Below are 142,281 nucleotides of genomic sequence, written 5' to 3'. Positions count from 1 at the left end.
GGCTCTTCTGGTTAGGAGAGGTTGCAGTGTGGTTTCCCTTTTTCCATGCTGGTATCTCTTATTGAAATCACAGATCTGTACCCCAACTAAAAACATCAGATGGAGCAAGGACATCAATCAGTTAATCATTACGCATTTATTAAGCACCCACTATTTTCCTGGTACTGTTCTAAGCATAGGACACATAAAAAGAGACAAAAGACAGTCCTTGTCCTTCAAGGAACTTTCAATCTAATGGAGGAGATAATATCCAAACAAGTGTATACTATATATAGGATAAATAGGAAATAATCAACAGAGGGAAGGCACCATAATTAAGAAGAGGTAGGGAAAGCTTCCTGTAGAAGGTAGGATTTCATTTGGGACTTAGAGGGAATCAGGAAGGTCAGTAGTCACAACAGAGGAGGAAGAGCATTTCAGGCATGGGGGACAGCTAGAGAGAAGTCCAGAGCTGAGAGATGGAGTATCTTATTCATAGAATAGCCAGAAGGCCAGTTTCACTGGATCAAGGAATAAATGGTAGGGAGTATCCAGTGTAAGAAGACTGGAAAGGTAGGAAGCAGCAGATTATGAAGGGCTTTGAGTGTCAGAACATTTTGTATTTGCTTCTAGAGGCAATAGGAGTTTACTGAGTAGGGGAATGTGATTGGATCTATGTTTTAAGAAAATCACTTTAGTGGCAAAATGAAGAATAATTGGAGTGGGAAAAAGACTTGAGGCAGGTAGACACCACCCCCCAGCAGAGTATTGCAATAATCAAGTCCTGAGGTGATGTGGACCTATACTAGAGTGGCAGTGTCAGAAGAGAGAAGAGAATGTATTTGAGAGATGTCGCAAAGGTAAAATGAACAGACCTTGGTAACAGCTTGGAAAAGTTTGGGGGAGGGGAGTGCGGAATAGTGAGGAATACAAGATGGCCCTAGGTTGCAAGCCTCAGGGATTGGGAGGATGGTGTCGCCCTCTATAGTCATAAGGAAGGGGGATGGGGAAGGGGGAAAGATAATGAGTTCTGTTTTGGATATGTTGAGTTTAAGATGTCTGCTGGACATCCAGTTCAAGAGATGTGAAAGACAGAAATACAAGATAGGTTAGCAGAGAAAATGGGGCAGGATAGATAGATTTGAGAATCATCAACATAAAAATGGTAATTAAATCAGTGGGAGCTGATGAGATCACCAAGTGAAGTAGAATAGAGAAAGAAAAGAAGAGGGTCTAGGACAGCACCCTGAGAGACACCCAAGGTTAAAGGGCATGATCTGGAGGAGAAGCCAGCAATTGAGACATAGAAGGAGCAGTCTGACAGGTAGAAGGAAAAACAGGAGAGGGTGGTGCCCTGAAAACCTAAAGAGAAGAAAGCGTCACAGAGGAAAAGTGATCAACATCAACATCAAAGTTTGCAGAGAGATCAAGGAGATGGGATGGAATGGGATCACTTGAACAAGTAAAGGGCTTAGCCTTAGTAAGGAGTAAGGCCATCTCATTATGTGAGACAGGGGCAAAGAAAGAGATAATGGCAGAAGGCACTTGAGCGATAGGAGATGAGGAAGAGAGAAGAAGAGGGAGTTCAAGGCAAATTGACTTCATTTTTCTGTAAAATATGAAACATGGTTCTCAGATGAGAAAGTGAAGGAGGCAAGAGCCATGGAAGGTTTGAAGGATGAAAAGATTTGGAAGATCTGCTATAGAGAGTGGGATAGTGAGTTGATGAGAGGTATAGTAGGATTGCCTAGCAGCAGTGAGGGCCCAGTTAAGGTTGCATAATATAAATTTGTAGTGAACCCAGTCAGAACCATTTTATAGTTTGTTTCACCATTACTCAGCAGCACATGTGTAGGTGCAAAGGTGACATGTGGTGGGAGTGATCTGAGGCTGAGGCTTAGCTGAGTATAATCAGCTATATCAGCACTGTCCAAAATGCAGCTGGCCGCATCTGGCCTGCAGTGTGATTTATGTTGCTCACCTACAAGCACAGAAATTCACATAAATGCTTTAGTAAATGAAGCTGAGCTACCATAGAGCTCTCACTAAAATGGCAAATCAGAATATATTGTTTATTGTTTCAATAAAAACCTAAGGTTGGACAGCCCTGGGCTATATGATAAGGAGGCTAGGGATTCAAGAGAGGAGAACAATGTAGAGTTGAATTGGTTCATCAAGGGATCAAGATAGGGAGAAGAAGAAAGAGTAACTAGTGCAGGGGAGATGGTCTGGAAGAGCTTATTACTTGAGTGAATGTTATGGTCATCTGCAGGAAAATGGTACACATAGAGATAAGTGATTCCCATGAGTCTTTTGGCAAAGTGACTGGAGATGTAATTGATACGGAATATGGAGGCAGGTGATGTTCTGTAGTGATAATGCTACAGGTAATTTAGTTTCTGTAACAATTGGAGTGGGAAAAGATTTTTTTCTCTGCAGAGACATTCTGCCTTGGTGTTACACCACTGGGTGACTGTTGCTATTGTTCCATTGTTTGAGTTGTGTTTGACTCTTCATGACCCCATTTAGGGTTTTCTTCACAAAGACACTGGAGTGGTTTGCCATTTCCTTCTCCAGATCATTTGACAGATGAGAAAACAGGCAAATAGGGTTAAGTGACTTAAATGTCTGAGGCCAGATTTGAACTCAGGTCTTCCTGACTCCAGGCACTCTATGCACTATATCACCTAATTTCCTACTAGGTGATATACACATTCCTATTAGAATAGGTGGCACAGTGTGTGGTTGTCACATGACCATGTTTGCATATTCAAGAAGTATGGTAGGCATGCCACTTGATCAGGTGGTTGATCCCCCTGTGAACCCACCACAGCACCACTGACTTGCTTCTGATGCCAAGCATTGAACTGTTCTGTAAGTGTCTGGCTCTTCTTACCTCCATTGCCTCTTGTGCTCTAGATGCACTAAGGTTGGTAGGGCATGGTGGCGTAAAAAGAATTCAACACCACTCAATGAAACCAAGAAGAGACTTATCTCTTGAATGGGTCAACTTGGATAATTATCACATATTCTACATCCATAGTCATGTGCTGAAAATGTAAAGGTGAAGTATGCTATGTCTGATGGTGACTTTCTTTCCTTCCTCCATTCTAGCCATTTCTTAGTGCCCACCAGGCAATGCAGGGTTTTACTCTGTAGGCCACCTTGGTAATTATCATCCTTCTGTATTGTGTGGGCCACTTCTGGCTGGTTGGCAGGTGCCAAGGCCATGCATAGAGGTGCTCACAGATCTCTAAAGCTGCCTAGTTCCAAGTACAGTCCATTGGTGCCCACCAATATATTTCATCTTCCTATCACCTTTATTTCCAAATATATCCCTCCCCCAACCAGCAAATCATCCTTTTTAATAAAGACTTTTTCTAACAGGGGAGAAAAACAGTTCAGAAAAACTAAACAACAAACACAACAAAAAAGTCTGACAGTTTCTATTTGAATAATTTCCTTTATTTTCTCTTCAATTGTTTTGTTTTCCTTTTTCATTTTTGATACAAGCAATTTCGTTTCCTTTTCTCTTTTAAAAAATCAGGTTAGCTAATTGCTTATTTATTTTATTATCCTTTTGTCCAAAGAACCAATTTAATGGTCTTTCTGTTTCCACTTTTATTAATCTCTCTTTTAATTTTCAGAATTTCTACTTTATTATTTAGTTGGAGATTTTTTTATTTGCTGTTATTCAAGTTTTTAAAATTGCAAGCCCAATGCATTGATTTTTTTCTTTCTCTCTTTTATTGATGAAAGTATTGAGATATAAAATTTCCCCCAAAATTTTCAAAACTTTTGATATGTTTTCTCATTATTGTCATTTTCTTTAATGAAACTTTCTATTGTTTCTATAATCTATTCTTTTGACCCACAAATTCATTAGAATTGTGTTAGTCTCAAATTACTTTTAGATTCTTTCTTTGAGGGCCCTTTATTGAATATATTTTTATTGCATTATAATCAGTAAATAGATGTGCTATGTTTATCATTTCTTACAGTTCATTAATATTAAATTATGCTTGCATATCACAATTTGGCTGTTCATCAATTAATGGTTGCCTGGAAATCTTATTTGATATAATTAACGTAACTTATTCATCATCACAATTATTCAAAACCTTGTTCTCTCTCAAGCCTTCATCTACTCCCTTACCCCTTATACACATCAGAGTGGATGTTTTCTACTTCTCCTTCAAAGAGAATACTACAGTCATGGAAACTCTCTCAATTCCCCTCCTCCAAACATCTCAATATCATCATCCAGTCTCTTCTTCCATCCTATTACAAAGGAAGAGGTAACCTTCTCCCTATGCCCTTGATTCCATGTCCTCCTGTTTCTTCCAGGATCTTACTTTGGCAAACATTACTTCTCTCCTGTGCACCTTCCATTTCTCTGTCTCTACTGGTACTCTCTCATCTACCTCTGACTCTGTCTCTAACCCTCCCACACAAAAAACACAGTCTCTTCAGTCCTTTAAAAAAAAGTTATTCCCTCAGTTCTTTTACCCTATCCAGTTACTGTCTCACCTCTTCAACTCATTTTCATGGCTAAACTTCTGGAAAGAGTGGTCTATAATGACATCTCCACTTCTCATCACCCTTCTTAGCCACTTGTAATCTGGCTTCTGTCCCCACCATTCTGTTGAAATTTCTCCCTCAAAGGACATTGCTAATCACTGAATCCAACAGGCTTTCCCCCCCAAATTCTCATCCTCCCCAAGCTTTTCCCCCCCAAAGAATTTGCCTTTGTTGGATATAGACAGGCAGTTTTCAGACAAGGATATGAAAGCTATACATAGTTATATGAAAAAAAATGCTCTAAATCACAATTGATTAGAGAAATGCAAATTAAAACAACTTTGAGGTGCCACCTCACCCCTATCAGATTGGCTAATATGACAAAAAAGGAAAATGATAAATGTTGAAGGGGACATGGAAAAACTGGGACACTAATGCATTGTTGGTAGAGTTGTGAACTGACCCAACCATTCTGAAGAGCAATTTGGAACTATGTCCAAAGGGCTATAAAACTGTGCATACCCTTTGATCTAGCAACACCACTGCTAGGTCAATATCCCAAAGACAAAAAAAAAGAGAAAAAGAGGGGGAAAGACCTATTTGTACAAAATAGCAGCTCTTTTTGTGGTGGCTAAGAACTGGAATTCAAAGGGATACCAATCAATTGGGGAATGGCTAAATAAGCTGCAGTATATGAGTGTGATAGAATATTATTGTTTCATAAGAAATGATGAGCACGAGGATTTCAGAAAAACCTGGAAAGACTGATGCAAGGTGAAGTGAAGAGAACCAGGAGGATATAGTAACAGCAATATTGCATGATAAAGAACTGTGAATGACAGCTATTCTCAGCAATATAATGATCCAAGAAAATCCCAAAGAACTAATGATGAAGCATGCTATCCGCCTCCAGAGAAAGAAGTGATATTGTCTGAATACAGACTGAAGCATGCTATTTTTCACTTTCTTTCATTTTTTTTATTTGAGGCTTCTTGTACAAAATGACTAATATGGAACTATTTTGCATTATTGCACATGTATAATCTATATCCTACTGTTTACCATCTCAGAGAGGGGAGAGGGAAGGAAGGGAGGGAAGAATAGAAATTGGAACTCAAGACTTTTAAAAAACGTTAAAATAGTTTTGATATGTAATTGAGGAAAAAATAAAATGTATATTTTTTTAAAAAGAATTTGCCTTTGTTGTCCACTCTTTCTCTCTGGATACTCTTTCCTCCTTTGGTTTCTGAGACAGTGCACTTTCTTGGTTCTCCTACTTTTCTACCTTTTCTGCTTTAGTGGTTCCTCATTCTCTTTCTAGCTCCTTAAGGTAAATGTTCCCCAAGGCTGCATCCTCTTCTCACTTCTGAAAGGGAAGACCCTCATGGCTTCAACCAGCAAACAGATCACTCTCAAATTTATATCTTCATCCTTGACCTCTTTCCAATTCAAGATTCATACTTCCAACTCCTTATAGGACCTATATGTTCCAGAGACATCTAAAATATAACCTTCCTAAAATCTATCCTTTCTTCTGTTTTTTTCAGTGGCACCATCATTCACCCTGTATCCAATGTTCAAAACTTTGATGCTATTTTTCACTCTTTCCCATCATTTTTCGTATCCAATCAGTTGTCCAATCCTGTTGAATCTACCACTACCATATCTCTTACAGTATTTCTTTCTAATCATAATACCTCTGCTCTAGGTATTTCCTTCATTACCACCTCTCTGGACCTACTGCAACAGTCTGCTAACAGATCTTCCCCCTCCACCAGCCTTCTTCTTCCCCCTTCTAATCTATCCTTGATACCCCTTCCAGAATAATTTTTCTGATTCATAGAATCGTTTGATAGATCCCTACTGGCTACTTAAATTCTACGTGGCTTTTCTTGGTGTTGTAGGTACCCTCTTAGTTCAGGCACTTGGAAGTCCCTGAAATAAGGAAATGTACTTTGTTCTAACACAGCAAGGACATGGCATGGAGTGGCATGGAGCTTCTCTGAATGAGTTCTGCCCCATCTCCAGCTGGAAACACTTCTGGTCAGTCAGTCATCAGGGTTTGGTGACTCACATAGTCTCAGGCACCCATTAGCTCTGAAAGGTCTTGACTATATGAGCCTGAGACCATCTAAGCCCTCAAACCATGAAGCTGTGTCAGGGAAGCTAGGGCCAATCAGGCTGCATGAGAGGAGGAGACTGTGTCAGGGAGGTCAGGGAAGCTGCATCAGGAAACCACTGGTCCTATAGCACCTGGCATTTAAAGCCCCCCACCATTTGGCACCACTCTTTCTTTGTAAGCTCATCTTGTATATAAGCTCCTCTAATTCCTCTGCAGTACTTTATTTTCCAGGCAAACTAGGCTATTTAGGTTTCCCAGTCAGTACATAACCCATACTTCTATTCCTTTACTAACACTACTCCTTATACCTGGAATGTCATCACTCCCCTCCTCCCCAACTTTCTGCCTGTTTAAATACTACACATTCTTTAAACTCCAGATGAAGTGCTATCCCTTACATAAAGCCTTTCCTGATCTTTCAGTCAATAATGATCTTAGTCCCCTTAGGCATACCTCTTCTCATGCATTTTTGTGTTATTTTGTATCATATTTATATATAATATATATATTATACATGTGTATATATATTATTACATATACATATACACACACAACTTCTAAACTGTATAAACTCTAGGACAAGAGATTGTCTTTTAAAAAATGAGGGAAAAGCAGTTCAGTAACCATTTGATAGTATAAGCAAGATTCCACACCCATAGCCCTGAAACTCTGCCAACAAGGGAAGGACATTCATTTTCTCAAAACTTCTACTGTCTACTAGCAGTTTGATGGTACCTGTTTCTTTTGTGCTCATTCTTTCCTGATCTTAGGTGAATGAATATCCAGGGCCTGAGTCAATCAGATTATGACATCATGTACTTCAAAGAGTCAGAGGAACCATAAGAAGTCCCTTCAGCAAATGGAGTCAGTAGCAGAGACCACTGGTGCCAGTGAAGACAATAGCTGAGTCCAGTGAGGAGCACCCTGCTTGATCCAGCCCAGCAACAGATTAGCCCATTAACCTAAGACTGCCACAATGAGCTAGCCCAGCTGTGTAAGGGAGCCATTCACTCATTGACACTGCATCCAGAAGTGAACTTGGTAGAGACTCAGTAGGGGAGAAAAGGTATCTCAGGATGAGAAGTGTGAAAGCACCTCCCAGTCAAACATCTTCCTTGTCCATATACTTCAAGTTTAAATCCACTGTCCTCTGGGGAGACTGAGCCCTTGAAATGAGGGGAAGGAGATGTTTTCAAACTTCTGTTCTTGCTATACCTTCTCAGTAAATATTCTTCTACAAAAGCTAACTGATGTCAACTAGTTGATTGATATTGAGGGGAGCACCCCAGATGGGGGCTCATGAGCAGCACCATTAAAAATCCCAACTCCTCAGGGTTACCCCTATAGCCATGAGGGGAGCAGTAGTCAGTTACCCTCTGAAGTCTCAATCTGTCAGCCCAAGTGGGAAGGGAATATGTATTTATTAAATCCCTACCATGTGCCAGGCATTATGCTATGCACTTTGCAAATATTATCTCAGTGGGTATTGAAAGAATGAACCCAGAACAGGGTACTATATTTGGCAACTGATTAAATGCTAGACATGAGGAAGAGGGAAGGGTCAAAGAGGATTAGGAGGTTATGAACCTAGGATGGTAGGGCCCTTGACAGAAAAAGGGAAGTTTGAAGGAGGTGTAAATTTTGGGAAAGATGAGTTTTATGCTTTGCACATGTTGAATTTGAGATGCTGATAAAACATCTAAGTGGCAATGTCAGTGTGGTACAAAAGAGCAACAGCTTTGGAGTCAAAGAAGCTGGCTTCAAACCTCACCTCTGTCACTTACTACTTACTATTTTGGGCAAGTCTCAACCTCTCCGGACCTCAACTTCCTCAGATGGAAAGTAAAGGGGCTGGATTCAACAGTTTCTGAGGTAACTTCCAGGTCTAGAACTATAATTCTGTCTTTCTCAAAGGTTAAGCTCCCCTCTCTTTCTGGGAACCCCCTGTCCTTCAGCATCTTCAGGAGATAATTTGACTTCTCTGCCAAATTTAGCTTTCCCATCCCATCTTCCTGAGGCTTCTGCCTAGGATCAGTGCCTAGAAGGAAATGCCTGAGCAAACTTCCAATTTAAGCCCACTCTCTTCTGGGGAGATTGAGCCTCTGAAATGAGGGGGGGATGCTTTCAAACTTCTGTCCATGCTATACCTTCTCAGTAAATATTATTTTGTAAAAGCTAACCAATGTCAATTAGTTAATTGACATGGGTGGGGGGAGAGGGATTACTCTAAATGGGGACTCATCAACAGCAGTGTTAGAAATCACAATTGCAGGACAGCTAGGTGCTGCAGTGAGTAGAGCACTGGCCCTAGAGTCAGGAGGACCTAAGTTCAAATCTGGACTCAGACACTTGACACATGCAGTAGCTGTGTGATCTTGGGCAAGTCACTTAACCCCAATTGCCCTGCCAAAAAACCCACAAAAACAAGAAATCACAATTGCTCTTTCCATCACTCTCCTAATTCCCTCTTTTTTCCTCTATGTCTAGAGCCCTGGTGGATAACTAGGCTTAAATGGGGAGGAGTAGGAATAAAAAAGGGGAAGAGTTTTAAGTTTGCTGGACTGATGATACTGGAAAACAATTCCCCACCTGTCAGGTCCATCCTGCCTCCCAGAGGATAGATTATGGGCAGTATAACACCAGAGTACTCTACATATCTTAAGTAACCTTCCTTCTTGCCAACCTCCAACAGAGAACCAAAGGACACACTGAAAAAAATTAAGCCTGTTATTATAGCCCCTTATAGTAACAAAAGACTTCATGGAAAGTTGTGACCAGTTTGGAGGGCAGTCTATTATAGCCTGTCTACTCTAGTAACTAGCTATGGCCAAAGAGACATAGTATGTCCAGGCATCCCTCGGCATGTGTGTATTTTTTCTGGCACATCTTAGCTGTGCACTGGCCACTCCAGACTACTTCCAGGTCCTGATTCTGCCCATCAACTCACCCAAGTTCCCAAAAGCCTTCCAGTCATCTAGAAACGAAAGTGTACTTTCTGCCTCTGAGTAGGGGTAAGAGAAAAGCAAGAAATCACTACTTGTAGTGAAGATAACTATGGGAAAAGTATCATCCAAGCCCAGCAAAAATGAAACATGCCAGACGAAGCAAAGAAGCAATAAAATCAAAAAGGAATACCAGAAATCTCCTCCACTCAATTTAAGACAATACAAGGAAATGGCCTAAACCTGTAGGTATTTGGTCAGAGGCATTAAGGGCACTTGGACCTCAGCCCCTACTCATAAGAGAAACAGCAGAGAACAAAGCTAATTCTTGTAGGCAACTGTGACTTATGGAAATCTAAAGCCAGCAAGATCTTCCTTATGACTGGAATCTGTTTGGGCCATGACAGAGGACAAAGCCAACTCTCTGTAGAATACTTCTCAAGGATACTGACATAGGGCAGAGGACAGCTCACAATCAGCCATGGGGAAATGGAGACAGAAAGCAGGGATTAAGGCAGAGGATGAGGCCTGGTTTTAGCTCAGGGTGTACCTCCCCATCCCTAGTCAGGTGTGTTGAAAAAGGCAGGGATGAGGAAAGAAGTAGATGCCTTTCATAACTATGAATAGGAGATTTTGTTATCAAATATGTGATAGAAAGGAGAATAGGAAATGAAACAGGAGATTTTGATTTACACAAAACTGAAAAGGTTTTGCATACACACACATACACGCATGCAGTTAAAATGAGAAGGAAACAATAAATTGAGGGAAAATGTTTGCAGCACATTTCTCTGATATCTCCAAGATATATAGGGAACGGATGCAAATATATATGTACAAAACATTCCCCAACAGATAAATGGTCAAAGCATATGAACAGACATTCAAAAGAATAGAGTAAATGTGTGCCCCCTTGAATTCAGCAAAGCTGAAAGTTGGAAGAGGCAAAAGGCAGAAACATTGAAATGTAAAGGGGAAAGCCCTTTCAGGCATGAATGAAGCAGTCCATACTTAAGAAGGTATGAGGTTAAAATAGCTCAAAAGCCTATGATAAAGGCCAGCAGAAATAATGAACTTCTAGGGCACAGACCATCTCTCCACACCTCTGTTCGAAGCCACTCATCTACCTAAGATCCAGAGGAAATCTAGGAAGATTACTTACAGTAATCTTCATAAATAAAGGTGGAGTCCTACACTGAAGGAAGCCACTTCTGAACCAGGAAGTATTACCAAACAAGAGAGACTAGACTTCTCCTGCCTCCTGCCTAGAGGGGACAAACCTGAAGGCTCTAAGGGAGTAAAAAGGAGAAGGTTCTGCCAATCTAGGCTAAAGGCAACATTGCTCTTGCTAAAAAGGAGTATTATAATACTCAGCTGAGCCAAAAGTTTGAAGTGGTGAAGACTGAAGTTGTTCATCAAAGAGGACTCAACCAGCAGTGATGCTACACCCTATAAAGGGCCCAGCAGGGCAATTGGCCAAGCCCAGTAAAGAGACAGCTCAGCAGATGAGCAATCTGACACAGTCCAGCAGTGAACCGTCCCAGCTGGCTATGATGCCCCACCCTGAAAAGAGTGAACCCAGCTGAACTATCCACTAAGAAGAGATGCTGTGCCCTGCAAGGAACCAGCCCAGTCTAGCAGTGGAGTGACTCATACATCACTGACACCAATACCCCACCCCACAATGAACTTCTTCATGAGGAATCTCTGGAGAAATAAAGGGCAATGAGGCCCTGCTGATCCAGAATAGTAAATTGCCATTGCCAGTGCGTTTGGGAGCTGGGGAGTGAATCCAGAGAGGCTACTATCCAAACTAGCAACAAATATATGAAAAGGGTCCAGATCACTAATAATAGAAATGCAAATTAAAGTAACTGAAATTCCAGCTCACATCCATCAGACTGGCAAAGATGACAAAGAAACCAAAAATGACAATTTTGGATGGGATGTGAGAGAACACGTGCACTAATGCATTGTTGGTGGGTGGCTAGATTTCATCTAGCCATTCTGGAAAATAATTTGGAACTATACTCCAAAAGTTACTCAATTTATGACCAGTAAATGCCACCACCGGGCATATATAACAAAGAGATCAAAGAAAGAAAGAACCCATAGGTATGAAAATATTCATAATAGTGCTTTTTGTTGTAGCAAAAAGAAATGGAAACAGAAAGAGTGCCCATCAACTGGGGAAATGGATGAACAAACTATGGCATATAAATGTTATAGAATATTATACATAGTGAGAAGTGCTGAAATGGATGAATTCAGAGAAACCAGGGAAGACTTTATGAACCCTTGAAGAATAAAATGACTAGAACAAAGAGAATAATTTATACAAGGACTATTGTAAAGAATAACAAGACTTAAGAACCGTGATCAATGTAATGGCAAACTACAATTCTAGAGGAAAGAAGTTGAAATGTAGTTCTTATATCTTGTTAGAGAGATAATGGACTAAGCCCATAGAATGGAGAGGATTCTTGGAAGATGGCAGAGTAGGTCAGAAAATTCCAGGCTCTCAAGATTTTCCCCCACAAGAGTTAAAACAGCACCTTTGGGTGAACAAAGTAGGGTAGTGACAAAGAAGAATAGGGGCACAACCAGGATATTCCAGGGACAGTCTGAGAAGATCTGAAGAAGAACCTCAGAAATGGGTTTGGTCCCAGCGAGGAGTAAACACCTCCAGGCTAGGTTCGGTTTTAACAACAAACGGCAAGGCCTGGGGTTAATTGGTTTGAGAGGCCACCTCAGCCCCAGCCACTGGAACTTTTTACCCCAGGATAGTGAAGGGAGTCATGCCTTTGAGCCCAGGAAGATTGAGGGAACCTCTCCTGACAAGGAACTCCAGACCCAGCTGTGCTGTAAAGAGCAGTGCGGGCGAGAAGGAACCAACACATGCCCGGTGAGTGCAGAAGCAGTGGGGCAGAAAGCCCCTGGCTGTGGGCACTTACAGGAGGTTGGAGGTTTGACTTTGGTTCCAGGCTAGAGGGAACTGAAGATCTGGGGCACGAGGCACCATTTCCCATACCCCAGTGCTAGAGGTGATTATAAAAAATCAAGTTATTACCACAAAAAAAAATGTATAGGCAAAGGAGAAAGAATCCAACCATAGAAACCTATTTTGGGAATAGAGATGACTGGGGTTCATCTTCAGAGGAGGATACTGAAGTAAAGAAATCCCCAAAGAGTAATGTTAAATGGTCACTTGCCCAAGAAGAATTTATAGAAGATTTAAAAAAAGACTTTAAAAATCAAATGATAGAGATGGAGGAAAAACTAAAAAAAAAAAAAAAAAATCCAAGAAAAACAAGAAGGTTATGAAAGGAAAATCAACCAAATAGAAAAGGTGATCCAGAATCTCAAGGAGGAAAATGACACCTTGAAAATTAGAATTGGGCTAAATGAAGCCAGTGAAATTATAAGAGATCAAGAAATAATTAAACAAAACATGAATAATGAAAAAATAGAAGAGAAAATGAAACATCTCATAAGAAAAACAACAGATTTGGAGGATGGATCAAGAAGAGAAAATATAAAAATAGTCGGAGTAAAATCGGATCAAAAAAAGAATCTTGACACAATAATACAAGAGATAATTAAAGAAAATTGTCCTGAAGCATTAGAACAAGGCAGGGAAGTAGAAATAGAGAAATCCATCAAACACCACTTAAAAGAGATCCTATGAGGAAAACTCATAGGAATATCATAGTCAAATTCCAAAATCCCCAGATCAAGGATAAATAAAAGCATCAAGATTAAAACAATTTAAATATGATGGTGCCACAATTAGAATTACACAAGACCTAGCAGCAGAGACATTAAAGGACTGCAGGTCTTGGAACACAATATATTGAAGAGCAAAAGACCTGGGACTCCGACCAAAAATAGCATACCCTTCAAATTTTTAAATGAAAAAAAAATGGACATTTGACAAACCCCCAGACTTTCAAGACTTTGTTTAAAAAAAAACCTTAACTTAATAGAAGATTCGACATACAAGAACTAAGAGACACATAAGGTACTTACCAAAGACTGGCTATAAGGGATTTACAAGATCAGACTGCTTACCTTCTATATAACATAAAATGTAAAATGTATTCTAACATTCTTATTAATAATTGTTGAGCTTATAAGAAAGAGAGGGATAAATCTATGATATGAATTTAAAAAGTAACACCATTTAGAAACAGCTAAAAAGAGTAACTATTTTATACAAGAGAGGTGCAAGAAGAAGAAAAGATACAGAGGATTAAGGTGCGGGAGGAGGGCTGGTAGTTCTGGTAACCTACTTTCATCGGGAATGGGTTTAAGAGGGAATATTACATATATATTTAGAAGAGTATAAAAGTCTTCTAAATTTAGAAGAAATAAAATGGTAGGGATTTAGTGAGAAGGGAGAGGACAAGGGAGGGATTAGGACAAGAGAGGGATTTTTAGAGGGGAGAATGAGGGAATAGGTAAAGGGAGTTTAGATTAATGGGAATGGGGGGATAGGAGAGGGATCCTTAGAGGGGAAAGGCAAGTAATAGGAGGGTAGGGTGGTTGGTGGAGGAGGGGGGTAGGCAAGTAATAGGAAGGTGACATAGCGGGTAGAAGTAAAGTAGAGGAGGCAGGAACGATAGGAAACAAAAGATCTGTACAAACATAAAAAAACAAAGATCAGGAGTAGATTATGTCTGGGAAAGTATATGTCTATATACACATGTATATATGTATATATCCATATGTGTATGTATATATCAAGAAATATCTAAATTATATTGTAGCCTTCTGGGGGGGGTGGGGGAATGAAAAAAAAGAGCAAAGTTAAAAAGTGCACAGCAGAGAACAAAAGAAAACACAAGGAAGCAAAGAAAAGATGGACAATTCTCAACACAAGGTATATTATTTATCATACAGGCTTTCTTGAAATGAAAATTTATTGTTAAATATTTTGAATCCTCTCCTATATTCTGCTATACACATGACATGCTTTTTTTCTTTTTTACTTTATATTTAAGTTTCAATATTTAAATTTAGGATATTTTTTTTTGTATTTGTGTTCTGGTAAAATAAAATTCAATATAAAAAAAGAGTATAGAATGAAACACTTATTTCAGACACGGGCAATGTGAGAATTTATTTTGCTTGATTATGCTTGTTAATTACAAGGGAAGAGGCTTTTTTGTGCTTTTTACTCTTGGGGAAGAAAAATAGAGATAAGGAATGTAGTAGTGACAGTGATGCAAAAAATAGCAAAAGCATCAATTAAGAATTTTTTTAAAACATAGAGAAATCAAAATAACCCTGAGGTTTTGCCTCACACTCAACAAACCGGCAAAGATAATAAAAGACAAGAATAGCCAATATTAGCAGGGCTGTGGAAAGACAGGCATACTAATGTATTGATGATGAAACTGTTCATTGGTTCAACCATTCTGAAAAATTTTTGAAATTATGCAAATAAGGTGATTAAACTCTCTATGCCCTTTGACCTAGAGATTCTACTTGCTAGGCATATATTTTCAGAGTTTAGCACAGTGCCTGGCACATAGTAGGTGCTTAATATTTAATAAATATCTACTGAATTCAATTGAATTTCAAGGAGGTCATTGATAAAATGAAAGGATCCATACACACCACAATACTATAGCATAACTTTTCATGGGAGCAAAGAATTGAAAACAAAGTCGATGTTCATTAACTGGAGAACAGTTAAGCAAATTGCAGTACATGAATATAATGGAATAAAATTGTATAGTAAGAAATTACAGACATGATGAATATAGAGAAGCCTTGGAAGATTTACATGAACTATTGCAAAATGAAATAATCAGGACCAGGAAAACAATATATAATGGCTAATACAATCCCATTCTCAAAGCATGCAAAATGTCCTCTGCTTGTTACCAGTCCAAGTGGAAGAGGCTTGGGAGAGTTCCAGATGCTCATTATGTGTTATCTTCATCCAGTAGAATATAAACTCCTGAGGACAAGAACTGATTTGCATGCTTCTATTTGAGTCCTCAGCATTTGCAAAGTACTTGGCACATAGTAGGTGCTTTTAAAATGCTCATTCGCTCTTTCAAATAGTAATATAAACTGTAAGGAGATATTCAGAGGTACACACAGATAAGGAATCTAAAGTAAAAAGAAAAAAATTATAGAAACAAATGAAAAGAAAGGATTGGTTTTCCCAGATTCTGTATATAAGATCACAGACTTAGAGCTGGGAGGGACTTCAGAGACCATCTAGTCCAACTCATTCATTTTACAGATTAAGAAACTGGGACCCAAAAAAGTTGAATGATTTGCTCAAAGTCACTTAGGTGCCAAGCATCAAAGTTTGGGGTTTGAATCCGGGTCCTCTGATATTAGAAGACCATGCTCATAATACTGTTTTCAATTAAACCACAAAATAGTCTTTCTCAGAAATACAAAGTTTTAACATAAATGGAAACAACAACAACAACAAAAAAGTAAATGTAATATCACTGTAGTATCCAAGCTTGGTTACAGAGAAGACTTGAACAAATACACACCTTTCTTTTCTTCTTTGTAGGGGGACCACAGGTATGGAATATTTCATATACTATCTAACACAGTTGCAGTGTTGGCTGGCTTTGCTGAACTACTTTTTATTTTAATGGTTTTAAAATTTGTGTTGCAGTGATAATGTGATCTAATGTTCAGAGCTGTTTAAGTACTCCTATTCGCCCTGCTCACTCTAATACTGACTCATTGACTAGATGGGATTTCCCAGTATATACACTCCTCTGTTCTGGGAAATTATATCAAAGGTTCTCCAATATTCTGTCTCTCTTCCCCACTCCCTCTCTCTCTCATTCTGTCTCCCACATATGTGTACACACACACACACACACACACACACACACACACACATACAGAACCATATATATATGTATATACATAATATACATTTATGTATATATGTATGTATGTATGTATGTATGTATGTATGTATGTGTATAGCTCTGAGCCCCTAGCCTCTGGGATTGTTTCTACCCTTAACTGTTTTCTCTCAACTGCATTTCCAATAAATATATCAAAACAAGCAAAAGCTTGTGGTTAATACTGTTTATAAAGACAAAGTAAATGTTTAAAATGAAGAAAGATAAACACACTTTGCCCATGCTCAAAGGGAAAAGTTTCAGGCTTCCATGAAAGAGCCTGGGGGATAAAGGAGATACAGAATTATTTCCTTGGGGTCTTTAGGTAGGGGGTGGGGGGAAGCTTCAGCAACACAGCATCTGCCTAATACTCATGCCCCATAGGTCCTATAGTCTTGGTTCAATAGTCCCAGACTCTTTCTTTGTGATGAATTCCTCTGACCTCCCTTTCACTCTCCCAGTTCCCTGTGGAGCTTCTCTTAGCCTTTCCTATAGGTCTCTGAATCTTCTATATGCTTCATCTGATTCAGTCCAGAATTGGCTGAACTGACTTTAAAGGTTCCCTGGAGGCTACCTGGTCATTGAGGTAGTGTATGTAAAGGGCTTTGCAAATCTTAAAGTGCCTTATAAATGCTAGCTATTATTATTATTACTATTATTGTTCATTCTGTGTTCCCTTTCTAATTTATTCCAGGAACTTGTTCCCACCTCATAAAGATGAGATTGGATTTTTGCCCTCATTATTGGCTCCTTTTCTCTGATTAGATCCTGGGCTTTCAAAGATCAACTCCCTTACATTTGTTACAAAGGAGGGTTCCTTAGGTGGGGGTAAGTGAGATAGATATATTCACAAATGAAAAACAAAAGATATCAATAAAAATTTAAAATTAAAAAATGGGTGTAACAGAAAATTACACGTGCAACAAAACAACACTAAATACCAATATTTCATTTTATCTTTATTAATCAATTTTATAGTAAATATACTTAAACATACAAATTTTATTGACAGCTCTTAATAACTCACTTCATAGTCTTTCTAATCTTTATGATTGTACATTCCGGTCTGTACAAACATCAATATTAAAAGAATTATTTTTTGATAAAGAATCTACCAAAGATTTTTATTAACTAATGCCAAATTGGCCTAGAAAAGCTACATGTTCTGCACAGAACACAAATGAGCACCAAATGAATCAAAATGGACATAAAATTTCAACATAAATGTCAAGAACATGACTCTAAAAATTGAAGAAGGAAAGAACTTCGGACCAAAGTTTTAAGAGTATACAAGAAATGACAGAAGATGGTATCAGTTTCCTATATGATATAATTTTTAATTTGTTGCCAAAAAAGAGAAAACTATGAGGGCTTTGTGAAACAACAAAATTATAAGATAATTCAATCATGAAAAGTTATTTTAAAACTATAAAACAAAAATATCCTATGAACTAAACACAAAACAAAAAGGGGGGGAAATATATTTAATATAAAAGAAAGGAAGGTAAATTAATGAAAAAGCATTTATATTTGTTTATGCTTACCATGTGCCAGGCACTGTGCAAGCGCTGGGGATATAAATACAAAAATTCACCACCCACAAGGAACTTACATTCCAGAAGGGGGAAAAACATATAGGGGAGTGATGGCCAGGAGGAGTATTCTGGACTGAGAAATTAGCTAATGGGAGAAGGGGAGAAGGCGCAACAAGGGTACTTGATCTGCAGTAGGGCAGGAAGATGGCCTGACTATAACAGTATAAAATATAAACTACCAGAGATACAAATAAAATTAGGTGGCTTTTTTAAAGGGCCTTGTTATTCTCATCTGTAAAATAAGATATTGCCTAGGGTTTCTTCTAAATTTTACTATCACTATACATCAATACACAAAGCAGCTATGAATAAAAATTATGATAATAAAGACCGGAGACAATGTTGAGACCAAGCAGAAACTTTGTTTCCTAATAGACACGTCAAGTTATAGAAACATTTTAGAAAAGTAATATGGACCCCTAAAACAAAAATGACAAAAACACGCATCCATGCTTTTTTCCCTAAAAATGTGTCTTATAGGAATTATACATAATTAAATTCAAGAAAAAATTAAAAACATATCATTTTAAGAATGCTGTTAGCAGCAAACATTGATAATCAATCCATAAACACTGATTAAGACCTGCTACGTGTGAAGCACTACCCTAAGGGCTCAGGATATTGTAAAAGTGAAACTGTCTCTATCCTCAACTAGCTTAATATGCCAGTGGGGGAAACAACAGGTAAAATATACAAAATGAATACAGGTAGCTTTACAAGACTGCATTCTAGCAGCGGGGTGTATCAGGAAAGTTTTCATGAAGAAGCCTTTGGCATTTCAGTTAAGTACTGAGAGAAATCAGGGCTTCCAAGAGGTAGGGGAGAAAGAGTACATCTCAGGGCTGGGGGACAGTAGGCCAGTGTGGCTGAGACTCAATTTAAGGAGAGGAATAAGGTATAAAACTGGAAAGGTAAGAAAGGGGCCAAGTTATGAAGAACTTTAAATGCCCAACAAGTTAATATTTGATCATAGATACAATAGGGAGCAACACATGGAAAGTAAACGATGGTAATAGTCATAAACACATTAGAAATGACATACATAGAAAAAGTTGTATCACTATAAAATCCTGTGAAAAACAGCATGGGGTAATACAGAAACTCTTAACCTTTGGCAGTCTGGGGAAGCCTATGGACTCCTTCTTAGAAAAATGTCTTTAAATGTATAAAATGAAATATATGGAGTTGATTACATAGAAATTAATAATATTGAAATATAGTTCTCAAAATATTTTAAAAACAAATTGAAGGGTCCCAGGTTAAGAACGTGTGTTGGATAAAAATCTGGCCTTGAAGCCAGAAGACCTGGATCAAATATTAAAATCCTCTGCCTGGCTTTCACAACCCATCCCCCTCATCTTTCAAATCTTCCCCACGAGTGAAATTCTCTCCTTCCTCGTCTCTGTCTCCTATCTTCAAGCTTCCTTCAAGTCTTAGGTAAAGTCTCATTTTTTGCAAGATCTTGATCCCCCTTAACTCCTTCCCTCTGTTGCTTAATTTCAATTTATCCTGTCTGTATGTTGTTTGTATATAGTTGTTTGCATGTTGTCTCCTCCATTCCGGTTCCTGAGAGAAGGGACTATGTTTTTGTCGTTTGTGAATACCCAAGGCATAGTGCAATGCCTAGCACATAGCAGATAGTTAATAAATGCTTGTTGACTTGCCTTGACTCCTAATAAATCATATCAGAAGAATGTTATCAAGGTCCAAATTACTTGAATTAGATTATGAGAAAAACACTTAAAAAAGGAAACAGTCACTCAACAAACATACCTGTGGCACCTGTTATGTAGCAAGGCAATATACTAAGTACTGAAGTCCATACATGTGATCTCACTGGCTAGTATACACTGGCCAATTGCATTCTACTGCAGAACTACCACCTCAAAAGAGTTTGATTTCAGCACAATGTAGATGATACATTGCACTGGGAGTTAAGAGATGTGGGATCTAGACCCAACTCTGCTAATAAATGAGCTCTCTAGGCCTGGTTAAATCAAAATATTTCTGGGCCACACTGTCTTTATCTGTAAAAATCATTGATCCAACTCATCTCTACAGGCTCTAAAATTCTGATTCTCTCTAGCCTGAAAGCAAGATTCACAAGTCATAGGAAGGTGAACAAGAAAGGACCTTAGCTATGATCCAGCCTAATCCTCCCATTTTACAGATGAAGACACCAAGGACCACTGAGTTTAAGTGACTTATCCACAGGCCTAAGCAATAGAAACCAGATTCATACCCAGGTTCTCTGACTCAAAATTCATTGCTCTTTCCACTATACTGTGCTATGTCATAATTTTAGGTAAATTTTCTTCCTTTCAATTCCTTAAGACATAATTTTTAAAAACCTAAACTATTTTTTTTCATTTTTAATAGTAATTTCTTCTAAACTACATTTTAAAATGAAATATCATATACACTTAATATACTTCTGATTAGACTATGGATACTGGCCTTCATTTTGAAACTTAAACTACAAAAGCAGGAAGTCAATGACCATGTAACTAGATTTCTTTCCATGATGCATCAGTCCATTGGTTTTGTTTCCAGTCCAAAGTTAGAGCCTCATTGTGCCATCTCTCCCATATGCTTACTCAATGGTCAGAATGTAACAAGAATAATATTTTGAGAACACAGAAGGCAAGCTATAAGGAAATGTTAAATAAAAGGTAAAATGCGGGAGTCATATCAGGTGACCATTAAGGAGATGATTTTCAACTACAAAATTCTATGATCCACATCCCAACGTAGTTTCATTTTAAAAGACCCGGGTAATCCAAGAGGCGCTAAAGGAAATCCTGAACATGAACTATTGGTTTCTTAAGGCAAACATTAGTGAAGCCTGTAACTATTAAAATTTCATCATAGAATTTTAGATCTGGAAGGGGCTTCAGAGATATCTACTCCAACTAACCCCCAGATTTTAAAAACAAGGAAACGGAAACCTGAACGGTTTAAGTCATCAGAAGTGTCGAACGCAAAGCCTCCCAGTGTAGCATGAACTAGATTAAAATGTAATTGGGAAATACTTGATAAAATAAGTAAAAATACAATAAAACATAGATAATATTAATATGTGGTTTCCTAAGTCAATATACACTTGCAGGGAACCTGGTTCAGTGGCCCCCATTTCTATTTGAGCTTGATACTACTGGCTTAAGTGACAAAGGCAAAGTCTAACTTTTTTTTGGGGGGGGGGGGGTTGGCAGGGCAATTGGGGTTAAGTGACTTGCCCAAGGTCACACAGCTAGTACATGTGTCAAGTGTCTGAGGCTGGATTTGAACTCAGGTCCTCCTGACTCCAGGGCCAACTCTACCCACTGCGCCACCTAGCTGCCCCTGTGGTAAAGTCTAACTTGATGTTAGTCAGAACAAGACTTCTGTCAGAGAAGCAATGAGTACTCACTCCAAGTAGACTACCAAATGATTCAACAGCCACACCTGTGATAATAAAGGATATCACGACATACCAAGACGAGATAGGTCAATGAACTCTGAATTATTTGTTCTGTTCAATTTCACCAAAACACTGATTTTGAAATTCAATTCACAGAACAAAGAGCGACAAGCAGTTTATGTTTTATAAATTTTTAAATAAGTTGTTGAGGAACTTCAAAAAAAAAACCCAAACATATTTTGTTTCTTTGGAGATTACCCAGCAATAATTCTCTTTGACTCTGTAGTGGGAGCTAACCTGACCTCTGTTCCATTTAAATGGGATCAATTAAGGCTACTGATAGGTTCACCACAGCTGATAGTATGTAAACAATTATGACAACAGCATCTCTATCTACTGCCATTTTCTTTTTAAAAAAGTTTTATTATTAGGACTTGATAAATATGAACATTTCTTGCAAAAAGAAAAGGAGAATTGGGAGCCACTGGAGGTTATTAGTGAGTAAGTGTGTGTGTGGAGGTGGGAGGGGGAGGGGGTGACATGGTGAGACCTGCACTTTAGGTAGATTAGTTCAATAGCTGAATGGAGGATGACTGGAGTGAAGAGAGACTTGAGGCAGAGAGAACAACCACAAGACTACTGCAATAGTTCAGGTATAAGGTGATGAAGGCCTGAAACAGTGTGGTGGCAGTGCCAGAGGAGATAAGGGCATATGAGAGAGATGCTATAAAAGTTAAAGAGACAGGCCTTGCCAACAGGTGGAAAATGAGAGGAAGGACCTGAGTGTGACACCTTGATTGTGAGCTTGGGGGCTGGTGGTACCCTCCACAGGAATAGGGAAGTTAGAAGGGGGGAAGAGTTTGGGGAAAAGATAATGAGTTCATTTGAGACAATTTGAGTTGCCTATGGGATGTCCAGTTTGAGACACCCAGTAGATGGAGATGTGTGACTAGAGGTCAGCAGAGAATTTAGAGTTGGATAAAGAGATCTGAGAATCAACTGTATAGCCATGATGATTGAATTGTTATGTCTGGTAAATAGATATCAACTAATAAGCAATGAAAGGAGCACACAGTTGGGCTCCTAAGTGAAAAGATTAGAAAAATACCTCCCTTCCAACCCTACAGGGCCTCCCGGAACTCTGAGAGTATCTATATTCTAAGGTCCAGTGCAAATAAGGGTTGGAAGAGTAGGTCCAAAGTATGGGTTACATATACAAAGTAAATACAAAGTAATAATGGGGAGAAGAGGATCTTAACAACTGGAAAGGCCACTTGAAGAAGGTGGCATTTTAGCTGAAAGAAGCTAGGAATTCTAAGAGGTGAAGGTGAGAAGGTAGTACGTTCCAGACACAAGGGATAACCTGAATTGAGGCTCAGAGATAAGAAGGAGAAAGTGTATGAGAAACAGCATCTAAATCAGTTCGGGTGGAATGGAGAATTTATGAAAAGGAGTAATGTATAATAAACCTGGAAAGGTAGACTGGAACCAAAGTGTGAAGGGCTTTAATCCAAAAAGAGGAATAGTAAGAGGAAGCCTAGTGTATCAGATACAGTATTACACTTGGAGTCAGGAATACCTGGGTTCAAATCCTGCCAGCTTGGGCAGGTCCCCTACCTCCTTTGGGCCTCAGTTTCTTTGTCAATAAAATGAGGGGGATGAACTTAGTGTCCCTTCCAGCTCTAAATCTAGGATCCTATTGGCAATAGGGAGTCACTTGTTGGACATCTGGGTGAATATCCTATAGGCACCTCAAAATTAACACTTCCAAAAGAGAATTTGTTATCTTTCACAGCCTCCCACCCAAAGCTTCTCCTGACTTCTTTGTTTGTCAAAGGGCATCATTACCATTCCTAATCATACAGACTCAAAACCTTGGGAATCATCCTTGACCCTCCTCTCTCTCTCTTTCTCAGCATCTATATCTAATAATTTGCCAAGCCTTGTCAATTCTACCTCCATAAAATTTCTCCTATACAGTTCCTTCTCTCCACACACCTAGGCCAAGTCTCTCAACTGGACAACTGCCTCCTAATTAGACTTCTGGATTCCAGTCTCTCTCCTTTCAACTTCCATATAACTTTGACCACATCTCTCCTACTATTCAATGACTAAACATCTTCAATGACTCTCTATTATCTAATATAATAATAACAAGCATTTATGTAGCACTTTAAGGTTTGTAAAGTTATATATATAAGCTTTGCATATAGTGAGTGGCCAATAAAATGCATTATTCATTCACATCACCTCATTGGATCCTCACAATAACCCTTTGATGATACGTACTATTATTATCCCCACTTAACCTATGAGGAAACTAAGGCCCAAAGAGGTAGAATGACCTACCCAGGGTCACAAACCTAGCATATGAGTTAGAATTTGAACTCAGAATTTTCTGACTCTTAAGTCCAGCCTTAGATCCACTATGCCCCACCAGCTTGGCTTTACCTTTTTAGGCTTGCTGAGTATAACCCTCCTTCACTCACCATTTATTCCAGTCAAACTGTCCTCCAAACTCACTATTTTATCTTCCACCTCAATATTTTTATATAGGCTGTGCCTCGTGACAAGAATGAACTTTTTTACTTGCTTCCGTTTCTTAGAATCCCTTGTTTCCTTCAAGGCTCAACTAATGGACCACCTGGTATGGTAAACCTTTACTGTTCCTAGTTGTTAGAATTCTCTCTACTCAAATTATCATTTACACACACACACTTACCTGTAATGTGTTTTATCTCCTTCCCTTTCCAAGTAGAATGGGAAATCCTTGAGGACAAGGACATTTTTTTCATCTTCTTTGTATTCCCTAGTACCTCATATGTGGCAGGCAATAAATAAATGCTTATTGGATTAGATGAATAGACAGCATGACTTTATTTTATTTCTTACCTACAAGCTGCAACTAAAAATATTTCTATTATTTTTAGAACTGGGAAATGTTATGATCATAAGGAAAGAAAGATAAGGAAGGGATGTAAGGAGCAGTTACTTAAACTCTCTGTCTCATTATGCATGAGGATAATACATACATTACTTATCTCACAGGGCTGGCTTAGGGAAAGCTCCTTATAAATTGAAAAGTGTTAAACAAATTTAAGTTGTTACTATTATGAGAGAAAGGCAATAAAGTTCAAAGTGAATCCAGAGGATTCTGGGAGGAAAAATATAGCATTTCCTGTTGGAAGGGATTTCAGAGGCCATCTAGTCCGACCTGTACCTGAACAAGAATGCCTTCTATAACATATGTGACAAGTAATCATCTAGCTTTTGCTGGTACCTCCTTCCATCATTCTTTGTGTATTATTTTAAAAGGAAAATAGCGAAACTTTATCTACTCATACAAAATTATATAATTAAATCATATATAAATTGTATATATATATAAATCAAAGATAAATTAAATCATATATAAATTATATAATCAAATTATATAATCTTCCTTTGGGTTGGTAATGTCCCAGTTCATTTTTGTATCCCCAATGCCCAGCACAGTGCCTTTCTTGCACATGCCTGGGGCTTAATAAATGTTTGTTTATGTAAAAAGAGCAATCTCTTAATAGACAAACTGGTCAAATGATATGAACAGACAGTTTTCAAAAAAAGAAGGCAAGCTATCAACAACCATACGAAAAGATGCTCCAAATCACTAATAATATAAGATATGCAAAGTAAAACAATTCTGAAGCTCTACTTCACATCTATTAGATTGGTAAAGATGATAAAAAGGAAAAAGGCAATTGTTAGAGGGACTTGGGAGGACTGTTGTTGGAGCTATCAATCAGTTCAGCCATTCTGGAAAGCAATTTGGAACGATACCCAAAAAGTTACTAAACTCTTCATACCCTTTGACCCAATGACTAGGCAAGAGATAAAAGAAAAAAGGAAAGGTCTCATATGTGCAAAAACATCCGTAGCAGTACTTTTTTGATGTAGAAAAGACCTAGAAACAGGGGAGGAGCCATCAATTGGGGAATGGTTAAATAAACTACGATATTCGAATATAATGGGATATTATGGTACAAGAAATTACTAACCCCATACAGAGGAAAGTGAGTAGAACCAGGGGAACAATTATAAAGATATTCCCTGAGACCTTCCCCTAGGACTCTAAAGGGAGAAGTAGCAGTTGTTACAGGACTACAACACGGTAAGGAAAAACAACTTTGAAAAACTTAAGAACTCTGATTAATGCAATGAACAACCACAACTCCGAAAGACCAAAAATTAACATTTCTCATCTTGTAACAGAGAAGTGTTGGACTAGAATGTGCAGAACAAGACATCCATTTTCTAACATACTTATTTGCTATAAGGGAAGGCTTTTTTGAGGTTGGGGGGAAGACAGCGATTCCAATAAAAGAGAAAATAGATCATTTGAAACAGTGTGATAATAATTAGAAGAAAGCAAATGAGGAAGTTCAGAAAGCAACAAAAACAAACAGGGCAGTTTTGAAACTACAGTTTATTATATGCTTAAAAAACAAACTATCTAATACAGATCCACAGTTTCATATATAAACCTCTTCTGTTCTTTGTATATGGAAATGGTCATTTTTGATGACGTGTCAAGTTTATACTAAAAAAGAAAAAACTTTTAAGAGTTTGCTAAACGTAATTAACATCCCACTTCAGAGCTCTCTTTACCCCATATCTTAACTAGTCTTTCATAGCTGGAATGCTCTCCCTCCTCACCTCTGCCTCCTGGCTTCAAGTCCCAAGTGAAATCCTAACTTTTAAAGAAATCCTTTCCTGATTTCCCTTAATACTAGAGTGTCTTCCCTCTGTTATTTCCAATTTGTCATATATCCATCTATCTATATGTATATGTATATATACACGTGTGTACATATGCACACACATATATACATATACAGAGAAAGATATAGAGAGAGAGAGAGAGAGAGAGAGAGAGAGAGAGAGAGAGAGATCGCTTATTTTTACATCATATCATTGTTTACATGTCTCCTCCAATGGAATATAAACTTCTGGAAAGCAGGGACCGACTTTAACTTTTCTTTTTATCCTCAGCCCCTTAGCTCAGTGCCTAGAAGACCTAGTACACTATGTGCTACTAAGCATGTAGTAGATGCTTAATAAATGTTTAAACGTTTATTGACTGATTTAACCTCTCTTGGACTCAGTGCCATGTCTATAAAATGAAGGAGTTGGACTATGTGACCTTTAAAGACCCTTGTAACTCTAATCCTATGATGCCCTCCCTGCAGATCATCTGAGAGACCGCAGCCAAGATGGGTAGTATAGAAGCCGAAGAAAGCCTGAAAGGGGATGGGCCAGTCCCAGCCCTCTATTTGGCAGCTTCCCTTTTAAGCTATTCTTGCTAATTAGGCCCTAAATTCAGTTGTTGCTACACTGCTGAAGGACAGTAAATCTCGTAAGCACCCTCTGAATTCCTTGCTTTGGAACATATCACTGTCCACTCTAGTTGCATCTGAGGCAGAAGAGAGAAAAACCTCCAAAGCAGTGTATTTATCAACTTAAAGATGGGAAGATAAGGAGAGGGTGTAAGGGGAAATTACTTATCCTCTCAGTCTCTCTACTGGTAAAATGAAGATAAGACATGGATTGCTCACCTCACAGGACTAGCATATGGAAAGCTCTCTGTAAATTTAAAATGCTAGAAAGTGGTAGAAAGGCCATGGAGAGGAGTGGGGAAAAAAAAGGAATGGAGATAGGAGTCAGAAAGTAAAAGCATTTAATTAGGGGCTTATGATGTGCCAAACCCAACACTAAGTGCTGGGAACACAAATAGAAAGGCAAGAGGGTCCTTCTGATCTCAAGTAGCTCGCATTCTAGTGGGGGAGGGTCTTGGAGGGGTGTGTGTGACAGTGCATAGTGTAGTTTTCAGCTGCAAGTAAGATGGAAAAGTCCTCTGGTTCTCAGGGCACAAAGGCAAGGCAGATAGATGCGGACGTTGTGTACCTCCTATAGCGCCATTTCCATTGATAAAATCTTATGTTTCTGAAGTTGCTCCATCTGACAAACTCCGGGGTCCTAATTTCACATTCTGACTCTATCATTGTTTGATCGATAATTTAATGCAATTTCTGTAATGTCACTTTCATTGATAAAACCTTTTGTTTCTAGAGTAGATACACCCGACAAACTCCAGGAAACTAAGTTAAAATCCTGCTTTTTGTCACTATTTGGTTTATAACTGTGTCACTTTTATTGATAAAACCGTTTGTTTCTGATCCACCTGACAAACTCCACGGACCTGAGTTCGGATCTTAACTTTTTTTTTGAAGTTCTTTAATTCTGCTACAAAAGTCTCCAATAACATTTCTTTTTGTAAATTATTGTTATAGCCCTTGGCCCCTGCGGGGGGAGGGTCACTTATCCTGCCTGGGTCTCAGTTTCCTCAACTCTAAAACTTAGGAGTTAGTCTGGCTGGGCTCAGGGTCTGTTCTAGCGTCAGGGAACGCAGACGGTGGGCGGAGGGATAAGGCACAGCCCAAAGGGTGCGCAGACCTCAGGGCAGGCCAGGCCTTCCCACCCTCCTCCTCCTCAAGTACCGATGGCTCCACCTCTGCCCCTCTGTCTACACCTACCGAGTTGGAGCCGCGAACCCTAAGAGTCCGGCCTGAACCCTCTTCAGCCTCAGTCCCCAGCACGACGTTCCCACCATCGCTACTGCGCAGGCGCCGACTCTGAGACCGCGTTCTTCTGACTGCGCGTGCGTGGATCCCGGCTCCTCCAGGAGATAATTACGGTGCTGTCCAAATATACCATAGACAGGAAGGGGAAAGAATGGGGGGAGAGGGAGGAGGGGAGGGGAGAAAAGAGGCTGACACATGCGCAGTGAGTTTCCTTGAGTTTTCCCCCGGCCTCCCGAACTCGTCCAGCTTGTCGGCTTCGAGTTCGAGGCAGCTGGAAGGGCGGCTGCGTTTGGCGCATGCGCCCGGCGAGCAGCTGGCCTGCAGCCTGGCGGGCGGTGGCTCGGACGCACCAGAAACGCAGGGATGCCGCGGGAGATCATCACCTTGCAGCTGGGCCAGTGCGGCAACCAGAGTGAGAGCCGGTTCCTTGGTCATCCGGCTGATTTCCTCCGTCGGCCTGCTCTGAAATCGGCGGGGTCTTCTCTAAGTCCTTGGGAACCTGCTAGGCAGCATCCATCAGTGATCTCGATCCCGTCTGCCCTCCCCCCCCACCACCCCGGACCCAAGAATGCCGAATCCCATTCCCTGGGGTGTACCATTCCTCCTGAGGCTGGATGCCTTGTCTCCCTGACCCCAGAGGGTGACTGGTCCTATTAGGACCCAAATGCCCTGTCCTCCAGTCCTGGGGCTGTAACTGGTCCCAGCAGGACCCCGCATCCCATCTCTCAGCCCTGGTGGGGGGGAGGGAGGAGGAAGTGACTGATACCATCAGGACACATGGGTCCTATTTCACAGCCCAAAGGTGGGATTGGTCCATTCAGGGGATATTGGTATTCTGTCATACCCACAGTTGGGTTCGAATTCTGGAAACAGCTCTGCGCTGAGCATGGCATCAGCCCGGAGGGAATCGTGGAAGAATTTGCTACTGAAGGCACTGACCGAAAGGATGTCTTTTTCTATCAGGTGCCCCGCCAAGTGCACAGGGACAGAGAACTGGGCACCTAGTGGGCATAGGGGCATAAGAGGAGAAACGGGAAAGGACAGTATCTGGCCAGAGGGAAGCAAAGTGCCTGCCTTTTAAGTGGACAAGAGGTCCAAAGTAGCTGGCATAGAACAGAAAAGGGTCACATCTATAAGGGATAGAAAGGATAGAGGTTAGGCAGGTCCTGGATGATGGGGGGGGGGTCTCTTTTGTCTTCTGTTTTTCTGTGACAGGCAGATGATGAGCACTACATTCCAAGGGCTGTGCTGCTGGACCTGGAGCCGCGAGTCATCCACTCTATTCTCAACTCTCCCTATGCCAAACTCTACAATCCTGAAAATATCTATTTGTCTGAACATGGTGGAGGAGCTGGTAACAACTGGGCCAGTGGCTTCTCACAGGTACCTGATGGGGGATCACATATGGAAATTATACATGGTCATCTCTTCTGGGGATATTTCATAACCCCTCCTTAAAGCTAGGCCTCTCCTAGTAACACCTCTCCATGGGGGGGGTGGGACACATGACCCAACACATTGTTTCTCAGATGGACTTAAAAACCAAATGAGGATTTGGCCAGACCTGTAGAAAACATAGTACTATGGAAGCACAATGTGAGAGGGACAAGGGACTAAGTTGGAATTTTCTGCAATAAACTTCTCCTACTTGGGATCGACAGCTCAGGATTTTGTTACAAGGAAGTCAATTGTGTCTGAAGGAAGAGCTCTATGTACTGTGAGGAGAAATTATGGATGGATACTCTGTGTTCAAAAGCCTTTGACCTTCCCCATGTCTCTACAGGGGGAGAAGATTCATGAGGACATCTTTGATATCATAGACCGTGAGGCAGATGGCAGTGACAGCCTAGAGGTGAGGACTCCAAAAGAACCTAGTAGAAGCATAACAACATGATATGGCTGGGAGGAATGGGCAGCATCCAATGGTATCGTCTCTTGACTTGCAGGGTCTTTCTTGAGACCCCCAGAAACTTTCTTGATTTTCTAAACCTTTCCCACATCACTGGGTAGAGTTAGAAACAAGGTCTTGTTCCCTGAGGTGCTGATGCCTTCTAGAAACAGTGTTGTGTTTGGGCATGAGGCCAAGAAGCTTTGGGAAGGACCATGATTTAGGGGTCCCTCCATTTCTTACACAGAAGATGATCATCTCTCTACTCCCTCTGCATCCAGGGTTTTGTACTGTGTCACTCCATTGCTGGTGGAACTGGCTCTGGATTGGGCTCCTACCTCCTAGAACGGCTGAATGACAGGTGAGTATGTGTAGGGGTGCATCTTGTCATTTTCTGGGTGGCTGGGTAGAGAGAGAACCAAACCCCTGGTTCTTTGAGTGACCGTGGGGGCTGGCATATGCCAGCTTTATCTCGGAATAAAGGAATATCTCTTCCCTTTCCTGGTAGAGGCATTGAGGTTGGGCTGTGCCTCAGGAGTTCCTTGAAGGAAGGCTCTCCAGGAGGGGTGGGTGCTTTCTTACTTCTCCCCTTTCTCAGGGTTTCTGAGCACTCCTTTCTGGCCTCCCTTAACCCTTCCCCTCTAATACAGTCAGGGAATGTAGAGATTCAATCTTTATTAACTCTCTTCTGCATTACTGCTTCCCAGATACCCCAAGAAGCTGGTGCAGACATACTCAGTATTTCCCAACCAGGATGAGATGAGCGATGTGGTCGTGCAGCCCTATAACTCACTGCTAACCCTCAAGAGGCTGACACAGAATGCCGATTGTGTGGTGAGACTTGGGGGAGAAAAGCCAGGGCCCTCCTATGCCTACACAAAATCAATCTATCCTATCCACTGAGCCAGCTGTGCCTACCCCTCAGTAGTCACTGAATTAAAAAGTATTGATTGAGTACTCACTGGATGTTTAACATATTGGACATTCTGGGAACCGGATGGGGCAGAAGTGTAAGACTCAGCACCTCCCCTTCCCCTCCCCCTCCCCCCCTTGCCTGTAAAAAGCTTAAAATCTCATGCAGGAGGCATAATACAACAATAAAGGATATGTACAAGTATATATCTGGTGGATAGAGAACGAGGCCTGGAGTCAGGAAGACTCAACTTTCTGAGTTCAAATCCAGCCTCAGACTCTTACTGCTCTGTGACCCCTGGGCAAGTCACTTAATCCTATTTGCCTCAGTTTTCTTATCTGTAAAATGAGCTGGAGAAGGAAATGGCAAACCACTCCAGTATCTTTGCCAAGAAAACTCCAAATGGGGTCATGGAGAGTTGGACACGACTGAAAAAATGACAACTTTCAGTGAGACTTCCCCATCACCACCATGGAAGAGATCAATGTGTTTTCTGGCAGTTTGGGGAGATTTAGCCTATTCTTTAAGCAAAGCTGACTTTCCTCTGATCTCCACCCCTCCTCAGGTGGTTCTGGACAACACAGCCCTGAATCGAATTGCCACAGACAGACTGCACATCCAAAACCCATCCTTCTCCCAGATCAACCAGCTGGTGAGCCATCTCCTCCACCTACTCACATAGTTCTGCTTGATTTCAATCGTTCCATGCTGTAGGATGGTGCTAGGGTCCTTCATGATCTGTGGCCAATGCTGCAACTTTCCATTTCTCTGGCAGCTCTGCTTCTGACTTTCCAGACTTCAAAACCATGAACTGCTCCCTGTCCCCTTCAGCTTGCTTGGTCTTCCCTCATTAGAATATAAGCTCCTTGAAGGCAGGGAATCGCTTGTTATTTGTATTCTAACATACCCTTCCTCCCCCACTGCACTTAGCAGAGTGTCTGGTACCTAGTAAGTGCTTAATCAATTCTTTCTTCCCTCCCTCCCTCCTTCCTCCTTCCCTCCTTCCCTCCCTTCCTTTCTTCCTTCTTTCCTTCCTCCCTCCCTCCCTTCCTTCCTGCCTGCCTGCCTTCCTTCCTTCCTTCCTTCATTTATGGCCACAGGTGTCCACCATCATGTCGGCCAGCACCACCACCCTCCGCTACCCTGGCTACATGAACAATGACCTCATCGGCCTCATCGCCTCCCTTATCCCCACACCCAGGCTCCACTTCCTCATGACTGGCTACACCCCCCTCACCACTGACCAATCTGTAAGCAGCTGCCCTCACTCTTGACTCCCCCTCCCCTCTTGATCCCATCCTCCCCAGCATAGGTCAGGATTATTGCCCAGTAGGCAGAGACTGAGTGGGCTTGACCACTGCTGTTCTCCTCCCTGCTGGGTGCCCTGACCCTGCCTCTGGGAGCAGACCCCGGAGCCTAAGGGCTCAAATCCTGGAACAAAGTGTGTGATTCTCTCCCTCTCCCTTCCCATCCCTTCTACCTTTTTCCTTCCTGGCAGGCAGAAGGGCTACACTAGAGAGTTTGTCTTTTCCCTTCTAGTTTCTGAGTCTCAGGCCTTGGGCTGAGGAGAACTGAATCTGTGTCTTGTGCCTGGCCCCCATTCCTGGCCTACAGCGCCAAACGTAGGTAGTCTAGCCCCAGTAGATGACTGACCCCTGGATGCCCGAGGTACATCCAGGCAGAAGGAGCACTTGGGTTCAAATCTTGCCTCTGTTACTTAGTATCTATGTAACATCAGGCGTCTTTTAACCGTAGTGGGTCCCAGTTTTCTCATCTATAAGGTGAAGTTGCCAGCTCTAAATCTATTATCCTACAATACTATTAGGAAGGAAATTGGCACTTATTAAGGATCTGTGCTAAGTACTTTATAAATATCTCATTTAATTCTCACAACCCGGGAGGTAGGCACTGTCATTATCCTTGTTTTACAGTTGAGAAAACTGATACTTAGAGGTTAAATGACTTGCCAAGGATCACTCAGCCAGTAAGTGTCTTGAGGCTGAATTTGAACCCAGGTCTTCCAGACTCCAGGTCCAATGCTCTATCTGCTGTGATACCTAGCTGCCTCTATTATCTATCTACTAATACTGTGCCACAGGACAAATTGGAAATATTGGATTCCAATTGAGTCCACGTTCCCAGTCCTGAGATCTGAGCCTCCTACTACTGTGTTCTAGGCTGGGCCTGGGGGGAAGGGGTTGGGGCAGGTCACAGGAACGCTCACTCTGATATATAGTTTTGCGCAGACTGTACTAGACTCTTCCTGGCCAGCCCCGTGTCTCCTCCTGTACCCCTAGAATGGTCCCTTATAGCCTCCTACTTCAGGTGGCCAGCGTGAGGAAGACAACGGTGCTGGATGTGATGCGTCGGCTGCTACAGCCCAAGAATGTGATGGTGTCCACAGGCCGGGATCGCCAGACCAACCACTGCTACATTGCCATCCTCAACATTATCCAGGGAGAGGTGGACCCCACCCAGGTATGCAATTTCCCCCACCTAAACAACCCCCCCATCTCTCTCCACCTGATACTGCATAGAGTTAGGGAGGAGTCTCAGGGTCTTCGGGATATTCAGGGGCTGAGACCAGCAGTTGAAAGTACCTCCCTCATACCTTTATTCTCCCTCATTTATGCCTTAGGTCCACAAAAGCCTGCAAAGGATCCGGGAACGAAAGTTAGCCAACTTTATCCCTTGGGGCCCAGCAAGCATCCAGGTGGCACTATCTCGGAAGTCACCCTATCTGCCGTCTGCCCACCGAGTCAGTGGACTCATGATGGCCAACCACACCAGCATCAGTTCTGTGAGTCTAATCTAGCCCTCTTCTTCTGCCCATACCCATTTCCTCCCATGAGTCTGTTTCAAGCTGTCTTTCCCACCTCACTTCCTCCACCCTAAATGTGTCTCGTACTGCTTCCTAAATTATGGGAGAAGGGAGAACAAGATAACTTCAGTCCCACCCTAACCAACCTCCCAGACCAAGACCATGCTGTCCACTTATTTCTCTGTGCCCCTTCATCCACCACTCCCCATCCCAGCTGTTTGAGAGCACATGCCACCAGTATGATAAACTTCGGAAGCGAGAGGCCTTCCTGGAGCAGTTCCGCAAGGAGGACATCTTCAAGGAGAACTTCGATGAGCTGGACACGTCCAGGGAGATTGTGCAGCAGCTCATTGACGAGTATCATGCTGCCACTAGACCCGACTACATCTCCTGGGGTACCCAGGAACAGTGACCTCCTGATTGCTCCAAGGACAGCGGCCCTTACATTTCACAGATTTTAACATATGTGTCATTGTGATCTAGTCTCCATTTGATTCCTTCAGAGACCTTGAGCTCCAGCATGGATACATCAACTTTTTCCATTCACCACACCCTTCCCCCTTAAGGATGAACATAGGAAAAACCTAATAGTATGATTACGTAGTCTCTTTTTGTGTTGACCATCTCCAATAAAATTCTAAATGAGAACTATGAGGTGTCCATCTGTGGGCTTTGCAGGAGGGGTCTTTGGGTCCTGTCTTTTCTGTAGTGGAAAAGCATTGGGTTTGTATTCAAAAGCCCACTATTTGAAATCTAAACTCTGGGTGAGGTTGGGCAAGTTCTTCCCCCTTTCTAAGCCTCAGTTTCCTCGTATGTAACATAGAACTGGCCTTGACCAAGCACAGAATTTTTTTAAGAGAGGGCAGCTCCATTGCCACCTAGTCGAGCCTTCAGAAAAGAATCCCCACTAGAATATAACCAACAAATGTTCATCCAGCCTTTGGCTGATGACTTCTAATGAAGGAAATCCCCTACCTTTCGATATGGCCCATTCCCCTTTTGGATAGCTAGAATTGTTAGAAGGTTTTATTTTATGTCAAACCTAATTTGCCTCTGCAGTTTCTATCCGCTGCTCCTATTTGTATCTTCTTAGGTCAAACAACAAATTTAATCCTCCTTTTACAAAAAAGCCTTTCAAGTACCAAAACTCTCCCTAACCCTCTAGCTGCTTCTTCTCCAGGCTCAGCATCCTCAGAATTCTTTCAATTGATCTTCATGTGTCAAGTCCTTAAGGTTTCCTCTAACTATAAATTCTATAAGCCATTGATTCTGTGGGGACAAGGATGTGGACAACGTGGGAGTAAGCAAGAATGGGTTAAGTAAGAGGCAGCCAGCTGAGCCTACCTCAATTTGATCTTCAAGCTCTAGGTAAACAAAGAGACTGGGGTATCTCCTTCCTTCGTAAAGACTCCTGCCTTTGGCCTAGCAAGGAATAAGAGGAAAAGGTGGCAGGCACAGTGGATAGAATGCCAGGCCTGGAGTCAGGAAGATTGGCCAAATCTGGCCTCAGACAGTCACTAGCTGCATGACCGTGGGCAAGTCACTTAACTCTTGCCTCAGTTTCCTCATCTGTCAAATGGAGAAGGGAATGCCAAGCCACTCCAGTATCTTTGCCAAGAAAACCTCAAATGGGGCCAAGAAGACTGGAACACAACTGAACAACAACAAAGGGAGAAGGGCTGATCACACACTAAGCAGACTTCCTTTCACTGATGGGGCTACCCACTGTGTCCTCATCCATGGCTTTGACACTCCTTCCCAATCTCGAGTGCTTCCCTTTACCATATGGTGTTAGTGCTGCCCTGACCTTCTTTCTAAAAAGGAGAGAGCAGAGGTGCTAGAGATGGACCAGCAGGGATGCTAGTCATGATCACGGGGTGTGGGCAGAGACCGGACACCTGTGCAGGAATTTGAAAGTGTCGATGCTAGTGACTCAGCCTCCCTCCAGCCTCAAGGACGCCAAAATATCGCCCCCACACCACGAGGAGAGGGGAAGAGGAAGTAATTATCAGCTTCTGTCATGGTCCTATTGCTCCACCCACTACCCTTGGGCTGCATCTTGGCCTGTTGGGGGTTAAAGACAGAAGGTCAAGATGGGTGGTGTCCCAGTGGTGTCCAGGCTCCTGGCAAAAACCCAGAAAACGGGGGTGGGAGGTGGAGCCTGATCCCAGGGGAGTAACTGTGGGCCACAGTTTGAGCTAAGGTAGTCACGGGCTGCTGACATCACTCTCATAGGAAGACTCTGTGTAAATAAAGATTTTTTTTCTTTTCTTCTACAAATAAATTAAGAAACATACTAGAAAATTGTCCGTGCCTGTCAAAATCCTGGCCCCTGGGTACAGGGGAAGGAGATGACAAGGGGGCCCTGTCCCTGCAGGGCTAGTGTGTGTGGTAGGGTGAGTCAGTGGTTCTCGAAATCCCAGAGCAGTCCAAAACCCAGGTACTGTGATAGATGTTCATGTATGGGCAAGCCATGATTCCATCACTGCCTTGAGTCTTGCAGCTGCTAATGACCAAAACATCCAGATTATACTTGGTGGTCATCAAGGCCTGGATTCTGGCTGACAGGGGAGGGTGTGGTTGGCAGCTCTAGTGGGGTGACAACGTTGCAGGATCTGTCAGGAGTGGAGCTGGCCAGGTAGGCATTCACTAGGTGCACGATCTCTTCCACCTTGAGAAAATTAGAAAGTGAAAGACGTTAGATGCATAGGTAGGTCATTAATCCCATCTTTCTGTACTCCCATCTCTTGGCTATTTTTACACCCCCTTTTTTCCTTCCACTTCCAATTTACCTGGGGGCTCTGTAGGAGCAGCTGGCTGTCCCCAACCTTTAGTGCCAGAGTATGTGGTCCAGTCAGCTGGCAGGCAGCCACATGGCCATAGCTGACACTGTGGATGGGCTCAGTCTCCCCCGGTCGAGATAGGGACATGGTCTTGGCCCCCACACCAAGGCAGAGCTGCTGTGGGACACCACCCCCAGTCTCCTGGTGGACAAAAGAAGGGAGTAAAATCAAGGAAGAGGGAACTCTTCACTCAGAGGGGGAGCAGGAAAATGGCTGTGTTTAGAAGGTGACAGATCCAAGGAAGAAGCAATCCCCATTTAAATGGAGAGGGCTCCTATAGGAGGGTGGGTACCCAAGGGCAGTAGTATTCTGGGGACAGAGGACTTTTTGCTTGTCCTCCCCCTTTTATGAAGGAAAGGGCATTCCTGGAAAGTGGGTACTGGGCACCCATGGGACTCTGGTGGGAGAGAGGGAGTCGTGAAAAAAGTAGAAGAGATCTGAGTGAACTTCAGGTGTTTCCTCCACCCTCTCTTCTCACCGTGCTCAGTTCCAGGACGTCATACCGGGCAGCACCGAAACCTGGACACTGTGCAGCTAGAGCCAAGTAGGTAGCCATCGCCTCGGCCTGGCCCATTCCCCGCAGCTGCTTCCACCCTCCCAGGACAGCCGCAGCAGCCCCAGCGCCTCCCCCATCGCGGGCCCCGGGACCCCCACTCCGGACCACGCCCCCGCGCCTTGCCCGCTCTGCCCTCCTCTTGGCTAAGCCTGGACTCCAGAGCGCCCCGGCCAGCAGGGCGGCAGTAGGAGGAGCTCTAGGGGCTGGGCGGGGTGGGGTCTCTCGAGTCAGGGCTGAAGCGGGCAGCAGGCGGTCTAGACGAGGAAGAGGAGCCAGAGGTGAGAAGTCATGGTGTAGACTTTGTAGGCGCAGGGCGGCCAAGGCCCTCAGCGTGTCCTCCGGCGGGGGCGGCCGGCCCCGCAACAGCAGAGCGTGGGCCTGTAGAGGTGACACCCGTGAGGGGGTGGTGAAGACAATTTGGGGGTGAGGGGGATAACGGGGCATCTAGGAGGCAGAGGGAGCCCAAGAAGCAAAGCATAGCAGGGGTGACGACGTGGGCAAAATGGACAGCCAGCTAATGGGGAACTTGGGGAAGGATTCAGAGTGTGTGTGTGTGTGTGTGTGTGTGTGTGTGTGTGTGTGTGTGTCCGTCTGCGCTCGCTCACGCGTGCGGTGCCGAGATTCAAGGATCCACACCTGCTCAAATAGGAAAGGTAGTTCATGCCCGTCTGGAGGCAGCCCCTCAGGATGCAGAGGTCCGTGTAGACGCAAACACAGCCTCCAGCCCGAATCTGGAGATTCTGCCTCCTCTGCAGTCAAACTGCGAAGCAGAGAAACAGACAACCAAGGGCTTAGGCGGAGGAGTCCAGAGGACCCCAGACTCTCAGAGTAACAAAGCCAGGAGTGGGGGCAAGGGGAGGAGCCTGGATTGGATGGAGGGTGGTGGGGTGGTAAATGTGGAATTGAAGGAGTAGCTAGTGGTTTCGAGAAGGGAGTGGTCCAGCGAAGGCGGGGAAGGGAAGGTTGTGATTGTAAGGAGGGGTGAGGACTGGAAAAGGCAAATGCTAGGACGAGCACTGGACATTTACTTCTCAAACCTGGTGAGCACGTCAGCCACTAGGGCACCTCCTGCCAGGGCCCGCTCCTGGGAGCCCCTCTGCTCGTAGAGTGCGAAGGCGTTGCGGCTCCGAGCCAAGCCTAACCGCCCCACAAGCTCCCGCGCCACCTGGTGGGGGGTAAGGGAAGCGAAGAGAGGTGGGCAAATGTCTTACCCCAACCCAGGGCCAGGGAGTCGAACATCATTAACTCCCTCATTTCACAGAAAAATAAACTGAGACCCCAGAAGAGTTAAGTGACTAGACCAGGATCACACAAGGTATTTAAGAGGCAGAGACGGGACTACTCTTTCTTCACTTCACCTAACCTCCCCAATCTCGGAGATCAGAAGTCCTGGGCTCACCTGACTGTCGAATGGAAATAGTGTGAAAAGCCATAGGTTCATAGATTTATACTGGGAAAAGAGCTTAAAAGTGATTTAGTACAAATTCTCTCCATTTTTCAGATGAGATAACTGAGGCCAAGAGACACAGAGACAGAGACAGAGAAAGACAGAGACAGAGACACACACGGCAAGACACATACACAGAGAGTACCAGCTAGTAAATGGTAGAACCCAAATCTTAAAAATCTATTCAGTTGACCTGGGGGGGAGGGGGGCGAGTCCCCGGACCTCAGGTTTAGAACTCTTACACCACCTCTAAGGTTCCTTCCAATTAGGCACTTCATGAGTGTATAACTTAAAGGTGTCTGTTTCCTGTTGAGTTAAGGGGTTAACAAGGGTTCCATAGTCATGGAACGCTGTCCCAACACTCACCTCTGATGCGGTAGTGTGTGAGTCGATGGCCACGCTGCAGGCTCCTGCTCCTGGACAGTGCACAGTACACAGAAGCTCCTGACGCTGGCTGAGAGCTGAGATCTCTGCCAAAGACGGCACCAGCTCCCTTCCCCGAGTCCGCCCCAGAGCCTTCCTGATGAAACGTGTATACTCAGCCAGCTCGGTGTCAGGGAATGCTTTCTCTGTCCTGGGAAGGATATTCAGGCTCAGAGCACTAGCAGGTATCCCCTCCTTGCCCATAGGGACCCTTCACCCATTCTGTGCCCTCCAGCCTGCAGCCTTCGTGGTCTTCCCTCATCCTGGACATTCCCGTTTCTCTAAACTTCCTGTCCCCTTTCTCCCCAACTTTCCTTCCCTGACACCCTCCTCCACATTCCCCACACCTTAATATGACACTATTTCGTGGGGGCTAGATTCTTGTTCCAAGATTAGATGAGTGCCCCCACCTTAAGGGTCCCCTTCCATTCACCCCTCATTGTATCTCTATGGTACTCATCATTCTCTGGCTGCCCCTCCCTGTCCTCAGTCACTTTCTTCCGCCCTCACCTCTCCAGGTGCCCCAGCAGATGTCCCCGAACGGCTCCCCCAGGTCGGAAGGTGCAGCTCATGCAGCAGAGTAGCTGCCAGTATCGCAGGGCAGCCGGGCTGTTAGGGGCGGGGGACTCTGGCGGCCCTGCAGGGCCCGAAGTCTGCTTGGCCAGCTGCAAGAAGAGTTCGTCCTGGAGCGCCGGCAGGTCCCGGCAGGTCTGGAGCACGCCCTGCATTAGCGGCCCGGGGCGCCGCGCCCCCTCTAGGGCCTGCAGGGCCAAGAACAGCCGTACCGCCTCCTCTCGAAGCGGCGCATAGCCGGGACCTGGTGGGGAAGTGATGGGGGTTGGGGGTGGGGAGGTTGAAGGAGGATCAGACTGGGCTTGGGGACCTATAGGAGGAAACACAAGGGGTCCGAAGGAATGCAGGGTGAAGTCGGGAACAAACTACACAGGACTGAAGGGGTGACACCCTAAAAGAAATCAATTATTCCCAGTGAACTATAATAATAATAATTCAATATTTACAAAGCAGTTTCCTAGCATCTCTGTGAGTTAGGCAGAGAGAGTACTATCATCCTCGTTTTACAGATGAAGAAACTGGAGCTTAGAGTTTAAGTGGCTTGCCCGTGGACAACACAGGTAAGAAGTGTTGCAGACAGAATTCAAGGCCAGAGTTTTCCATTATGCTTTGTAACTTCTCTTTTCCAGGGATGTCCATTTAATTTCCATTCTTGATGCCCCAACTGTGGAGTGCCATCTTTTTTTTTGGCGGGGGGGGGGGGTATATTTCCCTGTCTCCCACTCCTTGAAGCCCTAACCTGCTCACCTGGAGGGCCAACCCCATAGGGCAGAGGCAAGAGTGGGGCATAAAGGGCGCTGCTTGTGTGCCTCAGGATCGGATTCCGCCGATAAATCAGGGCCACAGCCTCAGAGTCTCCGCCACTCTCCTGGGGAGATGGGAGAAAGAAATGGATCATTTGATGGGTGCGGCATGGGGTGGGGGTGGGGGAGCGGTCACTATGACCCTTCCCTAATCTCTCTATTTGGCCTCTACAACCCGATATTATTCTCGCTCTGGTATGACAATATACCCTCCTCTTATCCAGATTCTCCCATACCTGAATATCCCGAAGTAGAAGCTGGGTGGGGGTTTCTAGGGGCGCCTTCCCTGCAATCACGCTCCGAAGTGCTGCACCCCAGCGAGCAGCCTCGGCTAGCCGAGAAGAGCAGAGCCGGACACTGTGTTTTCGTCCTGACACTGTCACTGACCAGAGGCCTGAGGGAGGAGGGCAAAGAAGGATCACCACCCACTCGCCCTTCATCGAAGAGTGCTGGGGAGCGACGAGGGAAGGGTCCTTAGGGAAAGGAGCACTTTGTTTGGTAGGCGGAAAGCGTCAATCTTAAAAGTCTCACCGGTTTCCTTGGGCTTTCGCTCAGGGCCCGACACAGAACACAGACTGGTCAAGACCAGGCTCCCGAGCCGCCGAGCCCCCCTTCCACTCCCACTGAACTGATCCAAGGAGTCACGAGTGAGCACGAACCAGGCCCTGCGGGGGGGCAGCCAGGGCCGGGCCCCGCCTCCCCGAGGCTCCCGCTGCAGCCAACCTGGTGGGAAGGGAAGGAAAGAAAGAAGAGAAATCAGAAGGATGGGAATTCGCTGTTGGGGTGTTGAGAGTTCACACTTGGGAATGTTGAAGTGGAAGTTCCTACTGATGGAGGGGATCCCCCACCTTTGACGATGATGTCTGGCTCCTCTTCAGGGGGACCCCGCTCTGGTATAAGGCTTCTCGTCTCCTCTGAGCCCTGCAGCCTAGAAAAGGGGAAAGGAGCGAGTACGTCTGAGAAACTCCCAACTCCCAGAAAGAGGTCGCACCTAATCCAATCAGATCCCATCCAGACTCAGTGTTCCCTTGGCACGAAAAGGATCTGGAATTCCCGTAGTGGGCGGGAGGAGGGGGCGGAGACGGCAATGTCTCAATCCGAGTCCCTCCCCTCCCAGGCTATGGGAACCGCTAGGCAGTTCTGACCTCGATCCAGAAATAGCTCAGACCACCAGCCCCCCCTCTATGTCCCCTGCCAGACCGCCTCCCTTACTACCCACCCCCCTCCCGGACCCTAGCCAAACCACAGCGTCCGGCTTGGAGCCGTTTCCTTATTGCCTAACCCGGTGGGAGGGTGAGGACCAAGAGGAGTGGGGGTCTCGGGCATCAGACACCTTGGAAAGATAAAGTGGGAGGACAGCGCGAAAGGAAAGCGCTTACCTGTCTGAGCCCTGCCCGCTTCTCCCGGGCTGCGTTAGCGTCACCTCCAGTGGGCCCTGCAGCGATGGGAAAGAGATGCCGAGGGATCAGAGGCCTGGCTATACCGCATCCCTAGACTTTGCCTCAGAGGCTCCACAAGTTAAGGGATTAACCAACGAGAAGTACGTGGATACCGCTTCTCCCCGGGTAGTCCGGAAATGGAGCTCCTCTGCTCCCCCCCTCCCTTCAGTCAGAATGTGTTACAGTCGTGGGGTCTGGAGTGGGACAATAAAGAAAATGTTTAGCCCACTTTGCTCTGTATCCTTCTAAGATATATTCAAATACCCCATTACCAATCTTCCCTTCCCTCGCTCTGAATAGGTCGGTGCAAGCTGCTGGTCGACCCCAGAGAAGGGGAAGAAGACAGAGAAGGGAAAAGGGACTCCTTCAAATAACGCTTCGAGCGTCCCTTATTTCTCCCAACCATGGCCCAGGCCTGGGAAGGGTTCCTCTACTGGGGGCACCTCGGGGGACTGCGCGCATTGGGGTGGGACACTAGTAGTCCCCTTTCCCTCCCGATGAGCCTGGGCTTCTAGCTCACCGGCCCAGGACACCTCCCCTGGTTGTCCACCAGCTTCTTGGCGCTTCTGTTAAGACAGGAGCTCCAGAGAGAGTCCATAAACCCGCCCGGGAAACTCGCCAAGCGGGAACCGCGCCACGGTACCAGTGCGCCCCGGGCCGGGCAGCAGTGAGAGAAAGGAGGGAGGGGGAAAGGAGGACGGAAAGGGGTGGGAGGGGGACCTGGGACACCTGTCCTCAGAGCTCTAGGGGGTGGAGGGTGGAGGAGGGGGGAGGCGAAAAGAGACGACCCTATCCGGGCTTAGGGACTTCTGGTTCGATCCTCTCTGAGATTGCTTATGTCCCCTTTCCTTCTAGGATGACCCTTTCCTTCTAAGGTTCTGGGTGGGTATCTCAGCAGCGACTTGGGTGGGGGGGAGCACAACCTTGCCCTCAGTTCGCAACCTCTCTCTCTCTGTCTCTCTCTCCCCTCTCCACCCCCTGTCACTCCCCGCCCCTCTATATTTATCCTCCCTCCGCCTCCGCCAGGTGCTGGCGCCGGCCCCGCGGTGCAACCCGCCCCACCCGGGCACTCAGCCACAGGGCCTGACGGGGACCCCAGGGAGGGTGGGAAGGAAACACTGAGGAGAATGGGAAAGACTGCTCGGACCCCCATTGTAGAAGGAAGACTCGGTTATGTCCGTGGTATGGGAGTGAAGATTCATAGCCTACCCACTCCTTGCCTCAGTTTCCCCACGTGGAAAGAGAGTCAAGTGTCTTCCCTCATTCCCTGGAGGTTTTCTACCGAGGGGGAGGGGGAAGAAGGAAAGCTCTGTACCTGGTGGACGAAGAGTGTTCAAGGGTCCATTTCAGTAGGATCCTAACCCACAACACAAAACTCAATCTCAGGTTCCCTCCTACCCCGACTAGTTCCCCCAAGGGAATCGCTGTCTCTGGCTCCAGCCCTGGCAGGCAGGGAGAGGAGCGGACTCAGGAGTCCGAGTCACCCAGCCGGACTCTCCACATTCCTCTGTGCTGGCGGAGGCGGAAGGAGACGGGACGGGACGCGGGCCAGGAGGCGAAGGGAGAGGCCGGGCCAGGCAGGGCCACGCGTGACGCCTCCCCTGCCTCTGGGCCCCAGCAGGTGGACAGCGCCCCAGAGTGCAGCGTGGGGCGGTCAGAAAGGTCCCGCCTGGGGTTGCCCCTCTGCCCCCGAGAGGGAAAAGGAGAGAAACCCTAGGTCTGGGAAAGAAGATTCCCTTCCCCCGCCCACTTTGGCCTCTAGAAGGAACCGGGATGGCACCAGGGTCTGGAGGAGTAGGGAAAGACGCCTGGATGGAGAGAAAGAATAGAACTGCAGGCCTCCCGAACTTACCCTCCCGCAGGTCACCGAACCCGGGGTCCTGAGCTCAAAGGTCTCCTCGTCTTCGTCCTCGTCTGCGTCGCCGCCAAGCTCTCCGTCCCCGTAGTCCCTCCGCAGTAGAGTGAAGCCCCGACGGCAGCAAAGGAGCCACCAGAGCCCCCCCGGGAGAGGCATCCGGACAGCAGGGGGCTCGGGGGCGCAGGCGGCTGCGTCGAGCCGCAGGAGGGGTGGGTGGTTGGGGGTGGGGAGTCGCGGAAACAGTCAGGTCGTGGGACTTGGGCCAAGAAAGAAGGAGGCAGCGTGCGGGGCCAGGAGAGGCGGAGGTATAGCGCAGGGTCTGAGGTTGGGGTGCAGTAGGACTCTATCCAGAGCCTGAGAGAGATTCAGTGTCTGGGGCCGGGGTGGGGGGGGGGGGGGAACGACACTCCAGGCCGGGGAGGGGGGGAGGAGGTAGCAATGTCCGGGGCTGGGAAGTAGTGTCCGTTGTAGTGTCCGGCCCAGTGGGGGGCAGTGTCCGGTGCGGTGTCCAAAGTGGGCAGTTATCCAAGCTCCGGGGAGGGTCGTGTCCGGTGCAGCGTCCGGTGTCCGGGGCCCGGGCCGCGCGCGCTGCGCTCCCTGCAGCCCCGGGACTGGCGCGCGGGGGGGCGCGAGCAAAGCGCCTGGGCTCCGCCCCCCCGCGCGATTCTTTTTTGCCGCCCCCCCCCCTTCCCTTCTTTTTTCTCTCCTCCCCTCTCCCTGAACAAGGCAGGGTCTGGATATCGTCACAGACTCTTCCGACCAATTCCAGTGCCTGGCGCCGGGAGCTTCAGCCAATTGGATGATGGAGGTAGCGGCGGGTTGCATCATGTGCCCCCTGGCTTAGTGACAGCCAGGAGGGGCGGGCTAAGGCGAGAGAGAGAGAGAGAGAGAGAGAGAGAGAGAGAGAGAGAGAGAGAGAGAGAGAGAGAGAGAGAGAGAGAGAGAGAGAGAGAGAGAGAGAGAGAGAGAGAGAGAGAGAGAGAGAGAGAGAGAGAAGGAGCAAAGAGATGTTAACCACGCCCCGGTCTCTGAGGTCCTGAGAGGGGTGTTCGAAGCCAAGACAGCCCCGCCTCCACGCTCTCCTTTTAACCCTTTAACTTCCTTCCCAAAGAGCTTGAACTTGATGGGGAGGGGGGGGCGCGAAAGGTGATGGACTCAGGATGTAGATTGAGATATGTATTTTTTGGACAAGACCAACGAGGAATTTGTTTATGCATATTTTTCATTATGCATACTCGTTACAAGGGTGTTGTTTTTTTTTTTTTTCCCAGGTGGGGAAGGGAGGTGAGGGAGAGGTTTTTTTCGTGGAAAAAATAAAATGACAAGCTGAAAAAAAATCCTGGGAAAAGGCCCTTCTTGGAGTAGATTCTCCAGTGGCAGGGGGATAAGGCTCTTGGGGGACAAAAGCTAGGTAGCCTAGAGGGAGTTCAGGGTACTTTTCTCTGGCCCCACGAGATCTGTGCCTTGGTCCCCAGGGCAGATGTGGGAAAGCTTTCTCGGGACTCGGGCCGGCCTAAGTGGGAAGGTTGTTTCCCTCGATCTTCTCTAGAAGGAAGAAAACTTGTTGCTCTCTGACCGTGCCCAACTCCTTTCGGGGGGTGGGGGAACTGATGCAAGCACTTGGGCCACGGAGGGCAAGAATCGGAATCAGAATTTTCGAGCTCAAAACTTCCCCTAAAACTCGGGCTGGGAAGTTGGATCCTAGATGGGGCGGGGGGGGAGCCTGGGAGCTTTAGGCTAGGCTTAAGGATTACTTCCTCTCCCCTCCGACCCCCCTCCCCTCTCTACTCCCATTCCTGACACCTTCTCAGCCTCCTCCCTCAGGCACATGCAGTACTGGGTAGGAAGGAGTTAATCAAGTCGCTGGGTTGGGAGAAGGGGAAGACGAGGATTCAGGGGGAGGGGCCCAGACAGAGACCAGGCTTGCACAGGCGGAGGATCGGGAACGCGCGCTGCTGAGTCAGCAGCGCTTCCCTCAGTCTCTGGGTGAAGGGTTCGGGACTCGAGCCCCCAGCGGCTGGAGTGCGGTGACCTCTCTGGGAATCAGCGCCGCCTCCCCCCATCTCTCTCCCTCTCCCCCACGGCCCCTGGAGGAGGCTGAGGCCGAACTTGGAACGGTTTCCCAGATCCAGGCTCTACTCCGCCATAGGGGGTCCCCAGAGGAAAGGCCCGCAGGAGTTGAGAGGGAATATTGGGGAGGGGCTTCGCCGGGGCTCCGCCCAGACCCCACCCCGCCCCGCCCCACCCCTCTTCTGTCCACTGTAGAGAGCAGGCTCGGCTCTAGGCTGTGGAAAAAAAAAATACCCTTGGGGTCGGTCACGTGTGCCTTGGAGGTTCGCCACTGGTTAGAAACAGCAGGATTTAAAGGGACTTTCCCCAGAGGTCAGAGACTGACCTCCGCCAAAGAGATCCCTCGCTAGCTTGGACGAAGGAGAAGGTGGTCTCCTGGCATGGACACGCTTCTCACCCTTCTCCTCCCCTTTCCAGACCTTCTGCCCTTGACAGTCAGGAAGTTCTTCCCTCCTGCAGGCTCACCCCGTTTCCTCCGGCCCTGTGCGTAGAAAAGATGGAGAAAGGACTGCGAGAACTCCGCCACCCCCCCACCCCACCCCCCATTAAGACTTAGGAGGCAGGTCATTTCCCTCTCTGTATCTCAATTTGCTTCTCTGTGAAATGAGAGTGGAAGACGTTTTTCAGCTCGGATAGTCTATGAGGCAATCTATGCTAGAGACTTGAAAGCCCCTAACTGCAAACTGCTTGCTTTTGAAGCAATTTTCTTTACTACTTTGTTTTCTGTATGAAGCAATCTGCCCTCTCTCCCTCGCTCGTTGCAGTTTCCATCCCACATCAACTTTCTCTGGGGAACTTACACCTAGCCTCCCAGTGCCTTTCCATACAGGGCGTGAGGAGAGGGGCGGGGCAGTAACATGCTAGCCAGTCATTTCCAAGTTGGTGAATGAAAGCCCTAACAGTTGTTGATTACATCTAATTTTCAGGTAATCTTGCCCTTAATCAAGTTTGAATTTGAATTTTAATCTCAAAACAAACAAAAGAAATTCCCCTCAATTCCTGTCTCCCCATCCTCTCCTGTGTCACTTCCTTCCCCCAATACCATCCAATCCCCTGCTCTATTCTCCATCCATATACATATATACATCCCCAGTTCCTCGAGAACGAGAGTCCACTAAAAGGAGAGGCTGTGGGTCTCTGTGGGAGCTGAGCATGAAGAAAGACGGGGTCGGCGAGGACAGCGGCCTCGTTGACTGGATCTGTATCGGAAGCACCCACCTCGAAGCAATCTCCTGAGATCCTGGCGAAAGCGCAGCCCTAGAAAGGCGTAAAGTACAGGATTGAGGCCACAACGAGCCAGGGCCAGGCCGCCGGTCACCAATAGTGCCATATCCTTGCGCTTGCTAGCTGAACAACTTCGCTCTCTGGCAGTCAGTAGGTCTGTGGTGTCCAACAACAAGGCTAGGCTGTAGGGTAACTGCAGGACCACGAAAGCCACCACCAAGGCCACCACAACGCGAAGTGCTCGGCGACGCTCTGGCCCTCTGGCGGCCAACAGTGTCCGGCCCAACAGGGCGTAACAGGCCACCATGACTGAGAGGGGCAGCGCAAAGCCCAGGATCACTTGAGCCACGGCGCTGGCCCCCTTGACTGCCTGGGTCAGACCCTCAGGAAATACCAGTCGGCAACGCCTTTGACCATCTCGCTGCCCATCTTGACCATAGAGGAGAGAGGGCAGGGCCAGGAGCAGGGAAAGCAGCCAGATTGCTGCCGAGACCACATGGGTCTTCCCAGGAGCTGGGGGCCTGTGGCCCCCTGGGGAAGCCTGAGCAATGGCCACGTAACGATCAGCGCTTATGCAAGCCAAGAAGAGAAAGCCTGCATGGAAGGAGGCCGAGTAGAGGCCTGAGACTGTTCGGCAGAGAATGCTGCCCAGCGTCCATCCCTGCAGGGCTCCGGCTGCTGCGAAGGGCAAGGTCAATGCTAGAAGTAGATCTGCCAAGGCCAGCTGGAGCAAATGAGCTGAGGTTGGTGAGCGGGCTGTCCGGTGGGCAGCGAGGTGAGTGGCCAAAACAAGGCCATTGCCTGCCAGGCCAAAGGCGGCTACTGTGAGAGAGATACTTGGCTGAAAGGCCCTGCTGAAAGACTGGACATCAGCCTTATGGCATAGCTCTGGTAGAGTCACTGAAGGGTACACATCATCACTTTCCCCAGAGTAGAGAGTCCACCAAGTGACCTAGGGAAGAAAGGGAGAAGGAGATAGGGATAGATCTGAGAAGACACCCTCCACTAACACATTTGCTAGCCCCTGAGAGCTGCACCTAACACATTGTAAGCTAGGGGCAGTATTAGGATATTCTTCTCAAAACTAGCTCAAAACCAGACCACTGGGTGAGCATGTCTAGAAAGGTAAGGCTCTGGAGCAAATAGGGCTCAATTAGCACTTGTTGATTTGGCTTAATGTTCTATCTCCTTTCTTGATAGGGGGCCAATAATGCTGGTTATTCATTAGATATCAGGCTGGAGCCTCCCTGTAGTCCGGAAGGGGGTGGAGTGGGGAATTCTGCATATTCTGTTTTTGTCTCTGGTTTTCTTTGCCTGTCTTTCCGCTCCTCCCCTCACCCTACCCCCAAGACAGCTGTGCTGACCGCTCTTGGCCTGGTTCCCTCCTGGGAATCACTTGACCAACACGTTAGGGGATTCCCAGGGCTCAGGCCTCTTCTGATACCTAACTACTCTCTAGGTCAGGGCTCAGTGGTCCCTCTCACCTTGCTATAACCCTTAGATCCAGATTGTTCAAATGTCTGAGGGCAACACTGGTGTCCAGGATCAGGAGGCAGTGACAAGGAAAAAGAAAGTATGGACAGCTCCTGCCAAGCTGAGCAGCGCTGGGGACACCAATAACTACCCTCTGATCCTCCCCATACCCCAACCCAACCCCCATGTCCATCCCTCTAGCCTCACCCCGAGTCCCACCTGTTCCAGTGGTTCAGTCCCCATCTCCCCGCGAAACTGGTTTCCGAGGTGGTCTGGTTGGGGGAGAAGTTAAAACTTGTGGGACAGGAAGGAAGGGGCGGAGAGTGAGGGTGAGGGCGGGGAGGCTAAAGATTAGGGGCCCTTTGGTCCTGTTGTCCCCATCTCTCCCTATCCCCACTTTCCCTGCTTTATTCACTCTCCCTCCTCTTCTTCCTATCCCTGATCCTGGCATCCTGTCCTTCTTCCACTCCTGACCCCTTGTCACACATACACACCCCATCCCAACTTTTCTCTGAGCTTCCTAACATTGCCCCTTGCCTCTCTCTCGCAGGTTTGGCCCCTCCAAGTTGTTTTTCAAGAAAGTGCTATGAATTCAGTTATTACTGTTTTTTTTCAGAATCTAATGCACTGTACTTTAACAGAGATGATGCTCTCTCTTACAGCTTCTCCTATTTTCCAATTCCCCTACGTGCCCCAAGCTTTCTGTTTTTCCTCTATATTGTTGTCTTTAGAGATTTCTCCGCATCAACTCCCCCAACCCTCTCTAGTCTCATTTCCCGCTTGCTTGTCCGTGTTGCGTGCGCGCGCGCGGGGCCCTGGGAAGCGGCGCGTGAGGTGGGAACGCGAACCGGGCGGGGGAGGCTGGGGGATGTAAGAGGAGAAGACAGGGAAAGGCTGGGAGGGGGGAGAGAGGTGAGGGTGGGCAAAAAAGGGGGACGGAGATCGGGAGAGAGGGAGGAAGGGGAGAAGAGGGAAGAAAAGGAGAGAAGACTCTGGACCGTTAAAAATCGCGAGGGAACAACTGAGAGCTGGGCAGAGCCCAGGGCCCTTTTGGGCACTATGGGCACCCCGTTGCTCTGCATTCTGCTTGCAGCGGTCACTGGAGCCAGAGCCTGGGGCTGGTGTGAGTATCGGGCCGAGAGGAGAAGGGAGGACCTGCAACCAGGGAACCGAAAGATGCTGGCGGGCGGGTCTGGAATCCAGCCGCATTGCGGTTGAGGAATGGTGGTGGCGTGCCGTTAGTATAGAGGGGATTTCTTGAGCCTCCTTCCCAGTTTCGGGTCCTTTTCCCACACGCCTTCCGTCTCTCTCCCTTTCCCAGTGCCTCCGCAATGCAGCTCCGACACAAGGACCCCACTTTTTCCGCACCCCTCCCTTCTCTTTCTCTGCCCTTTCCCATAGCTCCCAACCTTCCCTGAGTTCTGGAGCTCTCAGGTCCTAGGTGTCGGGTCTGGTTGGGAAGCGATGTGACTGTTAATAGGCTGTAGGGGTTCTGCTGCAGCAGAGATCAGGGTAGGGTGGGGCAGGCGGGTAGGGGACTCTCTGACGCTTGGAAAAGCGGTACAAGGGGAGGAAGGAAAAGGCACTGACTAAAAGGAGAAAATTCGGTATGGTAGTGGAGGGCCGACACTGACCGCCTCTGGTCTACGGGTTCCCCAGATGGCTGTGATGAGGAACTGGTGGCCTCGCTGTATTCTCGCTCGCTGGGAGCCTCTTCCTATTACGGCTTCTTCACTGGGCCGCGCTTCGCCCGGCTACACGGTGAGGAGTACTGGGGCTCCGGAACACGGAATCTCTAGTGCATGCAAGACACCTAAGTGCGTGTGTGGGAAATCTCCCTGAGTGGAGTTGGGCGGGTATCAGATGGCCTTCTGGTTTGTGACATGCACTTTCTTGGGGTCTGCAGGCACAAGTGGATGGTCGCCTGCCATTGGAGACCGGAACCCTTGGCTACAGATAGACCTGATGAAGAAACATAAGATAAGGGCTGTGGCCACGCAGGGCTCCTTCAACTCATGGGATTGGGTCACACGCTATATGCTACTTTATGGCGACCGCGTGGACAGCTGGACGCCTTTTTACCAGCGAGGGCACAATTCGGTATTGGTGGTGGGAGCAGGAAGGCAAGGGGTTGTCCAAGGGAAAGCATTCTGGGGTTCCTAGTCCCTAATTTCAGTACCTCCCTCTCCACCAGATGGCCCTAGGGTGGGGTCAGCAGGTGGAGACTAGGGGAAGGTGCCTGTTGGATTGTGAGGGGTACAGACTCTGTAATTAGCCCTCTCATCGCTCTCCTCCTCCCTCTCTCCGGCTAGACATTCTTCGGGAACGTGAACGAGTCCGCAGTGGTCCGGCATGACCTCCACTACCATATAACTGCCAGGTACATTCGGATTGTGCCCTTGGCCTGGAATCCACGAGGCAAGATTGGCCTGAGACTTGGACTCTATGGATGCCCTTACAGTAAGAGGGAACTGAAGAAATGAATAATCTAAGGGTCTCCAGACTTATGAGCTTTGGTGGGGGAGGGGGAAGGAAAGAGGGAAAAAGCAGGATAACCAAAGGAGAGTTCAGTGGAAGAGGCTTAATTGAGGGCCCCAAGGCCTCAGAGCTCCCCCGGCTATGATTGGAGACTCTGGGTGGGAGCCAAGGGTGGGTATAGACAGTGGATTGGGTCTCAGGGTTTAGAAGTGCCAAGACAGGGAACAGAAAAATCATGGGTGAGTTGGAGGGGACCAGTGGCTGAGGCAGGCTTGGGCTTGGAGCAAGGACAGACTAGGCTTCCTAGCCCATTTCTGACACATACATACTTGTATTAACTGGACAGATCCCTTAAACCTCTCAGATTTCTCATCTGATCAAACTTATCTCACTGGGTCCTTGTGAGGATCCAAAATTAGGCCTTGAAAGCATAGTGTAAACCTTCCAGTGCTAGATGAATTCAGCTATTACTGTTCCTTTCAGAGTCAGACGTGCTATACTTTGATGGGGATGATGCTATCTCCTACCGATTCCCCAAGGGGGTCAGCCGTACCCTATGGGATGTCATAGCCTTCAGCTTTAAGACCGAAGAGAAAGAAGGGCTGCTTCTGCACTCAGAGGGGATTCAGGGCGACTATGTGACTCTGGAACTCAAGAACGCTCAATTGTGGATGCACATGAGCCTCGGTGAGTGTACCACAGGGGCCCCATTCAGGACTGGTTACACAGGGAAGATCTCTCCACTTTGGTCACACTTGACTTCTGATCCCTCATGCAACCTCCTTTACCCAAAACCAAACCCCTGCTTCTCACTCAGTCTCTGACCTTGGCCACGGCCTCTTTTTAATGTTTTTTTTGGGGGGGGTGGGGGGAGGGCACTCTCTAGGAATCCCATGGTTCCAATTAGTCCAGGCAACAAGTGAAGTGTCATGGAAGGAGCATGAGGTTTGGAGTTAGAGGACCAGGTTAAAATCCTGCCTTGGTTCCTTATAGGCGTTTAGAGAAATCACTTCCCACTCGGAGTTTGTTTCTTCCTCTGTAAAATCTCTAAGGTTCTTTCTAGTTCTAAATCCTTGCTCTTTGTATCCTCAGCACACAGCACAAAGTTTGGCACAAAGTAGGAGCTTAATGAATACTTATTGGTTGATTAGTGAGATGTGAACACAGTTAATGATAATAGCTAGTATTTATTTATCCTTTCAAGATTTGCGAAATGCTTCCCCAGCATTTTTGCATTTGATCCCCACACCGACCCTGTGAGGTAAGTGCTGTTATCCCCATTTCATAGATAAGGAAATTGAGGTTCAGAGCTGTTAAATGACTTGCCCAGTATCTGAGTCTGCATTTGAATGCAGGTCTTTCTGGTTCCTATCTGCCATCACGGCTGTTCTCTTCGTGTTTTCTCTCCCTTCTTCGCCTCCCTCCCCTCACTCCTTCCAGGTAGCAGCCCTATTCATGCCAGCCCGGGCCATACGACTGTATTCGCGGGTGGCGTCCTCAACGACTTGCATTGGCACTACTTGCGGCTAGATCGCTTCGGTAGAGACGTCAACTTGACGTTGGATGGCGAAGTGCAGCGATTCCTGCTCAATGGCGACTTTGAGAAGCTAAACCTAGACACAGAGGTGATGGGGGGAGAAGGGGGAGGAAGGAATACGGACGAATCGAAGGGAGCGTAGAATCACGCTTTCTGAAGGTGGAGGGAGGTTCGAGGATACGAATGAGGCAGGTGCATGTAGAAGATACACGAGGGAGTCCCTTTTGAGAAAGGGGTGTGGCGGGGACACCCGTAGAGTTGGGGCACAACATGTGTAAACACGAGAGTTCGAGTGTGCGTGTGACAAATAGTATAAATCTAGGATGCTATTGGGGCGAAATTTGCTCCGCTGAAAACCCATCCTGGGTGGGTAGAAATCTTAGAATTGAGATGGATATGGAAAACTGGGGTGATTTGAGGTGACTGACACCCTGCCACTGGTACGCATCATTTTCCTGCAGATGTTTATAGGAGGTATAGTCAGGGCTAGGCAGAAGAACCTTGCTTACCGGGAAAATTTTCGCGGCTGCATGGAAAACATAATCTTTAACCAAGTCAACATCGCCGACCTGGCTGTCCAGGGTCATTCCCGGATCACTTCTGAGGCCAGTATGCGGGAGAAGTGGAGAGGGCAGGAGAGTTGGGGACACGCGGGACCCCATATCGGGCTTCAGGACCGTAAGGGAATATGGGGGTGATGGGAAGAAAGGGAATGGGGTCACGCCCTGAGCTGCTCTTCCCCCCTGGAGGGAGGCTGTCTCCTAGGCTACCATATCGATCCGCAATCAGGATCGATACAGGCTGACTCAGCTCCGTCTTCTCTCTGGCCACAACAAACAGCAGATGGGGACCGGGGAGGGGGATGGTGGAAATGACCTTCCCTTCCCCCGCTAATCTCTTCTATGTAAGGTGTGTCCAGAAGCAGGCAGTGCACCAACTTTCCCCCTCCCCACCCAGATCCCTGATCCATGAGAGAAAAAAACTGAGTCAAAGGGCAAGGGGACAGGAAAGAGATGGAAGTATTAGCTAGGCCCTGCTGGTTGTATGACCCTCGCAGATACTTACCCTGACCGGGCCTGGTTTTCGAATTCTCCCCGCTATAGGGCAAGGTGGCTTTCCGGTGCTTGGATCCAGTCCCGCACCCTCTCAATTTCGGCGGCCCACACAACTTCGTGCAGGTGCCCGGCTTCCCCCGCCGCGGCCGCCTTGCTGTTTCCTTTCGTTTTCGGACCTGGGATCTTACAGGGCTGCTGCTCTTCTCGAGCCTGTCCGACGGGCTGGGCCACGTGGAACTGATGCTCAGTGACGGGCAGGTCAATGTGTCCATTGCTCAACCTGGGCGCAAGAAGCTACAGTTTGCAGCGGGTGCGGGCGGCAGGGGAGGGGTATGGGCGGGGGAGGGAAAGAGAGCTGGAGCGGAGCGGGGAGGGAGGTGTCCCAGGACACCTTCAGCCCCAGAGCTTTCCTACCTGGTCCTAGATAAGGGGGCGTGGTGTCCTCCACTCCCTAAGGGGGCCCGATGTGCTGAAAAGAGCCCTTGGTGTCAGAAGAACGAGGTTGGAGTCCTATCATTATGCGCTTGAGGAAGTCTTTTAAACTCTGAGTTTGACTGGTAAAATAGGCATAATACCACTTATATTACTTACCAGAGTTGTTATAGGAAAACATTCTAAAGATGCCACACATACATTACTACGATTGTTGTTAATATTCCGAAAGGCAGTCAGTTTCGGTAAAGAATGGAGGGCTGACCCTTTGGACTCAGGAAAAGCGAGGTCCAAGACTTGCTTCTGTTTCTATTGGTCATAGTCTCAGGCAACTCTCGCTGATGATTAGTTGTAGAGAAGTTGCTGATTAATAGAAGAGATTTCCGTACTGGGAATTCCCCAAAACAGTGAAATCACAGGTCTAGTTTTTAAAAAAAAATTGGGGGGAGTTAGGAAATCTCTGCCCTGTTTACAATTTACTCTCTGAATAATATTCTAGTTCATGTCTTCAGGCCACGCATGTTTTCAAGGAAGTGAGAGTGGGGGAAGAAGACTCCTAAGAATCAGGGCATCTGGCTGTTCAAACCTTGTCTCTGCCACTCACTAGTTAGGTGAACTTACACGAAACTTCCCCATGTATCATGGATTTAGTGCTTAGAGGCCATTCCCCTCCCCCGTCAATTTAGGAGAGGAAGTCGACCCAGAAGGGTTAATTAAATTGCCCAAGGTCAACCAAGTTCAGGAGGAAATTAGGCTAGGGAGTTTGTTTTATCCTTGAAGTATAGGCGCCTCTAAAGATTTTTGAAGAGCAGAGTTACATGGTCAGATCTATGTCTTAATAAAATTATTCTGTCAGCTGTGTGGAGTATAAATTGAGGGGAGAGTCTTGAAACAAGAAGACTGATTAAGAGGTTAGTGCAATAATCCAGGCAAGAGGGAGTGAGAGTCTGAACCAGAATGGGGATTATGTGAGTGGAGGGAACAGAAGAGATTCAAGAGATGTTCTAGAGGTAACTGATTGGACACGGGCAAGTGAGAGAGAGAGGAGTCTTGGAAGACTGAAGAGATCATATTTGCATTGCCTACCTTAAGGGCTGTTGGGTGACTATGATGAATATAAAACTCCATCTGATTATGACCTGTTGGGAGCATTCCTTGTGACTTGTGGTCTCTCTTCTCTGCCTGAAGGATACCGCCTCAATGATGGGTTTTGGCATGAGGTGAATTTTGCAGCACAAGAAAATACAGCAGTAATCAGTATAGATGATGTTGCTGGAGCTGAATTCCGAGTCTCTCATCCCCTTCAGATTCGTACTGGAATTTCATACTTCTTTGGGGGTGAGTGGTAGCCAAAATTGCCAACCTCTTGTTCCCATCCCAACAGACACCCAGGAGAATTCACAAGTAGGACAAGGGGTTTCCCCATTGTCCTTGACCCCACAAGGTTGGGTTTTTCTCCTATTGCCACCTGAAGGCATTGCCCCTCTCCAGTGCAGTATCTCCTTCCATGATGTTTGTGTATGTGTGCATCTATATGTGTGTGTAAGGGGTAGGAGGTGGGGAATGGTGGGTTCCATATTATTTAGTCTTCCCTGCCCCTTTCCCCTCCAGGGGAGAGTGGATGGTTACTTGTTCCAGGGTTGGTCACAGGGATGTTTGGTTGATCCAGGTTGTCCCAAACCAGCTGGCATCTGGGGCTGCCATTCCAACCAGACTGCATTCCATGGCTGCATGGAGCTGCTTAAGGTGGATGGGCAGCTAGTCAACCTGACTTTGCTGGAATTCCGTCGGCTTGGAAGATATGCTGAGATCCTCTTTGACACATGTGGTATCACTGACAGGTGCACAGAAGCCTCCCTTTCACCGAAGAGGCAAACTTCCCCAAACCCTCCCCCAAAGTCTCAGAATGGAAGTGATTGACCATGCTCTCTTCCTGCCCTGTTCTCAAGATGCATTTCTACCACCTCCCCTCATAGAATGATTCTTTTTCTCCTGTCCTGTCCCTCCTTGAAGTGACATATGCAATGGGGCCAACGGGGCATATGCCCCATTGTACCTGGGAGAGAAGTGGGGGACTGGGAATCCGTCTCCCCTGTCCTTTGGTAGGAATAAGGTAGGAGCAGCAGTGGCCTGCATTCCCAGATACTCTGCCACACCTTGCCTTGGTCCTGGGCAGAGTGTTGCTCTACCCTGGCTAATTATTCTGTTTCTAGTGTGGAAAAAGAGAAATTGTGTTGGTGAAGGGAATGTAAGGAGAACCTTCCCTTTCTTTTACCTTATTTCCCATGATTATCCCACTTTTCTGCCTGGTGCTATCCCACATCCCCAGGTGCTTCCCAAACCCGTGTGAACATGGGGGCCGCTGCTATCAGTCCTGGGATGACTTCATCTGCTACTGTGACCTGACAGGCTACAAGGGGGAGATCTGCCACCAGCGTGAGCCGGGGGGGTGGGGTGATGAGGGTATAAGAGGATTACCTGTTTTCTGATGGGTAGAACAGATGGGGAAGGGAGCTGGGAGTGCATTGGGGTGCCTGGGGGTGGACAGAAGCTGTTTCTCTAGGCCCCCTCACTCTGGGCTTGCCTCTCCACTCTACCAGCTCTGTACAAAGAATCATGTGAAGCCTATAGGCTCAGTGGGAAGACCTCTGGGAATTTCACCATTGATCCGGATGGCAGTGGCCCATTAAAGCCTTTTGTTGTGTACTGTGACATCCGAGGTAGGTGGGTCATTGGACTAGCCAGGGAACCTGAAGTGGAATTATGGGTCAGGATAGAGAGAAGGCAGAGATGGCTATGCCCATAGGAAGTGGGGAATGGTGGTTTGGCTAGAACAGTTCGGTTAGATGGGGATTAAACTGGAAGCTAGGAAGTAGATTCTGGGAGGGCAAGACAAGATTTAGTAATCTGCTTTTGCAGGTAACTGCTAGTCTTCTACCCCCTTCCCGTGCTATTCCCAACTGCAGTCAGGATACTATGTAATAGGCCCAGGCCAAAGGGCTGCAATTCTATCCTTGTCACATTCTAATTATTCTTCTAAACTCTGAGTGTGGGAAATGGAAAGGTATCAAGAAACCTCATCTTCAGAGAGAGGCCACCCACTCTCATTCTCACCCCAACTTCCAGAAAACCGGGCATGGACAGTGGTACGCCATGATCGGCAGTGGACGACTCGGGTGACAGGCTCAAGCCAGGACCGCCCATTCCTGGGGGCTATCCAGTACTGGAATGCATCCTGGGAGGAGGTCAGTGCATTGGCCAATGCCTCTCAACATTGTGAACAGTGGCTTGAGTTCTCTTGTTATAACTCCCGGCTGCTCAACACTGCAGGTGAGAGAAGATATAATTAAAAGAACATTAATGGAGAAATCTTAGTGGTAGTCTAGGTCAGCAGTTTCTGAACCTTTTGTGTGTGTGTGTGTGTGTGTGTGTGATGGTGGCAATCTGGGGAAGCCTATGGAAGGAACTCTTCTCAGAATGACATTCTTATGTGCATAAAATAAAATACATAGGATTACAGAGGAAACCAGTTACAATGATTACGTATTGATATAATGGTTATATGTTTATTTATATATATTGCTATATAGTTATATTGTTAACTGTACAGTTATCAAGATATTAGAAGAACAAACTCATAGACCTCAAGTTAAGAATCATTGATCTGTGGTAGCTAGGTGACGCAGTGAGTAGAGCACCTGCCCTGGAGTCAGGAGGACCTGAGTTCAAATGTAACCTCACACACTTGACATACTTACTAGCTGTGTGGCCTTGAGCAAGTTACTTAACCCCAATTGCCCTGCCTTCCCCCCTCCAAAAAAAAAAAAAAGAATCACTGATTTAGTCCAACCCCCTTATCTTTAGAGGGGAAAACTGGGTGACTCAAAGTTACATTGCCAATTACCAGCCAAATACTCTCGGTGCTATTGTGATTCCTTTGTGTCCTAGCTCTTAGCGACCCCGTGGACTTGTCTATTGGGTTTTCTTGGCGAAGATACTGGAGTGGTTTGTCATTTCCTTCTCCAATATGGCTCCATTTTACACACGAGGTATTGAGGCAAATAGAGGTTAAGTGACTTGCCCAGGGTCACATAGCTAGTACGTCTGAGGTCAAATTTGAACTCAGATCTTCTTGACTCCAAGCCTAGTGCTCTATGCACTACACCATCTGGGCTGCTTACCTGATTCCTTCCTTGTCCAGTGCTTTTTCTGCTCTCTGTTCTAGTGGAGTGCTAGCAGGGGCAGCGGCAGAGGAAGGGTTGCTTGATATGATTAATGACAAGACTAGGAAGGTATTAGGAGGGACTAAAGGAAGGTTATTGCATAAAGAAGTGTGTGTATGTATGTGTATGTGTGTATGTGTATGTGTATATTTGTGTATGTATATGGGTGTGTGTATGTGTATATGTGTGTATGTGTATTGTGTATATGTGTGTATGTGTATATGTGTGTGCATATGTGTGTGCATATGTATGTGTATATGTCTGTGTGCATATGGGTGTGTATGTGTATATGGGTGTGTGTATGTGTATTGTGTATATATGTGTATGCACATGGGTGTGTGTATGTGTATGTGTGTGTGCATATGTATGTGCGTATATGTATGTGTATATGTGTGTGTGCGCATATGGGTGTGTGTATATATGGGTGTGTGTGTATATGGGTGTGTGTATGTGTGTATGTATATGGGTGTGTGTGTCTATATGTGTGTGTGTGTGTATGTATATGGGTGTGTGTATGTGTATTGTGTATATGTGTGTATGTGTGTGTATGTATGGGTGTATGTGTATTGTGTATATGTGTGTATGTATATGGGTGTGTGTATGTGTATGTGTATGCATGTGTGCATATATATGTGTGTATATATGTGTGTGTGCATATGGGTGTGTGTGTATGTATATGGGTGTGTGTGTATGTATGTGTGTATGTATATGGGTGTGTGTGTGTGTGTGTGTGTGTGTGTGTTGTGGGGAAGTATGGTGGACAGAGAGAGAGGAGGCTTGGGTGGGGATATCTAGGGAGACCAAAAGACAATAGTCCCTAGAGAACTCACCCTCACTTCTCTACATCTCCAGGTGGCTACCCCTTCAGCTTCTGGATAGGTCGGAATGAGGAGCAGCATTTTTACTGGGGGGGATCTCAGCCCGGGATCCAGCGCTGTGCCTGTGGCCTAGATAAGAGCTGCGTGGATCCCACCTTGTTTTGCAACTGTGACGCTGATGAGCCCCAGTGGTGAGATGGCAGGGGTGGCTTCAAATCCTGAAGAGTCTCAGGGGCCTCTGGGGGATGCCGGGAGGCTTGAAAAAGTCTAGAGCTCATTCACTTATTCAAAAAATTTTAAAAATACAGTCCCTTTCCTCATATCCTAACAGGGGCTAACCTGATATCATCTGCCCCCAGTTCTCACCCTTGGTCCCCTGCCCTACAGGAGAACAGACAAAGGACTGCTGACCTTTGTGGACCACCTACCAGTCACACAGGTGGTTGTTGGTGATACTAACCGATCCAACTCAGAGGCCCAGTTCTTCCTGAAGCCTCTTCGTTGCTATGGCGACCGTGAGTGACAAGCCCACAAATGGACATTTCTTCAGCTCTGGTATCCAAGCTGTCTGACCCAAGTTTTCTCTGTGGTCTCCAAGTTCTCCTTTTCTGACTCCTATCTCTGTGCTCACCATCCCCTGTCTTTTCTGTATCTCCTTCCACTGATACCTCTCCAGTCTCTGGGGCCTTCCATCTCAAATAGAAGACTATTTCTACCCATGTATTGGAAACACTGTACTCTGATGGCATCCACCCTCCCAACCCCCCACCATTCCCCTTCTCCCTCCCCAGTTTCTCCTTTGACTCTGGTGTCTCTATCCCCTTCCCTTATCCTCCATATCCCTCTCGCTCCTCATAGTACTTTCTCATCCTTTGTTTCTCCATGTATTTCCTAAGAAGCTCTGATGGTTTCCTGTTCCATCACCACTTTGCTTTCCTCTCTGTGCCCCTCAGGGAACTCCTGGAATACCATCTCTTTCCACACTGGTGCTTCTCTGCTCTTCCCGCCCATCCGTGCCAACTACAGTCTTGATGTCTCTTTCTATTTCAAGACCACAGCAGACTCAGGTGTCTTCCTAGAGAATAAGGGAGGCCGTCCATGCCAGTGGCGACGACCATACCTTCGGCTTGAACTCAACAGTGAGTGGGTTAAGACATGGCGGGGAGGGATGTGAAGGATACAGGGAGGGATACAGGAAACAAGGACAAGGATGATGTTAAAGATACAGTTGAGACCTTGGGAAAGGACTGGGTGGGGAGTGTAATGAGGGAAAAAGGAGGTCATGGTCAGAAGGGGATTGAGACATTATAGTTCTCAAACTTCTTGAGTATGAGAAGCAACATAAAATTGTGAAACTCCAATGCCTCGGTGGTGTCAATGTCTCACCCAGCTGTGAGAATTACATACATGACAGCGATCGTTGTATTGGTAACTGTTGATTAAGAAAATACTTGACCGGATAGAGATCTCTTGTAATAATGTTGACCTAGAAGTTGAAAACCAAGGATCTGGTCCAACTTTCTCTTTTTAGAGATGAGGAGAAATTGACATTTTAGAGATGAGAAGAAATTGGCCAATTTTTGACCCAAATCTTATGGGTCAGAGATTTACCCTAAATTGCACCTAACTCTAGATAGAGATATGCCAAGATAGGGAAGGTTGGGGGTCTGGGTTTATGAATGCATCTGGAAGGATTTTGTGGGGTGTTTAGAGAGGTTAAGGGGTGAACATGTGATGAAATCTTCAGGGGTCTGGGGGGATCCTAGGGTTTGGAATTGGACGGGGATCGAGAGGTAACTTGGTTGTGCTCCCTTACTCTTCTCCCCATGCTCTAGCCTCTCGAGATGTAGTTTTTGCCTTTGATGTGGGAAATGGTGATGAAAACCTCACAGTCCATGCTGAGGACATGGAATTTAATGATGATGAGTGGCACCTGGTCCGGGCTGAGATCAATGTGAAACTGGCCCGGCTCCGAGTTGACCATCGGCCTTGGGAGATTCGGCCGATGCCCCTCCAGACCTACATCTGGCTAGAGTATGATCGGCCTCTTTCTGTTGGTGAGCAGGGACTCCCATTTCTAGAACTAAAGTAGTCTCTCATCTTGTTTATAAACAAGCCATGGTCCTGCTCTATGTTTTCTAGCATTTCAATTCTACATTGCCTTCTATTGATCCTTTCCCTTCCTATCATCCTGTCTACCTTGTGAAGGTACATGGGCCCCACCAAGTCTATGAATCATTTCCAGATTTACTCTAAAAGACTTGCCCATGATTCTTTTTAAAATCAGTTTATATGGAGAATTGGACCATTTTGAACCCCTATGGCTCTGTTGCCTTTGCTACATTTCCAGAGGAAGGTAGTCACTATCAGAATATGTTGAGCTTTGGGTACCTGGGGCAGCTCTTTCTTCTGGGACACAAGCCACAGGTGGGGTAGCTAGGTGGCACAGTGGATAGAGAGTACTGGGCTTGGAACCAGGGAGATTTGTCTTCATGAATTAAAATCTGGCCGCAGTCACTTATTATCTGTGACTCTGGGCAAGTCACTTAACCCTATTTGCCTCAGCTTTCTCATCTGTAAAATGAGCTGGACAAGGAAATGGCAAACCACTTCAGTATCTTTGCCAAGAAAACCCCAAATAGGGTCAGGAAGAGTCAGAAATGACTGAACAACAACAAACCACATATGGGGTTTTAAAAGTGCAGAGCTGTTTACAAATATATGGAAAATGATCCATGAACTTAATGGACATTAACCAGCTAGCTAATTGGCTAGTCTGGCTCACTGGCAATAAGCTTCCTAGTCTTAGCTAAGGGAAGCAGGCCTAGGATCCATGAGGCTAGACTTGGCATCTTTGGCCAGGAGAGATACTGAAGCAGCTAGGTGCCGCAGTTAGGCTTGGAGTCAGGAAGATGTCAGTTGAAATCTTGCCTCAGATATTTACTAGCTGTGTGATCCTTGGGCCAGTCACTTAACCTCCCTCTATCTCAGTTTCTTCATCTGTAAAATGGGATAATGATATCACGCATCTACCAGGGTTACTGTGAGGATAGTATTTGTAGAGCACATAAAGTGCTATCTATATAAGTGCCAGCGTTATTATTATAGAGCACCTTGCCTTTCCAGTGTTCCATGGGACTCTTCTTCCTTGGCCAAAGATGTCTGTGGGAGTCCTTCATTCTGCCCCTCTATAACTCAGCTCCAGTTTGTCCCATATGTAGTCACTGATATAGCATATCTTTAGAGTAGACAGAAGCCTTAGAGTTCATCTGATCCAATCCTTCCATCTTACAGATAAGCAAAGAGCCGTAGAAATGAAGTGACTTCCCCAAGGTCACACAATTAGCAAGTAGTAGAATGGGGATCCGGCCCCTGATTCTCATTCTGAAGCCAGTGCTGTTTCTACGGCACCAGTCTGGCTTCCCGTTATTATTTCCATTAGCCGTTCATGAGGCTTCAGCTCAATTAATTACCAAGGCTCTCTGGGAATAGTCAGAGGAATATAAACCACATAGGCTTATTTTTTTTTTCTCTATTCCTGTCCCAGAAGCACAGAAGAAATATCTCATTGGGCCCCTTCCCTCTCTCTAGCTCGTAGTTCACCACTACTTCCCAATCGGAACACTTTCAGGTTTTGTCATGACTTTTGCTCCTGTAGGCTCTGCAGAGCACAAGAGGCGTCCCTTCCTGGGTTGCTTACGGGCAATGCGCCTAAATGGAATTACCTTGAACCTGGAGGGCCGTGCCAATGCCTCAGAGGGCACCTCACCCAACTGCACAGGCCGTTGTCTTCACCCAAAGCTCCCCTGTTTTCATGGTGGACGGTGTGTGGAACGGTATAGCTACTATACATGTGACTGTGATCTTACAGCCTTCGAAGGGCCCTACTGCAACCATGGTCAGTGGAGGGGGTGAGGTTGGGATCTTGGGGGATGTGGGGCAGCCACAGAGGGCTGGACAGGAGGGGAATACATAGACAAGCATCCTTTTTGAGAATTGAGTGGAGAGCATTAGCGCCATCCTCAGGGTAGGGTATTTCTCCTAGGCCCCATGCTCTAGGGAAACTTGTTATAGCAATTTGGTGACGGCTGGGGGTGGGACAATCAATTGTTCTCCTAAAAGGTTTAAAATCTCATATCCCTGCCTCCAAACAAATAACACACTTTTCAATTTCACCATCACCAAGGCAAAAGAGTAGGACTGGGGTTTATGCAGTGTGATTGTATCTCCCCTAGTCTGCCTTTGAGTGGCCATTGGGGTGGAGGGGGTGGAGAGGGATGTAAGTTAACAGTGATGTAAGGAGAATTGAGATGGTAGAAGGACATGAGGGGACACAAAAAGGAAAGGTAGAAAGACTAAGAGAATTAAAATAGAGGTGGTCGATAAGAAGTGTCTTGATTCAATGAGCACAGCATCCTGTGCTGCATGGTCTGGGGTTGCAGCAGGCCTCTGACATGTCACCTGTCCCTAGACATCGGCGGGTTCTTTGAGGAAGGCACCTGGGTGCGCTATAACCTGCAGTCAGCCCTTCGCTCCGCCGCTCAGGAGTTCTCCCACATGCTGAGCCGCCCGGTGCCTGGCTACGAGCCTGGCTACGTCCCTGGCTATGACACCCCTGGCTACGTGCCTGGATATCATGGTCCTGGTTACCAGCTCCCTGACTACCCCCGGCCGGGTAGGCCGGTGCCTGGTTATCGGGGGCCAGTCTACAATGTCACTGGGGAGGAGGTCTCTTTCAGTTTCAGTACTACCTCTGCCCCAGCAATCCTGCTCTATGTTAGCTCCTTTGTCCAAGATTACATGGCTGTTCTCATCAAGGAGGATGGTGAGTTCTCTGTAGGCATACTGCATGCCCCTCAGTTGCAGATGCTCCTTAGTATCTCCCATCATTCCTGTGTCCAACCCAGGGACCAATTCCCCCTTCTCCCTAGGCACTCACAAGGGATGGGGACAGCAGGGCGTGGGGAGGGTGTTGGCTACCCAGATTGGGGGGAGTGGTGTTATGTTGGCAGCTCCCCTCCCCTGCAGGGACCCTGCAGCTGCGCTACCAGTTGGGTACTAGCCCTTATGTGTATCCACTGACCACCCGGCCAGTCACTGATGGTCAGTCCCACAGCATCAATATCACTCGTGTCTACAGAAGCCTCTTTATCCAGGTAGGTAAAGGAGGAGGGGAGTGTCACGGGGGATGGCAAAGCATGAGCTGGACTAGGATCCATTTAGGAGAATCTTTCAAAAGGGTAGACATTAGTCTGTCTCATCATTGTCCGCATGAAGTTACGGGTGTCTATTTGGCCTACCCCTGAGATCACATGTGTTTTGTTTGCCGTATTCTAGGTGGATTATTTCCCAATGATGGAACAGAAATTCTCATTGCTTGTGGATAGTCAGTTGGACTCACCAAAGGCCTTGTACCTGGGGCGTGTTATGGGTAAGGTGTTCTGGGGAGTCTGCAGTTAGGAAATGGATGGCCAGGGAGCTAAGACTGAGAAATCTTGGGAACCTGGGGAAGGAGTCACAACGGATAAAGAATGAGTTATGAAGAGTTCAGGGAGAAGAGGCACGACTAGGGTAGGGCAATGGGGGCCTTGTCCCAGGGCAACAAATTTTAGGAGGCTGATAGTATTGATGCTCCTTTGATAGCATAAAAATGCATCAGTTTAGCACCTAATTTGCAAGAAAAATTAGTTAAAATACAAAGTTGCCTAATAGTAGGTGCTTCTTTCCTCTTGCTGCTATACTCCAGGTAAGCCCCACATGCCTACCATGGTAGTGCACTTATTGGGTTTGGGGGTCTCTGCCCAAAAGGTATGTTGTCCGTAGGGTTGTCTCTTCACCCTCCAACTAAATTTGCCTTTAAAAGTTGATATGAGGATTTTTTTTTTTTTGTTCAGTGCTGAGTCTGAAAAATCCTAGTTACAGGTCTGCCAAGAAGTGACCATCGCTCTCCTTTCACTGGGGATTTGCCCCTTTCTTTTCTTCAATCTCCAGAGACAGGAGTGATTGATCCTGAGATCCAGCGTTACAACACACCGGGCTTTTCAGGTTGCCTCTCAGGTGTTCGCTTCAACAATGTGGCCCCGCTCAAAACCCATTTCCGGGGTCCCCGCCCATTTCCCCGTGAGATTTCTGAAGCCCTGCGTGTTCAGGGGGATCTGGCTGAGTCCAACTGTGGTGCTATGCCACACTCTGGCTTTGAGGTGCCTCCTGAGCTTGATCCTTGGTACCTGCCACCAGGTATGTGCCCCAGGGCAGGGGAGAGTGCGAGGGGTTTCCTCCTGAGAAGGAAGCATAGTGTCAGACCCTAGGCTTTCTAGTGACTAGGCATCTCATTCTCTTACAGACTTCATCTACTATCACGATGATGGCTGGGTCGCTATCATCATAGGCTGTGAGTAGCAGTTACTTGTTTCGAGTACTCCCTTCTAACACATGTCCCCTGTTCCTTAGAGCACATGACCAGGTCTGGGGATGGTCATACAGGAAGAGGCTAGAGAGGGCTGCAGTAAAAGGCAGTGGGATCTTTTGAGGGTTGGGGGCTTTTAAAGCACGTGAAGATCTTTACTGCTCAGATGCAAACCATTTCTACCTAGGAGTGGGATGGCATGGAATGGGGAGTAGAGTTTGGGGTAAACACCAGAAGTTCAGACATGAAACCTCTGAATGTCAGGGAGTCAGTTCCTCTGAGGGTTAAGAAATAGTTACACATAGCTTCAGCACAAGTTGGGCAAAGATATGTACATAAAAATGCCCAGGACCCACAATAATCTTTTCCTTTTCTGCCAGTTGTGGTGACTCTCTTGCTGCTGGGGCTGGTGGGACTGTTGGTCCTCTTCTACCTGCAAAATCATCGATACAAGGGTTCTTACCATACTCATGAACCCAAGGCCACTCATGATTACCACGCTGCTAGGAAGACACCTTTACCCCCTTCTACTCCTGCCAGGGCCCCCGTCCCCCAGCCCCCAGCCCCTGCAGCTGCCATTCGGGAGCAGAACCTGCCCCAGATTCTGGAGGAGGCCCGTTCCGAATAAATCAGAGGAGGGGCTTATGGGATAAAGTCCCTCTCCTCAGACCCTGACACCCTCCTCCCTTCCCTCTTGCCCACTCATCAAGGGCATCAGGCCTCCTTCCCTGAGTGGGCTCTGTCCACCTAGAGGAAACCTTTTCCTGTCCATTTTCATAGGCAGAGTTGCAGTTTGGGACCAAAGGGAGAGGCAGAGCTTCACTGCCTCGAGCCAAATGCCCATCCCTTTCCTTCTATCCACCCTCCCCCAACCCCCACTCACTCAGGCTCCTGGCCCAGTGCCTGCCTGGCAGGAGATGTTTGGGGTGGAGATGGGCATAGGCACCTCCCACCATCTCTGCCCTAGCCCCATCTCCAGCTGCTACAAGGGATTAACAACTGTGCGCAGGGGGAGATTATCTGCTTCCCCCCATGTAGACAGTCTCAGCAGGGACAGATGTGGGGGTTACCCAGGATGTGGGGGGAGGAGGCTGCTAAATCATTTCCCCAAGCCTCCCCTCTGTCCTGCAGGATGCCTTCTATCGGTTTCCAGCATAGTAGGGAGTGAGGCGCACTCCCTTCCCTAACCTGCTCTCCCCCTTTTAGTGAGGAGTCCACAAGGCTTCAGCTTAGCACCCCTGCTACTTCATATGCTTCAGTCAAAGCCATAAGCCAAAACATGCAAGGTAGAGAAATTTAGGCAGACCCTTTAATAACCTTCTATTCCCCTCCCACTTTCCCAAGGATGCGCAATAACTTTGGTGTCTGCTTAAAGGCCCATACCGCTCTCCAATGCATGAGAAGCACCCCTCCCTCCTATGCTCAGATGCTGCTTCATGTGCCCAGGAGATCACGTTCTTTATACTTTTTTTGTTGCAAAGTCTCTCCAGAAGATCTCTATATTGCAGTAATTTTTTAAATTCTTGATTTATATATAAAAACAAAAACAAACCCAGTCAAGTGTTCTGTCCCATGTTGTACCCTGTGGTCTGTGGTTTGCTCCTCTTGTTGGAGGTCTCAGAAGTTCTGCTGGTCACTCCCCCAACCTGGACCTCTCCTATCCATACTAAGACAGACCCTGTTGTGTTGACAGAGACTCCAATAAAGAGAGTGACAGAGCTGGTCTTCGTGTGGTGGCAGATGCTACAGTTGTTGGGGAGAGGAGTGGGAGCAGGATGAGGTGCATGAGAGTGGGGAGGGCTGAATCCAGGACCCCTTTGAAGCAGGATGTCATTGATCCTCTGTCAAGAGCTATGATTGGGGACCCCATTCCCACACAGTATCTTGGGGCCTTGGGACCAGAGGATGCTGGAATCTACCAATCTGCACTGTGCACACATTTGCCCACCATTTCCCCTCAGATCAAAAACAAATTGCTCCGCTTACTACGGAATGATTTCTACCACTTTATTCTGATGAGGGGATCACAAGCCACAGGATTTTAAAGTGCGTGAGATTCACTGGCAACAAAGCCACACTGACATCAAGCCTCCCTGCCCCATTCCCAATAATAGGAAGGAAATTCAAACAGAGACTGTGGGTAGCAGAGAACACGAAGAATGAGATAAGAGGGATAAAACCCAGTGACTTTGAAAACCCAAGAAAGCCTGAAAGTGTGGTCCAAGTCCCTTCAATCCTGAACACATCACAGAAACCTTAGCCCACCCCTTCCTCTTGGCCAGAATATAGCTGCAAAGATCTAGAGACCACCCCTCAAAAAACCCACTCCAAAAAAAAGAAGTTGAGCTGTTCAGGCTCTCTGAACTGATGCCAAACGTCTCTGGTTTTCCCTTCTAATCTATGAGCAATTCAGTGCCCGTAGCAGTTTGTGGCGGTGGGAAAGGGAGTGTTCCCTTCATCACACAGCAGGAGCAGCCTTCAGAATCACTGCTGAGGCTGGCTGGCTAAACAGCTGGCCCCTGCCAAGAGCTGGCTAGGAATGTCTGAGGAGCAGCTGGAGATGGGGGTGAGAAAAGGGGGCAGATGGCCAGCTCAGCTGGCTGGGAAACTTCTTTGAGAATCTCCACGGGAAGGATGGTAGCCCTTGGCTAACACAGCTTAGGAGGATCTCCACCCCAACCTAATGTGACACGCCTAGGGGTATGAGGACAGGCAGAGAACGATCAGTCCAGATCAAGGAGAAAGGCACTTACTCCCTAAAGAGCTGGGGTAAAGCCTTGCACCCTTGTTCTAGGCACTCCCTAAGCCAGTCTGGACTTGCCCATGTCCTTTCCACCTAAGCACAGGCGCTCCCCAGTTCCCTGCCAGCTCAGCAATCCTGCCAGACACAGATTTCCTTGGTTGGCCCCATTCTCAACATGACTAGACCCCTCTGTCAACACAGCTACTCTTAGCTCCCCAGGGGAACTCGATGGAAGGAAAGCAACCTCCCTCTCCTCAGAAACTAGGTTTGGGGTGGGATCCCAGGGACCAGAGTTTAATCCCTATACCCACCCATGCCTTCAGGTCTTCTAAAGGAAACAGTTAAAGTGCTTTGCTGGCAAGTTTCCTTAGAGAGGGCCCAGCTGCCTCTATACTTAAAAGTGGCAGAAGGTCCAGCAGCCCCACATCCATGCATTGCCAGTTTATAATTACATGTATGGTCATCTCTACACACATGCATGTTAAGCCCCCACCCCACCCCCCTACATACCTACCAATACCAAACAGAAGGTGCCAGAATCAGGAAAGTAAATTATATATCTGCATCCTGTGTATCCATCCTACTCCCCTACCCCCAATCTGTACCTGGGCCTTTCCCCCCCGAAGGGATATTTGACACTGGCCCCTTTAGTCTGTTCTCGGGGAGGGGGTTCTCGGGGAGGGGGCAGGGAGGGGAAGGAAGCTAGAACAAAGTAACACACACACACACACACACACACACACACACACACACCCCGACTCTTCAACATTTCAGCAGCATGACACCTCTAAGGGCCTGATAGGTGGGGAAGGAGGTAGCACAGGACCTGACACTCCTTCCTTGAAATCTGAAAATGCCACTCCATTTGCATGGACAAAACCTTCAAAGGCTCCTGTCCCTCAAGCCCTGGGATCTTAGCTCCTGCAGCAGTGCTCCTTCCTTGAACAGTGAAAGGTGAGAACACAGGCCCTTTCACGTACAGCCTAATTAGTCAAAGTAGCAATAGTTTATGCTCTTCCTGGCAATTTCTGACTGTTGCTCAGATTTAGCAAACCTCTGTCACTGGGCAATGGGGAAGAAAGTTAAGGGGGACTGAGAAGACTCATCTCCCTACTTAAATTCAGTCTGTGCTGTCAGGACACACTTTGCCATGAGCTCACATTCAAATGACTCTGGTCCCCAATCCCATTCACTACTAGTACCCTTCCCAGGTTCTAGTGTCAGAGATGGTGCCAGGGACCTAACTATATGAAGGACCTTGATTTAGGGATCTAAGATAAGACAGTACCTTTGCTGACTTTCTAGTCTCCATAGATACTGCCCTAGGTCTGGCCCCCAGCACGGGGAGCTAACAGGAAACCAAGTTATCAGATATCAGCCCCTAACCTTTACTGTTTGCCTCTGAGCTGGAGGACACACTCCCCCACCTCCCTGCCTCTGTCTCTCTCTTTCCTGAGAATCCAAGCCCTAAATGCTCCCAGATTTCACTCTGAGACAAAGAACTTCTCCCCCACTGCCCATAGCTTAGGCTTCACTACAAAGGGGGTAAGAAGAGAGGGTTTTGGGGATAGGAGACAGTGCAGGAGACTGAAGCAGCCATGATGTGAGCATAAAAGCAGAGGCAGCGCTGCTAGAGGCACTGGAGGCTGGGGCACAGGAAGACTAGAGGACGTCCGTCTCCCTCTCAATCCCCACATACTTGAGGGCGTCAGCTTGGCTGTACCTGTCAAGGAAGGAAGAGAGAAGGTGTCTTGTTAATACCAGGACTTTTGTGCTTGACAAGACAAGCTCCCAATCTTCTTTCCCTTTTCGACTTCAATCGCCAGCCCTATCACTGTGCTAAGGCTTCTTCTAAGGAAAAGCATGAGGGTGAAGGCAAGAGGGGATGAGGCCATGATTTCTCCTCCTCAGCCCTCATCCCCTCCAGACTCACCTCCCATGCTACACAGCGTGCCTCTATTAATGGTCTTACCTGTAATCAAAGAAGAGTTCTTCCCCTGCCTGAATCGCTCTTTTGGCAAAGATTCCAATCCGATGATCTCCATTCACCATCACCACTGAAATAAAACAAACCAAAGGCTATTTGTCTGAAGGCTCTTGGCTAACCTCAGGCCAATTCCTCCAGCTTTTAAGTGATACAGGAAAATTTCTCTCTGTATTCAAGTTCTGCAGATGGTCCCTCGAAGGGAAGACTGATCCTGCAGTCTAATCTTAGGGATTTCTCCAAGTCAAGAAATGGCCAGTGAGGGTATCTGTTTTCAAGTGCCTTTAGATTTTATCCTGACTAGAGTTTTGAGATGGGCTGGGGTGGCGATGACGTGTCCAGGGGAGAGGGCTCTTTCTAACTGGACAAAGTAAAGAATGAGAAAAGCCCCTCTGGGAAGGAAAGAATAATCTCAAATACTGTGCCCTCCCATATACATCAAGAGAAAAGGGTCCAGGTAGCCTAGCACTCAGCCTGTCCCACCATCTACCCCATAAACTTACCTTTGGCATAGCAATTGGGATTCACTGAGTGGTTTGCAAATCGAATTTTATTTCCTTTCCGGGTGGCATCCACCACAAAATCTGTAGGAGATAAAGAAAAGGCATAGGTTCATCATTGTCCTCCATAAAAAGAACAACCCTTAGGGCCTTTTATATTTAGGTCAAGTAACTTCCCCAAAGCAGCAGAAATTTAGGTTCAATGGGAATTTCATATAGAGGTGTGCTTCTCAGGATAGGAGGAGGCATCCTACATTCTCCAGGTTACTGCTTTTCTCATTTGAAATCCCTAAGACCCATTACTCATGGGAGTGAGGCTTCTACTGTGTATCACAGATAGAATCAGGTGCTGGTACCACACACACAATTGGGGAAATGTTTGTTTCATCTACAGCAGGTGGGTTTTGGCATTGTGCTATACCAACTGAGTCATATTAAGACCCTTTCCCCACCTGCCCCCTGTGAGGGCAGGTCTATGACTAGACCTGAAGTATAGACCATAGAAGCAGGGATTGTGAGGAAGAAGAGCTGGCCCAAAACCACTAAGGATGAGTGGTGACAAGGTCTCCTACCATTGTTGAGGTTGAAGAGAAAGCTGGACATGTATTTGTCATAGACTTTTCCCCGACGGTCAGCCTCATCCTGAGAGATAAGCTAGAGACAGAAGAGTGCAAAATGAGGACGTAAACTGAAATGCCTACTCAGGACAACTCCCCTTCAGTGAAGGAGTCAGAGATGCACGCAAGGAACCAGAATCCTAGAGACACAAGGAGTTATTGCTTAGGGTGATTCCATTCCCCACCCCAGGCCACCTAACAGTAAAATTAGTGAGCCTATCCAACACCTCCCACCACTCTTGCTGTATGAGCGGGTTGCTTGGGAGTTGATGAACAGTGGCTTGTTTCAGGGCTGCAGATGGTTCATTGGAATCCCTGAGAGAGGCCACATGAGAGCTGAACTGAGATATTTAGGGAGTAATTCATAGTTGCTCAACCCACAGAAAAAGTAGGGGGTGTTATCAGCCTCACCCACTGTGAGAATTTGAGTCAAACCTGCAGAGCTCACCTCACCACAATATTCAGAAATGAATTCATTCTTCTGTACAGACTCCTTGATGAAAGTGCCCCATCCAGCCACATCTGAGGGGGCCAGCAGCAGGTGCTAGAGAGGAGGCAGTGAGACCTCAGGCTACATGGCAGCCATTACGGGGAAGGGCAGGGGTTTGTGACATAGGGAAGAGCACTGGGCAATTGTTGAAAGGATCTGAAAGATGCAAAGCTATCCTATTCTGTGTGAGGGACAAGGAGGAAGAGCCAACATAACATGAGGGGAGTGAGTTCTTTTACCCCCCCAATTGGGGGTGGAGGTGGGTTTTTTTAGTTCTGAGGCCATAGGAATTTATTGCCATCTGTGAAGCAGAAGAGAAGGCACAAGCAAGACCCCACCTCTCTGTTCCCCTCAGTTTAGTCAGCTATAAATGCACTGGATCTTTGAATGATTCCCCACTTTGGGAGGAAGGAAATAAAGAGAATTAATGGCTTTGAACATTCGACTTCTGAGGTGTGGAAGCTACAGTGCAGGAGGCTCCAGGGAGTTGAGAAAGGAAAGCTTTCAGAAACCATTCCCCCTCTACCCCATGCAAGAGTCAGTCCCCTGAGCCCACACCTTCTTAAGACCTCGTTGGATGCTGCAATTCTTGCAGGAGACCACCTTGCAGTCCCAGTGCTCTGAGGCCCCACAGGTGAGACACAGGTCAGGGTCACATTCCCGAACAGCGAGGTAGCAGGGACACTGTTTGGTGTTACACTGGGTCTTGCAGCGGCAGCCTGGGAATCGGTTTTGACCTGAGAGGGGCAATGGAAAAGTTGCTGGAGTCAGCCAGATCACTGTATGTGCCGTGAGCAAACATGGCCCTCTTTGGAGTTTTGGTGAGGGAGAGTGAGGGGTTCACAGGGCAGCAGTGAGGTGAATGGGACGGCTTTGACTTGAGGATACTGTGGGGAGCAGAGTAGATCCCCCAACCCAATATCCAATCCACAAAATATCTTGGCCAAAAGAAGCAATGTGGTATAGGAGAAAGAGCGCTGGAGCTGGAGTTAAAGGACAGGGGACTGAAGCCCAGAGCTGCTATTTAACTACCTCTGTGACCTTGTATACGGCCCTTCTTCCTGGGTATCAGATGTTTTCCTCATTTATAGAATAAGGGAGTTGAATTATATAATTTCTCAGCTCTGTGATCTAGCATCTATGTGTGGGACTATACAAAGAAAACTGGGTTTGGAGTCAGAGGACCTGGGTTCAAATCCTGGCTCTGCACTTAGAGCCTACCTGACCTTGGGTGAATCATTTTTACTTTTCTGGGCCTCAGTTTCCTCATCTGTAAGTGAAGGAATTGGCCTCAGTGACCTTAATGGTCCTTCTAGTCCTAAATTCATGATCCTAAGACTTAGACCTCCTTGACCAAATGTCTAAAAAGAGTATGCTCTTAGCTCCCTTTCCAGCATCATCTTGCCCTTTGCTTATGAGGACAGGGAAGGTGACTGAATACCTTGGAACGAACACAATCAGTGCTTCTCACTGGCAAATCCTGCCTGAAGAGCAAGTATCATTTTGACAGTACCATGCATGCTCTCTGCTCCCCCCTCCTCCACCTACTGCTCTACCCAGAATGATTTGCTGTGGCTGAGATGTCTATCTGCTGTGGGCAGAAGGTACTCATAACTCTAACTGCCTGGCCCCCAAGCTGTGCAGGCTCTGGCTTTGCTATCTTATCAATCAGCCCACTGTGGTCAGAACTGATGGTAAACTACGCCAACAAGGGATGGGGTGGTGGAGGGGGAAGAAGCATTGTGGGGAGAGGTAAGGGAAAGGACTATGCAAGCAATCTATCCTCCCTCCCTTACCCACCTTCCACTCTGTGCTGTCACCAGGTCCCTGTCTCCTACCAAATTATCTTAAAATGGATTACTTTTAATTGCATTATAAACATACAAATTTGAAATTAAATTTTTATAAAAATGCCCTGTGAAAATAGCAAGACCCCCAAATGGGGGGGGGGTGTTTGTGGGATACACTGAACAAGTGTCCAGAGTCCCCATCTTACCACTTGAAGGTAAAACAGGGGAAGGTAGGCAATTCTGTAGACCTGCAAAGTCAAGGCTTTCCAGTGACTTTCAATCCCTTGTTGACCCGAGGCAGGTTGCCTGACATATGCCAAATACTGAATGTGAGAGGGTCCAGAGGCAGCTTAGAGATTGTGAAAAGGAAGGGAAAGCTAGGTTATGGGTATGCCAGTGGGGGTATGTGCAGTGCAGGCTTACAGTCTGGGTTGCACTGGCAGAACTTCTCACAGAAATTCTGGGTCATGATGCAGGGGCAGGTGCTGTCGCAGGGACGGTCTGGATGGTCACAGGGTTGGTAGTTGTACACCTGTGTGGCGGAGTTATCTAGGAGATAGGGAACAGGCCAGTGACACAGCTGTGACTATGCTTTCTGCCCCTCTTCCCAGTTCCCAACACCCTAATCCAAAGAGGCTGGGGCAGTCACAGCCTTGGAGAATTCAATTTAATTCAACAAACATCTATTAAATACCTACTATGAGTGCAAGGCACTGTGCTAGGGATACAAAGACAAAAATTAAAACCGCCTACTCTCGAGGAATTTATATTCCATTGTATACCTCTACCTTTCAGGTAAGAAGAAATCAAAAGTAAGGCTAACTTCCAGATCACTTTGGGATATAAGGGGGAGGAAGAGAAGACCAAAACTACAGAGCATCTATTTAAAAATGAGAGCTAGACCCTGGCAGACACCACACCACCAAAGAGACAAAGGCCATAGCATCGACTCCTAAGAGCAAGGCTGTGGCCTTCTCAGCTGCAGTAAGAAGCTGAGCTCTTCTGAATGACCGCAGAGAAACCTGCCACCTGTGGGAGCTGCTCAGGGTATGCAAGTGCAGCTGCCTTAGGGGTGATATGGGTGGGTGGCCACATGAGGACAGGCTGATGACTGAACTGATGGAAGAAGTCTGAGAGACAACATTACCTTTCTTGAGCTGAATCTTCCTGCAGTGTGCAGCCCATAGCCTGGAAGAAAAAGATAGGAGGAGTAGGGTCTGGACCATAGTCCTGAGGGGTTCTGCAGATGCAGCTGGATAAAACACAAACTATTCTGAGACACTGTGGTTTGGCAACTAGGGTCTGCCCAGGAAAATCTGACATGAAGCCTGGGCTCTAGCACATTAAAAAAACAAGATAAAACAAAAACCTTATGTCTCCTTCATGACACTGGTAACTCCCTTTGGGGGGCATAGATGTGGGGAATGGAGACAGAGATTGAAGGTCAGAAGAAAGGGTTCCAGATCAAGAGGTGGGAGGGGGGAATGTGTGGGAACTTCTACCCTGTGGAGTGCCCCGCTGGCTGTTATGAGACTGTTTACTTTAAGGAAAAGAACTTGAGAGAAACCTACAAAGTATAATAGAAAAAATGTTGGACTTAAAGAGTCCAAACACCTGGGGTTTGAACCCTGGCTCAACGTTCACTTAGCTGTGTGACCATAGGTAAATCACTTCGCCTGTCTGAGCCTCAGTTTCCTAAGCTGTAAAATGGGGCTAATAATATTTGCGCTACTTACCTCCTCATGTTATTGTTAGGACAGTGCTCTGTAAACTTAGTGCTGGGAAATGTGAGTTAGTCTTATTCCTCCATGCCCAGAAGTGTTTGCTGCTACTAGGCAATGGTCATCAGCCATGGCAGCAAGACAGTGAGAACAGTTTTACAAATTCCAATGCTAGGCAAGTGCTAGAAGGCAGCACTATCATACAACCCAGAAAGAAAACAACAAAAGCTGCCAAAACCTAAGAAAGAGAACGCACTGTGGACAGAGCTGAGCAGGGTCTAAAATGCTAACAAGCCATCAGGCCAGGAAGGACTGCCCCCAGGGGAACAGAGCCAGCTCCTGCTGCCTCACTGGCTAAGAGCTTAAATGTGAAGCCAGGCCTAGCCATTAAAGACTGAAGAGCACCAGTGGGTAACAACGGGGAGAGGGGGAGGAGCTGCACCGAGGCCCCCAGGGAGTGTGTGCATGCTCTCCTCCTAGCTGCATCATCCTAAACTGACTGAGAACATGCTGCTTGGGAGGAACGCAGATGGGAAGTCCAAGGGGAGGCCCAAGCATAGGGAGCAGAAAGGATTGATACCCATCCCAGCCACAAAAAGTGCTTTGTTCAACCCTTGCCTGTGTTTTCTTTTCTTCTTCTGCGAGGGGTTCATGAGCTCATTTGTTGGCAACTTCAGGATAAGTGACTCTTTGACTGCAAACTGAAAGACCTGGAAGAGAAATCCAACAGGCCCCGTCACTCTCCCTCTGGCCGAGTGGCCGGACAAAGGGCCCCAGCTGATAGCCGGCTCTAGAGGGTTCAGAGGCGGCTGGCTTCATTGCCCCTGGGGGTCCCGATTGCTTGGGACACATGAGGTCATATAGCTTTGTAGTTTAATTCTCCAGTTGGTGTCCTGACCGGGAGGGAGCAGTACTGACCACAGGCATGCTGGCCCGATCACTGGCTTTCCCTTCATGTTTTGCTCCAACTAAGCAATAGTTTTTTGGGGAGTGTTTTTTTAGATCCTTAACTCTCCCCCTGCAACTGCCCCATCTCACCTAGTTACAGCCTTACAAAATGATTCTGGCCTTGCACAAGAGGCTGGTATTCACAGCAGTACCTGGCTCTGAGCATGAGCCCCCTCTGTTGGGGGAAAGATGTAGAATCAAACAGACAATGCTACAGTCGGGGGCTATCTTAGCAATCACCTAGTCTACCCCTTTCATCTAGCAAAAGAACTGAGGCTCAGAGAGGGAAAGTCACTAGTTCTCACCATTTTCTATGGTCACAAAATTATTCAGCTGGCGTGAGCATTAGAGGTCATCTTCTCCAAACTCCTCATTTTACAGATAAGGAAACTGAAGTCCAGAGAGCACAAGCTACTTTTCTAAAGTCACACAGCTAGTTAGTGACAGAACTGGAATTAGAACCCAGGTCTCCTTACTCCTATTCTAGAGCTTTTCAACTCTATCATATCACCTTAATATTAGATTTAACTTTAGTAGGACACCATCCAAGCCATTCCCTTTGAGTGATAAACTCCAGATCAGAGATGGTAAAGGGATTTGAGTGTGTGAACTCCTTTAATTCACAGGACCCCACCATTCTACTGGAATGCCACTTTCACCAAAGAAGGAAGATCATTCAGGAGAGTTTTTGAAACCAAGGATGAGGCAATTTCAGCAATCGTTAAGGAAGAGGTTGCAAGCAGCTTGGTGGTGGCCACTTGAGTATAAAGATAGAAAAGAGGTGTGAGCACAAATATTCCCTAGACATCCTTCAGAACTGAAACAGATCGAATTTATCCAGACCCTGTACCTTAGGGCAACCTGTGGCTCCATAAAACCTTCTCTAGAGGGTGAAATAGTTAGTGGCCCTCTACTCCCTCTGCTCTTACCAGGGTAAATGAAGTATTCCTTGAAAGAAGTGCTTCAAAGAGAAAATGAAGAAAAAGAATCTAGAAGACTGAAGAACATAACATAGAGAAGAAAATGAAAAAGAAGGGCATGTGAGGTCTTGTATGAATGAGGCCATTCCCAGGGAGGATAGAGGTGGACCTTCTAAAGAGGAAGCAGCTTTCTGTGTAATGTCTAATATCAGATCCCAGGAAAAAACAAATAAGTTCTGGTAGTTGCTAACTCCCTGCTAGAGGATACTGAGGAAGCCCTATGTCAACCTGACAAGAACAGTCAGGAGGCATGCTGTCTTCAATTGGTCCATAAAGCATCTATTGAAAGGCCAAAGACAATCTCTGACCTAGAGGAGCCCCACAGTCTAATGGAAATGGAGTCTGGGGGGAGGGGTGTCAAGGAATTTTCTTAACATCACACAGAAGCACAATTCAAACTCCAGTGCTCTGGCTCCAGAGTTGGTACATTTTGCATTGCACCAAGCTGCCTCCCCAAAGCAGAAAGAGAACTCCTAAGTCTCATCAAACCTAACAACCAATATCTACTTCTGATGATTCACGTGGAAACAAAGGATACTGCCAGAAGGAACCCAGTAAGCATCTCTATAGATTATGTCTCAGGGCAGAGTTGGGGTTTTCTTCAGTATTGCTGACTAAAGGCTTGAGGAAAAAAAAGGTCTATAGGAGAAGTGAATGACTGGTTAAGAAGATGAAGGAATGGGATTTTAATTTCTAGACTAGAGCTAAAGATACAGGAGTGATGGGCTCATGGTCAGGCTTGGAATGTATCTAGTGAGGGCTGATAAAAATCTATTTGCCTAGAGAACTTTGGTTCTAATCAAGACTTTAAACCAAAATTAGAGAGAAAACTGCCCACATACATACATTAAATCCAATAACACAGAAAGTAGATAGAATAAAGGAAGAATATTAGAAGGACCTAGTAATTCACAGGAGCCATAAAAGAGGGACAGAATAATTTTCACAGCCTTGGTTGTATAGACAGAGTTGCACAGAATACAGGTAAAAGTGAATTAAGAATTTCAAAGCAATGAAATAAATGTGATCTTATATGTATCACTAAGAATTAAAGGGATGCAGCTCATAATTAAAAGGATATACTTTATTCATAAGGAACAGATTAGATAGTAGAGGCAGTAGAGTTGCACTGAATATCAAGAAGATATACTCACATGAGGAAGTCTATTAATGGGTGGGAGAACATAGTCAAGATCACTGTACGAGTTTAAATGGAGGAAGAAACAGCAGCAATACTGTTATACTACATGTCACCCAGCTAAAAATGGGTGATGAGTCCCAGGCAGAAGTTGCAGAGAAGCAGATTTTTCTCAATATAAGGAAAAACTTTCTGATAATGAGCTGTCCAAAAACAGAATGAGCTACCTAAAAAGGAAGTAAGTTTCCCATGAGTGGAGGTCTTCAAGTAGAGGCTCATTGACCACTACTGGCTATGAGAAAGATATGAGACAGAGGAGATTCCCATTCGAGTACAGCTTGGATTAGATGATCTCTGAGGTCCTTTCCAGCTCCACGATTATATGACTCTATAACTCTATACATGAGCTTGGATCTGAAATAAGCAAACACCTGAAGGAACCTTTCTCTGGACACTTGGCCCTAGGATACAGCCTGGGAGGTGGCTGGCTGGCTAGACAGACTCAGTTACTCATTGCTGTTCTACTCCATTTTCAGACAGTACCTGCTTGCACGTTTTAGTGCCCAGGAGCCTGGCTATTGAACAGAAGTTGTTGAAGTAGGTACCATGGAACACTCTGAAGAGGGACTCCTCAGCCCCCGTCCATTCCACAGGTTCCAGGGGTGCTTCCACTACACACAGCTGAGGTGGTGCAGGGCTGGCCTTCTGTTTGGTGGGTGTCTGACATCGAGAGTTGGCCTCTAGAACAGGAAGAGAGAGGTGAAGAAAAGAACGAGCAAAACAGAAAGTTAAGGGCAACGCCCTACAATCGATATCTTACCAAAGTGACAGGCTAGTGAAGAACAAGAGCGTGTATACTTAACGTACAGCAATACTTAAAAGTAAATCTCCAAAAGTGAGCATTTCCTCAAATGAATTTACATACTTCAGAGTGTCCAGGAATTTTCTGGACAGACTGTATGATGAGGGCCCACATATTCTCTGTATGGTTACCCATTTCCTAAGATTGCTGGGAACAAAGTACTTCACAAACCTTAAAGCTTCATGTAATTGTGTTCTTATTTTCACTGGCAACAATGACATGACCAATCCCCACGCTGCAAATACAAACCACCAAAATATCCTTGAGAATTCAACAGATAACCTCAACTGGAACTGGAGTATCATCATAAACAAAGCTACTGCCCACAACTGCCTGGACTTACATAACACTGACCAATATAAATTTAAGAACAATAGCTTTTATTAGATGCTGCCATATTGAATACTTATATCTTCCAAACCATGTGGAATGAAAGCTCTCAAAATATGGACACCTAGCTAAAAATGAAAACTGGAATGAACGACTGGATGAAGTCTATATCATTTCCATCCTCCTCCTATCAAACACATCCTGAATATGCTTTCAGTTAGCCTAGAAAAGATAACCTGACATCTCCATGCTTTTAGTCACCTATGAAAGCAATCGTTTTATGTGCCTGGACAACAGTCTGACTGACATTAAGAATAGTGGGACAGTCATTTGCTCCCTGAACTCTGTAGAACAGAAGATGAGAAGGAGGACAATAACACTGAAAATACTGAGGAAAGGAAGTAAAAGTATATTCTAAGTCCCCCACTATACCTGAAGAGCTGGAGGCCCAGTCATTTCCTGTGTCCCTGTCGCTGTCGCCCTCTTTTGTCTCGGCCACAGCAGAGGTGGAAGTGTTAGAGGAGGAAGCGTTGACCGCTTGATGCCGACGTCTTCGACGACCAGAGCACTTGGACCGTGGATTGTGGAGCATGGCATATTCCTTTGCTCCTTCCTGCAATGGACACAGTGTAGATACGAAACAAGACCCTTTAATGACGTTTTTTGTCTTCTTTTCCTAAAATGTTGTGGGCCCTGAGTACTAACACACACCTCTATTCCTGAAGGTAGGTGCACTTGTAGTGCCATTTTCTATACATCTGTGTATACAAGAGAGTAAGGCCAGAGAGTGATGGTACTGCTTTTAAATAAAGACGACAAACTTGTCTGCTTCATAGACCACTGTGGCCAAAAGGAATTCATCAAAACCCTGGAGACAAACTTTTCTGTATCAATTGCTGGCTCCTAGGCAGAAAGCAGCTTGTCAATAGATCTATATTAAAAATCATCCTTTAGTCTAATCAGCAGCTTGAACTCTTCGGCAAAGGCTTGGAGAACCTAGGTCACCTCCACACTGTGGTATTGGAGTAGCACGTTTTGAACTGTCCCATGGCCAGCCATGTAAACTTAGGCAACACTCAATTTGCAATTGGATTGTATTCCAAAAGCTCATTTGTAAGTCAGATATTTGGATATAAAAAGATATTTTTCCATAATAGCAATCTTAAAAATGGTATAGTCATTGGTTTCCAGGACAGCCAACAAATCCTATTTAATTTGTAATGTTACTAATGGAAATACTCTGAGTTTAGGGTTCTGGAAATAGGCTCATATAGGACAAGAGAATTTTTTTTTCTGATGTGGGGCCAACCCTAGGCAAAATTTTGAAAAACAGGTTTTGTTCCTCTTCCTTTTATGTCCAACTTTCCTATCTCCTGTTGTCCCTTTCCCTTGGCCTCCAGTGCTTTCATGTTTTTTTAAGCCTCCCTACTCAAGTGCTTCTTACTTTGGTGGGAAGGAGGTGGGCAAGTGCCACAAAATGCTCCGTTCCCCAAAATACTTTAACTTACCTCCCTCCCAACCAGAAGTCCCCATTTCCTCAGTACAGAATCTGAATAAATTCATGATAAGCTGTGAATGACTGAAAGGCCCCTAGACCCTTTGAAGTAGGAGCAATATCTACTATATAGGCTAGATTAATTTATTTTTCCCCCTAAAAGACAGGTGTTTTTAAAACTTAACAGTTTAGGGGGCTAAGGCTTGAGCCTTTAACTTGGCTTCCTGGTCGCCAAGCGCAGAGGTATCAAACATGCTACCAAAGACTGCATCTTGAACCACATTAAAATATAACTGGGAAATATTTAACAAAATAAACAAAACCACAATAAAACATAATATTACATTCTAAAACTAAGTTGATATGTGGCCCACAGGAATACTTATGCACAGGTTAGTGGCCCCTACTGATCCTGTTACTATCCAAGTTTGACACCACTTACCTTAGAACATAAAAAGGTCAGTCCATGAGGAATTAGTGCCTCTCAGACTTGGTGGCTGACCCACTGCTGTGTCTTTATATCCACCTGACTTAACAAATTCTGTTCCAAAGAGTTTCTTTATGGAAATGAGGGGGGCTATATCTCCCTAAAGCAGTGCTATATAGCCTTTCCATACTACTGCTGAGCAAATTTCTTTTTGTTAAGTATTAGATGGTCTACAAGTGTCTCATTTCATTCCAATCCCAAACCTGAACCAGTGGACCTGAGTAAGGCCTGGATGGCTTTCAAAAAGAAGCCTGCCATTCTACGGGAGAGTCCTCTCAATGGGACAAAGAGAGGCTCTCGCTGACACAAAAGGGTTAGCCCAATAGGTGATAAAGAAAGCTGACTAATAGTGATAAGGAAAGCATTCCTATGCTTTTTCTTAATAGTTCTAGAAAAAGTTCTAGAAAAGCTGGAGCACTAATATAAAAAAAAATGGTCCCTATGTGTTTGAGTAACTAGAGACATCTGAAGGCATCAAAATGTGGCTGACGGATTTAAAAAACAAAGACAACCTTGGCATGGGGAGAAGACCAATGGGCTATGAGCAAATATAGTCTCTGACCCTAAGGTCACTGGAAAACCTACTGAATACCACTGAGATCAAGGCTATAATGAATGGGAATGGAAGGGGAGATGAGAACTAAGAATCTGTCTTGGTGTCATGAAAGCCTTGGGGTTACCCTACCACGACCTCTACAAGTAGCTTAATCATCCTGATGAGTCACTGGAACAATGGCTAAGGCACGCGCTGTTCACTGTAACCAATCTGGAGCCCTTCCCTGTGACAGGGTTACATCTGCTTGGACACCTCAAGAAGACATTTGCAAAGCTAGTTAAATTGGAGGCCCTGATGGAGACCTTTCCTTTTCTCTTTTTAGGTGGCTATGATGGACATTGTGCTTCCCTGGACCCATAAAAATGACTTTCTGTTAAAGCTGATTCTCCAAGGTGTGGCTGAAAGGGAGGATGTGAAATTCTTAAAAGAGATGGGCTTGGTAGATAGGATCTATATCAATTCCCTACTTCCCGCTTGCCCATGCTATATGACCAGCATGCATTGGGGGCAATGAGATACTATCTTTTAGATTTTGCCATATGCTTTCCTTCCTACACATACGGACCAGGGCAGAACTGGTAAGATCTGGAGATTGGGACACCTGCAGTAGTCATCTGGGCTCTTGTAAATAGGTGTCCTGGGGATGGCAGAAGGCATGGTTGCTCACCAACATTAGGTGGGCAGAGGGTTATGACACCCTCTCCCATAAGGGCTTTGGATGTACTTCCCAAAGCAGTTGATAAGAAGCCAATCACTTGCCAGCCTATAGGTCATGCAAGTAAAATTTTACTATGTTATCTAGTACCAGGGCAGTAAGGATCCTTCAATCTCATCAAAGCCTAAAGTATCTCCTAAAACTTGTATCCCATTTGGAATATAAAAAGGGCTAATGGACATCAACAAAACAGGTTACTTTCATACCAAGAGACCACCAATGGGTCTCCAAGCTTCCATGGGAAGTTTTGGAGGACAGGCCATGGAGGAAAGAATCTTCATGAGTTCCTAGGATTTGGTACATGTATGGCCATTTATTGCAGGTAGAGTGAAATGGAAACTTTTGCAATTACCTGAAACATCCTATTAAGTTAATATCAGTTAATCGCAATCAAGATAAAGGAAGCTGGAATATTTCATTATGCCAAATCTCCTTATAGTCCCATACTGATAGTGGTGGGCAAGGCAAACGACACCTATTGGCTTACAGTGGACTTTAGGGAGCTGACAAAGTTGTCACAGGAAAAACTGAGGTCATTCTTCCAGACAGCATTCATGATAACACTAATTAGGCCAGACCAGCCAATGTCAGCAGAGACTCAAATCCAATGATGGTCCATATGAAGGACAAAGGCAGGATGTCAACCCAAAGAAAATCCAGGGTCCAGGCAACTCAGTCAAGTTTTGGGAAATACGGTGAATAAGGAGAATTTCGACAATTCCAGACATAGTCCAAACAAACTGCCAACAGCTGCTTCACCAACCTGGCACACAGGAGGTACTTGCAAAATGTTTATTGATTTACTGGTTTTTAAAAAGCCCAGAGGCTTACTAGATTCTTTGGGTTCTGGAGAAATCATTTTCCTCATTTGGGCATCCTGATGGCCCCAGTTTGCTGAATCACCTCAAAGCCTGCCTCTTTTGAAGTGGGGTACAAAACAGGCTGTGGGCCCTTATGACCGCATGAAAACCCGTGTTTTTTGAGGTCTCAGGCTATAAAGACCAGGCCAAGTGAGGGTGGTCAGACCACTTAAACGTTAGGCTTCCGTGGCTGAAAGTTCCATGCGGCAGGCAATCGGTATTTTGAAAAATACTTTGGAAAAGCAGTTGCCCACTTGCTACTAAGCTTCAAACGCTATTGAATGGATAATGCCATCACTGTTTGTCCAGTTACCTATCATGAATTGGGCGATGCATGATGGTACCTCTACAAGTTGTGTAGGGAGGTCTCTATTGACAAATGAAAATGGAAATTGGCACCCTTCAGGAAAAGGTTGCAATTGCGTAAGAGGCCTAGCCGAGTACACTGTTTCCTTCCCTAGTCCAATATTCCTGGCTCCTTAAGAACATTCTGTACACTTTGAGAGAAGCATGAATATACTGGACTTCATGGACAATTAATCTGGCAAGTCTTCCAAGTTGGCTGAGTTATAAGCCTCATAGTTGGTGTGTGAGGAAGCCTTGAGGGATGGGGCAGATTAAGATCTTCACCTATGATTCCTGGATGATGGCCATGGGTTTGATCAAGTGGTTTGAGGCTAGAGAGAACAAAACTGAACAACCAATGGCTCTCTCATTCGAGGTCAGGATCAATACAGGAATTCTGTTGAGAATTCCTCTGTGTAGTTGTTTCTAGGGTATGTCAACATTCGTGAAAAACATCATATACCCTCTGCTGAATAAACAAGATGATGCATGTTGTGGTAGTTTAGGGACCATATGATCTCCCTGAGGATGAGGCAACTATGTGTGCTCAATAAGGCTCCATATGCCAGGCAGATCTATTCTATGTGAGCCTCAACCTGCCTTCGCATGGTAAACTGGACCTTCACAAAAGATAAGCCCCTGCTTCATTATCATATCCCTGTCTATTGAGGTTGGCTGTCTCACCTACCAGAAGCTATGTCCATGAATTGCTGCCATCCTAGAAAGAAGGAGGCCTCTCTGGTCCAGTGGCTTTTTGGATCCAGCTTCCAGAATGACTTACCCAATAAGGATGGACTGTTTTTGAAGACAGTTCTGACTGATCCTCTCCAGCCCTTCCTTATTCTATCTCTGGAATAGCTGTAAAGGCCTTATAGTCCTCCCCCTTCCTCACCTCCTCAAAGGGCTCTGTATACCCTGGGGAAATGGCTCAGACTTCTTCCCAGAAAGGGGTTGGGGTAGTATTGGTGGGAGGTGCCTTGCTCTCTAGTGACACAGGGGAGATGAAACTATCATAACTATGATGAATATGTACTTATTTGGAGGAAAAGGGCTCTCCTAGTTTATTTAGTAGTGATCCTGCATCCCTGGATGAAGGTGAGAGTCCTTACACAGTTCCCATTGAAGAAGAGAACGGTCTCTTAGCAGAAGAGTCTAAAGGGACAAAGACTTGATATTGCCCCCTCCAGGAGGCACCCAGGAAGGTGAAAGCCCTGGCTGGTGGGCTGGGGGATACTGAGAGGATGGTGGTATAAGGTAAATCTTGGCATTGATGCTAGCAGCAAGATAGGCTGTGTACAAGAGGGTAATGACCTCTTACCTACCTTACTAAAGATGACCCTAACCTTGACGAAAATTCGCAATTGTGCCATCATTTTCTCTGTGGTTCTGATGTTCCTGGTGCTGCTTGTTCTCATTATCATTCCATTAGGCGATCTCCTTCACACTGCCCCTAACATAATCTACCACATGACAGATCCAGGACATAGTGCTTCTGAAGGAGGGGATGAAGTCTTAGATTTCTGGTCTTTGTTCTCTATTTTAGTTCCCTGGATACTGCATTCCTTCAGGAGACCAGTATATTGTTTGCTTCCTACCCCCACCCCTATCTTTCTGTTTTAAGCTCTTATTCCAGGCTTATAGGATTCCCAAAATCAGGGATACCTAGTGATGGTCCTAAGGTCATTTAAGTGCTGGAATATCTTTCAGCAGATATTTAGGAACTTGTCACCAACGAGTGGGGTGTGGTAGCAGCAATATCTAATAGGGTTCCTACTATATAGACTAGGCTAGTTTTTTCCCTAAAAGGCAAGAAAGCAGTCCTCAAGATTTAGTGGGTCCAGGGATTAAAGGTCAATTTCCTGGACACCTAGGCCATAAAAAGGCCAGTCCACGAGGAGTCAGTGCCCCTCAGATTTGATGGATGTCCCACTGCTGTATAAGTCACCATACTTACTAGACCCATCAAACTTTGCTGACAAGACGAGTTTCTTTAAAGAGATGAGGGGGGCTACCTCTACCTGAACCAGCACTCTATCTTGAGTATCCTTTCCAAGCCACTGTTAAGTAAATTTCTTTTCTGTTAAGTATAGGATGGTCTGCAAGTCTCATTCCATTCTAATCCCAAGCCTGAACCCTGAAACTAGACTGAGTCAGGCCTGGACTATAATATCCTTCTAGAGATGTTTACATTAGGGGGAAAAAACCTTTTAAATCTTATTTTTATTGATACCTTGTGGTTTTTACATCATATTATCTTTTGAATACAACCATCCCCTCTTCTCATCCCAATGAATATATAAAAAGAGTTTAAAAAGAGAAAAAAGGTAGTTCAGCAAAAAATAACCAACACAGTAATTGTATCTGATGACATATACAATATTGTACAACCACTGTCCTCCACCTCTGCCCAGACAAGGAGGAGATGGATTATCTTATCTATGCTCTGGGATCAAATTTGGTCATTACAATTAGAAGTTTACATTTTTAAAAGACAACACTTGTTAGCTCATAAATTTCTAATTGGTGGCAATAGCAATGTAAAGAAGTGAAGTACAAAAACTTTAAGCTGTGAATGAGAAAAGTCTACCCATAGGTTAGCACTGCCTAAAAGTCTGTCTGTTCAAAGAGGCAGCTTTGCTTAAACATTCATACTTTGACAATTTCACATATTTAGATAGAAATGAAAGTGACTTTAGAGATCAATCATCTAACCTTATCATGTTACAGATACTGAAATGAGGACAAGGGAGGTTAAGTGACTTGTTTGTCAAACATTTAACTAGTATAGAAGCTGGGAGCTGAAACCAAGTTTCCTAAGTACTCTTTGCCCTCCTTGCTGCTATACTACATTTCCTTGCCTCAACTTCGGAACCCACAGGTTCTTTCAAAAGCTCCAGTTTTTTCACGATAGTTCTCATTGCATCAGCATTGTGAACTCCGGTAGTGAAAAAATGACTGGCAACATGCATTTTTACAGGTCTGTTTGCTAGTTAGGAAATGCTGGTCATCCCAATGCTACCACAATGGCTCAAAATATTTTTGGAACTCCTCTTCTGGAATTGCCTTAAGAGCTAGTGAATGGGTCATACAAGAAAATCATTTTCAATGATCAAACTCAAACATGCGATCTCATAAATTTGGATGTTTTCTCCACTGATGAAGATCACAACCTATTCTTGTATGCCCATCCGATGTTGTGACTCTTGTTCATGTCTTCCCATGAGATCAACACAGAGGGTCTATCCAGTGTTCAAGAGGCCTTCCTCCTTCCTTCTAAAATTTCAAGGATACCAGTGGAGATCTCTGAGGGATAGCTGGGTTCAGTAGAGTGAATAGAGCACTGGGCCTGGAGGCAGGAAGTTCAAGTCCAGCCTCAGAAGCTAAGTGGCTGTATGACCCTGGGCAAGTCACTTAACCTTTGTCTGCCTCAGTGTCCTCAATTGTAAAAGAGGGATAATACTAACACCTACCTCACAGGGTTGTTGTCAAGATCAAATGAGATAATATTTGTTAAAAGGGGCTTAAGTGCAGTGCCTGGCACATAGTAGTTGCTATATAAACGTATTTTCCATCCTCCTTCCCTTCTGATTGTCAATTAGTCAGCTGTTGCCCTATATTCAATCCATCCTCTCTTCTTATCACATTTCTCTCATGACATTTTTGACACCTATTAGTCTTTGACGCTCCTCACTGGTTCTATATTGCAGCCAGTTCACATCATCATGTACCTATCTCTCTATTACTCTCTGTGTGATATGCATTTCAATTCTTCAGAAAACTTTTATATCCAAGTAGAATACTGTTGTTGTTTTTTAATGAGTCTATTTCCAGGAGGAAGCTTGGCATCATTAAAGGAGGTATAAAGTTTCCTGAAAGTAATCCAACTCACTCCCCTCCTCCTGCTCAACTCTGGGACCAACTTACTGTCTATCTGTCCCATACACATACACACACATGCGCGTGCATGCGTGCGCACACACACACACACACACACACACACACACGGATGGACAAACTCTACAGACTGTCCATCTAAAAGCATGTTGTAATCAGGGTAATGGACATTCTTCATCAGCTTGGTCTTTCTCAAGTGGATGGTCAGGCCAAATTCTTTGAGTAGGTATAGATTTTCTTCCAAGAGACTCTGCAATGTTCCATGACTTGATGCAGCCAGCATAATATCACTCACAATTAGGAGTGTCTAGAATACCTAACCATCCACAGGGAATCCCTCTTCAACTTGTACTATGTGTTAAATTTCTTCTATCACAATAGCAAAATCTTTGGCAAAACATACATCTCCCTATTTTATGCCTCATCTGATGTTTATAATCAGAAGAGGGTTAAGCAGAATTATTTCTATTGTTATATCTTCTAAGGAATTTTAAACCACTCTCATGTATGGATGGGAGACACCCTGTTGGAAAAGAGCCTCTGAGGTAGTATTTTGCTCCATTGAATCAAATGCTTTTTCAAAATTAAACAATCACAGTGAGATCTTGTATTATCTGTCAACTGTAAATTAGTAAAGGTTAGTTCACTGTTGGGAATATTCCTTGCGAAAGCCTACTCGTTCCCTATTAACACTCTCTTCAAGGATGTCATCAACCCCAAAGATTTTCTAAAAGTGCAAAGTACATCTTTTGGTTTACGATACTAACATTTTTCTCAGTCACCTTTTTTATATTAATAAGGTGAAGTGTTTTTTCCCATGCCTTTGATACATTCTTTTCCTTGTATGATCGATCCCTCAATACCCTCCCAATTGTGTTGTTTCCAGTATTGGTCACTGCATATACTTAGTCCAATCTGACTGTTTTTCTCAACTTTTTACTCCTTAGTGCCGTAAGAAAATTATTACCACTATTTTGAGAGGCAGCATCATATATCAAGTAGAAAGCTATTCTTAAGGCCAGGAAGACCTGGTTCCTAGTCTTTGCCCTGACACACACTGGCTATGTAACCCTAAGTAAATCATAATCTTTTAGTGCTCCAGGAAACTTTCTAAGACTATAAATCGCAGGGAAGATGCACACCTGCATTTGGTAGAAAAAGTTTCTTCACCTTCTGAGGTCTGAATACCAGCGAAATTACAGGACCAGTTGTTATTCTTATCATTATTTTATAATTTTACCTTGTTTCTAACAACGTTTTACCCAGCTTGATTATCCATCTTCGTTCACTAGATTGGATTCCACAAGTTTTTTTAAAAACTATTCCCCAAATTAATATCTACCTTTACTTTCAAAGATTCTCATCATTATGGCCACCTTCTACAGACTGTAATCCCTCCACACCTTTCCATCCTATATAATGGCTGTCTATGTTCTATTATAATTCTTTTATAAAGAATCTACCAAATATGCTTAAAGCTCAATTGGATCTTTATATCTGCCTTGAAGGATGAAAATATGTCTTCACTGAGGGTATGCAAATGACTGTGCTGCACTTTCTAAAGAATCTCAATTCTCACAAATGTGAGAAATGGCAGCATTGTTGGAGTAAGTACCTAGGCTATGAAGGCGATTACTTTGAAATGGACAAATCTTATTTGGATATATGAATTGTAGTATATTGGTTAAAAAACCAGTTGTATTATTGTATAATCACACTCCAACTATGTACACATGCCAGTCTATCTTCTTTTGGTCATTACTACACAAAGAAGGCCATATTCATTCCCTAGATGCCTAATCATCTCAGCTCCTTGCCATCCTTCTCCATACAATTCCTCTGGGAAAAGGGCAAATATATAACATGTTATCTAACTGGTCCTTCTGAAGAAGAGTCTAACCATATGACTGCCTATACTTGTTTCACTTCTCCATATCTCTTCTACCCCTAGGGCAGGAGAACGTTTGGCCCTGAGGCCACATGTGACCCTCTAGGTCCTCAAGTGTGGCCCTTTGACTGAATCCAAATTTCACAGAACAAATCCCCTTAATAAAGAGATTTGTTCTGTGAAGTTCATATTCAATCAAAGGGCTAAACTTGAGGAGCTAGAGGGCCACATATGGCCTTAAGGCCACAGGTTCCACACCCCTGCTCTAGGGCCAAACTTGAGGCTAAGTGGCCAAAGGTAAAGTTTGTATTTGGCATGCCTCACCTCCCTTTTATGCAAGCTTTCTCTTTTTTCTTTTGAGAGTTTACTATAGTCTTCTAAAGCCCTGGTTCCTCTTTTTTGGTCAGAAAGCCTTTTATTTTAATTCAATCATGCTACAGCATTAAGACTTACTCCTGCCAGGGGAAGTTGCATTTTAAAAGAGGAAAAAGCAATACTTAATCCAAAAGAATGACATTAATTTTAATTACAGAATTTCCAGCATTGTGGCAGCTGGTCAGCAAATGTTTTGGGCAGGGAGACCTTCAAACTTCACTGCAGAAGCGACTAGCTACTCTATCTATCCACATTGGCTCCATCCATTTTGTTGCAGGAAACTTTCTGTTTGTTGCAAGATCCGGATTTGATTTGCACTGCTCTATGGATGTGAGTCATGGAGCACTACAGTCTGAAGAATTAAAGCTGGGGTTCACTAACAGAGCAATGGAGAAGCATATGGTGAGCACGACAGGCCAAAGTACATTCACTACCAACAGAAAACCACACACAAGAAATTGTCAAAGATGTCACTGAGACTCTGCTTCTCTGGAAAAGGAGGGAAGTGTGCTAGTCACAATTTTAGAGTGAGCAGTCATCTCCAGACCACTCATTTGCTCCATTAGTATTCAAGTGATTTTAAGAGAACCAGCAGGGACCAATACGATGGCTCAGACCCCCTTTGGAGGATTTACTGGGCACCAAGTATCTAAGTTACACCAGATGAGAATACGTAGATGAACTGTCATCTGTATCTTCCACAATAATGAGATCACAGATACAATAGTGTATAGAAATCATACAAGAATATGCATGAGGCCACTTTGTTCTTTAGGAGAATGCTAATAATTATCACTGAAGCCTGTAACTCACTAGAGGCAGTACCCTGTTGCTGAGATTGCCCTTCAGGTACAATTCCCATACTTTCCCCCACAAGCAGAACTTGCATTTGATTGTGACAACCTGTTCATGCTCCCAGGGGCAGGAAGAACTGTACTAAGAGCATGAGGACTCTGGTCAACTTAAGAAAGAGTGTTAAGTCAACAAGGCAAGGACAGCCTGAGAATGTACCTACCAGCCACAGGAAGCAGTCCAATCCACATGGGTCTGGCTCAATCTTGATTTCTTTGTTCTTGCGTTTGTACACATTAGGAGTGGCATGGAAAGCTGGAAAACACAAAACTGTACTGTTTCTCATGCTCCATCAAGACAATGGAAAAACACCAAATCAAAGTAGGTTATATGGCTATTAAAGGAGATGAATGTGGCTGTACCAAATAATTACCATCAGGGTAAACTGAAGTTAACAATCCCTGATATAGAGTGCCAACATTCCCACTCTAGCAAGGATGTGATAAGAGGTGCTTGTGATTATTTTCTTCAAATGAACACCAATGCAGACCAAAAACCAGAGCCACTGCTAAACAGACGGAAATGGAACTGGCTCTTTGTATACTCAAGTTCAAGGAAGAAACTGAAGGCTCCAGATGGATGCCCAGTGCCAAGCACAGAACTCATATACAGCAGGTATATGATGGTGCTTAGTGTTTCCTGAGTGGAGTAGAAAGGAAAGGGGAAGAGTGGGAGCTAGGTCAGAGGAAGCATCCTCACTCACGGTGAAGGAAGCAGTCATATTTGAAGCAGCGTCGGCAGAAGAGTGTGTGGAAGGAATGCAGCGACTGTTCTCGCTGCACGGACTTGGCACAAGGGCCATCGATGTTTGGGGTGCACTGGGGAGGCAAAACATTGGGGTCCGACACCTCTGTGAGTTCTCGATACCTATGTGAGAAAAGGGAGAAGTTCTTTCTAAGGGTCAGTCTTCTGGACAGAGGCAAAAGGGCTCTGCTGAGGGAAGGCTTGGGGATGAGCTCTGACAAGTGCCTCAGGCAGAATCTGCCCAGGGAGGATTAGCATCTTTCTCCAGGCCTGTTGACAAAACAATGAGGCATATCTAAATGGACACAAAGTGGTATAGTTGCAGTACACACAGAACTGTCTGGGAACAGGGGGAAATCAGCTACTAAAGCAAAATCACAATAAATAACGCACTGTCCAGATTTGTTCAAAAGCCTACAGAAAATGATCCTTCATATATGGTGGGTCTTATAAATCTATGATAGGGAGATGAGAAAGTATACCTCCTTCTCTTCAATTCAGGAGTGGAAAATTATGGCTATGGAATACTGCATACTGTCTGTCAGATGCAGTCCCTGTGTTGACTGATTTTGAAGAACTACATTTTTCTCCCCAATTTCTGCTATTGAAGGATGGCTCACTGGATAGAGAAGGGTATATTCAGAAAATGAATATGATATAAAAACAAAAGACAACAAATTTCAAGTCTGTTGTCAGCAAGGAGGTAATAGTAAGGAGGAGGTAATAAAAAGTGTAAGAAAATCATCTATCTCAGCCATGTGAACAAAGCTTGTTGTTTTGTGAACACGGTTAGCTAGAAACTGCCAAAACAACTTTCAGGGCACTTTGGCTGGATTGATTCTCTGTCCTGATCATATCCTAATTTGTATTACAGTGACTTGTCTCATCTTCCCCACAAGTTTCCCCTCACTGGGGGGAAAGACTTTATCTCCTTCCACCTTTGTATCTCCATCGTGAGCATGGTAGGTATGTAATAAAGATGAGTTGTGAATCACCGTCATTCAAACATTCCCAAAGAGGCCTGAGACAGCTTATCCTACCTCTCTTTCATGTCATCTGGAACACCGTTCTCAGGGAACATGGAAGAAATGGCGCTGAAGATCATGTCATTTGGAAATTGTTTCTTGGAACTCTTTTTGTTGCCTGAATCAAAAATGACAGAAAGCTTCTGGGGGCTGTTATCGGAACCTGGGGGGAAAAGCCCTTTTCCCTTTCTCAGACGCTTTGAGTGGAATCGCTACAGTAAATCTGAATCCTGGCTCCTTTGAATCATGTAGACAAGTCACTCCCATCTGGCCTTTTCAAACACTAGACTATACTGCCAACAAAAGCAGCCCCCACATAAGCAACACCTCTGGACAGAAATGAATTTACAGCTAAAATAACCCAAGTTAAGTCTGCAGGAGATTTCAGAAATATAAGGATATAGGTGAAGCCCATTGAAAGGCTAATATTCAGGAGGGCCGGGGAAAAAGAGCATGGCACGGTGGAAAGGGCAATATATTTGGAATCAAAGGACCTGAATCAGAATCTTGGCTCTCCTACTCCCTGGGTGTGTGAACCTGAGCAAGTCACTCTCTGGGCTTCAGTTTCCTCATCAGCTAAATGAAGGAGTTGGATTCAATCAATTTTTAAATTACTTTCCAGCTCTAAATCATATGATCCTAAGGATGACACCTAATAACAGCTAGCATTTATATAGCACTTTAAGGTTTGTGAAGCACTTTATAATTGTTATTTCATTTGATCCTCACAACAACGCTGGGAGGTAAGTTCCACTATTTATCCCCATTTTACAGATGCAGAAACTGAAATGGCAGAAGTTGTAAAGTGCCCGGGGTCACACAACTACTAAGGGTCTGAGGCCAGATTTGTATTCATGTCTTCCTGACTCCAGATCCAGTACCCTATTCACTGTGCCACCTATGTGCAGACCACAGCATTTCAAGTTACTTTACAATAGACTTTTACTGTATTCTTTCTAAAATGCCAAGTATTTTCCTCTGAATTTTGCCACTGTTATTCCCCAGAAGGGCAGGTTACACTGTTTTGTGTTGCCAGGAACACTGAGCCTCCTTGAAATTAGTCCAGTGAGCAGCCCATTAGCCTCTGATAAGCAATAGCCCTTTCTTGGTGGAATGCAGGACCTCTACCTACCATCAATGGTGAGTCGTTTTCTCTTCCTAAGGACTGGCAACTCTTCCTTGCCATCTTCCTGTTTCCCTTCCGAAGAGTCATTGTTGTGCCCCTCCTCTTCCTCATCTGAGTACTGATTCAGGGCATCTACCAACTCCAGGAACACAGCATCACTGATCAGGACAGAACCTGGGATCATCTCTGAAAAAGGAGTGGTGTGAAGGGAGTTTCTCTTCCACATTCCACCTGGCACTGGCTACCCTAGGAAGATCTTACTAGAGCAACCCTCCTGAGATCTTGATGTTCAGGCTGTCCCAAGGCTGGACAGCATTCTCATTACAGTAGCATATTAGCCAGTTCACTCTAGATAACACAAATTTAAATTCTGATAGAACTATCTGAGCAATTCTATTAGTTGCTTTTTTCTTTTCTAAGTACAGTGTGGGTAGCTCAGCGGGTTAGAATGTGATGTCAATGAAACTAAGACTGGTCCTGATGGGTTTAGATAGCCTTGAGTTAAGACTAAAGACTATATGATATGTATCCTTGGGCACACAGTGGATCAGGCAAAATTTTGGATAAAAATGTATCCCATACTTGGCACATGTCCTACCAATGATGTAGTAATCAGTAAACCAATCGGTAGTAACATCACTGTAGCAGAGAACAGGATTTTCTCATAATGGAAGAAAAGATATTCTAGCTTGTGAGCATCAGAATTTTAACAGTAGGGGGAGCTATAAATCAGGATTGAATCATAATAACAAAGTTAGTGCTGGAAGGCAGTACAATAATAGGTACAAGTTCTTCCCCAGTCCCTATCACCCTCCTAATTCAGCTAGCCTTTTCTAGAACTCTAAATGCCTTGCTTTTAAGAGGCTCAGACCACCACTTCAACCTCCTTCTATTCGTTCTACAAGTCTAGATCACCATCTTGCTCAGGTGAGAAGAATATTAGACCAAAAAAGGCCTTAGGTTTTTTTCAGCTACAGAAATCTCTCAATATTTTTGTGCTAAATTGCTTTTAATTTCCCCAGCCACTCATTAAGTACAAGAGTGTACTCTGGTGCTTCTTAAATTTCATTTGTGAAATACCAAAATAACCTAAAGACTTCTGGGCCTTGCTACCTACCCCATCACTGCATCCTTAGGGCTTCCAGACCTTACCACCTATCTTATAGCTGAACTTTCTTTTATATGGTTGCTTGTCCCACTTAAGAGTGTGAGCTCCTTGAAAGTAGGGGCTAGCTTGATTTTTCTATTTGTATTCCCAGAACTTAGCACAGAGTAAACACTTAATACTTTTCTATTCATTCATTCAAAGTTTTGTCTCCTGGGCATATAATGTCCCCCAAATGCCATGTAGTGACTGCCCCATTTATAAAGAAAGTTATGCGACCAAGATGTCATGTACCCCCAAACTGAGCACCTGCCCCAGAGATCCTTTGTCTACCTTCTTCCCCATGGACTTTCCCATCATAGTTATTGATGAGTTCCTCAATGAAAGTTTCATCTTCTTCTTTAACCTCATCCCCCATGTAGGGGATATTGCACAAAACGGTCTCATCTTCCACCTGCAAACAAACCAGACCAGGCTTATTCTACTAGGTAGGCATTTCTGTTCCTGCAGCTACTTCTTATGTGGGAATTAGCTGAATCTCTTCAATAGGGGGGAGGGATATGGGAAGGAAGAGGGAGAAAGGGAAGGCAGAGAGCTCCTCAAGATACTTTTGGTCACTCCAGGTTTTCTGTGTCCAGAGGAATGGTCACCTCATGAGGTACTGAATAGAGCCATCTGGAAAGGGAGCATGCTGCTTCCAAAAAAGCATATTTACTTATACACTGTGGGTTACCCAATGGAAAACTTACAATCAGTATCAGAATTATGAATAACAACAACACCGAAGTATCCTTGGGTGGACACTTATTTTTTAAATTGTCTCCATCTGTAGTCTCACTTTATCCTCACATATCTGTGTGGCAGGAAGGTGGTGTAAGTTCGTACAGAGAGTACTACAAATGGTTTACATAGAGACCTTTTAACAAACAGAGGGAGACAAATGAAAAGGAGACATCCCAAAGATCTGAAGCAAAATGGGCATTCAGATGGCAAAAGGTGGGCAAACCTGCAACTTCTGAATTATTTATAAAATAATGGAGGAGAGCTAATCTGATCCACAATAAAATACTTATTACTACTCCTATTAAATCATTGCAACCTGAAAAGCACTGTGTGCACCAGAGGGCTGCAGGTGTTTTCTGGTTATGAACAACAGAAAAGGGCCACTTGGGCTTAGGAATGAATAATTATTCTTAAACCATTTCCTAATAACTGAAAAATATTCTCTTAGTTTTTGATTTCTTCTCTCAGAGTATCCTCCTAACTAGAGTAGGATGTGAATTTATAATCTATTACCAAACAGATATGCAATCCTAGCAACTAAAACTGAGCACAAGATCAGTTTTATAAATTATCTGAGTAGAAATGGAAGCATATGATGAAAGGACTGCAGACTGATGTGTGGCAATTATCTTCATAGGCCTTTTGCCTTTAAGCAGCTCAGAAAAGACTGCCCCGCCAGCAGGAGTTACTATTTATCCTTCCAGGACCTGATTTGTTAGGAGAAATTAACCTATACCCACTTCCCTCCTGTGCCATATAATGCTACAACACTGGACCAAGAAAGCCAGAGAAATCGGAATATTGCTCAGTGTCATTCTTCCCAGAAAACCAGCTAGAATAATAATTCTGGAGCATAGTTCTGGAAGTACAGAATAAAACAAATCAAAAGCAGTTTGCAGTTTTGCTTTCTCAGGAAGTTAGTAACAATATTCTGTTTTGTTTATTTATGGTGGGTTAAATATTAGGAAAACCTTCACCTTCAGAGGAGCTCTCCTACATTAGCATCAATCATTTATACACTTTAATCACGTGTCATGATGCTTCTACTACATACCATGAAATTTTGCTGGAGAGGAGACCAGGAATACATGATGGGCACCAGTGCAACTGTATTCAGAGATCGCATTAACATATCCTGGCTGTCAAATCCTGGAAAATTGCTTTCTACAGTACACTGTAATATAAGAAAAGGCACAGAGAGGAGATGATACACACAGCCCTGGGTGGATGCTGAAGTTCCCTTTCATACTGTCCCCTCTAATGTTCTAACTTTCTTAAATGTATCTATAAGAGATTTCACAACAAACTGTTCCTAATGTATAGAGCTTTGCTGATTCAGATATCAATAAACAGTTTCTCCCCTGGGGATCTAAGCAAGCAAAACTGGGGATAAAGGTCTCATCAATATCTTAATTAGCCTAAACTGGGTGCCTACACCGTAGTAGGTATTGAAAGATACAATATATAATGCAGTGTGCACACCAGCAAAACAAAGAATTGTAAAACTAGATCCCTGGGTATCCCAGGAGGTCAACTTTGAAAACCAAAAAGCAAGGTTGGCATCATCAATATAGCTACAAGAGAGGTAGGCTTATGGTCACATCTGCTTCTGGTAAGTGCTGCTCATGAATTAAGTTACTTTTCTTTTTGTGTGATAAACTCTGATTATCAAAAATGGATTTCTACTTGTCTTGAAAAAATAATTCCCTTCTTCATGCCATTCTAGTTATATTTTGCTTAGGCTAATATAATAAACATTAGTTAGCATCTCCTAAACGCACTTCAACTAACAAGAAAAAATGGTTTTAGTGGTAAGAAGTTAACTTGTTAAAACTTTGTTTCAGAAAGATGAACAGATTGATATGACCATAGTAGCTGCCATAAAGTATTTCTTGCTCACTGATTCCCCAACAAATTATACATACATAGCAGGACAGAGGATCATAGGATCTAGTGTTGGAGGGTCCCTCAAGCTTTCTAAACTTTTTCATTTAAACTTGAGAAAACTGGGGCCCAGGGAGAGAACTGATTTATCCAGGGTCTCAAAAGTTGTAAGTAGCATGTCTTGGAGTCACCCCAAAGTCAGTAAGCATTCTTTCTTTCTATTATACTATACTGTCCCCAACAGGATAGCTGAGGAGTAGGAATGGAGACTGAGCCACCATTCTATAGAGAAAAAGAAGGTTTTTCTTTGTGAAACCTAGTAAACTGTATCAGTCGTGGGCACCAAAAGTACCTTTTTGAGGAAAGGATGCCCACTCACAGGCTTCATCAATTGAACCGGCTGGATTCGGAGTCTCTTCCAGTCTTCATTGAGTATCTGAGTTTTTTCTTGAACTTTCGCAAAATTGGCCACAAATAGAGCCTAGCAAAGCCAAGGGATGGGTTAATTACTTAACATTTCAAAATCAGAGTGAGGAAAAAAAATACTGCCCTGAAACCACCCCACACTAGCTCAGTAACTCAAAATTAAAAAACAAAGTCTTAGTAGTAGCCATCCAAACATAACTTCAAAATTGACTTTTGAAAAAGGTCTCTTTATAGGTACTTTCCTTCCCTCACCTTTGCACCCATATTTGCCTGAAACCGTTTGAGCTGTCGAAGTCGCATGTATTCAGACTTAACTTTTCTCTTCCAATAAGTGATGCATTTGGAGGTGGGAGAATTTGAGATATCCATTTTGCTGCAATGAAAAGAGACAAGTATCAGGGAATGAACATTTTCATTGCCTGGAAACCAGAGTACTCCCTAAAGCTAAACAGATGTGGTCAGTCATGTTTTCATTCCTAATTAAATCTATCAAAAAATACTAATTACAGACACTTAATCCCATGGGTCCAATTAAAACAGTTTCTATTCACAGAGCTGTTCTTTAACATTCATGTCATAGGTAGGTTTAGTTCACCTCTTTAAAAAGGCCCTGTTCTTGCGCTCTTATTTCCACTGTTGTTTCTTTCCATTTACCTCTCAAAAGTTTCTCTCCCAGTAAGCACTCAAATTATTTTTAAGTTTGAGGACCCACTCTCCTGAATAACAAGAATCTTTAGTAAGCATGGATTAAATATCAAAGTAGCTAAGCAAAAGAATATGAAGCTGCTCATGCCGTCACCCTCAAAAAAACATGCTGATATTAACCCCTTAGGTGTCCAACCAACAATAAAGGTAACAGATTATAAAAATGGTATGATCTTATTCCTCAGTCTGAAGCTTTATGTAATTCAATGTACTGAGGTAGAAAGGGCAATGGATCCAGAATCAAAAGGCCAGGGTTTGCTTACCAGCTCTGCAGTTACTGATTTACCTGTTCAACTTTGGGCAAGTCACTTTCCCTCTCTGGTCCTCAGTTTTCTTACCTACAAAACAAAGCAGCTTGGATTACCTTTAAGGTCCCTACAGATTACTTTGGAAACTGGTATAAGGAAGCAGGCAGAAGGGTTAGATGCTAGGCAACATAAGCTGGTTGGAGGTATCAGTCTGGAGTTGTCTCTTACAAACTGCAATACATTCTACTTACTTCACAGCACGGCTGCAAGGAAAAATTCGAACTTTTATAAAGGGTGACTTAGGATCTTCAATAGGAAGACAAGACATGAAGATAAATTGAAATGGAAAGAATTCAACTCTTGAAAAAAATGGAGTCAAGTCAGGTACAGGACTCAGGATTCACCAGATTTAAAGACTTCTACCCACTATTCTTCTTGCACGTTAAGTCAAGACCTCAACTTTCTCTGGGGAACTGGCAAACATATCCTTTACCTATGACAAAAGGTATTTCCAGCCATATGTGACTAACCTGCTGCAACTACCAACCTGGCCAAATTTCTCTAATCCAGTTCCAGCTAGCATGCCCCGCCATCACTTTAAAGCAGAAGCAAATATGAACAGCTAGCATGACCTCACTAGACCCTAGAGAATGATGACAGCTAATTAGGGTTCTCAACAAGTTGGTTCATTCTATGCTTAAGTACCCCAAAATATTATAGGCATCAACTTCTGAAAGGTTATCTGACTCAGAGAACCACTAAGATTCTTACTAAATCAGGGTACTTAGGCTGAATGGAAACACAAGGGTAAGGACATTTCTGCCAGACATAAATTCCAAGGTACTACAAACTTCGAAGGATATCAGATTTTTAGGTTTAATTTTTTATTTTCTTATAAGGTTTTTTTTTTATTTTAGGATTTTATTTCCAATTTCCCCAAAGGTTTTGAAATTACCAGTACATCTTCCCACTCAGAAAACAACTAATACCCAATAAAACAGTAAGATTTAAAGCACACAGAAATTAATTTTGTGTATTTGGATTTTAAAAGAAATATAACTGTATTGATGAGTCTAATATTACCGTAAACCTGGTGAATTATGAAGAAAGCAATTATTTTTTAAAAGGCATCAATTTAAATCTACCTATCATAAGCTCAAATTAATTCCTAAGTAAAAAGAGTAAAATAATCAGATCTAGTTGCTGAATTATATGAACTCCCTTCTTTGCAAACCCTTCTCAGAAAAGATAAGATTCAAATAAGGCAAAGAAAGAATGAAGTAGATTTTTTCCAAGTTATATAATTACTGAAGTATACAGTAACTTCTGGTTCCCAGATTAGGTTGTCATGTATTTCCTAACGGAACAAGTACACTGATGGACTGCTCTGAATAGTGCAAAAGTTTGAATCTGGGTTCAAATCCTAACTCTGCTAGTTACCAACTGTGTAATCTTGGAGAAGTCACTTGACCTCTTTTGGCCTCACCTATAAAATGAGGGGGGTTGGACCAGATGATTTCTAGGCCCCTTCAATTCAAAATCTTATAATCACTGGTTCTGAACCAGGACATAATAGTTTCCCTCTAAAAGCACAGGCAATCTCCACTTAATCCACATTACAGAGCCCTAATGTCATCAGAATGTAGCACTACATACAGATACACTAGCTCCCCTAAGAACTGATTTCAAACCTATATTCACTGCTGTTCCTTTTGGAACTCATTTCCGTTTTCTGAAGTAATATAATTCATGTAGGATTTAAGGACTGCCAAGGATCAAGTCACCTAAGGGAAAAAATGTGCCCAATGTCACTGGGGTTGAAAAAAAAAGTTACTTGGAAGAGATGGTTATCAGAGATGGTGCCACAGAAAACCAACATTGGCAACATCAGTATTTTTGCTGGGGAAAGGTGGCTGAAAATTATGTTATAAAAGAATATGGCTTCCCATGATTAGGGAAATCAACAAGACATAGTAAACACAATGCAATACTCAGCAATGAATGTTACCAGTTTTATTTTTAATAAAGCATTTTATTAGATCTGAAAACATACAAATATTTCAATTAGCTTTAACAAGCCACAATATAAATACAGCCACATTTCCCCTTTTATAACTACAGTTATACTTTAATCTTTTGTCCATGAGTCAATATTTATTTGATTTGTTTTTTAACTGGGTCCTCAATGTCCCTAAAAGTTGATTTGGCAATCAGTTCCCAAACAATGTTCTAGAGAAGGAAAGCCATACTGCTTGGAACAAATAGACCTAATAACAAAAAACAGGAAAAAGGCCAGAACAAAAAGCTACCAAACTAGTCAAGGTTAAAAAAAATCAAAAGCCCAAACTCCCAAAATATCACTAGATTAGGGCTAAGAGAAATAGGTACACAAGCAGCTCTTCGTATTTCAATTAGAATACATATTTTAGTCATATAGACTTGCAAAAAAAAATCTGACATTCCAGTTGTTAGTCTGATAAGTCTTCATAAGCAAATTTTATTCCTACATTGCAAATGTTCACTTATCAAATTAAAAATAACCTCCAATGAATTTATGACCAAACAAGGGATAGAGAACATTATGAAATGCAAAATGGATAATTTTGATTACATTAAATTTAAAAGTTTTGCACAAACAAAGCCAATGCAGCCAAGATTAGGAGGGAAGCAGAAAACTGGGGAAAAAACTTTAGGACTAGTGTCTCTGATAAAGTCCTCATTTCTAAAATATTTAGAGAACTGAGTCAAATTTACAAGAATACAAGTCATTCCCCAATTGACAAATGGTCAAAGGATATGAATAGGCAGTTTTCAGATGAAGAAATTAAAGCTATCTACAGTCATATGAAAAAATGCTCTAAATCACTATTGATTATAGAAATGCAAATCAAAACAACTCTGAGGTACCACATCACACCTATCAGATTGGCTAACATGACCAAACAGGAAAACAATAAATGTTGGAGATGTGGGAAAATTGGAACACTAATACATTGTTGGCAGAGTTGTGAACTGATCCAACCATAGGGGGTGGGGGTGGGTGCAATTTGGAACTATGCGCAAAGGGATATACAACTGTGCATATCCTTTGACCCAGCAATACCACTTTTAGGCCTGTATCCCAAAGAGACCATAAAAATGGAAAAAGGACCCCCACGTACAAAAATATTTATAGCAGCTCTTTTTGTGGTGGCCAAGAACTGGAAATTGTGGGGACGCCCATCAACTGGGGAATGGCTGAATAAGTTGTGGTATATGAATGTAATGGAATACTACTGTGCCATAAGAAATGATGAACAGACTTCAGAAAAACCTGGAAAGACTTATATGAACTGATGCTGAGTGAAAAGTACAAAACCAGAAAAACATTATATACAGGGTGCAATGACTGACTCTGATAGACTTAGCTTTTCTCAGCAATGCAAGGACCTAAAACAATTCCAAAAAATTCCATGTTGGAAAATGACATCCACATCCAGAAAAAGAAATAAGGAGTCTGGATGCAGATCAAAGCAGACTATTTTTTTTGTTTTGTTTTGTTTTCTTTCTCATGGTTACTCCCATTCATTCTAATTTTTCTATACAACATGACTAATGTGAAAATATATTTAATAGGAATGTATATGTAGAGCCTCTATTGGATTGAATGCTGTCTTGGGAAGGAGGAGGGAAAGGAGGGGGAGGAAATTTAAAATTTATGGAAGTGAATGTTGAAAACTAAAAATAAATTAATTTATAAAAATTAAAAAAAAAATTTTAAAAACCCTCCAAAATACAGTGATTGCGATCAATAAGGAATCTTAAATAGAAGTCTTTGTGTTATTTCTAGCTAAGGTTTTCAAGAAAAATTTAATTTTACTGTTAAAAACCTAAAACTGATTCTACCTTTTATATAATGCCAGGTGAAATGCAAATTAGAAATGCTAATAAGAAGACCCATATTTCTAATTCTATCTACAAGGCAACTCTTTATAGGAAAAAGAAAGCTTTCATTTCCCAACTTGTAAAAACTCATGACTTCCTACCCAAAAGGCTAAATCTGAAAAGGAGTCTGTCTTGCCCAGAGTTAAGAGAAAGATTTGCCCAGAGTTAAGAGAAAGATTTCTGGAAATTGTTTGGAGCCATACAGTTAGAAAGCAAAAATATACAATTTTACAATTTGTGACAGGCAACACAAACAAGTTTCAAAACTGAGTAGTTTTTTTTTTTAACTTTTTAAACATATCTTTTGTAGGAATACCTTCTTTGGTTTTAGGAGCAGCTTAATGATGTTACTACTTTTTTCCTGTTTTGAGTAATTTTATTATTTATCAAGCTAAGATTTGGGGGCAGTTTGTACTGTTAGAGTTTTAAAATTTTTTCCTTCTCATTCTTCCTTCTTCATTTCTTGGTAGAGCTCTATGTCATGGATCTTTCTTGAACCAAAAAGACATGAGCCACAGGGGACAAGTTGTACCTGCAAAGAGCTCTAATACCACACAGAATTAAATTATGTTTGTAGCAATCACCAGCTGTAGTGTTCCAGTTACAACCAACTCTGTGGCTATGTGTCCAACAAATTTTTAAAATTAATTGTCCAACATGCTGATAGATGAATCTTTCATAATATACCATCTCCTCCTGAAATCATATGTAATAAAAGTACTCTAAGAGTGTATCTCAAAACTTAAGCTTGTGTCCTCTAAATGAAGCATGGAGTGATGGAGGCATTACTACTTGATGCTTACAATCCTCCATACTTCCTTTTCCTCATCTGTAAAAGGAGACAACAATATATACATCACCTCTATCTATCACAGAACTGTGGTGATGAAAGAGATTTGCAAATCTTAATGTGCTTCATAAAGAAATTACATCATGTACACCAAACACTCCTACACCTGAAATAAAGATACCAAATTTAAAGTACGATTAGTATTAGACACAAAAGTTCAGATGACAAAGAGTAGGGATATCTTGGTGGGCACCAGATGATACTCAGTACAAAGTTTAATATTTACTGAGTGTCTATTATTATTCAGTGAACAAAGAGTTTTAGTAAGTTTATCATGCAGCCAAAGTAATTCAGATGTGCTAGAGAATATAGCAAATAAACTCACTAAATCTAAACTACCTTCTAAGTGAAACTCTGAATCTAAGGCAAAAACATTAAAGCTCCAACTAATAACAGAGAAAAGGCAGAACGCTCACATCTTTTTATCAGGTCCAAAGTGCTATTTTCTTGGTGAGACCTTCATATAAAGACAATCCAATCCTTGGGGCAGTTTTAGTCCATGGCCCCTTTCTCCTTCCTCTGTTTTTCAATATCACTGCTGTTGCTGCTGCTCCACCCTCCAAACTGGACCCCAAAAGCTATCTAAATCTTGGAGAGCTAAAGCTTTCTCCTCTGCAGTCTCTAGAATCACAGGTGCTCATTTTCACCATTGGCGGTCTTCATATCTTCCCCCACCCTTTCCCCTAACCAATGGAGAGGGAAGATCAATGGACTACCCTATTTTTCCATTTATCATCTATATGACTTCCCAGAAGCAGTGTGGGTTCCCCCATTAGAATGTAAGCTCCTTGAGGAGAGGGACTGCCTTGCTTTTCTACACACAGTAAGGGCCTAATAAATGCTTTTCATTAACATGTTAATTCATTCAACTGCCAGTGTTGGATTTTCTAAATTTACTTAGAAAGCAGAGCACAAAAGTTAGGCTCAACAGTGCTGTTAAGCCAAAGGAAATAGGTCTTCTCATTCTTCATTTTCAGATAACATGTGCAAAGCACTTTATAAACCTTAAGGTGCTATATAAATGTTAGCAATTATTATCATTGTTATTTTCCTTTAAATTGTAAGCTCGTTGTGGGCATCAACTGTCTTTCTTTTTATTAATTGTAACTCCAGCGCTTAGGACCTGTCACATAGTAGACACTTAATAATTATTTACTGGATTGGATTTTTTAGCTGTCTTAAAATGACACAATGATTACAAGAATACAAAATAACCAAACCCTCTCCCTTCCCACCCTCCCAGCCCTAAAAAACAGACACACAACTTCTAACTCAAAACGTCACAAAATTTTAGGGCTGAAAGGGATCTTGGTGGTCACCTAAGAACGCTAAGGCAGGAGCCAGGACAGCTATGCTCCAGCTCAAACACTAATAACTGAATGACGAGGCATGTCATTTCACTTGAGCCTCAGTTTCCTCATCTGTAGAATGAAACAATTAGATTCAGCATTCTCTCTTTGGGCTCTGAAATTCTATTCTATCTAGTTTGGCCCCTTTACTTTAGATGAGAATAGCAAAGGCTAGCTCCCCCTACACTATTCATAAAGGTGTCTAGCACAGGCTTTGACAATAACAAGATTATATTTCTGTACACAGCACATTCCTGGATGTTAAGAGCCTCCCCTCCAAATATAAATACATCCTCCCATGTGTAATGACTCCCTCTAGTGCCATCATCATAATCTCTCCAGGGTTTGAAATGAGAAGAATTCTTACAGAGGCCTCAGATCACAGTACTTTTCAAAAGGATTAGAAAACTGCTAAGAGAATCTTTCCCTTTATTATCTCAAGCCCTGGAAAAGTAAAACTTTATCAGCAAGGACAGACTCCCTAAGCAAATCTAGGGACGGGGACACACCATTATAATCAATCACTGCTGACCCAGTTCTCTGAGGAAGGGCTCACCTATCCTCTCACTTCAATAAACATTAGGTTCCTGTTATATACAAGGCAATGTGCTAGTCACTGGCAATATACAGACCCTTATCACCTCAAGACACACTAGTAAAACAGCTTTCTGGTGGGTTTTGCTGTCTCAAGTTCCTCCCCACTACAACCCATCGTCCAGGCAGCTGCCAAAGTGATTTTCTTAAAGTGCATGTTTGACTATGTGACCGTCCCTATCCCCCCAATAAAATCCTCTATTTGGCACCTAAAACCCTTCACAATCTGATCTCTTCCTACTTTGCCAGTTTTTTTTTTAACTTCACTCCTCTCCATGCATTCTATAATCCAGCTACATTGACCTATTTGTTATTCCTTAAATACAACAGGCCACCTCCAAATCTGTGCCTCCTCTCTGGAGGAGGAAGCTGTCCTCCATGTCTGGAATGCTCTCCTTCCTCATCTCTGTCTCTTGGCTTCCTTCAAGATTCAACTCAAATACCATCTTCTTCAGGAAGTCTTTCTGGGTGCCCTCAGCACTTTCCTTCTGGAATTACCTTGCAATTACAGTGTATATTATCTTCTATGTCAATAGTTACTACTTGATGCTAAGGACCCTATTTCAACCTTTCTTTGTATCCCCAAAGATTAACACAGTGCTCTTGGCACAGTGCCAACTCATAATAGGCACTTGATATATATTTACTGACTGATGATAAAGAAAAAAGCAAAACAGTCCCTGCTCTCAGTCAACATTTTACTAGGGGATACAATATAAACTCAACATAATTTAAAGAGGGAAGGAATAGTAACAATTTGGGGGGTGGTAGTGATCAGGGAAGGCTCCTACATATGGACCATGAAGGAAGATGATGCTTCTAAGAGGCACAGTACAGGAACAATCACAATCTAGGAAATAGGGACAGTTTGTGAGAATACACAACAGTAGAAGATGAAATGTTGAGTTTGGGAAGTAGGTAATAATTGCCCAATTTGGATCTAATGTAGAGGAGATGAAATATGGCTGTAAAAGTAGACAAGCCAGATAGTGGAGGGTATTAAACACAAGGTTTAAGAGTGTGCATTTTATCCAAGAGGCATCAGGAACATTTTTGAGCAGAAGAATGATCTGTTCTTCAGGATGATTATATTGATAGCTGTGCAGAGGAGAGATACTAGCCTTAGAGTTATTCCAGGCTCTCCCCTACTTTTCTATTTACAAGTTGTACGTCTTAGTGTAACAGAAGCTTCTTGAGAGCAAGAATTGTTTTTCATTTCATGTCTTTGTATCTTTAATGCCTAGAAGAGTGCTTTGTGTATTGTATATGTAGGTGGGCAGGAAAGATCCACACCTATAATTTCACTTACAATTATTATTTCATTTGCACAGCAAACTCACACAATATAAAAGATCCGTCCACCAATGTAAATCTCCGGATACAGAGGTTTATTAAGGGAACTTGTCTATGACGATCCAGCCAGCAAACTGTCAGAGGTAGGGCTTGACCAAGTCTTCCTGACACCAAGGCTGCTGCTCTATATGCCAAACTGCTTCTCACCCGGCACATAGTACGTAAAATTTGTTGAGGGAGACCCCTTAAGATTGAGAGGCAGTCAGGAAAACCTGAGTTCAAATCTAGCCTCCAACACTCGGGCAATCTGACCTCAGCTGTATGACCCCAGGCAAATCACTTAAAATGTGCATAACTGCACAAATGCATGCAAAATGGGCACGATAAAAGCAACTGCCTCCCAGGATCCGGCCAAGAGATAAGCAGGACCTAAAATAAGCTGGTCTTAATTCAACCGGAGAGAAGGGGCTCACGCCCTCACACAAATCCTTTAACGACTTCAAGGCGTCTTTCATTCAAAGCCTAAACATACACACTCATTCCCAACACACACTCGTTTACTGTTATGCACCCCAACCTGCAAAGTGGAACGCCCCTCAGAGAAAATTCCCTTATCCTCTAAAAGAACCCCATTTTCCTATACACTCCACTTTTCCTCTCTTGCTCGCTCCACAGAGATTCCCTCCTAAAGTTGCCCCACCCTGCAAAATCCACAGCAACCTCCGTAGAAGCCACCCCCCCTTCCAAGGGATGCCCCAGTGGCCGGACACCTACTTGCACCTGGCGCGCCCCGCCCATTTCCACCACCACCACCACCCCCCCCGCCGCCGCCCGTGAACTCTCAACACCTCCCTCCATTCTCCCTTCCCAGACATCTCTCCCCCCACCACCACCCCTCCGCCTCGCGCGCCCCGCCTCCACTAGCCCATCCCCCACGAGGGTGCTCCCAGACGCCAGACACCTCCTCCTCTAGAGCCCAAGGGAATTTTTCCCCTTCCCACTCGCGCGATCTCCCTTCCTCCCTCACAGCCCGGAACCAAGGGGCCTCCCCACAAACGCGGCCAGGCAGGCTGTCACCTCGTCCCACGTCCCCACCCCGTCTTCACCCCCGGGCCCTCGGCCCCAGCAGACAAGCTCCCCCGCCCCCCCTCCCCCCGCAGAGCCCCGGTCGCCCGGCCCCCGGACTTGTTTACTCACTCATCTTCCATCCCCAGCCTCGGGAACGCAGTAGCCAGGACGCATGCGTACTGCTAGCCACCTCGCCCCGCCCCGCGCACTGCCCTTCTTCCTGCGCTTGCTCAGGACCGCAGGCGCAGTTCGTCTGCGCCTGCGTACGCGGGGCTGGCTTCGCAGGCCTATTTTTGGGCGCCCTTAAGACTTCAGCGCGTGCTTACTTTCGGCTTAGTGAACCTCGGGGCTCCGGCGCAGGTGCGTGAGCCCCCCACTCCCGCCTTGGGAGGCTGGACCACCGAGCAGGTCCAGCAGAGTAAGAAGGTTTACAACTTAGCGAGGACCCAGGTCGCTAAATTCCCACTTTCACTCAATACACGTGATAAGCCATTAGAACGTAAGCTCTTGAGAGCAGATCCTGGCTTATTACTCTTATGCTTATATCCCCAGTGCTTTGCACATAGTAAGAGCTTAATGCTCCAGGGCAGATACGACTAGAGGGTCCCACGTGTGTAGAAGGGCCCACTTGTGAGCGGGTCAGTGGCTATCTTTGTGTGTGTCTGGAAGTACAGATTAGCTCTCTTCTAGCCTTCACTCCTCACCCCCACCCCCTTCCCCAAGGGAGATTTTCATCCATGCCAGGAGCGGAAGCAGGAGGTCGGGACCCCAGGCCACCACTCTGTTCTCCTCGGATAGAGGGAGTACTAGAAATATATCTCTGCTCCCCAAATACTGTTTGGCTAGAGGATTTAATCGCATTTGTCATGGGGAGGGGAGGGGGAAGCAGTCTCCAAGCTCTATATCTAAGACTTGAACCCTTGCCCAGCTAATACCAGTTCTATACAATGCACACGTATAGCAAATAGCAAAGAAATACCTTTATCCAAATCAGTATCAAAACAGAAATTAGAGAAGGTATACATGGGAAAATATCTACCAGACAATACAGAGTGAAGGAGCTCTTCCATTGGGAGCAAAATAGCTCAACCAAGAAAGAGGATCCTGAATCTCACCCGAAGGAACATAATAAAGAAAATGCACTTCTCTCCTGTCTTTCTAGAATCTTTTACTTCACCAACCTGATGTAGGACTGGTTTCTTCCACCTTCTCTCTAGATGCTGGAAGCCAGCTCAGCCTGACTTTGATTGAAGAAGGGCATCTACTGCTTCAAGAGTCCCCAAAGTGGGAGCCTTGCTTGGAGAGTCCTAAAGAGGACTCAAAGGGGACTTTGTCTTTGAGAATTCCCAAAAAGAACTGTCTGGGAACTGAATCTCTTGCCTGTCTTCAGCTTTGTCCCACCCCTTGTGAAGGGCAGGGTCTTCATCTCTACCAATAAGGAGATAGTCCCATACCAACCAGCTTTGGGACAGGGGTTAAATTTCATTCATTCGCTCACCCATCCATTCATTCAAATCCTTCTTTAACATCCCCTTCTAAGCTCTTTGTAATGGAGATGTTATCAAAGACTTGAAAACCTGGATTTAAATCTTTCCCTTGACCTACTGGCTGGGTGACCCTGGACAAATCATTAAACCTCTCAGTGCTCTGGGCAATTCTCTAAGACTATAAATTGCAGAAAATGTGCTGATCTGCATTGATGGAGTTCCCTCACCCCAGAGTTCCTATGCCAATAAAATCACAATACCCCTATACCCACAAAATCAATTATCTATCGTCATTAACCTATTATTGCTTCTAGGACCACAACAGCTACAAATATTTGAGTGCCTACAGCACTCATGCCCTCAAGAGCTTTTATTCTAAGAACCTTGCTGAATAGGTCTGCCAAATTAATCTTTCTAAAGAATGATTTTGCATTCATGCTCAGTAAAGATAGAAATATTCCCCAATTGATAAATGGTCAAGGATATGAACAGGCTAGTTTTCAGATGAAGAAATTAAAGCTATCTATATGAAAAAATGCTCTAAATCACTATTGATTAGAGAAATACACATCAAAACAACTCTGAGGTACCATAACACACATATCGGATTGGCTAACATGACAAAATAGGAAAATGATAAATGTTGGAGATGTAGGAAAATTGGAACACTAATGAATTGTTGGAGATGTGAACTGATCCAACCATTCTGGGAGAACAATTTGAAACTATGCCCAAAAGGCTATAAAACTGTGCATATCCTTTGACCCAGCAATACCACTTTTAGGTCTGTAACCCAAAGAGATCATAAAAATGGGAAAAGGACCCACATGTACAAAAATATTTATAACAGCTCTTTTTATGGTGGCTGAGAATTGAAAATTGAGGGGATGTCCATCAATTGGGGAATGGCTGAACAAGTTGTGGTATATGAATGTAATGGAATACTATTGTGCTATGAGAAGTGATGAGCAGGCAGACTTTAGAAAAATCTGGAAAGACATATATGAACTGATGCTGAGTGATGTGAGCAGAACCAGGAGAACATTGTACACAGAAAGAGCCACATTGTTCAATGACTAACTTTGATTGACTTGGGTCTTCTCAGCAATGCAAGCATCTAAGACAACTCCAAAAGACAATGAATGATGTCCACATCCAGAGGAAGAACTATGGAGTCTGAATGCAGATCGAAGCATAATATTTGCTTCTCTTTTTGTTGTTGTTGTTTCTTCTTTCTTGTGGTTCCTCTCATTGGTTCTAATTCTTCTTTACAACATGACTAATGTGAAAATAAAATTTTTTTAAAAAGAAAAAAAGAAAAAAAAGATGGAAACAAAAAAAATCAGCTTCCATTCTCAAAACTATCCCAACCTCTTTGCTGACCTCCAATCTCAAATCTCCAACTGTTTTTCAGACATCTCCAAATGTACGTCCAGTAGACATCTTAAACTCAACATGTCCAAAACCAAACTCGTTATCTCGTCCCTTTAAACTCTTCCCTCTCCTACCTCCCCTATTACTGTAAAGGGCAACACCATCCTCCCAGTCCTTCAGACTCACAATCTAGGAGTCATCCTAGACTCCTCATTGTCTCTCACTACCCCCATACACCCATATCCAAACTGTTGCCAAGGCCTCTTGATTTCACCTTTGCAATGTCTCCAACACACCCTCTTGTCTCCTCTGACATTGTCATCAACTAGTACAGACCCTCCCCACTCTTGCCTGGGCTGCTGATGATGGGTCTTCCTGACTCAGGTCTCTCTCCATTCCAGTCCATCCTTCATTTGGCCACTAAAGCTCAGTTCTGACCATGTTACCGCTTTACTCAATAGACTCTAGTGGCTCCCTATTGCCTCCAAGGTCACATACAAAATCCTCTGTTTGGCATACAAAACCCTTCATAACCTTGCCCCCTCTTACCTTTCCAGTATTCTGGTACTTTATTCCATAGCATGTACTCTTCCATCCAATGACACTGGCCTCCTGGCTGTTCCATGAACAAGACACTCAATCTCTCTACTATGGGAGTTTTCTCTGGCTGTCCCCCATCCCTGGAATGTTCTCCCTCCTTTTCCCTACCTGTTGCTTTCTCTGGCTTCCTTTAAGTCCCAACTAAAATTGCATCTACAGGAAACCTTTCCCAACTACTCTTAATTCCAAGTGCCTTCCCTCTGTTAACTATTTCTGATTTATCCTATATATAGTTCGTATTTGTTTGATTGTTCTCTCCATGCCCTGCCCCCCCCATTAGACTGTGAACTCCTAGAGGGGAAGGACTATCTTTTGCTCCTTTTTGTATCCCCAGTGTGTAGCTCAATGCCTGGCATAAAGGAGATGCTTGACAAATGCTTATTGATTGATAAAGTGGAACTCTACTTTTATCAGATTGCATGCCAACTTGGGGAGGGGGGAAGGTAATTTGAGAAGAAAATTTGAAACTCAAAAGCTTATGGAAGTGAATGTTGAAAACTAAAATTAAGTAAATTAAAGAAAAAAAAGAAAAAGAAATTTTTAGAAAGTGGAGCTCTAAACAATACTCAAAAACTTCAAAAGCTCCTTATGGAGTGAAGTCTAAATTTCTTAGAAAAGCATGAAAAGTTCTCCACAGTTTAACCCAATTTATTGACCTCACTTCCCCTTATCTACTGCTGAACACTATGCTGCCTTTCCTGTTCACTCTATTCTCACTCTCCACCCCACACACAAAAGGCATGGCCTTTTCTCTCTTCACTGATCAAAATCTACATCCATTCTTTAAAGCTCAGCTCAAATGATACCAAAGAAACTTTTCCTTGTTGTCCCATCCAAAATCAATTTCTCTCTCCTCTGAACTTATGGTTCATCACATTCTATTTTACATTATTACCATTATTTCTTCACTTATTAGATCAAAGCTCCTTGAGGACAGACACCTTTCATTCATCTTTCTATTCTTCGGAATGCCTAGCACAGTAATCGGTATGTTTATTAAATGAATGAATGTACTCTCTTACATGGTAGTTATGAGTATATACTAAAAGTTCTCAGTTCCTGGAGATCAGTGATTATGCCATATACTTTGTTGACTCCCACAGTGCCTAGCACAGTGTGAAATACTTGTTAAATGAATCATGATTAGTGATTCATTTAAGTAGCAACAGTTGTTTGCAAAAAAGTTTCCAGAAAGAGAAAAAAGACAGATAAAACTTGTTATCTTGGTGGTTGATTCTTATGGCTTTATATTGAGTCAAAGGGATGGAGAAAAGCAGAGGATGATCTCTGGCTCTTAAAGAGATAACGTCTTATTACATTACCAAATTCTTTTGAGATCAACAGGATGGGACTCAAGTCAGACTTCTACTGTGCCACCCAAAGTTTCCAGGCCTACTTTGACCTGCTTGTATTTTTCCAACTCATTGCCTCTCCCCATCCCCACCCCCCACCCCCTGCCCACCCACCCCCAGTGTTCTTTATCTCTATTTTTTTGGTACATTTTGTTTTGACATAACAATTATTTCCAAATAAACACCTCCCCCCCACCCAAGTACTTTCTCTTTAAAAGACAGTTAAGCAAAACTGTCTAAACAGAGCAGTTGGAAATGACAGCACAAGTTAATTTTCCGCTCTGAGAGGTAACCATTAATTTTTAGCTATCTCTGGAACAAACACTGACCTTGTATTGGCCTTGAATTCTGTTGCTTTTCATGTAAACTTCATTTACATTATTGTAGGCACTATATATATATTGTACAGCTATCTTCCTTCTGCATCGCTTCATACCAGCCATTCCATGTTTCTCTGAATTTCTCAGGTTCTTTATTCCTTGCAGTGCAGTAGTATGCTATTACATTTATGACATTTGTTCAGCCAGTCATTCCCCAGCTGACAAATCCCATTCCTTCGTGCTCTATTTGCCAACTCTTCTCTTTAATTTGACAATCAAAATGGCTATAGAACATTTTAAGAGACATTGAGTTTCATAATTTGAAAGTACTCATATTATAATTACTGACAGTCATAGCAGGGAGTGGGGAGACAACAACCATATCTGAATTATCACAATTCTAAATTAGGTCATCGTCGTCATCATCATCATCATCACTAGCAGTAAAAGCATTCATTAACTAAACTTATTGCAATAACTTATAACCTTTTATTACCCTCTCTTGGGAGGTTAATAAATCAATTGACAACACTTTTTAAAAAGAAGCTACTATGTGTCCAGCCCTAGGTCCTTACAAATGGACACTATGATTGTTTTTACTAGTTTTTTTTCAATTAAAAAATGTATTGATATCTCTGTTTTCATCAAAATATGAAATATTTTGAGGGACTTCCAGATAGACATTTCACTTTCCCCTTGGCTCTACACAAGAATACTAATATATATACTTTCAAATCATGAAACTGAATTTCTCCTAAAATGTTCTGGCTGTCTGGGCAAGCCAGGGCTTGAGCTAATCCTATCAATGTTCTTCTCATAGACTTCTATGGCTTCATTTACCATCTTTATGCAGATGACTACCAATTTATACCTCCAATGTTACCTTTCTTCTGTACTACAGACCTGATCTTTCATTCTCTCTGTCTTCTCTTTCTTTCTCTGTCTTCTCTCTCCCTCTGTCTCTCTCTCTCTCTCTCTTTCTCTGTCTTCTTTCTCTGTCTTTATCTCTCTATTTCTCCTCCCCAATATACATGCACAGAGTTGGGTGGAGGAATATATTAAACTCAACAGGGAAACTGAAGGAGATAGGAAGAAGGGAGTTTAAAAAAGGAAGGTAGAGTCAGGGAGGGAATAATCACAAGCAAATCAAACTTCAACTTTGGAAGGTAGATTGTTATAAAGGAATAATTCATTTGTTAGTTTTTGGTAAATAGTATTTTATTTTTCCAATTACATGTAAAGACATTTTTCAACATTAATTTTTATAAGATTTTTTCAACTTTTTTTCTTGCTCCCTCCTTCCTAACCCCACTCCCCAAAGTGACAAGCAATCTAATATAGGTTATACACGTGCAATCATATAAACATTTCCACAGTAGTCATGTTGTGAAAGAAGAAACAGAACAAAAAGTAAAAGCCACAAAAAAGTGAAAATAGTATGCTTTCAGACTCCATAGTTCTTTCCCTGGATGTGGATAGCATTTTCCATCATGAGTCTTTTGGAATTGTCTTGGATCATTGTATTGCTGAGAAGAACTAAGTCTATCAAAGTTGATCATCACACAATATTGCTGTTACTGTGAACAATGTTCTCCTGGTTCTGCTCACTTCACTCAGTATCAGTTCATATAAATCTATAAAGCGATAATTTAAAAGCAAAAATGTGTCAGAACTAGAGATTGGGGTCTGGGCTTGGTGAAGAGAAGAAGGGAAGAGGAATAGGAACAGACCACTTCAATTACCAGTATTAACTGGATTAATTCTTTTTCTCATCTCCTTCTTTGCACAAAGGAAGAGAGGGAAGGGGATGAAGGACTATTACAGAGAGGTGAAGCTGCACCCAGGGAAGCAAACTTGCAGAGGCCTAATATACAACCTTGAACTCTACTTCCATGCTATTAATCTGGAGTCCACTGCAGTTAGCCAAGGTGAGGCAAATACTAACAGAGCAAAGAAGGGTTTAACCTTGTCTGCTCCAGGAATATCTTCTCAGGTGGGGACATGAAAGCAAAGCAAGGGAGCAATGTGGCAGATAGAGATTTGAAGGCAGAATCCTACAGGGGGTCAGGTGAGAGATGAAGCAGCAGACAAAACTGTTCTTAGAAAAGCAAAGGGTCAAGGAAATGGAGGCTATTATTAATTAATCAATCAACAAGCATTTAAGGGCCTGCTATGTGCGGAGTACAGTGCTAAGCACTGGGGATTCAAATACAGTAAATGAGAAGATCTTTGCTTCCAAGAAGATTACAGTTGAATGGGGGAGGCAGCAAAGACTTAACTATGTAATGGGGCTCAGCCAATGAGCCCACTTCTCATGAGCATGAGCAGTATGCTTGACTGTTGAAAACTTGGACCTTGGAATGTGGGTGGACATTCTGCAACTGGCTCTGGTCAAGAGCCTTTTTGATGGGCTATGGATTCAGAACTAGAATGTATTCAAAAGATACTAGTAAGCCAAGGACTATCCATTGATCTGACTTTTTGGGAAAATGCCCACTTTTTCCTAAAAAATGGCATACTCATTCAAGTGAAGATTCAAGGGGGAGCTCTCAGTGGGGACAGGGGCCCCAGGACTTTATCTTCTCACTGGTATCACCACAGTGTGGTCCATGGCTGAGTGCATGGTCCTGTTGTTGCTTTTGTTGCTGTTGTGTCTATTCTCCCTGCTTTTAAGTGAAGGAAATTGGAGATGTCTATAAATTTGTGAGCTTTGAATGGTGAGGAAAGTGAGCCACCACTCTGGGTTGTTGAGTCCTTTCTGGGTTTTGTGGCCATCCAGTCCAACATCAAGGCCCTGCGAAATTACTTTAGGGACCCAGCCCATCAGTAGTTGAGACTCAGACTCATCTAGCAGTCACATTGCATTTGGACATTAAATTGGCAGGATCACTGCTATGTAGAAATTGTGATAATTCTAAACCCATTGTCCCCAAGGACTGAGGTTGTGGAAGGGAGAGCATGTCCCTAGGTGTTGGAGGATATTTGTAATCCTATTTTTGCTACAGATATGGAGTAAATACCCATTTATATAAGCTAATTGGTGTTAATTGGCTGAAGAGAACTAGAGAGTTGATCACCAGCAGCTATCAGTGGGGGGGAGATCTACACCAAAATGGGGACTAGACCTGAAAACCTTAGAGAAAGATACTCCTAACCCCTCCAGGACACTACACAGAAAATGACATATAGCCATCCTTACTCTGAAAGAGTGAGTTCTGAGTGAGCTCTGCAACTATCTACAAAATAAATATAAAGAAATGAATACCAAGTAAAGAAATAAATACAGGGTAATTTGAGGAGTGAAAAATTACTAGCCACTGAGGGGATCAGGGAAGGCTTAAGGTAGAAGGTAAGCTCCTTACCCTTGAACGATGTCTTAACAAAAGAGAGGAATTCTATGAGGGAGAGGTGAGAAGAGAGGGCATTACAGGCATGAAGGATAGCCAGCGCAGAGGTGTGCAGATGCCAAGGCAACGGCACGTGAGGAACAAAGAGAAAGCCGGTTTGACTGTGTCGCAGAGTACAGGAAGGGAAGTAATATACAATGGACTTGGAAAGATAGGCTGGCAGGCTTTGAAAGCTAAACAGAAGAGCTTCTGTTTTATTCTAGAGACAATAGGAAGCTGCTGGGGTTGACTAAGTAGGAGCAAAACATGATTGGATCCTCACTTGAGGAAAATCACTTTGGTGACAGGGTAGAGCTTGGATTTAACTATGGGCAGATACAGAACAAGAACCTCACTATCAAGATAGAACCAGAGAAACAGATCCATCTTTTGTTGCAATTTTTGATTATGTGTTAGATGTTAGGGGAAACAAAATGCAATCTCAGTCCTTCAGAAGATAAAATCTACCGAATGTTAGTTGAGAAACAGAGATGGGGCCAGAGAAGAAAGTTACACTGGAACCTTAAAATAGTAAGCATGATCTTATCATCAATTGTTCATGGTTTCATCCCATCTTGACTTATAGGATCCTATACAAACATGATAGCGAATGTTGAGAAGGAAATGGAGAATGCAATGCCATTCTGGGTGGTGGATCTGAAGTCACGGTCACATTTTAATCATTGTGTTAGACATGTATGAGGAAAATGCTTTTTGTAGGCTATGAAAGGGCTGGGACTTGGTGACAAAGATTACCTATCAACTACCTATCATCATGAGCTTAAAGGTTTCTAAGGAAGTTGTTTGTGTGAACAAAAAGGTAGATACCAAGACTCTGGTATATCCAAACCAACTACCTCCCACTGAAATGGTAGCACTGACTAGAACCAATTCCAGTTCATTCAACATGCTAACAGGATATAGCATGTAACAAGCTAAGATCCACTATGAATACACTTTACCTGTCCGTAGGTCTATCAGAAAATAGTAGTAAGTGGTGGCAGTTAGCATCATGAAAACATTGTATCTTCAAACTCTGGAGTGGATCCTGAGTTATTTGACTTTGGTGATTCCTAAGTACCAAAAGAACAGAAGGATCAGCTGAGGCAGAAGCTTAACACAAGGACAGGTAGGTTCATGAGTACAAGTAGGATCTAGGATATACCCAAGGAGCAGTCTACAGAATTCAACTCAACCTGTTCTAGGAATAATCTAGCAAGATTTCATTATCATAGATAATGAAACTATTCGATACAGAAACTGTATGAAAAAGTTGTTGGTCAAAATGGCATCATCACAGAGCCCAGCAGCCCTCATATATCAACTATAATGGTGGTGTGGAAGATGAATGGACAGATACAAATGTGTTAGAGGAGCCAAGCAAAAGCAGGCACATTAATGCACTGTTCACGGGGTTGCAAACTGGCCCAGTCTTTCTGGAAAATAATTTGGAACTATGCTCCAGAAGTTACTAACTTGTGCATAGTTTTTGACCTACTTGTACCACTACTATTACTATATCCCAAGGAGATCAAAGAAAGAAGAAAAGACCTCATGAGAATAAAAATATTTATAGCAGCTCTTTTTGTAATGGCAAAGAACTGGAAGCTAAGGGCCTGCCCAGCAATTGGGGAATGGCTGAACAAATTATGCTGTGAGAATATTATGGAATACTATCATAAGAAATGATAAAAGGGACAGCTTCAGAGAAACCTGAGAAAATGTATCTGAGATGATGCAGAATTAAGTAGGCATAACCAGGATAACAATTTACACAATAACAACAGCATCATAAAAACAAATAATTTTGAAAGACTTAAGAACTCTTATCAATGCAATGATTATTACGATTCCAAAGGATCAATGGTGAAGCATGCTATCAACCTCCTGACAAAGAAGTGACAGATTAATACGCAGAATGAGACACATTTTTAGACATGACCAAGGTGAGAATTTGTTTGACTATACATATTTATTACAAGTATTTTGTTTTTCTCTTTCAGGGGTGGAGGAGGGGGAAGGAGATGAAAGAGAAAGAAAATAAGTACTTGTTAATCGAAAAATAAATATACAAAAGTAGAGAGAAAGAATACTGGAATTTGAACAAAAGTACCAAAGTGCACTGACATAGTGTGCTATAGATTCAAGATGTCCTGGACTTGCTTCTAGGAAGTTAGCCATTCTTAGTCTTGGATTTATGCAGTGATTACTATCAGATTCTCATGGATGAGGAAGCCAAAGAAAAGATTGCCTTCATATGCCCAGCTGCATTTTACTAATTTGTGTATGCTATAAGAGGTCTTGGTGGCACCTGCCATTTTCCATCAATTTATGGAGAAAATAGTCAGACATAAATATGGTACTGTCCCCTTTCAGATTTGAAAAGTTTGATTGCTAACAGAACATCTGTTTATGGACTGACAAAAATCAACCCATGAGGAAACAGTCTTTTGGATAAAATGTTGGAGACATAGATTGTTCTAGAACCCTTTGAGGAATGATCTATCGGATGAATGTACCAAGAGGATATGTTTGAGATCTTTGAATGCAGAACAATGATTGAGGAAATGAAGGCTGAAGGGCATTGTGGTCCATCAGCTCATCTGCATGAGTTTAGAGTTTTAAAGGTTATACCTGACAATATTAGAAATAAGTTAACTGGGGATTATGGAAAGATTACTTAAGGATTTTTGGGTTTGTATTTGAAAACAATAGGTTTCTTTGAGTTTTATATGAGAAGTTTGGTAGGTTGGTGTCCTTCATTCTCCAAGAGGACCAAAATGACATCACTATGCTAGAGTCAAGTTACAGTGTATCTGACTGTAAGTGATCAGACCAATATGAGCTTGGAATGTTCTACCACAGATCAGTCACATATAGTCTATGTGAACATTGGAGGTGTATTCTCTAAATTTGTGCATCTTGTGTTTCTTTTGACCTACTTCAATTCTGCCTTGCTCATAGCACAGCACCTTCTTTGATGAAGGCACGCCATGCTGAGCAGTTCTATGCCACTGCCTCCCATGTCACACAATCAGTTCCAAAGTTCTTAAGAGGGACCTTGAGAGTATCCTTGTATCACTTCTTCTGACCACCATGTGGACACTTGCCCTGTGTGATAAGATACTGGATAAGATACAGGACACTTAGGTCTTTTCTCGAACTAAACTCCCAGGCATTCAAACTCTACTTTGGAGAGCTCTTCTGATGGGCTGGCCATATTTTTTGAACGCAAAATATACGCTCACCAAAAAGACTATTTTATGAAGACCTCAACACAGGGCAAGCACTCACATCATAAGGTAAGGATGAGTCACTGACCATGAGGAGGTTCGAATTTAAGGCATTGGGAAATATAAGAAGCCAGAAAAAGAAGTGGAAGAGTAAACTGAGCACAGGAGTTAAGAGAACATGTTTTATCATGACTACTCTGGAATTGTGGTTGATCAGTGCATTGACTATAGTTCTTATATCTTTCAAAATTGTTTGTTTTTTCAGCACTGTTGTTCTTGAATACATTGTTCTCCTGGTTTTGCTTATTTCACTGTGCATCAGTTCATAAATGTTGCTCTAAAGTTATCCCCTTCATTATAACTTGCTCAACCATTCCCCAATTGATGGGCAGCCCTTCAGTTTCCAGTTCTTTGCCACCACAAAAAGACCTCTATAAACATTTTTGTATCTATAGTTCTTTTTCCTCTTTCTTCAATCTCTTTGTAGTATAGAAGTTAGAGTGGTATAGCTGGGTCAAAGATGATACACAGGTTAATAATATTTTGGGTGTTGGCAGACGCTGCGCCTGGGGTCAGTAGTGAGGCCCCGTGCCTGCGTGGTGTGCGGCCCGGGCCTGCGGCGCTGCGGAGACCGCCTGCTGGTCACTAAGTGTGGACGGCTGCGCCACAAGGAGCCCGGCGGGGGCGGAGGCGGCGTGTATTGGGTAGACTCCCAGCAGAAACGATATGTCCCTGTTAAAGGAGACCATGTGATAGGTATTGTGACTGCTAAATCTGGTGACTTGTTCAAGGTTGATGTTGGAGGAAGTGAACCAGCTTCTCTGTCTTATTTGGCATTTGAAGGAGCAACCAAAAGAAACAGACCAAATGTGCAGGTGGGAGATCTCATTTATGGCCAATTTGTTGTTGCCAATAAAGACATGGAACCAGAGATGGTCTGTATTGATAGCAGTGGAAGAGCAAATGGAATGGGTGTAATTGGACAGGATGGCCTATTGTTTAAGGTGACGCTGGGTTTAATCAGAAAGCTTTTAGCTCCTGAATGTGAAATTATCCAGGAGACAGGAAAACTCTACCCACTGGAAATCGTATTTGGAATGAATGGAAGAATATGGGTAAAAGCAAGAACCATTCAACAGACTTTAATTCTTGCAAATGTTTTGGAAGCCTGTGAACACATGACAACAGAACAGAGAAAGCAGATATTTTCCAGGCTGTCAGAAAGTTGATGCTGCTTCTCTGCTTCATTCTTTTATGTGGAATATGATATGAACTAGTGGCAATACTGACAGTTTTATAAGAACATTTTCATATTCAGATGAAACCTTTCCTTATCACTTCCTCAGGATAATGTACAATAAAAAATTTTTTTTGAAAAAAAAATATTTTGGGTGTAGTTCCAAATTGCTTTCCAGAAAGTGTGGATACATTCATAATGATACTCATAGTGCTTTCATGTACTTATTTTCCCATGGCTCATCTAACATTTGTCATTTTCCTTTTTTGGTGAACTTTGCCAATCTGATGGGTATGAGGTGGAACCTCAGAGTTGTTTAATTTGCATTTCTATATTTATTAGTAATTTGAAGTATTTTTAAAATATGGTTTTTTCTAGCTTAGATTTCTTCCTCAAAAGATGCTCATATCCTTTCACTATTTGTCAGTTGGGGGAAATGGCTCCTATACTTCTAAATTTGAATCAGGTGCCTATAAAGAGAGTCCCAAAAGTTTGAGCTATTAAGACTTAAAACTGCACTAAGGCTTTTGGGACTCCCTATGTATGTTAGAAATAAGACCTATATCAGAGAAACTTACTGCAAAGATTTTTTCCATTTACCTATTTCTCTTCTAATTTTAGCTGCATTGGTTTTATTTGAAATCTTTTTAATTTTATATAATCAAAATTGTCTATTTAACCTTCTGTGATCCTCTCTATCCCTTCTTTTGTAATCAACTCTTCCCCTATCTACAGATCTGATAATTTTTTCTTTGCTCCTCTAATTTGTTTGTGATACTACCCTTTACGTCTAAGACATGTACACATTTAGAGCTAAAAAGGTTTCGTGTTTGTATGTTTGTTCTTACTATATTTTTGAAGGAAATATTCCTTTGTAAAAGCTAATCAAACTATTAAGTGATTAAATGGAACTAGTATATTTGGAGACACTATGAAATTGGACAATAAAATTGGTAGGGTCTTGGGTCAGTGGCAGAGAGACTAGACATCCCCCAAACACCTTTAAGGGCATGAGAGAAACCTTGAGAAAGGGTAAAAGGTAACAGACTTTGCCTTTAAATAGTGGGGGTAATACATACATGATACAGAATAGATGGAAAGTAAAAGGAACTTTCATTAGAGAGAAAGGCACTAATGACTGGAGGGGCCAGAAAAGGCATGGAGGTGGTTGTTGAGCTGAGTCTTTTTAAAAAAATTTTTTGAATTCAATTTTATTTTCAGGCCCAAATTCTCCCTCTCTCCCACCCATTGAGAAAGTAAGAAAAACAAAATCTATTACAAATATGTATAATCATGCAAAACAAACTCCTGAATTGCCACATCTAAGCAAAAGAAAATATGCTTCAGTTTGTCCTCTGACTCCATCAATTCTCTATCTGGACATAGATGGCATGCTTCATCTTGAGTCTTTGGAATTGTGGTTGGTCACTGAATTGATCAGTTACTAAGTCTTTCAAAGTTGATTATCTTTACAAAATTGTTGTTACCGTGAACATGGTCCTCCTGGTTCTGCTGACTTCACTATATATCAGCTCCTGCACACCTTCTCGGGTTTTTCTGAAACCATCTCCTTCATCATTTCTTATAGCACCATAGTATTCCATCAAATTCATATATAATAACTTGTACAGTCATTCCTCAATTAATGGCCATCCTCTGTTTCTAATTCTTTGCTATCACAAAAAGAACTTCTATACATATTTTTGTACGCCTAGCTTCTTCTCATCTTTCTTTGATTTCTTTAGGAGTATAGACCTAGGAGGGATACTGCCTGGTCAGAGAGTATGCACAGATTAATAGATTTGGGGGCATGGTTCCAAATTGCTTTCTAGAATGGTTAGACTAGTTCACAGATCCATTAATAGCTTATCCTCTTTTTCACATCCCCTCTAACATTTGTCATTTTCCAATTTTGTCATCTTAGCCCATCCAATGGGTGTGAGATAGTACCACTTCTACTGAGTCTTAAAGGAAGCCAGGGATTCTGTGAAATGGAGGTTAGGAAAGAGAAGACCCCAAACTTGGGAGAGACAATACAAAAACACCGAGGCAGGAGGAGCGTCCTATATGAGGAACAACAAGTAAGTAGGTGCAGCTGGACCGCAAAGTACAGGGAGGGGAGTAATGTATTAAAAAGACAGGACAGGTCAGAAGGGCATAGATTGTGAAGAGTTTTAAGTACCAGAGGAATTTATATTTGGTCCTAGAAGTAATAGTCGTTGGAGTTTATTGAGGAGGGGACTTACGTGGTCAGACCTACGCTTTAGAAAAATCACTTTGGTAGCTGTGTGGAGGGTGGATTGGAATAGGGAGAAACAAGTGAGTGAGTCTAATTAGAAGATTTTTGTGATAGATCAGGTGAAAGGTGATGAAAACTTAAATTAGAGAGAGACTAATGATTGCATGAGTAGAGAGAAGGCAATGTATTTGAGAGATGGAGAAAAAGAAATGATTAGGCTTGGCAACTGATTGGATATATGGGATAAGTGAGAGAGAATAGTTGATTATAACACCGAATTTGTGAACCTAGGTGCCTAGAAGGATGGTGGTACCCCTAACAGTAATGGGTAAGTTCAGAAGAGGTGTGGGATCAGCAGGGAAAAAAATAATGAGTTCTGTTTAGGACATATAGAGTTTAAGATGCCTAGAGGATATCTAGTTCAAAATGGTCAATAGGCTGTTGGTGATGTGGGATTAGAGCTCAGGGAAGAGACTGGGGCTGGATAAATAGATCTGGAAATCATCTGCATAGAGATGAACATATGGGAACTGATAAAATCACCAAGTGAGATTGATTAGAGAGAAAAGAGCCTAGGACAGAGCTTGGGAGGTACCTTGGGGGGGTGATAGGATTTATTGAGTAATTTTTTTTTAAGATGGAGGAGACTTGCGTATGTCTTTAGGCAGAAGGAAAGGAAAGGAATCAATAGAGAGATTAGAGAGAGAGAGTGTCAATGGTTGGGGTAGGGTAGTGACCACAGTAAAAGACAAAGGGATCAGATGTACATGTAGAGTGGTTGGTCTTGGTAAGCAGAAGGCTTAGCTTCAGAGACTGAAATGAAGAAAGAAGAGAGAATGGGGGTGATATCAGTGAGATATGGAATGAGAAGGATGGGAGAAAAGGGAGCTTCTAGAGAATGGCCTCACTTTTTTTTTTTATAAAGTATGAGGCAAGCTCCTCAGATGAGAGGGTAGGGGGAGGGGTAATGTGGGAGTTTGATGAGAGAAAAGAAGATTTAGAACAGCTGCTGTGGTGAGTGGGCTAGGGAATCAGGGAAGATTTCCTTACTGCCAAGGGCCCAACAGACATTAGCAAAAATTTGTAGTATGCCCAGTCAGCATCCTTTCATGATTTCTTCTAGTAGCTCATGAGTTGGGGCAAAGGAGATGAGAGTGGGAGTAAGCCAGGACTGGATTGGCAAGAAATGAACAGTGATAGGACCCAGGGACAAGGGATTTGATAACAGAGGACAGTGTCAAGTTAAAGCAGTCCATCAAAGAGTTGAGATTAGGAAGAAGAGAGTGTAGCCAGAACTCAGAGAGATACACATTTTGGACATAATCCATGTAGGGAGTTGCTCTGTTTGACTACATATTTGTTACTAATATGTTTAGTTTTCTTTCTTCTTATTTCTTTAAATTAAAATGGAAAATTGGGGACAAAAGAAAAAAGAGAAAGTGTAACCAGAGCATGGTGGGACAGAACTGAGGGGATGGAGGGACTGGAGGTCACAGTAAGAATGATGAATAGATTTAGGAAGAATAAGATATAGGGAAAGATGGAACTATAACATTATGTTTGGATAAAGGAAATTAGGAATTCTTGACCATGGAAGTGGAACATTTGTGGGTGGTAGAAAGACCAAAAATATGACTATCCCTACATGAAGCCGAGATAAGGTAGAAGATTCAGTCATTGGAGTTGAAAGATTGAGAAACAGGGAAATTTGGGTATTTAAGGCATACTACCTACTCTAGAGCTACCTTCCTAATTCCCACTAGCAATTGTGGATGAGGTCCTTAAAAGGCAGCCACAACCCCTACTTAGTGTTCTAGAGGTAACAATTAGGGGTTGTATTTCTAATACTGTTGTACATGGATACAATATCAGTGATGAGTCCCCATCAGTGTGCTCCTTCTTATCAGCCAGTAGCCTCCATTAGCTTTTAGAAAAGGGTATTTACTAAAATGATAGAGCAAGAAAAGTTGGCATAACAGTTAGCATTTCTCTTCAAAAACCTGGAGCACATTCTTCCAAAGTACACACAAAGTCCAGGAAAAGAAAGGGTTTAAATTTAGAGTATAATGGTAGTGAGGCATACATGTAGAGAACACATATGATCAAAGGGTAAACTCTCAACCCCTTATTAATGGAAGTCTTTTCTTGAGTTCATAGCCAGTATTCTTCTCTGCTGAGGAATCCCATTACCTGAAGCTGCTTCCTTCCTTGGGTAGCTATCCTTCTATATACTTGTGTCTACATTTGTCCATGTTTTGCTTCAGTATACAATTTTCCACTCATAGCTGACTGTGTTATCTGCTACTTGTCCATTCTCCCTAATAACATGAAAGGAGTGGGGGTAGAGGTCTGGAGAGAGGGTGATTCCTTCTCAGGGGCTTGGCTCAAACTAGAAGATGATTCCCAAATGGAAACCTTCCATAGCTGGGCTGGACCTGTCTGGATTGGAGAACTGCTCAAAATGCTCTGCTATGTAAAGCTTCCAAAGGGGTAGTTAGCTTGATTCATTAGTCAATCATGTTTTTCCATTTCTGACCCAATCATATTCATAACTCAAAGAGTGTACTCACCTGATAAAGGTGTTAGATGTCATGTTAATTGAGGATAGAGGGGGTGAATATCAATACATGCGTTGAAGTCCACTAGAATGAGAACAGGAGTTGGGTCGAAGAGGAAGACTGAGCCAGGCATTGAAATCATTGAAAAAGGAGGGAGTCTGTCTTGGGGCTTGTTACATAAGAGCTACCAGAATCAGTATTAGGTGATAAATTTGGATTATGTGAACTGACATCAAAGAAGGAAAGTTTGCTGAGTGATGGCAGTAGGAGGAGAGTCTAGAAAAGGCAATGGGAAACAAGTATTCTGTCTCCTCACCCCCACCATGAGTCAGCGTATATCATTACCAATGAAAGTTCATCCGGTACTGAAAAGTATATCTAGGGATAAAATTTCATGGACTGGGTTGGAGGAGACAGGGCTCAGTATGTGCCTGAAGATAAAAGAAACAAATACTCACAACCAGCACATCTCCCAGATGAGAGAAAAATGGAAAAAAGCCTACCAACTAAAATTTCAAAAGACTTTTAATGGAAACAAATAATGGCATGACATTTGAGTTCATTGTGAAGACCTCCAACTAGGAGATAGAATTCTTTTAAAAATTTATTTTCAGTTTCAAATTCTCTCTCTCTCTCCAATCTTCCTTCAGGCACTGAGAAGGCAAGAAATGTAATATCCATCACACATGCAAAACATATTTCTGCATTAGCCTGGTTACCTACTCCCCCCCAGAAAACACACACAAGAAAAATAAAGAAAAATATACTTCAATCTGCACTTTAAGTCTAACAGTTATGTATCTGGAGGTGTCCTTTGGAGTTGTGGTGGATCAGCATATTGATCAAGGTTTCTAAGTCTTTCATAGTTGATTATTTTTACAATATTGTTATTGTTGTGTATGTTCTCCTGGTTCTGATGAGGGCACAGTCTCTGGGAATCCCTTGAACCCTTGAACTCTCCTTGAATCTTCCCACTTGACCTGGCCTTGGCCTGAGGCTATAACTATTAGGTCCAAATGCCTACCTTGCCCAGCCCTCTATTGTCCAGCTGTTTCCCACCCTTAATCCTGTTTCCCATCCTTAATCCTGATCAAAATATCTATACCCTAGCTCTGTTACCCTAGACCCCTCCTCTGGTCACCCCAGACCACCCCTCAATCCCTCCCACAACCTTTGTGTATATAATATCCATCTTGCCTCCATGAAGGTGGTCAGATCCAATCTAGCTCAGATTGATCTGGCCTGCTTTCCTTACAGGCATCACAAGGGGTGAGATCTCTTGGGGCAGGCCTATTTGGCTAACTCTTAAAACTTTATCCTTTCCCTTGGCTGAGAAAGCTTGAGTTGAATTCTTTTGGCAGGACCTGGTGTTTCGGTACTTTGGGGTGTTGAGCACCCCTCACCCCAAACCCTCTTCAGTTCTACATTTCACTTTGCACCAGTTCATGTAAATCTTCCCAGGTTTTTCTGAAACTATCTTCTAGCCATACTTTTCTTATGGCACAGAGTATTCTAGCACATTCATATACTATAATTTGTTCAGCCATTTCCCAATTGATAGGAAACCCTTCACTTTCCAATTCTTTGCCATCGCAAAAAGAGCTGCTATAAATATTTTTGTACTGTAATACAAGGAAAATTAGGAACCCCTAAGAAACCCCTAGCTACTGACAAGCACCCCCAGAAAGAATGGACTCAGATATCTTTGGCATTTAGCAAACCCCCTGGGACTCCAAGACTCCACCAAGGAATGTCAATAGATAGGATCATCCTACTGAAGGATAACCTGGCAGACCCTTTCTAGCAGATATCCCTGGGGCTCCGTGACTCCACCAAGGAATGTATTATCCCACTAGTATGATAACCTGACTGAATCTTTTGATCAGCCAGGACCTTTGTTCCTGTTCCCTCCCCCCCCACTCTGTACCCCCCATATCCTATATAAGCCAAGCCATCACCCCAACACATTGCCATTGATTTGTGGTGCTGTACCCCAATGGCTGCCGGCTAATAAATTCTCCACAGAGTATACTGTGGTGTGTCTCCCTCACTTCTGGTACAACAGTACATATGAGTCTTTTTCCTTTTTTGTTGACCTCCTTGGGATATAGAGCTAGTAGCAGTATTGCTGGGTCAAAGGGTAAGCACAATTTTTAAGCCCTTTGGGCATAGTTCCAAATTGTTCTAGTACATAAAATTCTGTTGAGAAATCTTACATTCAAGGGACGCATATGTTAACAAAGTAATAGAAAGCTAAGCCTTACAAAGCTGTTGAGAGACTAGGCAACTTTCCTATTTACAGAATGGCCCTAGACAGTGAAGGGATTTGTTTAAAAACAATTTATTGCAACCATTTATTGTCTATAGGAGAGTTAATTGGACTTTCTAATGATAAAGTAGAGAAAAGTGATGGTTACTTATAGCATTTGACTCTGAGTGCTCATTAATTATACGGAAAAGAAAAGAAAGAAAGATCTGAACCAAATACTAGCTCTGAAAGAGATATTTCCAGTGGAAGAGACATTGGATATTATTATTGCCTCAAAGTGAGGGGAGCCGTAGTTCATAGAGATGAAGAGGAGTGAACAAAGAGGCAACTCCTTTTTTGCCTAGAGCTTTATTTAATGAGATTCCTAAGATACAAAGACAACCCATGGAGCATGGAAATGCTGATGACCAGCCTGTCACTTCAAGTTAAGACTTAATGGAGTAGGCCTATGGTTATAATGATAATGATGATGATGATGATCTCATACCAACAACCACTCAAGTAGAGTGGGCAGAGAGGTCAGCAGGTCACAGAAGAGATACACCAACTCATGACTTGTTATGAAACTAATTTATGATGTTACAGGTGAACTAGGAGAATTAGTTATAAATATTGTCAGGTGACCATGTTAGAAATTGTCCATGTAAAGCTACCTTGTATATAATTTCATATGCTTATTGATACACATGCTAATTATGGCATATTTGAATAATATTTTGGTTTTATTACTTTGCTCTTATGTTTATTTACTTATGCTTATTCATGTTTGTAGTAGAGCAATATCTGTTAATTATGCGCTGTTTGCTCATCGTTTATTTAAGTATATGTGTAGCAACAATCTGCTAGCAGCTGCTGTAGGGGTGTAAGACCCACCAACAACCAGCACACAGAAAGCTGCCAACACAGGTTCTTTGATCTGCTTTTCTAAGGAAAGCAACTTTGAGGGGTTAACAATCTCACTTTAATCAAACATACAAATATCATTCACTTAGTTCAGGGGAAAAAGCCAGCACCCTGAACTTCACAGCAAATACAAACAGAAATTACAAACATCAACAGACAGACCTAGTCTGATACAAATCACAATTCATAGTTACCAGAGAAGAATCGGTGGGTCTGGGTTACAAAGTCAGGGGACAGTTACAACTTGCCCAGAGTCTCAACACTCCTTCCATGAGTGTGCCCCAAAAGTCAAATGCCAAGCTGTTGTCAATTATATCCTGTTCAGAGCCCTGAGGATTCTGACCTCACCCAGGCTGGGTGTGGGAAAGTTCCCCATCGCCAGTATCACCTCATAAACAAATCAATGACTCCCAATTGTCTCAGGGCTGAGAAATACTCCAAGACAAAAAGATCCCACTTTATCTGCCCCATTCAAACAAAGGCCAGAATTATTAAAGGCACTTAAGAGAAGAACAGCAAAAAGTCCCACCTTAGTTACTATTACATATGCTAATGGCTAAGTCAATGAATTAACCTTTATTGAGACCCTACTATGTTCTAGGCACTGTACTTAGCACTGGAAATACAAAAAAAGGCAAAAGACAGTCCCTGCCCTCAAGGAGCTCACAATCTAATGGGGAAACAATAAGCAAACTATATATACAAATAAGCCATATACAGGATAACTAGGAAATAATTAATAGAGAGAAGGAACTAGAATTAAGATGCTTTGGGAAAAGCTTCCTGTAGAAGATTTTAGTTGGGACTTAAAGGAAGCCAGGGAACAGAGTAGAGGGAGAGCATCCGAAGCATGGAGTACAGCTAGAGCTAATGCCTGGAGCTGAGAGATGGAAGTGTCTTGATTGAGGAATAGCTGGGAGACCATTGCTATTGGATCATTGGATTGAGTATATAGTGGGGGTGGCCCAGGATGCCAGTAAAGTGTAAGAAAACTAGAAAGTTAAGAGGGGGCTAGGTTATGAAGGGCTTTGAATAACAAAAAGAAGATTTTATATTTGATCCTGGAGACAACTGGGAGCCACCGGAATATTGAGTAGGAAGATGACATCATTGGAAGGGTGCTTTAGGAAAATCACTGAGGTTGGAGTGGGGAGAGACTTAAGGCAGGCAGTCCCAACATCAGGCTATTGCAATCGTAAGACACTGTACCAGGGTGGTGGCAGTGTCAGAGGAGAGAAGGAGGCATATTTGAGAAACAGTAATAGGGAAGTTGGGGAGAAAGATAATGAGTCTGGACCATTAGTTGGAGAAATCTGAAGGGAAGTTGGAGATGTTGATAAGGGCACAGTCTCTGGGAACCCCCTTGAATCTGGAATACAGTCTCTGGGAGCCCCCTTGAACTGTCCTTGAATCTTCCAACTAGATCTGGCCTTTCCCTAAGGCCATAAGCCTCACATTATCATTAGGCCCAAATCTCTACCTAAACCCTGCCCTCTATTGTTACTATAGATATGCATGCCTTCAGTTACTTCCCAACCTTGACACTATTGATATCCATGCCTTCAGCTACTTCTCATCCTTAATCCCATTCTCTTGGTTCCTGGACTCTGACCTCACCTGGTCCTCCTTAGACTCCTCCTCAAGACCCTCACTAAACCCCTCCTCTAGTCACCCCAGACCACCCCTCAATCCCTCCTACAATCTTTGTGTATATAATCTCCATCTTGCCTCCATGAAGGTGCTCAGGTTCAATGTAGCTCAGCTCAGATTCAATCTAGCTCAGCTTAGATTGAATTTGGCCTGCTTGTGAAAACAGGCGTCACAAAGGGTGGGATTTCTTAAGACAACCCATTATGGTGAATCCCTGATAAACTTTGTCATTTACCTTGGCTGAGAAGGCTTGAGTCGAATTCTTTCGGCAGGACCCGGCGTGTCGGTATTTTGGGGTCTTGAGCACCCCTAGAAACATATAGTTCCCCTACTATCATCATTTTTACTTAAACCTCTTCAATGTGAGATGAGGTCAGCTGAGAGATTGGGACAGGATATGTAAATTAGAGGATCTTCAGCATAAAGATGATAATTAAATTTATAAGAGCTGATAAGATCACTAAGTAGCATAGAGGGAAAAGAGAAGAGAGCCCAGGACAGAACACTGTGGGAGGGTTAGAGGGCATTTTCTGGATAAGGATCCAGTAAAGAAGACCGAAAAGGAGCAGCCAAGTAGGAAGAGACCCAGGAAAGAGTGGTACTCTAAAAACCTAGAAAAGAGAGAATATCAAGGAAGAGGGGGGTGATTAACAGTGTCAAAGGTTGCAGAAAGGTCAAAGTGGATTAAGAAAAAGATATTAGATTTGGCAACCAAGATATCTTTGGTAACTTTGAAGACATGTTTCAATGGAAAGGTCAAAAGCTGCATTACAAGGGGTAAGAGAATGAGAAAAGAGAAAGTTGAGCTACCTGTTATAGATGGCCTTCTCAAGAAGTTTGGCCACAAAGGGCGTAAAAGACATAGGAGATGGCAGTGATAAAAGGATTGTGAGGTGGGGTTTTGAGGATAGAGGAGACATGGGCATATTTGTAAGCACTAGGGAACCAGCCAGTAGACAGGGAAAGATTGGAAATAAGAGATAGATTGGGGATGACAGAAAAGTTAATCTGTTGAGGGACATGGGATGTAATGGGATCACTTGAACAAGTAGAAGGGTTAGCCTTGGTAAGGAGTAAAGCCACCTCATCAAGTGAGACAGGAGTGAAGGCATATGAGGGATGTGAAATGAGGAAGAGGGAACTAATGGCAAATGACTTCAGTTTGTTTTGTAAAATACAAGGCAAAATAGATGATTTTAGAAAAACCTGGGAGGTCTTATGTGAACTGATGCAAAGTGAGAAGAACCAGAAAAACACTATACAAAGCAACAGCAATACTGTATGATGATCAACTGTGAAAGACCTAGCTACTCTGATCAAGAAAATGATCCAAGACAATTCCAAAGGACCCATGATGAAAAATGCTATCCACCTCCAGAGTGAGGACTAAGGAACTCTGAGTACAGATCGAAGCATACTTTTAAAAAAAATATTTTTCTTGCTTTTTGCATGTTTTCTTTTGCAACATGGCTAATATGAAAATATGTTTTACGTAGTTTCATATGTGTAATCAACATATTGCCTGCCTTCTGAAGGAGTAGGGGAGGGATGGAAGGGAGGGTGCAAGAGAATTTGGAACTCAAAATTTAAAAAAATATATATTAAAAAATTACATAATTGGGAAATATTTAACTTAATGAATAAAAATATATTAAAAGTAAAATATGAAGCAAGTTTTATCAGCTTGAGAGGGTGGGGGAGGATGAGCCATGGGAGGTTTGAGGAGAAATAAAAGGGTTTAGAAGACCCATGGTGGAGAGTGCGATAGTGAGTTGATATAGGAGGATTAAGTAGGATTTTCCAGTTGAGGTTATGTAGCAAAAACTCATAGCAAACCCAGTCAGAACCATTGTGTGATTTTCTTCCACCTTCATTCAGTAGCACATGTGTGTAGGAGCAAAGGTAGGAAATGATGAGAGGGATCCAAGGCTAGGCTGGGTGCAACCTTCTAAATGTTAAGGGGGCTAGGGATTCAAGAGAACAGTGTAGAGTTGCACTGGTTCATCAAGGGGTCGAGAGGGGAAAGGACAGAGTGTTTAGTGCAGGTGAAGAGTTTTGGGGTTGAGGGTTGCTCGACACCCCAAAGTACTGACACGCTGGATCCTGCCGAAAGAATTTGACTCAAGCCTTCTCAGCCATGGGAAAAGACAAAGTTTATTAAGGGTTTGCCATAATGGGTTGTCTTAAGAAATCCCACCCTTTGTGACGCCTGTTTTCACAAGCGGGCCAGATTCAGTCTACTGAGCTATATTGAATCTGAGCGCCTTCATGGAGGCAAGATGAGACTTATATACACAAAGATTGTAGGAGGGATCTAGGGTGGTCTTGAGTAGTCTGGGATGACTAGAGGAGGCGTTTAGAGTGGACTGGGGTGACTGGGGTGAGGTCAGACTCGAGGGTGGGATATAGCTGAAGGCTACCTGGAGATGACAGACAATAAGAGAACTAGGGTATAGATATTTTGATCATGATCAAGGGTGGGAAACAGCCAGAAGGCAATCCAGAGGTAACCAACAATAGAAGGCTAGGCTAAGCTATTTGGGCACGAAATGCTAGATCAAGTGGGAAGATTCAGAGTGGGGCTCAAGGATGTTCCTACAGACTGTACTCCAGATTCAAGGGGGTTCCCAGAGACTGTACTCTCATCACAGGGATTAGATTAGATTTGTTTATTCTTTATAGGCTTATTGAGATCATTAGCAGCTAGGTGGTACCCTGAATATAGTGAAGGATTTGGAGTCAGAAGACCCGAGTGTGAATCCTGCTTCAGAGGCTCACTAGATATGTGACCTTAGGCAAGCCACTTTCTCTGTGCCTCAATTTGTAAAATGGGGATGGTAATATCACCTACTTCACAGGGCTGTTGTAAGGGTCAAATGACTTAACATTCATAAAGCATTCTGCAAACCTTAAAGAACTGTATAAATGCTAGTTAGTTTAGGGGCTCTTTTTTTGCTATTTATGACTGATTATTCACTAGGCATATGCGTGTACTCTTAAGATATAAATGTACTATTATTGTATGTAGTTTTTAATTCAAATTTTTTCCAATAATCATTTTTTTCCTCCCACCTTCTTCCTAAGGAGAGGGGAAAAAACCCAAAACCCTTGTAACAAATAAGTAGAGTCAAGCAAAAAAAAAAATCTCCACGTTGGCCATGTCTAAAAATGTGTGTATCATCCTGCATATTAATTTGTCACCTTTCTGCCTGAAAGTGGGTAGTGAATGGGAAGGGTAAATTGTGAAGACTTCACAGGGTAAAAATACAGGGGTTACACTCTTCTCATATTTCTGAAATAGGGAATGTCTGAGGGAGTAGGAGAGGCTTGGGATTTGGCCTTGTGATGACTCTGGAAGGTCAGGGCCTGGAGCTGTAGGCATGCCCTTCCCCCTCTCAGATGCTAGTAACAAATAGGGAGAATAATGGACTACCTGTGAGCTGTTTGTTCTCTGCTCCAGGAAGGTTTCCCCCACCTCCTCATTTCTTCTTCTAGACTTTCAGACCCCACCCCCGCCGCCCCCAGCAGTTGAGTTCCAGATAGGGAAAACCTGAATGGACCAGATCAAGCTTGGTCCCCTAGTCCTCTGTCTAGTTTTTTCCTCGCCTAGATTGTAAGCCCACCTCCCAGCCAATGGTGAGAAAGGATAGAGGTAGGCGGGAATCTTTTCATTAAGAGTATAAATTAAGGCAGCCTTCCCTTTTACCTCACCTCCTCCATTATGGAAGTGTGCCCAAATCTTGCAAGGTTTGTAAAATAAATTCACTTTGCTTCTCCTAAAAATGTCTCTCCAATTATTTGAAAATTCTGTCCCATACAGTAGCATTCTTCATTATCAGACCTCTGGAATGATGATCAGTCACTGCATGGATCAGTTCAAAGTTGTTTGTTCTTACGAGGTTGTTTTTATTGTATAAACTGTGCTCCTCATTCTACCCACTTCACTCTGCATCAATTAGCACAAGTTATTCTCTGAAACTTGCTTTTTCCTAATTTCTTATAGCATAATAGCATTCCATTACATTAATATACTATTATATGCTCAGCCATTCCCCAATTGATGGACACTCCCTTGGTTTACAGTTCTTTGCCATTACAAAAAGAACTTCCATAAATATACTTATATAATAAGACCTTTTTCTCTCTTTGTTCTTTTTGGACTATAGGTCTAATTGTTGTATTTCTAAGTCAAAGGGCAGGTATGCAGTTTTTTTAGAACATAGTTCCAAATTCATTTCCAAAATGGAATTCACAGCTTTACCAACAGTGCATTGATGTACCTATTTTCCCACAGCCCCTTCAATATTTGTGATTTTCCTTTTTTATCAACTTTGCCAGTCTGATAGGTGTGAAATAGAATCTCAAACTCCTGCATTTATTTAACAATTTAGTTGGGGAAGCACTTTGTCAAGTGATGCTTTGTATTGTGCTATGTCTATTGTTAATATGCATTTGATTTAAGTGGTACAGTAGAATAATTAACTGGGATGTGGAAATAATTACCCTTATTTTAAAAGTGTTGGTGTTTCATTTTACGCTGTATAATTACATGTTCTATATAATTTAAGTATACCCCAGCTGATTTTTGCAAGGGACTGCAAAATTTCTGACTCCAGAGAGTAATGTCAGTCCTTGGATTGCAGACTACTACCTGGTGAGGATTGATATAGAGAGATAAGGCTCTGGAAATGGCAAATAGATTCAGTCCCTGAGTTCACCAGATTGGTGACATCTTTTTGAACTCATCCTTGGAGGCTTCCAGGAATTGGAGACCAGAAGTCATCTATTTTGCACTACATGGAAGGAAGAGTAGTGGTTGCCTGAGTTTTGCTTATGATCACACAGAGATATACATGATATTTGAGCAAGATGTAAGGGAATTGCTAACATAAATGAACATAAATAATTCCTGGTGGCACTACTTAGTGGCCAAGGGACAAACCCTGAACAAAAGGTTCCTTTTCTTTCCCACCCAAGGAGAAAACAAGATGGGACTGGTAGTGAACTTTTTATCAATCAGTTCTAAGTGCTACTGTCATGCAGTCTGACACACTAATGGCTGGAAGGGAGAAGGAAACAGGCATCAAGAAATCCAATGGACCACTTGACCCTACACATTACTTTGTTAATAACATGTAAAATTTAAAAACTGTATGAAATAGACATTCACAGTTTCATATACAATCATCTTTTTCTATTCTTTGTACATTTTTAATACTTACTGATATGTGGGATGAAAGACCCTCAACAATTAAAAGGAGCCATCTCAGGGTGGGAACAGAAATAAATTTTATTCAATTCTCGAGAATTGGGCGTCCTCTGCTAGCACAGAGCAGAACCAGCAAAGGAGGCGCTTTACAAGGAGCAAAGCACCAATAATTATACCTAACACAAGAGAATTCCTGCCTACCTCTGACCCTTCTCACCATTGGCTGGGAGGTGGGCTTACAATCTGAGCATGAAAGCTAGACAAAGAACCGGGAAATGGAGGCACAGAAACTCCAATTCCCATTCCTTTAGTTAATGATTACAACTGAGATGACATCTATAAATCTAAAGAAGGAGAATAGGATAAGGAGAGGGGGAGACCCTCTCCATTCTACTACAGTACTTTTACAGTAAAGGAAAGCAGGTCACAGTGACCCTATCCTTAATGAGCAAATCTTTAAACCAGAACCAGAAGAAAGAACAAAAAGTTTCAGGGTAAACTTTCCCAGAGGCTGAGCCATCGGACTCTCATGGCCTCAGAATTTTTCCACTTCCTTATTTTTTGATTTTTAAACATTTCTTAGTACATACACAATATATATATATCTTCCCTGTGAAGTCTTCACATTTTATTTACCTCACACATTGATATTTGTCAAATTCATAATTTAAAAATGAAAAAGAATTAAGTCTCCTTGTACAATGAAGAAATATTATGAATTAAGAGAAGCCCAAGAGATAGACACAGAAGATGACAGTACATGATAAGTACATATAAATCCCCAGAAAAAAATAATTTCTTGGACACAGGAACTCTAATAGTGGAGAGACAAGCTGAAGCGAGAGATAAAAAATGAAATTAAAATTTTTGAGGAAGCAATTGGAAGGAGAATAAGCAAGATAGAAGGTAGAAAATATGATGCAAATAATGTGCAACCTGAAAAATAAAATGGAATAAACAGAAACAAGAAATATTTGAATGAAGTCAAAAGTTTGAAAAATTAGAAGAGCATGTGAAGTATTTACTAGCAAAAACAACTTAACTGGAAAACCGGGCAAGGAAAAATAATTTAGGAATCATCAGACTACTTGAAAAGCATGACCAAACAAAAAAATCTAGATACCTGGATACCATGTTTCAAGAAATCATAAAAGGAGGGATACAGGGAGAAGTTTATGTTGTGTAAAACTGAAAGATAGAATTTATTTAAAAAAATGTTAAATGCCTCATCACCCATAACCCCAAAACAAAAATCATAAAAGAAAACTGCCTAACATTATTAGAATCAGAGAGCAAAGTAAATATACAAAGAATATACTAGTTACCTCCTGAAAGGAATCTCAAATTGAATATACACAGAAATGTCAGAACTAAAATTCAGGTCAAAGAAAAAGTGCTATGAGCAGCCAGAAAGAAAAACTCAAGTAGCAAGGAAACACAGTCAAGACTATGCTGCAACTACAATAAAATAATGGAAGTTTTGAAATATTTTATACCAAAAAGGGAAAAGGCTTATGTAACAGAGGTGGGGTTGGATGTTCAGCTGGGTCATTCAATTACTCTTATTTGCCCCTCTATTGACTCATTAACTAGATGAGTTTCCCGATATAAATGCTCCCTCTTTACTCTAGTAAGTTGCATGAAAGCATCTGTGACTCTTATTTTTCAGCCCTAAGCCCCCAGTCAGCCAGTAGCCAGTGCTCTGTCAAAACACCTCAATCTCTCTCTCTCTCTCTCTCTTTCTCTCTCTCTCTCTCTCCCCCTCCCTCCTTGCCTTCCTCCCTCCTTTCCTCCCCCCAGGCATTCAAAGCTCTTCACAATTTGGCATGATCCTGCCTTTCTAGCTTTATCTCATACTTTATCTCCATGCACACTAGGCTCCAGCCAAACTGGTTTCTTTGCCTCTGGAACTGAGCTGTCCTACCTCTGTGTCTTTGCTTACACAGCTCCCTATGCTTGGAATGTCCTCCCTCCCCCTCTTCACCTGTTCAATTCCTACCCATCCTTTAAAGCCTGACACAAATGCCTCCTCAGTGAAGTCTTCTCTGATTCCCTAGTTAATAGTGACCTTTTTCCTTAAACTTCCCATGATACTTTACCAATTCTCATCTAATGTTGGTGTGTTATAGCTGTCTATGATGCTTTCTTATACTCTTACTTGACTGTAAGTTCCTTGAGGGCAGGAGCAGTGCCTTAGCTTTTGTACTTTCCCCAATATTGAGCACAGTGATCTATACACAGTAGGTACTTAATCAATCAGTTAACATATATCAAGAACTCACTATGTGTCAGGCATAGTGTTAGACATTTGGAATATAAAGGCAAAAATGAAACAGCCTGTGTTCCTCAAGGAATTTACATTCTATGGGGGAAATAATATGTACATATATAAGTATAAGATGGATGCTCCGGCCCTTCCTCAAAGAGCTAGACCTTCGACATTACTATTCAGGCTTCCAAGATTCCCTGAAGGGTTTGTGGAGTGTATTTTTTCTCTGATGTCATTGGCTTAAACTCTCATCAGCTGTCTTTCTCCTATTTTTTTTAGGAGCCAATGACTAGTGCTCTAATTCCATTAAACCACTCAACAATGATTAGTTTTAGCAGATGGATATTTACTTCATAGATACAGCAAGAACAAACATATAAACATTCCCAACTCTTTAGAAATATGCTCTCTCCTACACCGTTTCAGTTGCTGGGGAAATAAATTCAAAACTTAGTTCATTTCCTACATTGCATTGGTCCCATTGAATTGATGTCCAAATATGTAATCACTGCTGAACAAGTCTTCATTTCAGCTTTCGCTTACATGTGTCTAGAAAGTTGCTCCCCAAGATTATTCCTTGCTTCTCTGGGCATCAGTGATAACTAAGCTGTAGGCAACACCCAGCCTTCATTCTAACTCCTGGCTTACTCTCCCAATCAATTCAGAGACTCCATTCCCTATACCTGGAACAGAACAGAATGAATGAAAAGACCAATGACAGAGATCTTTTTTTCTTGGGGGTCATATGGCCTCAGAGAGAAGAACGCCCTGAGGACTTTCTCTTTATACCCTTTCTCCCACAACACGTCGTGAGTCAAAGAGTCACCTTGCTCCCCAAGTGGCAAATGCAGCAAAGATATAGACAAAGCCAACTTGTTAAAAAACGGTCTTCCCCACCACATGGTTAGTCAACCAGAACTAATTACAGAATGTATATATAACTTCTACAGTCTCTTCAAGGTACTTTCCTTACATGGCATAACAACTATTTCAGAAGTAAGCTCCCAGCCACTCCACATGGAGAATTTCTATCCTAGGTGGTAAGGGTATGTGCCAGATGTCCATTACGTAAGTATCTGCAAGACACGTCCAAAGCAGACACAAGGTAATCTTGGAAGGGAAGGCAATAGCAGCTGAGGGGGTCAGCAAAGATCTGCCTAAGATGGCACTTGAGCTGAATCTTGAAGGAAGCTAGGGACTCCAAGAGGCCAAGGTGAAGAGAGAGTATTCTAGGCATAAGGGACAGTCAATGCAAAAGCCCTTGTATCACTGTCCTGCTAATCTGCAGAAGAGAAACTTTTAGTAAGATTCCCAAAAGAATTTACTTCATTTTTTTCAAAGGCCTCCCTTTCATTCAGAGGTACTGGGGGAAGAAAGAGCAATTACATCGCTTCTGGTTTTTAGTGCACCTCTGGTACCAGGAAAAATTAGACAAATGGAGTTGAGAAAACTAATAGGAATATTTCTTCTTCTAGGAATTCCCAAAGACAGAAAAATAAAATTATGGATTTCATTCCTGTAACTTGATCTCTGATTTATCTTGGCAATGAGTTTTCTAAGCTTGGCTGAAGCATCCTGCAGTCTTACAACAAGCACTGATTAATACCAGCTCCATTCCCTCCCTGGAGATGAGCGAGCTCGATTTACTCTATAATAATAATGACAATTGCTCTGCTTTTATTTATTTACATTTTGGCTTCTTATTGGTTTAAGCATTATATAGAAAGACAGTTTTGATGTAATTGAAAGTACAGTCGATTTGGAGTATGCAATTGTGCGTGAACATTCAGCAAATAAATGTTTATTGCCTAAAATAAAAAGAACTTCTTAGCCTGGCATTGAAGGGGTCTTTCATAATCTGGCACAATTCATAAATCCTTCATAACCTACCTCTCTAGCCTTATCTCAAGCGATGGCCAGTGATGAACTCGACATTCCAACCCAACTAGACTATTCTCTGTCCCCTGTTCCCATACTGCCCCCTCCCATTGCCATGTCTTTTCTCATACTACCTCTCATCCCTAAAATGGACTTCCCTCTGTCTCCGCTCCTCAAACTCTTTTTTGTTAAGGCCCTCATTTTTTTCTGGGCCCAATTCAAGTGAATTCTGCCTGGTGAAAATGATGTGTTCCTCCTCAGATTTCCCCTGACCTTTTAACTAGTTCTCCCCTTTGTACTCATCTCCCTTTCCCATGCATTACGGTTATTTGTGTCCCCATTTCTTTCTTCTCTCCATTGTAATAGAAGTTCTTTGGAGTGGTGGGTTTTTTTGTCTTGTTTTTGCATTTTGAGTATGTGGCAAGAATTCTTCTTGATTAGTATCTTGGAAATGTCCCTTCCTGTTTGTTGGATTGAATTGGGTTTCTAGCCTTGTGACTTTGGGCAAGTTAATTAATCTCTGAGTCTCAGTTTCTATGGTGCATCTATGTTTGTATCTTAGCCCAGTGACTTGTACATAGTAGGCATATGGACTGGGTTTGTGATTTCACTGGCATAGGGAACTCATGAAGAAATTCCCTCTATCAATGTAGGTCAGCACCTTTTCTGATAATCTTAGGGTCTGGGTATAGTTTTGTTTAAATTTTTTATTTTAATAGAGACTTTCCTTTTGAAAGGAGAGAAAAAATAAGAAGAAATGAAGAAGAGAGTGGAACCTATGATTTTACATAATTAAGATGCTCCGGAAGAAGAGTATACAAACATGGAGGTGTTAGGTGACGTGCTTAGGATGGCAGAATTTGAATCCATGTCTTACCGACTCTAAGACTGATGCACTATCCAGGCAAATCTGCCTCTTAGCAGACTGTTCTTACCATCCTCGAATTCCTTTGTAAAAGCTAAAAAACAAAACACTAAAAAAAAACCAGTATTCTTTTAAATTTAATATTTTCCCCAATTACATGTAAAAACATTTTTAACATTCTTTTTTTAAAAATTTTAAGTTACAAATTCTCTCCCTCCCTACTCTTCCCCCCTCATTGAGAAGGCAAGAAATTTGATATAGGTTATACATGTGTAGTCAAGCAAAACATATTTCCATGTTAGTCATGTTGTGAAAGAAAACAGATTTTAAAAAAAACAGGAAAAAAAGAAAGTAAAGAAAAAGTATGCTTTGATTTGCATTCAGACTCCAATCAGTTCTTTCTCTGGAGATAGATAGCATTTTTCATCTCAAGTCCTTCAGAATTGTCTTGGATCATTGTATTGCTGAGAACAGCTAAGTCATTCACTGTTGGTCATCGTATAGTATTGCTGTTATTGTATACCATGTTCTGGTTCTGCTCATTTCATTTTGGATCAGTTCATGTTGTCTTTTTAGAAAATCCCAATATTTTCAATTCCTTAAGGACTTAACTAGCAAGAGACTTGGGCCATGGCTGCATGTTGTAGATAAATGTTGTGGTTCTTTCCCCCCCATGAATGCACATACACTTTTAAGTTTAATCTGATTGTTAAGTTTCTAGATCAGTCTAATCAACAAAATAATAAATCAAGCCCTGAGTTGTAGCTACTGTGAATTTCTGAGGTATAAATGTTCCCAGTGAAAATCTAACAATCTTTCACAAAAAAACAAGCTTGTTAGAGCTGGTTCCAACATGCCTCTGGCCCAGATACTTTGGGGTGCTTTTTTGGTGGGTTCAAAGGGAATTCTGCTGTTTCTTGAATTGAATTTCTACCTTTGTGACTTTGGGCAAGCTACTTTTTAAATCTTTCTGAACCTCAGTTTTGCCATCTCTGAAATGAGAATAATAGAGATAATAATACCTGCACTATTTCACAGGGTTGTAGTGAGGCTCAAATGAGATTATATATACAAAGTGATATGTAAGTGTCAATGATTATTATTGTTAATATTATGCCTCCAGTCACTTGATTAAGTCAAGACCTAGGGAAAGGAATATTTACGCCCTTGTACCCAATTTGTCTTTCTTGGCAGAACAAATTTCCTAATTAACAAGCATTCATGTAGCTCTAATGAAGTTTGGTTCAAGCATGAATTTAGCTCTTACTATGTGCCAGTCAATCTGCAAGCATTTATTGGGTGCTTACTGTGTGCCTGGCATTTAACTAAGCTCTGTGGATACAAAGAAAAGGTAAAAATGATCCCTGCCCCCAAAGAACTTACATCCTAATGGGGGACAGCAACAT

General features: G+C 43.6%; 6 protein-coding genes and 1 long non-coding RNA gene across 12 annotated transcripts; 3 read left to right on the top strand and 4 right to left on the bottom strand.

Annotated features, from left to right (window-relative positions):
- Positions 1–28,340: 28,340 nt before the first annotated feature.
- Positions 28,341–34,345, top strand: LOC118845885 (tubulin gamma-1 chain-like). 3 transcript variants are annotated; one of them, XM_036753981.1, is made up of 11 exons: positions 28,342–28,484; positions 28,923–29,035; positions 29,288–29,455; positions 29,856–29,924; positions 30,242–30,321; positions 30,668–30,794; positions 31,439–31,525; positions 31,974–32,123; positions 33,199–33,351; positions 33,512–33,673; positions 33,909–34,345. In XM_036753981.1, the coding sequence occupies exons 1-11, from the start codon at positions 28,436–28,438 to the stop codon at positions 34,104–34,106; spliced, it is 1,356 nt and encodes a 451-aa protein (XP_036609876.1). In that variant the 5' UTR covers positions 28,342–28,435; the 3' UTR covers positions 34,107–34,345. The 3 variants fall into 3 exon arrangements, with proteins under 3 accessions (XP_036609878.1, XP_036609876.1, XP_036609877.1); XM_036753983.1 differs by lacking the exon at positions 31,974–32,123 and having other exon boundaries at positions 28,341–28,484; positions 33,909–34,106; XM_036753982.1 differs by having other exon boundaries at positions 28,367–29,035; positions 33,909–34,340.
- A 1,595-nt stretch (positions 34,346–35,940) lies between these two features.
- PLEKHH3 (pleckstrin homology, MyTH4 and FERM domain containing H3) lies at positions 35,941–44,415 on the bottom strand. Of its 4 annotated transcripts, none has more exons than XM_036757947.1 (13): positions 43,631–44,415; positions 41,719–41,774; positions 41,188–41,267; positions 40,871–41,062; positions 40,576–40,733; positions 40,284–40,404; positions 39,474–39,780; positions 38,907–39,114; positions 38,122–38,258; positions 37,730–37,853; positions 37,016–37,471; positions 36,487–36,678; positions 35,941–36,365 (listed from the first exon to the last, which is right to left on the bottom strand). In XM_036757947.1, the coding sequence occupies exons 1-13, from the start codon at positions 43,790–43,792 to the stop codon at positions 36,222–36,224; spliced, it is 2,337 nt and encodes a 778-aa protein (XP_036613842.1). In that variant the 5' UTR covers positions 43,793–44,415; the 3' UTR covers positions 35,941–36,221. The 4 variants fall into 4 exon arrangements, with proteins under 4 accessions (XP_036613842.1, XP_036613840.1, XP_036613841.1 ...); XM_036757945.1 differs by having other exon boundaries at positions 35,969–36,365; positions 39,474–39,846; positions 43,631–44,006; XM_036757946.1 differs by having other exon boundaries at positions 35,969–36,365; positions 38,131–38,258; positions 39,474–39,846; positions 43,631–44,006.
- A 2,291-nt stretch (positions 44,416–46,706) lies between these two features.
- CCR10 (C-C motif chemokine receptor 10) lies at positions 46,707–48,675 on the bottom strand. The gene is made up of 2 exons (XM_036757503.1): positions 48,623–48,675; positions 46,707–47,882 (listed from the first exon to the last, which is right to left on the bottom strand). Exons 1-2 carry the CDS (start codon positions 48,644–48,646, stop codon positions 46,821–46,823), a joined length of 1,086 nt encoding a protein of 361 aa, XP_036613398.1. The 5' UTR covers positions 48,647–48,675; the 3' UTR covers positions 46,707–46,820.
- Positions 48,676–49,447: 772 nt separating this feature from the next.
- On the top strand, positions 49,448–67,077 carry CNTNAP1 (contactin associated protein 1). Its single transcript, XM_036757116.1, has 24 exons — positions 49,448–49,526; positions 50,063–50,164; positions 50,310–50,503; positions 50,716–50,863; positions 51,365–51,568; positions 52,322–52,506; positions 52,880–53,023; positions 53,522–53,783; positions 55,094–55,243; positions 55,575–55,746; positions 56,235–56,341; positions 56,506–56,625; positions 57,032–57,235; positions 58,981–59,137; positions 59,334–59,461; positions 59,900–60,085; positions 60,782–61,003; positions 62,605–62,844; positions 63,418–63,771; positions 63,975–64,102; positions 64,284–64,377; positions 64,938–65,183; positions 65,290–65,337; positions 65,733–67,077. Exons 1-24 carry the CDS (start codon positions 49,463–49,465, stop codon positions 65,978–65,980), a joined length of 4,107 nt encoding a protein of 1,368 aa, XP_036613011.1. The 5' UTR covers positions 49,448–49,462; the 3' UTR covers positions 65,981–67,077.
- On the bottom strand, positions 53,695–54,176 carry LOC118848282. The gene is made up of 3 exons (XR_005010249.1): positions 54,107–54,176; positions 53,888–54,027; positions 53,695–53,753 (listed from the first exon to the last, which is right to left on the bottom strand). It is a non-coding gene; the product is annotated as an uncharacterized LOC118848282 (long non-coding RNA).
- Positions 67,078–67,338: 261 nt separating the features above from the next.
- On the bottom strand, positions 67,339–108,247 carry EZH1 (enhancer of zeste 1 polycomb repressive complex 2 subunit). Its single transcript, XM_036755904.1, has 21 exons — positions 108,176–108,247; positions 99,007–99,058; positions 98,268–98,388; positions 97,942–98,070; positions 96,760–96,879; positions 95,256–95,376; positions 93,824–94,003; positions 92,707–92,809; positions 91,626–91,789; positions 91,086–91,177; positions 79,888–80,068; positions 78,807–79,003; positions 75,816–75,907; positions 74,624–74,664; positions 73,900–74,025; positions 72,245–72,423; positions 71,645–71,740; positions 71,152–71,233; positions 70,583–70,663; positions 70,068–70,152; positions 67,339–69,818 (listed from the first exon to the last, which is right to left on the bottom strand). The coding sequence occupies exons 1-21, from the start codon at positions 108,177–108,179 to the stop codon at positions 69,758–69,760; spliced, it is 2,307 nt and encodes a 768-aa protein (XP_036611799.1). The 5' UTR covers positions 108,180–108,247; the 3' UTR covers positions 67,339–69,757.
- Positions 108,219–121,175, top strand: LOC118846944 (exosome complex component RRP40-like). The gene is made up of 3 exons (XM_036755609.1): positions 108,219–108,309; positions 108,384–108,496; positions 120,356–121,175. Exons 1-3 carry the CDS (start codon positions 108,219–108,221, stop codon positions 121,025–121,027), a joined length of 876 nt encoding a protein of 291 aa, XP_036611504.1. The 3' UTR covers positions 121,028–121,175.
- The last annotated feature ends 21,106 nt before the right edge of the window (positions 121,176–142,281 follow it).

The sequence above is a fragment of the Trichosurus vulpecula genome, chromosome 4 (assembly GCF_011100635.1).
Source record: "Trichosurus vulpecula isolate mTriVul1 chromosome 4, mTriVul1.pri, whole genome shotgun sequence".
Taxonomy (NCBI): domain Eukaryota; kingdom Metazoa; phylum Chordata; class Mammalia; order Diprotodontia; family Phalangeridae; genus Trichosurus; species Trichosurus vulpecula.
The sequence above is the reverse complement of the archived record's forward strand: the minus strand, read 5'-3'. Positions and strand labels throughout refer to the sequence as shown.

Bases quoted from the DNA above. Each gene is read 5' to 3' on its own strand.
- LOC118845885 (XM_036753982.1), top strand. From the start codon at position 28,850: ATGGGTCCTATTTCACAGCCCAAAGGTGGGATTGGTCCATTCAGGGGA. The intron at 30,795-31,438 runs GTGAGACTTGGG...ACCCCTCCTCAG, and splicing joins CACAGAATGCCGATTGTGTG to GTGGTTCTGGACAACACAGC. The intron at 32,124-33,198 runs GTAAGCAGCTGC...CTCCTACTTCAG, and splicing joins CCCTCACCACTGACCAATCT to GTGGCCAGCGTGAGGAAGAC.
- PLEKHH3 (XM_036757945.1), bottom strand. From the start codon at position 43,792: ATGCCTCTCCCGGGGGGGCTCTGGTGGCTCCTTTGCTGCCGTCGGGGC. The intron at 41,775-43,630 runs GTAAGTTCGGGA...CCATCGCTGCAG, and splicing joins GTTCGGTGACCTGCGGGAGG to GGCCCACTGGAGGTGACGCT. The intron at 38,259-38,906 runs GTGAGTGTTGGG...ACCCCCCACCAG, and splicing joins CACACACTACCGCATCAGAG to GTGGCGCGGGAGCTTGTGGG.
- CCR10 (XM_036757503.1), bottom strand. From the start codon at position 48,646: ATGGGGACTGAACCACTGGAACAG. The intron at 47,883-48,622 runs GTGGGACTCGGG...TTTCTTCCCTAG, and splicing joins GGACTGAACCACTGGAACAG to GTCACTTGGTGGACTCTCTA.
- CNTNAP1 (XM_036757116.1), top strand. From the start codon at position 49,463: ATGGGCACCCCGTTGCTCTGCATTCTGCTTGCAGCGGTCACTGGAGCC. The intron at 55,747-56,234 runs GTGCACAGAAGC...CCACATCCCCAG, and splicing joins ACATGTGGTATCACTGACAG to GTGCTTCCCAAACCCGTGTG. The intron at 64,378-64,937 runs GTAAGGTGTTCT...TTCAATCTCCAG, and splicing joins GTACCTGGGGCGTGTTATGG to AGACAGGAGTGATTGATCCT.
- EZH1 (XM_036755904.1), bottom strand. The intron at 98,071-98,267 runs GTGAGGGAAGGA...TGGCTTTGCTAG, and splicing joins AGGCAAATATGGGTGCAAAG to GCTCTATTTGTGGCCAATTT. The intron at 92,810-93,823 runs GTAGGTAGAGGT...TTTTTGATTCAG, and splicing joins AAAACGACTCACCATTGATG to GCAACAAAAAGAGTTCCAAG.
- LOC118846944 (XM_036755609.1), top strand. From the start codon at position 108,219: ATGCGTACTGCTAGCCACCTCGCCCCGCCCCGCGCACTGCCCTTCTTC. The intron at 108,310-108,383 runs GTACGCGGGGCT...CTTTCGGCTTAG, and splicing joins CGCAGTTCGTCTGCGCCTGC to TGAACCTCGGGGCTCCGGCG. The intron at 108,497-120,355 runs GTCGCTAAATTC...GGGTGTTGGCAG, and splicing joins ACAACTTAGCGAGGACCCAG to ACGCTGCGCCTGGGGTCAGT.